Consider the following 144179-nt stretch of genomic DNA (forward strand, 5'->3'; position numbering starts at 1 on the left):
GGTCCCCCAATGTTACTGGGGTGTGTGGAAGCAATGTGGAAGCTGCAAAGCCCATCCAGCAATCGGCTTGTCTAATATACACACACTCCTGGCAGCTGCAGCCTCTAGGCGTGTGTGTAAAACCCCCTGCTGCTACCAAAGTAGTTTTAAATACGGTGGCAGCAAAATATTTAACAGAAGCTGAAAAACAACAGATTTACTGGCCGAATTACTAGGTAATACATTAAAGCAGTAGTAAACCGATTGAAAAAAAAAAAAAAGAGGCACCGGCAGTTTGCATACTAGCACATTATAACGGACTTATATGAAAACTAAGCCCTCTAGTGGCGCGCTGTCACTGCTGAAGGCGCTTCCATCTTTACCTGGTCTTCTTCCTGGGTTCGCAGTCTTCGGCGATATGAATGGCCAAGCTGGCGATTATGTAGCCCCTGCGCATGTGCGCATGAGTCTCTATTTAGGGCACAGGTATGCCGTTTCTTCAGTGACGTCACAGGCTCTATCTAAAGTAAATATCTCCTAAACGGTGCATGACAAAGAGATGTATACTGAACCTCTAGGTATGCCTTAGTATAGGCTTACCCATAGGTAAACATCATACATGGGCATTTACTCCCACTTTAAGTTACATAGACTGCTGTGTTAATGCTACCGACAGACTGTACTATTTATACGTTTCGTTTCTGATTTTAGCCATAGTGTCACTTTAAATTCAACAGCAGCTCACATAAAACTATAAAACTTCAAAAGAAAACAACCTGATCTTTCTTTTTTGGCAATTTTATGCTGACTGATGAGGATTTAAAACTCTTAACTCCTGCCTTCCATACCCTCGGTGCTAGGAGGGTCATATTCGTGCTTAGCAATGTCCAGTACGGATTACTAGCTTAGTTAACTTGAATGTAAATTGAGTTCAGTTGATGTTCTTCTACAGACTATAGCAGTCTTAAGCCCCGTACACACGCACAGATCGTCGTCATACAAACGTCGGCTGACGAAAGATCTGCCGATTGTACGCGTGTTAGTATGGTGCCTCCGACAGCTGTCTGCACACAATCCGCGGACAAGAGTCTTTCTTGCAAACATGAAAATTTTTGTCTGCAGACACCAGAACGGACGATTGTTCGCCTGTCAGTACAGAAATCAGCCGACAGACCGCAGATTTGCAAGACTGGGCATGCTCAGAAAATAAAAAACACAGGGAAAGTTAACCATTACATGACATAACTTCTGCAGTCAGCTGAAGTCTGCGGACAAAATTCTTGTGCTGTCCTTGTGCTGTCTTTGCACTTTTCAACAGACACCGACATCCCGGGGAGAAAAGACGAACATTTGTATGACGACGATCTGTGTGTGTGTACGGGGCTTTAGGCTCCATGCACACAGGGCGTAAAAAAAAAAAAAAAAAAAACGAGCTGCAGAGCCTATCCTAATGCCAGGAAAAAGCAGCTGTAAAAATGTGCTTTTAGTAGCTTTTTCCTTTGGCGTTATTGCACGTTTGGCCACGTCGGGTTTTAGCAGCGTTTTTTCTGCCTCCATTCAAAACCCGGCTTTCAGCCCATTGATTTGAATGGAAGTCACATAGCAAGTCAGATCAGGATGAGAATCTTGAGGGGGAACTCCACGCCAAAATGGAAAAAATAAAACGGTGTGGGGGTCCCCCCCAGGTTCCAAACCAGGCCCTTTGGGTCTGGTATGGATTTTGATTGGAGCCCCATGCCAAAAAAACAGCATGGGGTCCCCCCCAAAGTCCATACCAGACCCTTATCTGAGCATGCAGCTCTGCAGGCCAGGAAAGGGGAGGGGGCGAGCGAGCGGCCCCACCCCCCCACCATTCCAGGTCACATGCCCTCAACATGGGGGAGTTGGGTGCTTTGGGGCAGGGGGGGCTCTGCATCCCCCCACCCCAAAGCACTTTGCCCCCATGTTGATGAGGACAAGGGCCTCTTCCCGACAACCCTGGCCGGTGGTTGTGGGGGTCTGCGGGCAGGGGGCTTATCAGAATCTGGAAGCCCCCTTTAACAAGGGGGCCCCCCAGATCCCGGGCCCCCTCCCTATGTAAATGGGTATGGGGTACATTGTACCCCTACGCATTCAACACATAAAAGGCTGTGTATGTAAATAATGACAGGAGACGTTTTGAAAAGTTTATTAAAAATCTTCATCCAGTCTTCTCCCCTCCGCTTTGGTCTTCTTCCCTCCGCTTTGGTCTTCTCCCCTCCGCTCTTCTGCTCTTTTGCCCTCCGCCCTTCTCCCCTCCGCTATGCTTCTTCTTCTTCCTCTGGTCTTCTTCTTCCTTCGGTCCTCCTCCGACGCTGTCTCCGGTGATTATGCCGGGTCCGTTGTATGCAACTTATTATATAGCCATTAGGGGGCGTGGCCTCCCGATTACATCATTGGGAGACCACGCCCCCTTATGTCACAGATGACATCTGTGGGTACCATTGATTTTCACATAAAAAAAAATGTATAAGGTGGCTTAACGCTGTATAAGCAACGCTATGCAATGTTATTCAGCCTTTAGCAGCGTCAGATGTTTTTACAGCTTGATGCTACAGCTCCAGAATGCACTGGTCCTGGGTTTTTTTTTGCAGCTATTAAACGCCTATGCCACTTGGAGCTCCTAAAGGCTCTATGTGTGCATGAGGTGTAAATAGTAACTATCTGATGTCATAAGAAATATCTTGCTCCTCAGCCCTTTGCAACTTTGAATGTGAGTATTTTAACATGTCCTTTTTTTCATAATGTTAAAGCGTTACTCCACTTTTGTTGAGAAAAAAAAACATTCCCCTCTGGGTGATCTCTGTACATTACAAGGATTGTAACAACCTTTGTTGCAGATTTCTACCTTTTTGTTATTCTGAAGAAATCAGTGTTTGTTCCTCTGTGTCTCTGTGCTAAGTGGGTCAAATGGGAGTGGTTTCATAATTATCAATCAGCTGTGCAGCTCTAATTAGGGAAGCTGCTGGGTCTGCATCCCTTTAGATGTGTTCCTATTGGGAGTATCTCACCCAATAGGCGGACCTTCAGAGTTCCTTGCTGGGAATTTGCCGGAAAGTTAATCCCCCGCGCACATGCGTGGGATGACATCATCGCGGCTCCGGCCACTCACGGGGCCGGAGCCGCCGAACCCAGAAGAGACACCGAGGGATCATGTCCGCTCCCCCACAGCGCTGTCTGGGGGTCCGTGTCGGGGCTTCGTTCTAAGGTAAGTTTTTCATTATGAGCTAGTATGCAATGCATACTAGCTCATTATGCCTTTGTCTTGCAGGGTTTTTTTTTTGTTCCTTTTTTTTTTGAGTATACTACTGCTTTAACCACTTGCCGACTGCCGCACGACTATTTACGTCTGCAGTCAGCCCCTCACAGGCAAAGTGACTTAGATCTACGTCGCTAGCCTGTGAGGGTCTAGGGAGTGAGCGCGCGCCCCCGGAGGCACGCTCCCGCTCCCGCGTGGTCACGGACCCCCCCGTGCGTGTGACCGGCGGACCCGATGTCCGCCGGTCACTCGGCGATTGTCGCTGCAGAGGGAGAAAGTCAGGCGGCTGATGTAAACAAGCCGCCTGTCATTCTCCACTGTGTAGAAACAGTGATCACACGGTTCTACTATGTAGGACCGTTGATCACTGTTCCTACAGCTCAAGCCACAGCCAATCACAGTTAGAATCACGCCCCTAGGGACACACACAGCCCCTCCCTCTCAAAAAAAGTTAACCCTTCACCCATATGTATAGCACTGATTAGTGCAGTAATGTCACTGGTAACCCCAAAAGTGTCAAAAATGTCAGTCAAGGGTCCGATCTGTCCGCCGCAATTTCGCAGTACCGCAAAAAAAATCGCAGATCGCCGCCATTACGCGTTAAAAAAACCCAACAAAAATGACAAAAATCTTTCCCTTAGTTAGTAAACGCGATAACTTTTGCGCAAACCAATCAAAATACGCTTTTTGCAATTTTTTTTACCAAACATATGTAGCATAAAACAAATTGGCTGAAAATGTTAAAAAAATTTGATTTTTAAATTTTTTTGGGGAATTTCATATAAAAAAATGTGAAAAATATTGCTATTTTGGCAAAATTGACGATCTTTTTTTGTTTATAGCGCATGATCAGAAAATCACACAGGTGATCAAATACCACCAAAAGAAAGCTCTGTTTGTGGGAAAAAAAGGACGTCAAATTCGTGTAGGTACAGCGTCGCACGACCGCGCAATTGTCCGTTAAAGTCACGCAGTGCCGAATCGCAAAATAGGCCCTGGTCAGGAAGGGGGTAAAATCTTCCGGGGCTTAAGTGGTTAAGATTTGTGCATAACATTTCCAAACAGAAGCTTAAGGGTGCTTTAGTGACTTACAGCAGGGGTGTCAAACTCAATTTCATCATGGGCTGCATCAGCATTATGGTTCCCTTTTAAAGGGTTGGTTGTATCTGTAAAACTAGATGTTCAGAGCACCCCACAGCCCTTATACCAGATGCCAAAAGCCCCCTACCATCCCTTACATCACAGTGCTCCTCCTCTTACCTTGTGCTGCTGCCAGGAAGAAGCTTGGGGCAGAGCTCGGAGCCAGAATGTACAGGGTCTGGAGGAGGACCAGAGGAGGACTGAAGTCAGCTGCCAGTGTCTACTAAATGGTGATACCAGGGGAGGCAGAGATGAGGGGGTGCTGCGGCTGCACAGAGAAGAGCAGGATCTCATGGAGGAGTCAAGTCCTCCTCTCTGCTCTTGACTTTCAAGACAAGGTGGTGGTGGTGGAGATGAGGGAGGTGCTGCAGCTGCAGGAGAGGTGCAAAAGCCACATGAAATAGCTTGGCTGGCCTGATTTTGCCCACGACCCTATTATTTGGCTGCTCAAAGCTTGCCAAAACTTTTCTAAAAGCTTGCTGTTCACACTGCTCTTATGCAAGCTGAGGCCTGTGTGAAACAGACCTAAGGGATTTTGTGCTTAATTTCCTTTCCCTGTGACACCATACAAAAAACGGGGAAAACAGTTGTCAACAGGCCAGAAAGGCACAGCCAGTGATATTACCATTGTCAGAAGTTCTAACTATTCTTCATTCTACAAAACTTTAAAGGGATTTCATATACGGTAATTTCCTGTATTGCATGGCATGCTTAGTACATTAGTTAATTTACTGTAAATACCCTTTCTGGCTCACGATTTAACTTCTGTCAGAGGGTAATTAGCTGCTCAAACAAACTTTTCCCTGTAATATATAATTATCTAATTGATCATAATCCTGTACAACATTACTAAAAGAGCAATGCTGAAACACTGTCATTTCCTTTTAATTACAGCATTGTATATCAGTAGCTAATACCACTTACTGACTACTGAGATTCTTGAAAACAGAAACTTTCTTTACATTGAGCTGTTATGGCCAGGCCAAGGGTAGGGGAGATCTCACAGGGGTCATAGATAGCAGTAAATATCTAGCACGGCATTGTTATAGTCAGTGCTGTATTTTGGCCTAGGCCAACAAGGCCCAGGCCTAGGGCGGCACTTTGCAGGGGGGCAGCAAAAAAAGCCGCCCCCCTCCACCTGAGACTCTATTAGCCACTGGTTGCTAGAGCCACCTCCCTCATTCCCCCCTCTCTCTCATCCCCCCTCTCTCTCACCCCCCTCTCTCTCACTTACCCCTCCTCCCCCTCTCTCTCACCCCCTCCTCTCTCTCTCACCCCTCCTCTCTCATCCCCCCTCTCGCTCTCTCTCTCATCCCCCCCCTCTCTCCCCACCCCCTCTCTCACCCCCCCCTTTCTCTCTCCTTCCCTCCTCAGCCACCCCCTCTCTCTCTCCTTCACCCACCCCCCCCTCTCATGAGATCTCAGGGGTTAATGCTGGGACTTGTAGTCCTTCAATTTTGGAGGGAGCCACATCAGTTCAAAAAGAAGGAGTGGGGCAAATTTACATAGGAGGGGGAGGGGGGGGAGCACCCAATTTTAGTCTTGCCTAGGGCAGCACAAAACCAAAATACACCACTGGTTATAGTAGCAATAGGTAACTGACAGGGGTGGTCGTGGTAGTGGTAAGTACAGCATCTGTGGGAAGAGGGCTCTTGACTAGGAACTGTAATATTTCACCCCAGGATGGTGCAACCATAGAGGAAAACAATGCTGCATAAAATTGTTGGAAGGCCTATATAAACTTAGTGTGGGCATACATAACTGTACCCTGCACCCTAGTATTAGCATCAATATTGCCTTTTGTGTTCTTGCCACCATGGCCACCATGTGTCCGGAGTTTTCTCCTTCCTCAAAGTATGTTTGTTGGCTAAAGAAGCTTTTGTTTTCTGCGGTGGTGAAAGACAAGTTCTTCTACATAGATTGGGCCTCCAGCCATTTGGAGTTGGGGTAGGGTTAGTTAAATAATCTACCTCTGCCTTTTTCACCTCCTGCACAAAATTTTTTTCCCAGGATTTGGCGTTGGATATAGCTGATATCTCCTTATTGATTTGTACCTCAAGAAAGCTTTAAGAGTGTCCCACACCACTGCTGTCGGGGCAGAATATGAATTATTGGTGAGGAAAGCCTCAAGTAAATCAGGAACAGGATAATTTTCTAGAAATAGCGAAAGCCAGTACAGGTTAACCCTCCATAGGGAGCATTTGTATGGCCCCCAAGTAGTCAGCTTCAACCAAAATGGTGACTGATTAGAAATGTGATTGGAAATGTTTCTTTGTTAATAGTGGGAGGAGGCTAACAATGGAAACAGGGGCATTGCCAAAATCAAGGTCAATCCTAGAAAGACCCCTATCGTTAAAATCTCCTACCACCAATAAGGAGATATTTGTGTAGCATTACCCCTGCAGGGGTTGCAGTGGACTGGGTTCCGCACTTCTGCACAGCCAGGCAACAAGCATTTACCACACTTTCTCCAGACACGAGGAACAGTCTTTGAGCTTATTTTTATTGTTGTTTTTTAGGGGTAATAACTTGGATAGGGAATGGAATTATGGGATGACCAGTTTGACTTGCAACAAAACAGGGACAACTTCCTCCCTATGTACACAATCCAGAACTGTCCTCTTCCTGAACACTGACAGTCTCTGATAATAAAAGATGTGAAAGCCCCTTAATGACTAGGAACTCTCAGTCCCTTAGAAAGTAGTACAAAGTGTTATTATCTCCAACTCCCCTGTAGACACTGACCCCAACTCTACTAACTGCAGGAAAGACAAGCCCACCTGGCAGTTTCTTCACCAGCCCACATGGCTGCTTCTTTACCAGCCCACACGACTGCGCCAAAGATCTCCCAGGGCAAGAGAAAGGAAAGATTAAGATCAAACCTGTCTTCCAGAAATTCTTGCTACATGTGGCAGTTCCTCCATTTGTCCCTGAGTGTGCTGATGTACTCACACTGTCCTCCTTGCTCCCACTCCTTCTTAGGTAAGATTCTTTTCAAACTGCACTGCTGTCAGGATACCCTCAAGCCAGCCCAAGCTCCAGCTTGTCTCAAGGCAGAGCCCTTCCCCCAGACTAGGGGCTCTCCTCCATTGCCACCGACAGCCTCTTCCATCTTCACCTGACTCCCCCGCGGGCCTGACTCATCCATTTTTAAGGGCTGGCTCAGCCACCCTGCCAGGCCCACTGCCTAGGGATTGGCCAAACTCACCTAAGTTTGCAGATCAAAACTCCTGGCCTGCGCCCTCCAGCTTCTAGAAATTTCTCCAAACGTCAAGAACCAGGGGTAGGCACCAGAGACCTGCCTGTTGAGTCATACAGCCTAACCTACAGTAAACCCAGTACCCAATTAAGACTCACAAGTTATCTATGAGCCAAAACATAAATTTGCCTACACTCACACTAATAACACACTAGGGGGTGCTATATTTGAATAGGTGGCCATAAAGCAAGCCAAATGCTTAGAGTTTCTGCAGAGAAGGGTAGAAGTATTTAAATGTTGGCTAGACCATCAAGTTTACATAGAAGAAAAATATATTTGCCACTCAAGTCAGTTAAAGATTTCATACAAGTGAATTGCACCTTTTGAGAAATTAGTATACTAACTCCCGTGAGAAGGATGAGTATGTAGCGTGGTATTACTGGCTGTATTGTTGAGTAGAGACTGAAAGATAGGATAAAGAGTCAAGTTTTAGATGCATTTATTGAAGACAGACCACAGGAGGCCCATTTCGTTTCAATGTTTTAGGAAAGACAGACACTTACCCTCACCCTCCTAATTTTCCATGACAAAATAGTATGACAGTTAGCCATAACAATTAAAATACCAATATGTGAACAGGTGAGTGTACCGAGACAAGACACAATATGAAATTCTCTAAGCATGGTTGAGATCAATTCCTGCCAGGAGGAACCGGAGGTACGGGACAGGTCCGTATACCAGGTGGGTGCCAGAAATTCACATGTTGTAAGATAACAGAGGCCAGTAACAGAGGCCAGATAACAGAGACTAGTAGAAAAAAACTGAGGAATAAATTGTAGACCAATATGGTCAAGTCAGTTAAGAGAGAACTACAACAGAAGCTGAAAAGCGTCAAATAGGACCTCTTATGGGGGGTCAAATGTACCTTGCCTGCCCGGGAGGAATTACCACACCATCATAGCACTAGAATAAAAACTCTTGTAGGTAGAAACTCTGACATAAAGGCTTTCCCAACATGGGGACAGAAGACAGGAGGCTGATTTACTGTAGTGTTGTATAAACTGAGAAAAAACAGGTTTTAACCTGACATTCTGCTGCACCTTCCTTGAGCAAGCATTCCTCTCTATAAAGCCAGTGTATCACTGAAATGGGATTGTCAAAGAAGTGTGTTTCCCCGTTTGCAATCGGCTGAAGCTGGCCTGGGTACAGCATAGCATATTTAATGTTCAGAGAACTAAGGCGCTGACATTGGAGGTCAGCAGAGAAGTTGGGGAATAGAGATATTTTGGAGTTATCAACAATGAGTTCACCCCCCATGGTTCTGACCTTAGGATTTAGGATCATGTCTCTGTCTTTATAGTTCAGGAGCTTGAAAAGGAACAGTAATGGAGAATTACCTGGCAGTGGAGGTCGTGCCGGGACTCTGTGGGCACATTCCACATTAAAACATTGGTGAAAAAGAAAGAGTCCTTGCCAAATACATTACCAGCCAGTTTTCTATAAAAGCAATAGGGTTCTTTTCTTGAGCCCTTTCTGAGATACCAATGGCTCGGATATTATTGCAGCTCAGCCTGTGTTCTTTCAAGCAGGCAGTCTGACCAGTAGTTACAGAGTGAATGTAGCTCACATCTCTTTGCAGTGGCTCACACTTATGCCTCGTACACACGCAGCGATTATCGGCCGACCGATCGGCCGACTTTTGTCCAGAGTTGTGTTTTGTTGGTTGGAATGTGCCTAGACTGCACACAAATTTTTTCGGCCAACAAAAATCAATTTCAGAAATGATGTCATGTGCTGGTTTACTTTCCATGTGTTTTTTTCTTCTCTGAGCATGCCCAGTCTTGCTCACCAGATTTTTTTCGGACCGAAAAGTCGGAGTCGGTTGAAAATCGGCCGATCGGACGTTGGCCGAAAATTCACGGCCAATTCACGGCCAACTATCGACGCGTGTGTACGAGGCATTATTCTCCAGTACTAAGATGCCCTTCCAAGGCAGCCGCACAATCTCTTGATTTCTGCATATCTTGAGGAACTAGATAAATTGCCACTTTAACTTACTTTGTTACACTAGTTAAAGTGGTAGTAAACTCTTGTTTGTTTTTACCTACAGGTAAGCTTATAATAAAGCTTACCTGTACATAAAATAAATATCTCCTTAACGTGCACCGTTAGGATACAGTCTAGCAAGCAGCAGCTGGTGATGTAGTGCATGTGTAGAGCAGAGAGCCTGGTCACATTAGTGCACTATTACATCTTTCTGAGTAATATGGATGACCAACAACCTATTGGAGCTATGGCCATGTGATACAGCAGTGCATAGTTGTTAAAGAAATGTAAGGAAAAAACGATGGAGAGAGAAAACCACAAGAATACCTATAATATGGTCAATCAGGACCCATCACTATCAGCGTCTCCTTTAAAAAAGGCAAGTAAAAGAACATACGTACCTAAAACTGACTAAATAATGAAAGTTATATATATATATATATATATATATATATATACAGGGCTTTTTTTCAGCGTGAACGCGGGGGAACGCAGTTCCGGCACCTCCAGCGCTGAATGTATGTAATAGTAAGGGGTGCTGGGGTGTGCTGCAGGGTCTATTGATACTTGCTGTGAGGGGATCTACTCTAACTGGAGGGGATATATTTTAGCAAGGGAGTGTATTGTTGCTGATGGGGGATCTATTGTTGCTGGGGATGGGTTCTATGTTGCTTGGGGGTCAGTTTTTGCTGGGAGAGATCTACTGTTGAGGGAGGGGTCGATTGATGCTAGCTGTAGGGAGATCTGTTGTTGCTGCCGGAGTCTATTGTTCCTGGGGGGGGGGGAGATTTTGTGGTCCATTGTTAGGAGGATCTATTGTTGCTGGCTGCAAGGGATCTATTTTACTACGTTTCTTGTTATCACTCCCAAATTATATACAAAATTACTTAGCACCACAAAATGATATTTGGTTCTGTATTGTCTAAAAGGGCAGTATTGGGAGGTGGGTAGGGGGTGGAACCAAGGAATGGTGCTCGGAGGTGGGACCAAGGAATGGTGCTCGGAGGTGGGACCAAGGAATGGTGCTCGGAGGTTTGTAGGGCCGGAGAAAAGGAGTACCTCGTAAAGAGGGGAGTTCCTGCACCTATTGTCTGAGAAAAAAAGCCCTGTATATATATATATATATATATATATACATATATATATATATATATGTGAAAGTCATGGTGCAAGCAATGTGATAAGCATATGACTTTGGTGAGCTCAGTTCTTGAATCAAGCTAGGCTGAAGTTCTTGTCACTACGTATAGTTTTGTAATGATATACAGAATTTAAGTTAAATTTTACTTTGTGTCAATGACATATGACTTGAAAAGCCAAACTCATTTCACTATTGGTGCAGTTTCTCAGAAGCTTAAAAAAAAAAATTTCTATAGGCAAATGTCTTCTGACGACCGATCTATATATACTATTTATGGATCCACATTGCACATACTCAGGGAAATGGTATTGATTTGCCATAAGGTATATAAATAACTCTTAGAATGTACTGTAGATGTTATAAATGGAGTATAATATGTATGCTTACTAAACACCTTGTAAGAAAAAAACTCTCAAACGACAATCATTTATTTGCATCAGAGTAAATGGTTTTGTTTTTTTCTTTGCAGAAGAAACCCAGACATGGGAGTGTGTACCTCCAGCACTGCGCAGTGCCAGCCTCGTCAGTCCCCGATTAATATTCAGACTAGAAGAGCCAAGTATGATTCTTCTTTAACGCCCCTCTTCATCCAGTACGATCCAAATACTTCCAAAAGAATCATTAATGTCGGGCATTGCTTCAATGTGGAGTTTGATGACTCAAGTGATAGGTCAGGTAGGTTTAAAATGCCATAATAAACAATGAATATGTAAGTATTTCTTTTTTAGCTGTTATATGTTTAATTACAAAAGTTGGCGATGTCAATCCATTATCATTATGTTAAACCTGTATTTCTCAAATGTCTGCATGACTGACTCACCGGTTTATATATAGTTTGTTGCACATGTCCTTCTGCCTGATTTCTCAGGAACACAGACATCCAGGAAGTCATTTACGAAAGAACTGATTTTTTTGTGCTAAGCCTAATAAACCTGCACCAGCTTTCATCAGCCAGTAATAGAAACCTATATATTAAAATTTGTGTTGCATGTGCTTAGCTGTTTGAAGGACAGGCTATGGCTCCTCAAGGGTCTATTCATACCAGCTGGTGCATGGTATGGTGTACATAGCATCTGTGCACCGGTGTTTGTTGTGCACGGGCGCTGTGATGTATTGTTACAGTTATCATAGCACTTTTATGTGCAGCAGAAATCATAGTTGCCAACATTTGAAAAAAATTTCCAGGGACACTTTGCAGCACAGCTATCAATTACTTACCACACCCATGTCCCTGAAGCTCCGCCCACTCTGCATAATTACTCTCCGCCTACTTATCAGATTATAGGGTCTACTTCATAAAGAGAGAATTACAGGAATTTGAAAAGGGAATTGAAAACTTAAGGCCAAAGTAGCAGAGTTGGAATAATTCTCCCATTCAGCTGCACTACTTCTGCCTAAAGTTTAAAATTCTCATCACAATTCCCTGCAATTCTAAAGTGTCAGCTTGTCGGAAGGTGCTCTGTCTCCCCCTGCTGGCGGATTTCGGAAAATGCACCATGCTGTCACCCTGCTTCCGGTGACATGTTAAATTTGCAACAGGCGGGAAGAGTGAGCGGGCACCCAGAGAGAGACAACCTGCTGCCAGAACTACAACACCTAGCTGGGGTGAGAGCGACACTGTGTGGAACAAAATTGAAAATGATTAACAGGGACAATGTAAATTACCCGGGACAGGCTCCTATTTGCCGGGATTGTCCCGGGGAAAACGGGACAGTTGGCAGGTATGCAGAAATGTGCAATGTGTTGTCACAAGATGTAAACCATTGCTTAGCATTTATATGTCTGCCTGCATCATTGCAGCCTTATGGACTCTTATCAGAAGAAGTGTTTTTGGGTACCCTTTCAATAAATTCAGTATAGAATAAGTAGTCCCTGAGATTGGAGATACACTATATTACCAAAAGTATTGGGACACCTGCCTTTACACTCTCATAAACTTTAAAGAGGAAGAAAATGCACGTAAAAAAAAGAGAAAAAAAACCTGTAAAGACAAAGGCATAATGAGCTAGTATGCATCACATACTAGCTCATTATGAAATACTTACCTAAAAACGAAGCCCCCCGAAGTGTCACCCGCTCAGCAACAGGGCGGCCGACATGTCCGGCCGCCCTGCTTCCTTGTTCGCGTCCTCCGGCCATCTGATTGGCCGGAGGCGCGATTACATCACTCCCGCACATGCGCGCGGGAGCCGCCGTTCACGGCATAGGGTTCTGAAGGAATGGCACGGATGGCCGTTCCTTCAGAGCGCATGCGCCGATGATGTCATCTGCTGCATGCATTGTAAATATCTCCTAAACGGTACATGTTTAGGAGATATTTATAGCACCTATAGGTAAGCCTTAATATAGTCTTACTTATAGGTAGATGTAAAAAAAGTGGGTTTACAACCTCTTTAATGGCATCCCAGTCTTAGTCCGTAAAGTTCAATATTAGATTGTAAGCTCTAAGGAAAAGGGCCCTCTGATTCCTACTGTATTAAAGTGTATTGTATTTGTACTGTCTACCCTCAAGTTGTAAAGCACTGCGTAAAATGTCAGCGCTATATAAATCCTATATAATAATATTGAGTTGGCCCAATCTTTGCAGCTATACAAGTCTCAACTCTTCTGGGAGGGCTGTCCACAAGGTTTGGGAGTGTGTCTATGGTAATATTTGACCATTCTTCCAGAAGTGCATTTGTGAGGTCAGGCAATTATTTTGGACGAGAAGGCCTGGCTTGCAGTCTCTGCTGTAATTGATCCCAAAGGTGTTCTATTGGGTTGAGTTCAGGACTCTGTGCAGGCCAGTCAAGTTCCTCCAACCCAAACCCGCTCATCCATGTCTTTATGGACCTTGCTTTGTGCACTGATGCACAGTCATGTTGGAACAGGAAGGGGCCATCCTCAAACTGTTCCCACAAAATTGGGAGCATGAAATTGTCCAAAATGTCTAGGTATGATGACACCTTAAGGGTTCTCTTCACTGGAGCTAAGGAGTCTAGCCCAACCCCTGAAAAACAACCCCACGCCATAATCCCCCCTCCACCAAATGATTTGGACCAGTGCACGAAGCAAGGTCCATAAAGACATGAATGAGCGAGTTTGGGGTGGAGAAACTTGATGACTGGCCTTCACAGAGTCCTGACCTCAACCCGATAGAACACCTTTGGGATGAATAAGAGCGGAGACTGCGACCCAGGCCTTCTCGTCCAACATCAGTGCTTGACCTCACAAATGGAAGAATGGTCAAACATTCCCATAGATACACTCCTAAGCCTTGTGGACAGTCTTCCCAGAAGAGTTGAAGCTGTTATAGCGGCAAAGAGTGGGCCAACTCAATATTGAACCCTATGGACTAAGACGGGGATGCCATTAAAATTCATGTGTGTGTAAAGCCAGAAGTTCCAATGCTTTAGGTAATATAGTATATATGGATCATTTTACTAAAGGAGTAGAGCATGTTAACATTGCAAAGTATATTTTTACTTTGCTTAGTGAGTGAGGTATAACTAAATGAAAACTAAAGAGTAATTACAGACATGGCTATATTATACATTGTTACATTGGTTCAGGTTTAGGGTTGCCACCTTCTCTTCAAGCCAAACCTGAACACTTTAGCGGCGCACTGTAATTTTTTTGCAGTGGACTCTGGTGTAACGGGGATCACTGATGTAAGGGGGTTTCTGCTTACCAAAGCCCCCACTTACATCGGACGTCCCAGCATTTCCCCTTTAGCCCCCGTTCACACTAGTGCGACTTGTCATGCGATTTGACAGGTCCAAATCACACAAGTCGCACCCTATTGTCGGCAATGGAACTGTTCAAATTGGTGCGACCCCGACTTTGCAGGCCCTTACCGATTTGAAAATAAAATCCTGGACTTTTTTTTGCGATTTTAGGTGCGACTTGCAAAGACATCTATGCATGGCGTTTCACAGATGTTAGCCAAGTCACATCTGAAGTCGCACTGACCTGCAGCTTTGAAATCGTGCGACTTCATGTGAATGTATGTGTATAATATAGCCATGCCAGAAATTATCGTTTAACTTTGCAAAGAATACTCAATATTGTGCACAGAAAATAAATAAAATAAAAAAAAGTAAAATTTAAAAAAAAAAAGGATTTTTTCTTGCACATAACTGGATTAAAAACTCAGCAGAGCTCAGGGTAGAAAAAAAAAATCAATGATTTTTTTTAAAATTGAAAAAATCTATTTTTTTTTTTTATTCAAATCGTATCTTTTTTTATTTAAATCTGATTTTTTTTATCAAGTTTATTTTAATAAAATGCAAATGTAAGGATAGTTTTCTATATAAGATACATTATTAATTTAGTTTATTCAGCTTAGTTATATAGCATGAGGCTGTATATTCTGCAATATTTACATTTTTGGTAAACTCATTCACTGAATCCAAACTCTGCAATATAACATGCACTGCAATAGAATACACAAATAACATGCACTGCATTGATGCATTCACACAATTTCACAGTAACCATAAGATAAAACAAAGTTCAGGAATATTCCTTTATCCCATTGTTTTGCAAATCTATGTACACTACAAACTGTATGATTACATTGGTTCTGATATCGCTATTTTACAAACTAAATATAAAGATTCTAACTACCAGCAAGAATAAGTCCTTACATTTAAAGAGCACCTGTCATTTCAGATCCATCATGGCAGCGCTTGTTAGTGGGCATCCACTCACCTGCTGCTGCCACGTTCCTCACCTTGTTGTGTCACTGCTGCATCACCAATAAAGTGAATTGGACTGTCGGTGAGTCAACAGTGGGTCAGAGGAGGATGACAGTTGCCCTTATGATTTAAATCAAGTTGATTTAAATCAATCCTTTTTACTAGTGATTTAAATCCTGATTTAAATTGACTTGATTTAAATCAAATCCACCCTGGCAGAGCTTCAACAAAAATCTTATTTTTTTTTAATGTTCTTTATAGATGATTGGGTATTCTTTGAAAGGTTAATTTTCACTAAGCTTTCCTCATTCATTAGGTCACGTGAAAATGTAATTTGCATAGTAAACATGCTCTTCTTGCATACACTACTTTTGGTGTGATCTATTGTGATCTCAGCATAGGAATCACACAGGAATAATGACTGCATTCCCGTGTGAATCAATGTGAATCAGCCCTTAACGTTTGAATCTGATTTAATGGGAAAATATCTACAAACCTTAGGGCCCATTCACACCAAAACGCAGCATGCTACATGGAGTTTTGTGCATTGTGGTGGTTTTAGGTAGCCCATATAAATTAAATGAGCTGTCAATGCATAAAAAAAATAGATCCATACAAACTTTTGATCCAGCCATCAGCCAATTTACGTGACCATTCCTGCCTAAATGTGAAAGGGAGCTCGAGCCTTGCTAAACAGGAGAATATCTTTTATTTCATACAATACTCCTCTATAGGGAATAAATGTTAGGAGCTGTGTAAAAAGGTCCTGACCAGATGGTATAAAGTCCCGTTGGTTCTATGTAAAATATTTCCCCATCTAACATCAGTCGGCACTGCGGTAAAGAAGTTGGCATACTTCTTCATATTTTATGGACATGTGATAAATGCTAGGGTTTTTGGTCCGGGTGAGGACCATCATTAAACAGTTGATTGACTGTGACCTTGGGAGTGATCCAGCAAAATCCCTGCTAGACATAGATACAAGAAAACGATGCTAAGTCATCTTATGAATGCAGCAAAGGCATGCATTCCTGCCCTCTGGAAACAGGAGATCCCCGACACGTGCACTGTGACTTTCTAAGATTACTGAAAGACACCATATGGAAAGCATTCCTGCTACGCTTAAAGGGAAGAATGAAAGGTTTAGGCGCACATGGTTCTATTGCACAATGTTTACATGCTCTTGGAGCTCTTGGGTATACATGATGTTGCTGGCCCTACACCTTATGTTTGCAGATACAGCGTGAAAGGCAACATACCGGGATGCCCCCTTCCTTCCCCCCTTCCTTTGTTTGTCTCCCCTTTTACTTTTCCCTATCTTTATGTCTGTGTTCTACTTCTTTTCAGTTTCTCCTTTCAAGTTTCAAGGACTGAGTGGGAGTCTGAACGCCAACTTTGCCTATTCATGTTTAAACATTGAAGAAAAGCGGGAATGATATCTTGTTTTCTCAGGTTGTTTACTTGAACAGGAATGCTTGTGTATTAGGCCTTCTATATGCTTGTACAGTAAACCCCCCTCCATTGCGGGGGTTACGTTCCGGACCCAGCCGCGAAAAGTGAAATTCCGCGAAATAGAAAAACCCTATTAAAATGCATTGTAGGCATGATTTTTTTACTGTCACTGTACGTGTAGAAGCATTTTAAGGTCTTTAAACACACTTTTAAAACAATAGAAACTCATTTAAACACATAAAAGATACTTAGAGACAGAGCAAGAGCTATGAAAAACACAAAAATCTTTCATTTTTAATGATTTATATAGTAAAATAACATTACAAAAAAAACCGCGAATTACCGGGACCGCAAAAACTGAACCGCGATGTAGCGGGGGATTACTGTACTACGTTGGTGAAACTGGACTTTCTATCCTGTCATGTTGAAATTCTTGTAAATAAAGAGTAATAAAAAATAGACCGTGCGTGATTTTTATGCAGCATAGAGCAACGCAACACACAGAGCATACAGTAACCACCTGTGTGTTTTATAGTGCAATTAATTATGCATTGCAATGCATCACAATACATGTTGTAATTCTGGTCATGACATGCATCATAATGCTGTAAATGAGCCCTTAGTAAGAACATTTTGAAACATGAGGTCCTAAATAAATATCATTTTTAGACAGGGTTTTATTTATAGATTAAAAAAATATAAAAGTGTAAAACTATCAGCGCAATAGTGATAAAAAATGATATAAATTAAAATGACTCGTGTTGTATTAATTGATACCGTGCTCACAGTGTATAAATCTTAGAGTGTCTGGCTGCGAACACAAAACAGTGTTATTCACTCCACAATCAAAATCTAAACCTAAAGACAGTGCTGCGCCAGAAAAAAACACAACAATAAATTAAACAATATAATCAATATAGGTGCTTCCAGTGTCCAAAAATGTGATAAATTGGATGAGTGACTCGTGAGAGCAAATCTTCACATCTGTGATCCCCACTGCAAATCCGTGATGTGCTCCACTTCACCGCTACCAGAAAACAAAGCCTCTCACCTTAAACACTGACCCAAGAATCAACCCGGGCCAGACACAGCTTTACCCCACAAGGGTCAAAAGGTAGTGTAGAGGATCTTCATTAGGACATCTACGAGTATTCCCAAGGCAGGTTCAACTCTCCCCAGAAATAGATACCGGCCATAGAAAGGAAAGGCACAAAGAATCTAATGCTCTAAGATCAGATAGTTTTCCAACAGAATGCACAAGTATCCGTGCTTTTAGCTGACCAATTTTAGATAAAACGGTATTTTACGCCGATCCTCAATATTAGAGGTTTTTTGCTGTATTCTTTTCCACTGATGTTGAATATAATATGTTTTCTATGATGAAGCAGCTTCTGTGTATATAGAATACCTCATTAAGGGTCTGAATCTGACAGTGGAATCCGAGATGACGAGGTGGGCCTCTTTAACAATTCCCATCCAAGCACCCCTCTTAGTGGAAAAAGGGACTTTCAGGGACAGTGGAAAATCGCAGATGCCAGGGAGCTGGAGTAGGGAACTTGGGCTTGGAAAAGCAGAGATCCACCCACTGGCAGTATGGAAGCAGGTCACCAACCTACTCCAGCATCTGCGATTTTCCATTGGTGACATTTGGTTCTGATTGGCAATACATCAAGCAGAAAAATAAGAAGTTACACCCATCATATTTAAGAAGTAGACACACTCAGCCTACGTGTGAGAACCTCTCTGGTGTCCTGTTGCAGTGGAATTCAAAGAACTGGTTTTAGCTTAGAATAAAGTTTCCTGGAAATAACTGACATTTCACATATTGATTTGTCATGATTCTAAGAATTGCACTTTATTTTAGCCTTAAATATGATGCTTCATATCTGTTACATGTTCTCTAAAATGTGTGCTGCTGTAACAGAAGCGATTGATCTTTGTCTCTTGTAGTACTGAGTGAAGGGCCACTGACTAGCCATTATCGCTTACGGCAATTCCATTTTCACTGGGGAACATCAGATAGAGATGGATCTGAGCATGTAATAGATGGCCAAACGTATCCTGCTGAGGTAAGATGGTTCAGGTATGGGGAAGAAGTAGGGGAAAAATAACTAGAGATATTCTCAAGGTGGACTTTACTGGCACAACCACATGACACAATGTCGTAAAAAACTATAAATTTTTACTCAAAATATATGAAAAGAATTTGACATTTTAAAGACACATATACAAAAAAGCATTGTTGTATAAAAAATGTTATGCAAGGAGAGTGACTCAAGTAGTTGTATGTGACCTTCACCATACCACACCATACACGATGCTACACATAACCAGAAACCATTTGTTCCAGAATTAGAACCACATGGTAACAGAGGTTTTTTGATGATATATTTCCAACGGTGGTGGTGGATTCACTGGTACACGATAATGTTTTCTTTTTTTTTCCCCAAAAATAATGTTTTCTACATGTTTGGCGCTATTGCGCTTCTTCTGGAGAATATCGCAAACGTAATTCTCAATAGAAAAGAAAGAAAGGGGAATATGCATAAGGATTCATGCAAAATAGCCCAAATGAAACAATGCTCTAGTAATGCACACAGGTGTGCGGAAAACGCCGCACCGGAGTGCGCATACATATAACCTTATCTAATCTCTTACCGATAATCGATCACATGTTGCAAATTACATTCGATAATCCAAAAACAAAATCAGGTAGAAAGCTACAGCGGAGGATCACCGTGCGTCAGAGCCCAGACTAGATGGCGGTGGGGGGATATTTAAGGTGGATCTTCACACCTATACAAGTATATAGACATATATATATATATATATGTAAATAAATAGTCCACTAGCATCCATAAGGATTTGTAATTAATTAGTCACACAATACTCAATATAAAATGTATATATATATATATATATATCTCCTTACCAGGATCCAGTATGGGAACAGGAATATTATAAAAGTTACATGGAGGTAGCAGAAAAGGGGTTTCAGGCAGAACCAGACTGGGCAAATCTCTGTCCCTCCAATTATCAAGTGGTCATTTTTCATCTTCAAACATTGTCCTGTTTCAAAACAGCTCCACTCTAGATCTAGAAAAGTTGGAATCATATCAGTAGTTTTTACGACATTGTGTCATGTGGTTGTGCAAGTAAAGTCCACCTTGAGAATATCTATGCAATTAGGACGAGGCACAGATGTACCCTAGTGTCCATAGTGCCATCATATGGTGACACTTTAAATCTTATTCTTGATGGGGAAGAAGTAAACTGGCCCTATTGCTATTATTAATGTTACAATAGAGGGGTCCACAGGTATGATGATAACAGTAATACTAACAATAATAATAACGTATTGTATTGTAGTACCCTAATATACAATATTGCATTTCAAACTAAGTATAATTTATTGTTTGTAACCAAACTGTACATGGATAGAATTCTTTCATATAAATAATTTGTACATATATTGTTTCTTTTTTTTTTTTTTTTTTATTCACCAAGCTGCATATCGTTCACTGGAATTCAAAAAGATATTCATCCTTTGAGGAAGCCACTAAACATCCGGACGGTTTGGCTGTAATAGGAGTGCTATTAAAGGTATATATAACTTAATCTGTTTGATTACTGACACTAAACTAGACATATGGATGTACTCTTGCACAGCTAAAGTGTTATCTCTCAAAGACTACAACGCTAAGACCTATCTTATAGTCTTTGCATATATGAGCTATAGTAATTATAGATTAGGCATTACTCCCTATGGTTGGCCTGGCATACGTGCAAGGACTGGAACACAGACTCTGGGCCCTGAAAGATATAAATAGTGCCTGTTCTGCTTCGTCAATCGAAGCACTGAAAGTGTGATCTCTATAACTGATCCAGATGTTGTGGGGTAGCTTAACTTATAGTCTCAGTATCTTGGCAGACAGTTACTTGATCTAAATGACATCTTGCAGGTCGTAAAGGCTTTAATCCAAGACTTGTGCAGTTTATAACAGATAAACATCAGATAGGTAAACAAATCTTAAGGGTTGATCTACTATAGGCAAAAAGACTGTGCTCTTTGCAAAGTACAGTTGCACTCTACAAGAGCAGTTGCTCCAGAGCTTAGTAAATGAGCAAATGAGCAGAAGCTCTGCTGATTTCCATCATCCAATCATGTGCAAGTAAAATTATTTTCCTTGCACGTGATTGGGTATACTTTGCAAATGCAGCTTTACCTCATTTACTAAGTCCTGGAGCAACTGCACTTAGCAAAGTGCATAGTCTATTTGCCTTTAGGAAATCAATCCCATAGTGTGTGTAGTTCCTGCAGAATACAGTACATGTGGCAAATGAAAGCTAAAGCATGAAAAAGAAGGGGGAGAGTAATTACATAGAGCACCTCCTAGCAACAGAGTGGAAAGGGGAAAAACGATTACAGGCAAACACAGAGGGGACATCGGTCAGAGGGACATCGGTCCCGAAGAGGAGAGGAGCATCTGTGCCCACCAGTGCCACCTATCAGTGCCAACTAGTGCCCACCAGTGCCACCTACCAGTGCCCATCAAGTGCCACCTATCAGTGCCCCATCATCAGCGCTGCCTATCAGTGTCACCTACCAGTGCCTATCATTGCCCATCAGTACCAGCCATCAGTGCCATCTATCAGTGCCCCTCAGTGCCACCTATTAATGCCCATCAGTGCCCTAAATGCCATCTATCAGTGCCACCCATCAGTGCCCATCAGTGCCACCTATTAGTGCCCATCAGTGCCCTAAATGCCACCTATCAGTGCCACCTATTAGTGCCCTTCAGTGCCACCTACCAGTGTCCTTCAGTGCCGCCCATCCGTGTCACCCATCAGTGCCACCTATCAGTTCCCACCAGTGCCGCCTTATCAGTGCCGCCTTAGTGCTCATCAGTGTCGTCTATCAGTGCCCATCAGTGTCGCCTATCAGTGCCCATCAGTGCAGTCTATCAGTGCAGCCTATCAGTGGCCATCAGTGCAGCCTCATCAGCGCACATCAATGAAGGAGAAAAATTACCTGTTTTCAAAATTTTATAACAAACTATATAAACATCGTTTGATAATAATGCAATCAGATAGCAGCCATCTGAGCATCTAAGTTACTGTTAAAGGTGCCAATCCTCAAATTTTGCATAGAATTTATTGGAAGGTTGGGAAGGAAGGATTTTCCGGCACATAGATTCTTTAAAAAATCAATTTTATTCAAATAACATAACACAAAAAGCAATCATGAGAAACACACAAAACATATAAACAAACAAAACAGAAAATATTGATTAAAAATTGACTGGAGCCAAAATGGGTTAACCAGTCAAAAATGAATAACATACAGCAGTTCTATTTGATGTAATCATACACATATTCATATTATTAGTCACAAAATGCGACTACATGTACATATTTATATACTTAGAAACGTGATGACAGAAATTAGTAGTACGCTTGATCAGGTTGCTCTACATGTTTCGCCTCATAAAGAAGCTTCATCTGGAGCCTGCTTGTGATCAAAGAAAATGGTTCTGTATAATTGTTATGCAGGACAACTGTCACCGCAGACAAATGGTAATGAATAACGAAGGGACAATCATGGATAGGTACAGAGCTCGGTATATATAGAGAGAAGATTAACCCAGGGGTAGTGGAGCCTGGGAGCCACCAAACAAATTGTACTATGGAAGCATCTCTCCATATATTACATGGAGGAAGGCCATGTGGATATGCCAACAGGTGTTAGTATGTCAAAATCCTTTCATTGGCTCTGTCCTAAAGTTCCATGATGTCTCCTCCGGATGGGGAACCGCCGCCATGAATGGCGGCGGTTCCCCATCCGGAGGAGACATCATGGAACTTTAGGACAGAGCCAATGAAAGGATTTTGACATACTAACACCTGTTGGCATATCCACATGGCCTTCCTCCATGTAATATATGGAGAGATGCTTCCATAGTACAATTTGTTTGGTGGCTCCCAGGCTCCACTACCCCTGGGTTAATCTTCTCTCTATATATACCGAGCTCTGTACCTATCCATGATTGTCCCTTCGTTATTCATTACCATTTGTCTGCGGTGACAGTTGTCCTGCATAACAATTATACAGAACCATTTTCTTTGATCACAAGCAGGCTCCAGATGAAGCTTCTTTATGAGGCGAAACATGTAGAGCAACCTGATCAAGCGTACTACTAATTTCTGTCATCACGTTTCTAAGTATATAAATATGTACATGTAGTCGCATTTTGTGACTAATAATATGAATATGTGTATGATTACATCAAATAGAACTGCTGTATGTTATTCATTTTTGACTGGTTAACCCATTTTGGCTCCAGTCAATTTTTAATCAATATTTTCTGTTTTGTTTGTTTATATGTTTTGTGTGTTTCTCATGATTGCTTTTTGTGTTATGTTATTTGAATAAAATTGATTTTTTAAAGAATCTATGTGCCGGAAAATCCTTCCTTCCCAACCTTCCAATAAATTCTAAACTATATAAACAGTTTTTTTATTTATTTTTTTCAAAATTTTCGTTTTTTTTGTTTGTTCAGCGAAAAATAAAAACCCCAGTAGTGATCAAATACCACCAAAAGAAAGCTCTATTTGTTCGAAAAAATTATAAAAATGTCATTTGGGTACAGTGTTGCATGACTGCGCAATTGTCATTCAAAATGCAACAGCGCTGAAAGCTGAGAATTGGCCTCGGCAGAAAGAGGGTTTAAGTGCCCAGTAGACAAGTGGTTAAAAAACAAAAAAAAAACAAAACATTATCATGATAGCTCGGGTCTCACACAGTAGTCATCCTGCATTGAGAAGATCTTATATTTGTTACTGCATTTTTCCCAGATTGTTTGTGGAGGTTTAGGCCTTATATAGAGAAAATGGTCCTCTGCTTAGGTTGGGGATTGTCCTCTACTGGTCTGGTAGAGGAAAGAAGAGGCAGAAAGTTGGAGCATAGGGTTGGAGGGAGGGAAAAGGGTAAGAAGGTATGTGCTTGGCGAATTTATCTGTAAAATGTTTTATGTTGTAGTCTCAGATCTGCAGTAACAGTTATACCTTGAAGAAGCTGTTTATCAACAGACATATTCTAAAACAGTACACAGTTAAGCCGGTCATGACTTGGAAAGAAAATTGGTTGGTATATCAGGGGACTGAACAAATTTCAATTGATATATGGACAGGCTGGTTGATCTAGTCCAGTGATGGCGAACCTTGGCACCCCAGATGTTTTGGAACTACATTTCCCATGATGCTCTGCGGTTGACTGCAGTGCAGTTGAGCATCATGGGAAATGTAGTTCCAAAACATCTGGGGTGCCAAGCTTTGCCATCACTGATCTAGTCGATCCATCTTTTGTACAACGCCTGTTGGAAAATTTTCTCTCGATCATAGCTGCGTATTCTGAGGGTGGGGAAGTTTACACTCTGTCAGGCCCCTTTCACACAAACATTCTGATTGGGTTCGCCTGTCCGTTTTTCAGGTGGACCCTATTAGAACCTCCATTTTCTTCTATTGAATGGCGGATGTAAATGGGCATGTGTCTCCATTTATACCTGCCTACATCCAATCCAATCCGCTAAAATCAGATGGATGGGGACCGGTCCCCCTTCCATCCAGAAGAACAGGTGGCAATTGGGGGTTTATAGCTGACCGTCCATAGAGGAGAGCAGGCTGTCATACGCCTGCTCAGCGGGGATCAGAGGTCAGATCCCCTGCTGAACAAGTGGATCGCAGGCGTTTGAAAGGACCCGGAGAATACAAAGGCTCAGTGGTAGTGATTCCCCCATCCACATCAAGTGTGTGGATGGGGAGTCAAGTCATTTTCTTTTGTTCAACCCAATGGTAGAACGAAAAAAAAAAAAAAAGACTAATGTATGGCCAGCTTGACTGATTTGACCTTATTTGATAATGGAGGAAAAAAGCATTAATCTGGTAACCGCATTGATTCAAAGAGGGATCAAAGTGCACAACATAAAAAAATCATTTTATCATGCAGAAAAAGTAAACATGTTGGTAAAACATTAGTTAATTAAATTGATGACTTTTATCTGCAGATCATAGTTCAGATTGGGTCATTTTTTTATGTTCTTTCATGTGCTTCAGTAATGATGGCTATCACACTGCTTTAATTACAACCAGTGTCTGTATCTGTGTTTTATTGCAGATTGGAGAACCAAATCCTGTACTACAAAATATAATTGTTAACTTGGACAAAGTAAAAACAAAGGTATACAGTATAACAGAAACACCAGATGGAACAATCATACTTTAGTCTGGCTGCTAAGAACCACATTCCCCATAAGGCACATATGCATATGCACAGTATCTGGAGCCTTCCAAAATCATAGGCCTAATGAAAATGAAAAATTCTTACATTTTTTTAACAGTCCATTTTATTTATCTTTATAAAAGGAGGAAAGGTTCATTTTTTAAAGTGCTTTTTCTTGCACTAAAGTCGAATTCACAGTTGCACAACCTTTGCCCCAGGAGGCTTTGCTACTGCCATGTCATGCCTGGTGACCTGTGCAAGCTTACTGATTTTGGAACCCTATGCTTAGCTCTTAACTGTCCTTGATTTGAAGCAAAGTCCCTCTGTCCCTCTTTCCTCCTCATGTGTCCCTCATTTTGGTCTAATCTATATAGTTATATTCTAAATTTCTGCAACTGTAAATTTTAAAAGCCAGTATATAGAAACAGTAGCAATTTAAAAAAAAAAAACACGTGGGGGTTTAACTAATATTTTATTTTGTTTAATTCTCCTTTAAGAGGGCGTGGCAAGGGTTTGTCTTATACCTACATACTTTTGCCTATAGGTGTCCCTCGTTCCCATCTCAAAAGGTTGGGAGGTATGCCTTATATACATTGAGCTTAGAGTCAAATATTGAATAAAAAGTAGTAGTTGCTTTTGTTTTATGAGCTAAGTTCACCTTTCCAAAGGTTATATAGTTAAGTGAGGCTAAAAAAAGACACCAGTCCATCCAGTTCAACCTATGATGAGTGTGTGTATAAGTGTTTATGTCAATAGTACATTGTATACCCCTGTATATTGTGGTCGTTAAGGTGCCCATCTAATAGTTTTTTGAAACTATCAATGCTCCTTGCTGATACCACTGCTTGTGGAAGAGAGTTCCACATCCTTACCGCTCTGACGATATAGAACCCTTTATACAGTCAGTGGCGTAGCGTGGGTTGTCAGCGCCCGGGGCAAGGTAAGTAATTTGCGCCCCCTACACAAGTCTACTAGACCACTACACTGACACCTACACTGACCTAGCTGACCACTACACAGACCTACCTTATTCCTACACTGACCTACCTGATTACCATACTGAGACCTACACAAACCTACCTGACCACTACACAGACACTTACACTGACCTATCTTATTCCTACACTGACCTACCTTATTCCTGCACTAACCAACCTGATCACTACACTGACCTACCTAATTTCTATACTGACATCTACACTGACCACCTACCTGATCACTACACTAACCTACCTAATTACTATACTGACACCTACACTGACCTACCTCACCACTACACAGACCTACCTGACTATTTAACTGACCACTACACTGACCTACCTAATTACTATACTGACAATTACACAAACCAGGAATAGCCGAACGTGTACAGCCTTTCCCAAGCGGAAGCGGCACATGCGCAGTGACATGTTGGCGCCGGGCGGCGCCATTTTGAAATCTAAGGCGCCTCAGGAGCACGTCGGGCCGGCCGGGAACATTTTTTTTTATGACTGTTTAAGTGACACTGGCGCGGGATGCGCCCCCCCAGATTTTGCGCCCGGTGCGGCTGGCCCCCCCAGCACCCCCCACGCTACGCCACTGTATACAGTATAAGGTTAAACAGCTTTTCTTCTAATTTTTGCGAATGGCCGCGAGTCCTTTTGTATTCCTTTTCACTGAATAGTTTGTTCCCTATGCTAGGGTCACCAGTATGGTATTTGTACATTAATATCATATCCCCTCTCAAGCATCTCTTCTCCAAAGAGAATAAGTTTAATGCTTGCAGCCTTTCCTCATAGCTGAGATCCTCCAGTCCCTTTATTAGCTTTGTTGCCCTTCTCTGGCACATCCTTCCTGAGGACCGGTGCCCAGAACTGGATGGCATACTCCAGATGCGGCTGGACGAGAGTCATGCCTAAGGCCTATGTAGGAGGCTGAAACACGTACATTTTTAGGAATTGATTCCTTTTTATGATTTGATGGATTCAATGAAGATATCAATTTTATTGAAAAAAAAAAAAGAATGATACCAGTTCTAAATGAACTAAAACACCAAGCTATGCAGTAAAAGTGAATACATGTACAAGTTTTAAACCATGTGAAAATAATTGCACAGTTCTGTGAAGAAGATGAATGATGAAATAATATCATATATTAAGAGTCCCATGACTAAAAGTAGTTGGGTCACCGTGAATCCACCACTAAATTGCCGTTGATGTTGATCTAAAGAGGACTGCTGTAATATATTCCCCACTGCGCATGAGCCCATACCATGAGAATGGGGGGGACAATCATTTTTTGGTGAGTTGCCAGCTGATGAGAGTGGTTGTCACATTAGTGGTGGATTCACAGTGACCCAACTACTTTTAATCACAGGACTTTTAATATATGATATTATTTCATCATTCATCTTCTTCACAGAACTGTGCACAGAGATCTGTTGGACTGTTTTCTTTGAAGATTGTTGATTCTATATAATATTGACAGAATGTCATTTCACAACAATTGTTATTTTCACGTGGTTTAAAACTTGTACATGTATTCACTTTTACTGCGCAGCTTGGTGTTTTAGTTCATTTCGAGCTGGTATCACTCATTTTTTTTTTCAGTTATTTGATTTAAACTGCTGCATCACACACACACACATATATATATATATATATATATATATATATATATATATATATATATATATATATATACACATCTATTTATATATTTTGTGTATTCACTGATACATGAGGAATAGTGGTCATGGTAAAATATTTGAGCACTATATCCTTTTTTTATTATTTTAGCGCGAGAGATTATATATTTATACTTATCAATTTTACTGCCAAGAAGTCCTGGTGCCAGATTTTTACTCTGTTCATTGGATTTTGGATGTTCAGTACTACGTGAGCCTGGGCACAGATGTCTTGATCTCATCTTGTCTATCCTTATGGGATTTTGGGGTTGTAGCACTTTCTTTGTTGCTCTAGCATTAATTTCAATGCCACTTGTTCACATCTGAGCGTTTTGTAGCAAATCTCCTGTCACTCAAAAAAGTACATGAGCTTCTTTTAGGCAGATTGGAGAAAGATTGGCGTCATAGACTTCAATGAGAATGTCAGAAAAACGCTCAACATTAGCATTTTTCAAGCATTTTACAAGCATGTTGTCACATGTTTTCTGGCAAAACAGCAGCTCTCCACTCCTAATCTCCTCTCCCTAGTGCTTTCTATTGGCTAAAATAAAAACATCTGAAGTTTGAATACACATGTAAAATACTTGTAATATGCATCTAAAACATTTGTAATATGCTTGCAAAGCTGTCAAATAGTTATAGGCCAAACAACCCCCTGTTCGGTTCGCACCAGAACATCTCAAACAGGGGAAAAGTTCTAGCGAACATTCAAACTCTATTAAAGTCTATGGGACAAGAACATGAAAAATCAAAAGTCCTCATTTTAAAGGCTTATAAGCAAGTTATTGCCATACAAAGTGTACGGGGACCCGCGTACTGCCCTGAGGGACATGCACCAATGCAAAAAATATCATTTTTACAGGAGCAGTGATTTTAATGATGCTTAAAGTGAAACAATAAAAATGAGAAATTCCTTTAAATATTGTGCCTGGGGGGGGGGGGGGGTCCCCTTAAAGTGCCTGTAAAGTGGCGCATTTGTATGATGTATGTAGCCTGCTGCAGCAATACTGACATTTCTAAAGGAAAAAATGTCATTAATACTTGCTCGCGGCTGTAATGTATTGTCTGCTCCTGGCAATACAGATAGAAAAAAATGGCATAGGGTCCCCCCCAAATCTATACCAGGCCCATTGGGTCTGGTATGAATTTTAAGGGGAACCCCACGCCAAAATTAAAAAAAAAAGGCATGGGGTCCCCCCCAAAATCCATACAAGACCCCTATCCGAGCATTCAGCCTGGCATGTCAGGAAAGGGAAGGGGACGAGCGAGCGCCCCCCCCCCATGAACCATACCAGGCTACATGCCCTCAACATGGGGTGAATGGGTGCTTTGGAGCAGAGGGGGCTCTGTACTCCCCCACCCCAAAGCACCTTGTCCCCATGTTGATGGGGACAGGGGCCTCTTCCCAACAACCCTGGGCTGTGGGGGTCTGTGTGTGGGGGCCTTATCGGAATTTGGAAGTCCCCTTTAACAACGGGGCCCCCAGATCCCAGCCCCCCCCTATGTGAATAGGTATCAGGTATGTCGTACCCCTACCCATTCACCCAAAAAGTGTACAAAAAAATAAACACTTAAGACAAGTCCTTTATTCAAAAATAAAATTTAAAAAATAGTGTCCCCCAATGTAAATCCGTCATCAATCATGCCGCCCGTCACACCCGTCGATCCGAAAAAAAAAGCTCCTCTCTCGGTGAACGCTTCCCACTGACTGCCTATTCATGGTTTGACAGTTCTTAAAAAGGGAATGGGCAGGGCAACGCCAGTGGAGTCACCGGGTGGTCCCGCCCTTGTGATGTCACGGACTGTTGCATGCTGGATCGGTGACGTTGCAAGGGGCGGGGTTGTCAGGTGATGTCACCGGTGTGGCCCTGCCCATGCCCTATATAAGAATTGTCAAACTGCGAATAGGCAGTCCGTGAGAAGTGTTCACTGAGAGCGGAGCTTTTTTGCTTTTTTTCCTTTTTTCTGGTCGATGGGTGCGGCGGGCGCCGTGATTGACAATGGATTTACACAACTTTTTTATTTTAAAATAAAGGATATGTCAAAAACTGTTTTGTGTGTTTATTTTTTTTACACTTTTCTGGTGAATGGGTAGGGGTACGATGTACTTGATACCCATTCTTATAGGGGGGGCAGGAATCTGGGGGCCCTTTTGTTAAAGAGGGCTTCTAGGTTCCAATAAGCTCCCCACCCGCAAATCCCCACAACCACAGCCCAGGGATGTCGGAAAGAGGCCCTTGTCTCCATCAACATGGGGACAAGGTGCTTTGGGCGGCACCCCAAAGCATCCCCCCTATGTTGAGGGCAAGCGGCCTGTTTAGTATGGGGGGGGGCGCTTGCACATCCCCCCCTTTCCTGGCTTGCCAGGCTGCATGCTCGGATAAGGGTCTGGCATGGATTTTGGGGGGGAACCCACGCAGTTTTTTTTTAATTTTGGGCTGGAGTTCCCCTTTACAATTATTTTTTTTTTAATTCAGCTCTCAGCAGGGAAGCCTTAACAACCTATTGACTGTGCGCTTGCAGGCTAACATCCCACTAAGTGCCGAGAAAGTTCAGGTGTTAAGCGATTACCTAAATGGGCGATGGTTAGGCCAAACTTATGCTCGACCCAAACCGTTCACCCACCCCTAGTGGTGCCTGAACTCAAACTCCTCACAGTTACTCTTGCTGGGTGCAGGAACAGGCCCTGCTGTTAAAAATTAGAAACAAAAATTAAAATTACATGTACTTGTCATACAGGTGCAGAAAAAGTGTGCCTTGGGTGTTGGTGGTGCCTGAACATTGTAACCCCTCACAGTTACTTTTGCTCGGTGCAGGAACAGGCCCTGCTGTTAAAAATTAGAAACAAAAATTGAAATTACATGCACATGTGATACAGGTGCAGAAAAATTGGGCTTTGGGTGGTGGTGGCTGTAAACCAAAAACATTGTTGGAGTCTAGCATAACAAAGATTCAAGAAAAGGATAGATAGCATAGGCAGTCTACAAGGTATCCCAGATCCCTAGCAAATTCAATCAGTTACATCAGCATCAGGGGCTTGATAGCTGCTGTTGATCCAGGACTGAATCATTTTGATAAATGTAAGCCAGTCAGCAGAGTCTTTGGACAGATGCACTCTTTTATCCATCACAAAACCTCCAGCAACACTGAATGTCCATTCGGAAAGCACGCTGGAAGCAGGATAGGCCAGTAGCTCCATTGGATATTGAGCATGTTCTGGCCAGTGGTCCAGCCTCAAGACAACAGTAACCCAGTAGATGCTCAATTGGAAAGGTCTCCAAGTCTGCTCTTGCCCCTAAACCCAAGAGCCCTGGGCGCGGAGGACTAAATTGTTTAAAGCCATTGGTCAGCCTTCTCCAACGCTCCTCCTTTGACCAAATGAAGCCTCAGAAACATGTTTTCCAGGAAATGGTAACCTCCCAGTGTCTGGAAAGGTGTTACACAAATTTTCCTTCAAGACATCCTCAAGATGTTTCATCCTCTGCTCCCTCTGCGAAGGCAGGATGAGCTCTCCAACTTTACCCTTGTAAGGTGGATCAAGAAGGGTTGCCAACCAGTAATGATCTCTCTCCTTGATACCACGAATCCTCTGATCCTTTCGCAGGCTTTGCAGCATCAGGGAGCCCATGCAGTGTAAGTTTGAGGAGGCATGAGATTCTGAGTCCTCTGGGTCGCTAAGGATCACATTGTCAGGAGCAACCTCACCCCAGCCACGTACAACTCCTGGGCTTTCTGGGGAATGAAAACCATCCCTTGAAACTGCTGTATGTTATCTTCTACATCCATGCTGCTACAATCCTCCTCCTCCTCCCCCTGTGTGTTTTGTGGCCCCATAGGAATGGTATCTGCATAAAGGGGGCGTTGTGAGGAAAGGAAGTCCTCCTCCTACTCCTGCTGTTCTGCCTCAAATGCCCTGTCCATGATTCCACTAAGCCTGTGCTCCAGCAGGAAGACTAGAGGGATAATGTCACTGATGCATGCATCATCGCGGCTCATCATCTTTGTGGCCTCCTCAAATGGTGACAGGGCAGTGCATGCATCCTTTATCAGCAGTAACTGGCCTGGCAAAAACAAGCCAAGCTTCCCTGAGCTTGTCCTTGTGCCATACTCACACAGGTACTCATTGCGTGTGCAGCCGCTGCAGCATTGCCAATGTTGAGTTCCACTTGGTGGGCATGTCAAAAATGAGGCGGTTGGTGGGCAGGTTGTATTCCCGTTCAATGTCAGCCAGCCGAGTACTGGCATTGTATGACCACCAGAAATGGCTACAGACTTTTCTTGAGGACATCCTGCCTCGTTGGAGGCGTTCCATCTCCTCCTCACTCTCGTCCTTTATTCTCTCTGGCGCCCAAGTACAGTCAGTGACCTCATCATCCCCTTCCTCTTCGTCACTGGAGCAAACTTGGCAGTATGCTGCAGCTTTGGAACATGACTGCTAGTTTCTTGTCCATCATTGTCACCCCCTTCTCTCTTGGCTCATGTTGTTCCCTTCCTCAACCTGGGAACCAATATCGGAGCATTCAAGTTGCTGCGCATCCTCCAGCATCATGTAACTGACACTATGATCAAATAATTCAGGTGACTCCTCTGTGCATGATGGTGGGGCTATGCAAAGAGTAGCTGTGGACAAGGAGCCTGTGGAATAGGCTGCTTTGGCAGCTGTGGTGGAAGGCAAACAAGTATGAGCCTGGGTGACAGAGGATGAGGAGGATGAGTTATCCACTCCACCAACTCTTCTGCATGTTGTGGCTCAATAACACGGCCAGCACCGAAAAAAAGGACAAGCGTGCCCGCCTGCAGAGGATACACCATGTCTGCGACCATCATTTTTCACTGTGGACACAGAGGCTGCTTGCCCTCTTTTAGTGGCCTGTGAGCATCTGCCTCTCCTTGTTGGTCTTTCGGACATGATGGGGGAGGGGTATATAACTTTTTATTGTAGAATGTGGAATGGAAATTTGGTGCTTGGGTGCAATACTTTTGTGCTTGGTGCACTATAAACCATTTTAATATTGTATTTTATTTTTTGGGGGGATTTTTATATATTTTTTATCATAGAGTGTGGGAAGTGAATATGGTGCTTGGGTGCAATACGTTTGTACTTAGTGCACTATAAAACATTTTATTATAGCTTTTTTTTTAATAAAGAAAAGCTTAATAAAAAAAAAAAAAATGGAAACCCCTGCTGATGCAGAAGGAATAGCACCTACAACGCAAAAGGGGGAACTAAATTATGCCCTAAATAAAATTAGTGCTGCTGCGCCCCCCCAAAAAAAACTCTGCTGATGCAGAAGGAATAGCACCTGCATTGCAGAAGGTGGAACAGCAATTATACCCTAAATATTATTAGTGCTGCTGTTGTGCCAAAAAAATAATAAAAAACACTGCTGATGCAGAAGAAATAGCACCTGTAATGTAGAAGGGAGGACAGCAATTATTCCCTAAATATTATTAGTGCTGCTGTGCCACGTAAAAAAACAAAACAAAAAAAAAAACGTCACTGATGCAGAAGGAAAAGCACCTGCGATGCAGAAGGGGGTGGGGGACAGCAATTATACCCTAAATATTATAAATAAATATTATTAGTGCTGCTGTGCCCACGAAAAAAATTCAAAATAAAAAAAAACACTGCTGACGCAGAAGGAATAGCACCTGTGATGCAGAAGGGGGATGGCAATTATGCCCTAAATATTATTAGTGCTGCTGTGCCATAAAAAAAAAGAAAAAAAAACCCACTGCTGATGCAGAAGGAATAGCACCTGCAATGCAGAAGGGGGGACAGCAAATATGCCCTAAATATTATTAATGCTGCTGTGCCACAAAAAAAATTCAAAATAAAAAAAAAACACTGCTAATGCAGAAAGAATAGCACCTGTGATGCAGAAGAGGAACAGCAATTATGCCCTAAATATTATTAGTGCTGCTGTGCCACGAAAAAAAGAAAACAAAACAAAACACTGCTGATGCAGAAGGGGGGACAGCAATTATGCCCTAAATATTATTAGTGCTGCTGTGCCATGGAAAAAAAAAACACTGCTGACCCAGAAGGAATAGCACCTACGACACAAATGGGGGGACAGCAATTATGCCCTAAATAAAATAAATGCTGCTGTGTCATGAAAAAAATAAAATTAAAAAATCATTGCTGATGCAGAAGTAATAGCACCTGCGACACAGAAGGGGGAGTACCAATATTGCTGCAACAGAACCTGATGCTGCAAAAAAAAATAAATAAAAATAATTGAAAAAAATATATATATATCAATGGAAAAAAAAAAGTGATCAGTGTGGTGCAACAGACGTGTTTTATACACCAACACTTCAGTGGCCCCACTACACTGTGTTACACAAGAATCACAGCACAGCATTACACTGACTGCACCACACTGTGTTACACAAGATGAATCAGTCCTACACTACACTGCACTGACTGCATTAAACATCAAGCACAATCCACTAACTACCAGCCTAATCTTCACTCCTAACACACTATACACGGCTGCCGTGTAAGCAGCAGCCTTATATAGTGTGCGGCTTGGACTTAGCCCCTGAGCCATGATTGGCTAAAGGCACCCGGCCTTTGGCCAATCATGGCTCTCACAGGACATTGTGCTGTGAATGGCCGAGGCATACAGGTCAGGTGCATGCTATGGTCAATCACAAGCACTTAAGGCACTGCAATCGCGCAGTGCATTATAGCCACTTTAGCCCTGGAGGCTTGGCTGCTCAAAGACCAGGCCCTATTTTGTGATTCGGCACTGCGTGACTTTAACGGACAGTTGTGCGTGCAGCGCTGTACCCAAATGAAATTGACGTCCTTTTTTTCCCACAAACAGAGCTTTCTTTTGGTGGTATTTGATCACCTGTGCGATTTTTTATTTTTTGCGCTATAAACGCGATATAAACAAAAAAAGAGCGACAATTTAAAAAAAAAAAAAAATAACGATATTTTTCACATTTTTTATATGAGAAAAAAAATGTAAAAATCTAAATTTTTTAACATTTTAGGCCAATTTGTTTTCTGCTAAATATTTTTTGTAAAAAAAAAATTTCAATAAGCGTATTTTGATTGGTTTGCACAAAAGTTATTGCGTTTACTAACTATGGGAAAGATTTGTCATTTTTATTGGTTTTTTTTTAACTAGTAATGGCGGCGATATGCGATTTTTTTTTCTTGTGGGACTGTGACTTTGCGGTGGACAGATCGGACCCCTGACTGACATTTTTGACACTTTTGGGGGTACCAGTGACATTACTACAGTAATCAGTGCTATAAATATGCACTGTTACTGTAAAAATGACACTGGCAGGGAAGGGGTTAACTTTATTGGTGATCAAGGGGTTAAGTGTGTCCCTAGGGGCGTGATTCTAACTGTCAGGGGGCATGGCTAGTGAAGTAACCACAGAGAAATGCGATCCTATATAGCAGGATCGCATAGCCTCTGTGCTTACTTCAGGGAGAATGACAGACGGCTGTGTTTATATCAGCCGTCTGTCTTTCTCCCTCTCCTGCGGGAGATTGCGAGTGGCCGGTGGCCATCGGAGCCGCCGGTCACACGCGCTGGCTCCCCAGGGAACGAGCGGGGGCGGGAGCGAGCGACATAGGTCTACGTCGCTTTGCCTGTAAGCGGCAGAGTGCCGTAGTAAATCCTGCCGGTCGTAAAGTGGATAGGGCACTCATCGGCGGACAAACTTCCTGCCAAGCGCAACGGGTGTTCATGTGTTCAGCGAACACATGAACACCCGCTGTTCAAGTTGAACTTACGTTTAACTGGAACATCAAGCCCATCCCTACTTTCAAATAAAAACGCCTGAAAATTGCTCTGCTCAGGTGTGAACCGGGCCTAAGATGCCTCTAAGATCATTCAGAGTTAATTTACATGTGCATTTGACCTGCAGATGATCTTCTAAGATATAATTAGTTTGTGAGGGTGGTGGATGGTTGACTCATGAGCCTCATCAATATAGCTACTTTTAATTTGGGCTGTACTAGTCACTAATAAATTTGCATACCAGTAAAATGTATTATCATCAGATGTTGTAATTTCTATTAACAAGTGTTGTGACTGTTCTTCCTAGAATAAAGAATGCCCTTTTGCGAAATTTGATCTGTCAGATTTGCTACCTAAGGAGAGAACCTACTGGACATACCTTGGATCTCTAACAACAAGTCCATACTCCGAATGTGTGACCTGGTTTGTCCTCCAGGAGGCGATCACCATCAGTTCAGAGCAGGTAGGAAGATCATGATCTGTAGCACACTTCTGGGGAGGGGATTATGAAAAATGGCTCTCCCCAAATAGCATATTTTGCTAAACCTGTAGGTAAAACAGGCAAACTTTGCTAAATGGAAAAGTGGGATTGATAATAATGTTGGCAATACCTCCACCCAGGAAAGGGCCTCTGTGAATAGAGAGGAGTACCCTTCCTGGGAAAATGAACAGAAATCTAAACAAAGTAATTAGGAGCATAGTAATTACTGCAGTCAGATATAACATTAGCCATAAACATATAGATGTACACCAGTATAGAAATAATACAATCTTTATATAGGAAGAAATTAATAAAAGCCAATAGACAACAAGAAGAGATCAACAACACCCAATATTCATACAGTTATTATCAGCAAAGGGCCCAATATGAGTCCTGGTGGAATTTCTGGTGGAATTGTGCACATATACCCTGGTATATATAGTTAATAATAGATATACCTTTAGATAGCTGTTGCAGCAAAGTCCTGTATTATCAGCAAAGGACCCAATAGGAGTCCTGGTGGAATTGTGCACATATACCCTGGTATATCTAATTATTAACAGAGATACCTTCAAATAACTGTTGCAGAAAAGTCCAGTTGTAGGGGCCCCTGAGGATTATGCAGCATCTGTCTTTGTGCCGGAGACTTGAAGACAAGATATGCGGTAATGAGGAGACCCTCCAGCTGTTATCCAACCAGCATGGAACGCAGTCCTATTTATCTGACACTGTGCATGTTAAATAATAATAGGACAGAGATACTCTGTTTATCATGAGGATTCACCAATACACTCTAGAAGCTATGGGCAAATGCAGTTAAACTATTAGAATGTAGAAACACTTGCATAATCGTCTCTTCTGTTCTGGTAATAGTAGCATGGACAGGGCATGTGGCTGAGACCTTCTCTCACTCCCACCACTTCCTTCTTCCAGGATCTTTTCCCAACAACCTCTGAGTCAGGAAGTGACATACATAACTATACATTACAGTGTGATACTAAGAACTAAAAGTAGTGGGCAACGTTTCCCTACGTATACATAGTCAGTACTTTGAGGAAACCACTGCCAACCATCTTCTGAAAATGCTAGTTACCAGATGGTCATGATGATTTATTAATGATTTTGTTTTTTTCTGAGCCACTGAATGTAGCGTGTGGCAAATTAGGTCAGAAATCTAGATATCTATATAGTACTACCCCCGCAGGAGCCGCTTGAATAATTGTGCCCAAGTCTCTCACTGATTAATCCACAGCCAGTCACAGGGTATTTTCACACAGCCAGGTGCACACACTTATAGTTACATAGTTTGTGAGGTTGAAAAAAGACATCAGTCCATCCAGTTCAACCTATGATGTGTGTGTGTTAGTACATTGTATGCCCCTGTATGTTGTGGTCTTTAAGGTGCCCATCTAATAGTTTTTTGAAACTATCAATGCTCCCTGCTGATATGACTGCTTGTGGAAGAGAATTCCACATTCTTACTGCTCTGACAGTGAAAGAACCCCTTACGTATTTTAAGGTTAAACCGCCTTTCCTCTAGTTTTAGTGAGTGGCCACGTGTCTTATTGTATTCCCTTTCTCTAAAAAGTTTGTTCCTTATGCTAGGGTCGCCAGTACAGTATTTGTACATTGATATCATATCCCCCCCTCAATCAGCTCTTCTCCAGAGAGAATAGGTTCAATGTTTGTAGTCTTTCCTCATAGCCGATGCCCTCCATTCTCCTAATTATTTTTGTTGCCCTTCTCCGGACTCTCTCTAGTTCCAGCACATCCTTCCTGAGGACCGGTGCCCAGAACTGGACAGCATACTCCAGATGTGGCCGGACCAGAGTCTTGTAGAGCGGGAAAATAATCTCTTTATTTCTGGAGTGAATCCCCTTTTTTATACATGCCAGTATTCTGTTGGCTTTGCTTGCAGCGGCTTGGCATTGCATGCCACTGCCAAGCCTGTTGTCTACTAGGACCCCCAGGTCCTTATCCTTCTTAGATTCATTCAGAGGTTTCCCCCCTAGTGAGTAGCTTGCTTTCGTGTTTCTGATGCCCAAGTGCATTACTTTACATTTTTCAACATTAATCCTCATCTGCCATGTAGTTGCCCACCCCGTTATTTTGTTCAGGTCCGCTTGTAAGGTTTTCACATCCTGCATAGAAGATATTGGCATGCTTAGTTTAGTATCATCCGCAAATACCGAGATTGTGCTAGATATCCCCTCCTCTAGATAATTTATGAATAAATTAAACAAGATTGGTCCCAGGACAGAACCTTGGGGGACCCCACTTTCCACACCCACCCAATCTGAGTACTCCCCGTTTATCACCACCCTCTGGACTCTCCCCTGGAGCCAGTTCTCTATCCAGGTACTCACCCTATTGTCCATACCTACCTTCCTTAGTTTGTACAGTAAGCGTTTGTGGGGAACTGTGTGAAAGGCCTTTGCAAAGTCCAGATACACCACATCCACAGGCTTACCTTTATCTAGGTGGCAGCTCACTTCATTGTAGAAGGTTAATAGATAGACTCTTCCACTCGTCTCCAATAACCAGTCTAGGGGATGTGTTTTTGTATTTTTTTTTTGGAGAACTTGGATAGGAGAAGGGATTTAGTAGGATACTCCAAATTAACTATTAACATGTGAGGACAACTTCTCAACAGAACTGTGTAGCAGACTGTCAGTAGAACTATGCAGCATGCTGTACAGAGTAAAGCAAGTCCATTTTGAAGCAGAAGGAATCTAGTGGACTTTGCTTCTTCAAGACACTAGCCAGTGTCCGCTTTAGCTTACACCCAGTTTGCTGACTTCTAGCTCAAAGAGGGGGACTTTAGCAACAGCAGTCTCTGGGATCCCTTTAGGGGGTATGTACTCACAAGGCCCTGGCCACAGGCCACCTTCCTCTGTGATACCAGACAGGATCCGTGGACATCCCTCCCAGCCCTCTCCCCACCTGGACTACCTGTAGAGGTGGGCTGGACTGGAATTAGAGCTCATGTGCTTCTCAGATTTAAATGCAGTCACCCAGCATACCTTGGGGCTCATCCCCTTCTAATTGGTCAGGGCTGTATAGACATCCAATGCTCTCATCTGCCAGGTATCCACCCACTGTCCAGTATACCCCATAGCTATTGGATCAGTGTGAAACATCAAGACAGCATGAGCAGCACCAGAGCACACTGATCAGCCTCTGCTAAACAATCACAGCTCTCTGTTAAGCAGACACCACATAAATTTGCCTGACTGTTTTCCTGTTAGGCAGAGAAATCAAAAACTATATACACTCACTCTATCACCTAATCTAGGAGGCTGCTAGATCTATATATGTGTTTGATCAGTAATTAAGGAAACCAGTGAAGAAACTTTATTAGCATAACTAACAGGCAGCTACTATTTTTAGAAGGTGACAACAATTGCAATCTAAATATGACTTTAAAGTTTTGTGATTTCCATGTCAAACCAATGGTCTTGATACTTTTGATTTGATTTACTAAAGGCAAATAGGCTGTGCACTTAGAAACGGGATTTGCACTTTGCAAGGAAATTTTCCCCAGAGATTGGTTCCACATTGATGGGTATTTTTTGCAAAGTGAAATTTCACCACATTCACTAATCTCTGGGGAAAGGTCTCTTGCCCTTATCAACTTTCCTTACAAAGTGAATGGCCTACTTAACTTTAGTACAGCCGTGGCCAAAAGTTTTGAGAATGACGCAAATATTAATTTTCAGAAAGTCTACTGCCTCAGTTTTTATGATGGCAATTTGTGTATACTCTAGAATGTTATGAAGAGTGATCAGATGAATTGAAGTCCCTCTTTGCCATGAAAATTACCTTAATCCCATAAAAAACAATTCTACTGCATTTGTAAAGAAGGCTTCAGGGTGCACAAGAAAGTCCAGCAAGTGCCAGGACCATCTCCTACAGTTGATTCAGCTGCAGGATCGGGGCACCACCAGTGCAGAGCTTGCTTAGGAATGACAGCAGGCAGGCGTGAGTGCATCTGCATGCACAGTGAGGCAAAGACTTTCAAAGGATGGCCTGGTGTCAAGAAGGGAAGCAAAGAAGCCACTTCTCTTCAGGAAAAACAGGGACAGACTGATATTCTGCAAAAGGTACAAGGATTGGACTGCTAAGTATTGGGGTAAAGTCATCCCCTTTCTGATTGTTTGGGGCATCCGGAAAAAACATTGTCCGTAGAAGAAAAGGTGAGCGCTACCATCAGTCCTGTGTCATGCCAACAGTAAAGCATCCTGAGACCATTATTGTGTGGGGTTGCTTCTTAGCCAAGGGAGTGGGCTCACTTACAATTTTGCCTAAGAACACAGAAATTAATAAAGAATGGTACAAAAACATCCTCCGAGCCATCCAAGAACAGTTTGGTGATGAACAATGCCTTTTCCAGCATCATGGAGCGCCTTGTCATGAGGCAAAAGTGATAACTAAATGACTTGGGGAACTTGGGAACTTGGGAAACAGAACATTGAAATGTTGATACCATGGCTAGGAAACTCCCCAGAACCTAATCCCACTCAGAACTTGTGGTAAATTCTCAAGAGGCAGGTGAACAAAAAAGTTCTCACAAATTCTGACAAACTCCAAGTGTTGATTATGCAAGAATGGGCTGCCATCAGTCAGGATAAGGCCCAGAAGTTGATTGACAGCATGCCATGGCGAATTACAGAGGTCTTGAAAAAGAAGGGTCAACACTGCAAGTATTGACTCTATGCATAAACTTTATGTAATTGTCAATAAAAGCCTTTGACACTTACGAAATGCTTGTAATTATACTTCAGTATACCATAGTAACATCTGACAAAAAGATCTAAAACACTGAAGCAGTAGACTTTGTGAAAATTATTATTTGTGTCATTCTCAAAACTTTTGGCCATGGCTGTAAATCAACCCCTTTGAGTTACTGACGCTGGATAAGCATCCAGACCCAGAGTTCTAACTTAGTCACTATGCATACTGGTTCCAAGTTAATGATTCGAAATGTACTAAAGCCAAAGAGAGCTAGGCAACTAGAATTTTCAGACAGCAATGGCAGCCTGCATTTTTCTTTCCACACGTTTCAGTGATGTAAGAATGGGGGAGAAAAAACCCTCAGACATCTTAGGTCCCCTTAGAAATGACCAATGTCTAGTTTTATTTAATTATTTTGTAGCAGATTGTTTTAACAAATATGGAAATATTGATTCCTTGACATAGTCATCGTAAAGCTTTGAAACCACCATCCTTCCTTGGCATTGGCCAGCTTCCCAGTCCTTGGGAATCTTAGCATGAACCCCATTAAATTAACATTTTGGAAACATTTTAAATGAGAGTTATTATTTCTCTAATCTCCATCCACAGCTTCAGCACTTCCGAGGTTTGCAATGCTCATCAGAGAATGAGGATGAAAAATTTATACGAGAGAACCATAGACCTCTCCAGCCTATTGAAAACAGATTGGTAAAATCATCGTGCAAACATATGAATCATAAACCTTAAATAGACCTCTACGGGAGCTGCTGCAACATGAAGATAATCTAACCAAGTCAGCTTCACTAGAAGACTAACGGCATGCAATACTAAAAGCAATGGCTTCTCTGTTCATCTACTCCCAGATGTTTTCTTATACATTTACAATATCATTGTAAAATAACAATTCTGTGCCACCATCAGTTTATCCAGTGTTCGCAGTAAATCGCCTAGACTTGATACCTGAGAAGCAATAAACATTCAGTATCTCACAAAAGTAAGTATACCCCTCACATTTTTGTAAATATTTTATTATAGCTTTTCATGTGACAACACTGAAGGAATGACACTTTGCTACAATGTAAAGTAGTGTATAACAGTGTATATTTGCTGTCCCCTCAAAATAACTCAACATACAGCCATTAATGTCTAAACCGCTGGCAACAAAAGTGAATACACCCCCTAAGTGAAAATTTCCAAATTGGGCCCAATTAGCTGTTTTCTCTCCCCGAAGTCATGTGACTCATTAGTGTTATAAGGTCTCAGGTGTGAATGGGGGAGCAGCTGTGTAAAATTTGGTGTTATCACTCTCACTCTCTCATAATGGTCACTGGAAGTTCAACATGGCACCTCATGGCAAAGAACTCTCTGAGGGTCTGAAAAAAAGAATTGTTGCTCCACATAGAGATGGCCTAGGCCAGGGGTGTCCAAACTATGGCCTCCAGCTGTTCAGGAACTACAATTCCCATTATGACTAGTTATGTCTGTGAATGTCAGAGATTTACAATGCCTCATGGGAATTGTAGTTCCTGAACAGCTGGAGAGCCATAGTTTGGACACCCCTGGCCTAGGCTATAAGAAGATTGCCAAGACCCTGAAACTGAGCTGCAGCACGGTGGCCAAGACCATACAGCGGTTTTACAGGAGCCGGTGTGTGAAGTTGTCACCCCGCCGTGTCCCCTGTCTGGAGCCTCACACCAAATCCAAACATCCATGGAGTGATCCAGCCATCAGCCTGGTGGAGATCTTTAGTGGTGTCAGAGAATTCATTTTCCTGGGCACATATCCTGTGTGTCATATCCCTCTTAATGAACCTTCTGCCCAGTGGAGACCTGGAGTGGTATTGGAGAGTTATCCCCCTGAGTATATAACTTATGGCTTGATATCCCCCTCAGTGAGGTACGTGAGCACTGCTTGGGGGGCATGCCGGTGTGATGAAGGTGCACGATCATGTAATTAAGAGCACGGAAATATTGTATACAGGATATCTTCACAAAAGATTTTACTAGCAAGCTGGACTGTTCCTCTTCATTTACATTTATATATATATATATATATATATATATATATATATATATATATTTTATGACACAATATGGACTATGTGTTATAGTTGCAGAGCGCTGTTAGTGTTTATATGTGATTTTATTATATATACACACCATTGGTTTAACAGGACAGGTTCCACTCAGGACAGGCCTCACCATAGTCGACCAAAGAATTTGAGTGCACGTGCCTAGTGTCATATTCAGAGGTTGTCTTTTGGAAATATACATATGAGTGTTGCCAGCATTACTGCAGAGGTTGAAGGGGTGGTGGGGGTCAGCCTGTCAGTGCTCAGACCATATGCCGCACACTGCATCAAGTTGGTCTGCATGGCTGTCATCCCAGAAGGAAGCCTCTTCTAAAGATAATGCACAAGAAAGCCTGCAAACAGTTTGCTGAAGACAAGCAGAGTAAGGACATGGATTACTGGAACCACGTCCTGTGGTTTGATGAGACTAAGATAAACTTATTTGGTTCAGATGGTGTCAAGCGTGTGTGGTGGCAACCAGGTGAGGAATACAAAGACAAGTGTGTCTTGCCTACAGTCAAGCATGGTGGTGGGAGTGTCATGGTCTGGGGCTGCATGAGTGCAGCCAGCACTGGGGAGCTACAGTTCATTGAGGGAACCATGAATTCCAACATTTACTGTGACATACTGAAGCAGAGCATGATCCCTTCCCTTCAGGGACTGGGCCGGAGGGCAGTATTTCAACATGATGACGACCCCAAACACACCTCCAAGACGACCACTGCCTTGCTAAAGAAGCTGAGGGTAAAGGACATGAACTGGCCAAGCATGTCTCCAGACCTAAACCCTATTGAGCATCTGTGGGGCTTCCTCAAATGGAAGGTGGAGGAGCGCAAGGTCTCTAACATCCACCAGCTCCATGATGTCATCATGGAGGAGTGGAAGAGGACTCCAGTGGCAACCTGTGAAGCTCTGGTGAACTCCATGCCCAAGAGGGTTAAGGCAGTCATGGAAAATAATGGTGGCCACACAAAATATTGACACTTTTGGCTCAATTTGGACATTTTCACTTAGGGGTATACTCACTTTTGTTTAGACATTAATGGCTGTGTGAGTTATTTTGAGGGAACAGCAAATTTACACTGTTATACAAGCTGTACACTCACTACTTTACATTGTAGCAAAGTGTCATTTCTTCAGTGTTGTCACATGAAAAGGTATAATAAAATATTTACAAAAATGTAAGGGGTGTACTCTCTTTTGTGAGATACTGTACTTTGGACTTCTTGCTGCCAAGTAGCTCTATTTATTTTTGGCAAAAATGGTTCTGTATATACTGTATAACAAACTTAACTTATTGTTGTATTGTGGCCTAATTTCTTGCTACATTAATTACAATATATATTTTTTACATTTTACATAAGAGCTAATTTAAGATTAATTTATTACATTTTACAAGGGTATAAAAAGTAGTGAAGTAGACTGAAAACATTTCCACTGGGTAGTTTTTCTTTTACAATGGGCAACTTAAGTCTATATAAAAAATTTTTTTTACCGGCCAAACCACAGCTGGTAAAAGACCTGCCGGTCCTCAAATCTCCACCTTGCTTAGATCTGCCACAGTGTTTGGTTGACTTTTAAATAATCTTTTCAGGCAGTTAAAGTACTATTCCCTTTTCTTTAAAAAATAAAAATGCCTGGAAATCTGTGTTATATTTGCCATGTTGGTGCTGGGAACGACTTACTGACACTCACTAGTTAATCCCAGTCTAAATGTCACAAACATTTGCTTGCTCCAATCAGGTCATGTATGGTCAAGTTTGGTAATGAAGTGCATGATCTCATTCTCTGTATTTGGTCTTATCTGACGCTTCTGATTACAATCTAGGGACATAAGATGCACATGTTCAAGGGAACAGTCTCTTTTTTTCTATATGGGCAATTCCAAAACATTTTTAATTTTTAAAAATAATAATAATGATACTCCTTTACCCTGTTGCAGTTATAAAGACTAACCAAAGTGCAGTCTAGTTCATCATGCCTTGTGGCAAGATGATCACGCTGGGCACTTGAGTGGCTAATTTCTAGGCAAGTGCTGTGAAATAGGAGGGAGGTAAAGTCCCTACATATTTGTAAGCTCTTACAGGATTTGCCTTGAACAGTGCTTTTTCATTTACTCCACTTCAAGAACAAAAAGGTGAATATAATTTAATTTAGGTGTGGGGGCTGCTGAGGGGGCAATTGACTGAACCTATTACTTTGCTCTGGGCAAATGTTAATTGATGAAATCCACCACCAAGCACCAACACTTAGCATACGCTTCTTACAAGATAGCATGGACCATAAATTATAATAGTCATAAAAGCACAAAATAAACTGGCATCTGAGATAGGCGGTGGCTGCTCAGCAGCAGCTCCAAATGGATCGGGAATAAAAAAAATGAACAAGCATAAAGAAGCCTGCTAACATTTAAGTCCTTTTATTTAAAATATATAAGAAGTACCTTCGATAAGTTGTAAACAGGCACAAATGTGTCAAAAACCAGCCGTGAGTAACAGCCAGGCAAGTGTGATGTCTTCAGTGACAGCTAATGCTGATGTGTTTTGTCATTGGTGACGTCTTTCCAGGGGCGGGCTGAACGTCAGATACCAATGTATTTCTTTTTATAGTTCATTGGTAGTGACACTTAATACATCTCCCTAGTCCAGAATCCCATGCTTGGATGATTGGAGGTGTGTCACTTTTCTATATATTATAAGTAATATTGGGGGATGGTGTCTGACTTTTCAAAGTTTGAGCTCCTGTACCAACATGCTAAATTGGATCATTTCCACTTTCTGTAAGAACAGAATCTTGGTCACCTCCCAGGTGTCTAAGGTAAACACACGGCAGATGTTTATACACTTTTAGAAACCAGCTAAAACAGAGTATTTATTTTGATCTTTGAGAATGAATTGCTTCAAAATACAAGCAGCTACAAAGGCCAGTGATGGTTTGTTTTAAAGCTTTTTTTTATTTGCTTTGTTAAGCTATGTTTACACTTATTTATTCTCTGAAAAGCAATCCCCTGAAGGATGGCTTTTCAAAGTGTAGTTAAAGAGGAAGAAAACTGGAAAAAAAATTGTTATGACCTGCAAATTAAAGTCATATTGTGCTAGTATGCAACGAATACTAGCACATTATGAAAAACTTACCTGCAAATGAAGCCCTCAATTGATGCCTTGTCCCTGCTGCAGTCCGCATCCATCTTCTCCTGTCTTCCTTCCGGGTCCACGGACTCCGGCTGTGTGATTGGCCGGAGCTGTGTGATGTCACTCCTGTGCATGCATGGGGGAGCCGCTGTTCATGGCACAGGAATCTGAAGGAACGACTGTTTTACAGTACCTCTAGGTAAGCCTTATTATAAGTTTACCTATAGGTACAAGTAATAGATCAGAGCTTACTTCAAGCACTTTACTTTAAGCAGCAGCTGTCAAAAGCTCAGGAGGCAAGTTTTTTTTCTTTTGTCGAATGAAAAATTTCAATTGGACAAATGCTCCGCAAATGCGAACTAAGCATTTGGCGTTTGAACGCCCCCCCCCAGCTGTATTGTAGGCTTTCTTTGGGGTGGTTGAGGAGCCATAAAACTGCAGCTGAACTGCCTGCTTTTACTGCCCCTCCACAGCCTGTATGAAAGTGGTCCTGAAAATATGTAAATATTGTTAAGCCCAACTCCAAGAAATACTAAATAATACCCTTGCACTGCCCTCCACACACACTGCAAAGGTAAAAGCTCTAAGTCTAAGGGGTAGAGGAATCCCTCCAGACATGTAGAGCCCTTAGCAGGTATCTAAAGTTAAGGATTACATTAAGGACAGTGCTGGGAATACCTAAAACTTTATTTCAGGCTCTATGCTTACCTGAACACAGCTACAGCAGTGGGACATCAAAGGACTAGTTCTGTGGGCAGGTTTCTTCACTATTTGCACATCATCACTGATATCTATACTGCCATTATTAACATACACAGGGCATATCTGTACTGCCATATTTATTCATGCTTTAAGGGTAAAGGTATGCTGTAATCCTTGAATGGTATGAAAAAATATGACTTCATTTCTACCAACATAAGCTGCTGAATTTAAACTATTCACTTGCGCAGAGCAAGTCACATGTTCTTCTCTGAAAGCTTTAATTGTGTGACTCCTTTTCATTAAATCCCCAACTTTCCTCGATTTAGGGATTTTCAGGCATCCTACATTCACGTGATTTTTTTTCTCTCAAAGAATTTCGGTCAGGAGACTACTACTATGTATGTGTCATGATTTATTATTTTAAAATACGTCTGAAATGGCTGCCCATTTGAAGGATCATTCCATTTTAAATTTAAATCACATTCCACCTGAGTCTAATATGTTATTTCATTTCAGTTTTGGATAGATTCCATCAGGTTCAAGTTACCACTTATATGATACTTGTAATGGAAAAGGCAATGTACTTACCTTTCTGGTGGCCCGTGTTTTAAAACATCGCCACTCACTAGTACTTGACACTTCTAGTTGGTCAAGTTTTTATTTCCACCTCTGCATGCTGTTGTCTCTCCCACCAGTCTGTTGGCCATTACAGGATGTATGAGCCGGCAGGAAGAACCATGAGTGGCAGAGGCGTAACTAGAACCTTCAGGGCCCCGATGCAAGAAACCATGAAGGGCCCCCCAGACCCCTGGCCGGGGCCCTTCCCTTCAAGCCCGGGGCTCTTCCCACTAATCCTGGGGCTCTTTACTCTCATTGCATGGCCTTTTATTACGGTCCCGCATCAGGATCCTTTCACAAGTTCTGCAGTGGGCCCCCTTCCTGCAATCTTGGGGCCTCCCCACAGTGGTGAAATGCCAGGGCCCGGTCGCAAGTGTGACCTTTGAGATCCTAGAAGTTCACCCACTGGTTTGCTACCGGGCCCCCTGGAGCATGGGGCCCGGTAGCGATTGCAACCCCTGCAACCCCTGTAGTTACGCCCCTGATGAGTGGTCATTTACTAAAACTGGAGAGTGCAAAATCTGGTGCATAGAAACCTGTCAGCTCTCAGATTTTACTGTCAAAGCCTTATTGAACAAGCTGAAGTTATAAGCTGATTGGCTACCATGCACCCGATTCTGAGTGCACCAGTTTTAGTAAATCCCCCCCATAGTGTGCACCAGGAAAGCAGTTATTCCACACAACTATAATGAGTGGAATGGGGATAAGCGAAGTGGTGGCATTTCAACATACAGGAATGGTATTGCATACCAGTGACCCTGCACTGACAGGGTCGCTTCAAGCAATGTTTAGATTCTTATGTTACTTGTGCAGTCCAGTGACAACCTACCATAGCCATTACACAAATTAAGATGGAGATGTATTGAGATTAAGAAGCAGTAATCTTTAACATAGGAAGATATTTGCTTACAACACATTTTCTCTTAAAATGGATTTATAGTGATATTAAAGGTTCAGGTTTAAAAAAAAAACAAACAAACATATCATGCTTACCTGCTCTGTGTAATGGTTTTGCACACAGCAGCCCCGATCTTCTTCTTCATAGGTCCCCTGCTGGCGATCCTGGCTCCTCCCTCTTGACCAGTGCCCCCAATAGCAAGCCATTTGCTAAGGGGACACTGATGCGTGCTTGCTCCCGAGCCCCTCTCTACAGTAAATGCTCCATAAAACACATAGAGCCACGGCTGGGCCCCCTGCCCCCACTCTCTCCTCGTTGGTTTACTGGCTGTGATTGACAGTAGTGGGAGTCAATGAATCCCGCTGCTCTGTCTCAGCCAAGGAGAGAGAGGGTCAAGACAGTGAAGGCTCCTGTGCACATCGCTGGATCAAGAGGGGGCTCAGGTGACTATTAGGAGGGGCTGTGGGGGGAGCAGCACACAGAAGGTTTTTTACCCGCATGCAAAGAATGCATGGAAGTAAAACATCTTCAGCCTTTAGAACCACTGTAACATCTATCATGAACCTTGGCTATTTGTTCCCCCTGTGGTTTGATAGCTTAAACTGCTTCAGACTCCCTCCCTTGTCCTTTGGCAACAAGTAGGACCAAGCTTGTACCCTAGATAGAACAGTACTTCCACTAACATCTCTGATGAAGGGGCATTGGCCATGTTAGTCAAGTACTCATACTTATCCAGGTACAAGTTTTGTTCACTGTTGACATACTTTGGAGACATTTTTGTACATTTCCACCCCTTGATTTCTGTAGTGTTTACTCCAGAGGTCCCTTACATCTTTTTTGTTGCTTGCTACCTACCAAGAGCATTGCCAGTAACTGTTGGCGTAACCTGGTGTTCCATTGGGAGTTTACCTGGTTATATGCACCCGTTAAGCTATTTTATTGTAAGTGCAATTTTTATCATTTTAATTCATTAAAAGGTGTTTTTTTTATCTGCTCGATCCACTGCACTCTGTCCTGCTATTTTACACACTTACATGGCCTCGATATATATAGAGAGGTGGCAAAGGTTATCAGATTTTCTGCAGTACCGGTAAAGCATTGTACATTTTAAGATTAAAAAAAAAAAGAACAATCTGTAACCACATCTGCTGCTCTGACATTGATGTCAACGATCTATTTTACAGCTAAAAGACAAAGTACTCATAATAACCATGTTGACGTAAAGATAGCTTAACATAATTGTAAATTGTAATTGCATGGCGCTTTCTACAGTTACTCAATGTATAAAAAGTGTTTGGCCACATTACAAAAAAGGTATATACTTAAAGGAAATATTCTTACTTAAAGTGATAGGAAGACACTTCTAAACTATACGCCTTATTATTATTATTTTATTATTATGGCCTTCTTATCTGTAGTCCCTGTATTGACATACAGTGTGGGCAGGCACAGATAGAAACATTGCACATTACTCAACAGCTTAAGACAGTCACTTCCAGCTAACCAGCATGCTGTGAAGATCTGCTGACTGCAAAAAGGAGCAAGTACTACATCTCTGACCTCTTCTGTTAGGAATTCAGCTGAACAAATAGGATCAAGTGACTGAGACTCATTTCTAGATTCTGATCCCTGGTAAAAACTTCAGAGGCTCTGTCCTAGGGGTGATTGCAGATAAATCTGCAGAAGTATGAACAACTGGGGGTACGCAGCCCATAATGGTAAGGTTTGCATAGATTGCTGCTTTCATTTACTGATTGCCAATGGAAACACACAATGTATTCGGGTACTCAAATGTGCATTTTTGGTTTATATTTTGGCATATGCCTCATATTGATGAGCACATATGGGGTTGTTTTACTAAAACTGCAGAGTGCAAAATCTCGTGCGGCTGTGCATGGTAGCCAATGAGCTTCTGCCTTCAGCTTGTTCAATTAGGGTTTGATTAAAAAAAAAACTGGAAGCTGATTGGTTTCTCTGCAGAGCTGCACCAGATTTTGCACTCTCCGACCACATCGTTTGTAGCATATTGATTGAAATCTGACTGTGTATACGATGGAAAACAATTATAGCTGGCCATTTCGAGTTTCAAAGCATTGATGATTAGCGTTGGGAAAGGTTTTACCGTATGCCCATTGTTCTTTACTGCTTTGAGCAAAGACATGTCCAGTGACCTGTACAGTGGAGGCGCATGGCAAATTAAAAGAGCAACTAACGGTCATTGCGGATACAAATGTAAAGTAGATATAAAGTCCTTAAAATCCCATATTATCTTTAACATGTTTAGGCAATTTTAAAAGTAATTTTTTAAATATTTTTAAATCTTCAGTTTTCATTAAAAAGAATGACCTGTAAATTCTGCCTTAAAGGTCCTTGTTCAGACACTTCCTGTTATGGGGTGACAATGGCTTGTCAGTCTTCTAGTTGCTTTGCAGCCTTTTATAATGTGATTGATATCAGGAGTGACTATGTTGTGACAATGCTCATTGCATGCATAAATTCCTGAGTTGCCACCTTTAGCAATGACATGCAGCCACCGTTGGAGCACTTGCATGTAGGAAAGGGGCTGCAAAGAGGCTAAAGAGGATCGTCAGCACTATGATGCAAAAATGATAAAACTAGTGTTTATTGAAAGAAAAAAAAGTGGAATTTGTATATGATGCACAGTGGTTTAGCTAAGTAAATGTCATATGTTTACTATTTATATTTGCTTCAAATCGTATTTGTTTTCTTCACTATACCAGCATAAAAGTAGTCAAATAGTTTTTTACTGTGTAGTGCTGAGTTTGTGGTAACTGCCTCTTTAAAATACTATGCAACAAGGCTAATAACACTTAACCTCCCTGACGGTATGATTCTTTTGGATTTTAGGTGCTGAAAGCAGTACCATTATTTTGCATGTAATTCTTGTGAATGAGCAGCCCAAACCAACTGTATACATTTATTATATATATATATATATATGTATACATATATTATATATATATATGTGTGTATATATATATATATATATATATAATGTATACAGTTGGTTTGGGCTGCTCATTCACAAGAATTACGTATATATATATATATATATATATACATATACATATACATATACATATATTTACATAAAAAGTACAGTAAAACTGCAGGAAAGGGCACTGGGGGGCAATGTAATGTGATTTTATTTTATTTTGAATGGTATCAGTGTGTTTGGTGTGTTTTACATTTGAATTTGCGGCCGGTTCCAACCCCCGGCGGACGTCACATCGCCGGAGACGGAAGCCGGGACTCGCAGACGATCGGGAGAGAGCTCCGCCGCCGCACACCGCCGGGATACATCGCTGGATCCCGGAGAAAAGGTAAGTAAAACCTCTTCCAGGATCCAGCGATCTTCCTAGCGCTACCCCGATTGTGGCTCGGGGTTACCGCTTTTGGCTCTGAAATGTAACCCCGAGTCACGCTCGGGAATACCGCTAGGAAGGTTAAAAGTAATTTTAAGGGACCCTCTGCCAAAAAATAGGGGTACAGTATCTAAAACTGTCACAGGTAACATTTGTCTAAAAACATGATATATGTTGTATGGCATCTATACATAAAATTTTATGCATTTTGATGGGAGTCCATGCACACTGGCTTAAAAGAAAATGCTGCTCCTAGAGGAGTTTAGTATTTTGTTTGTAGAAGCAACCAATGTTATTCTATGTATCCATGCACATTAGGTTATTTAGAGGCTGGAAAAAATCCCCTTCTGTTTTGCGTTTTTGAGAGTGTTTTTCTGGCAGAAATAAATGCTAGCACAAAAAATATTTAAAATTAGTGGGGGGTTTTTTTCTGCCAAGAGCACTGGCCCTTTTTTGAGCCCGTGTGCATGAACCCTAAAAGTTTAATGGGTTTAATAAACAATCCCAACAAAAACAGCAAATTATAATAACACAGTAAAGCAGACAAAATATACAGAGGGACACTTTAGGAAGAAAAGTACAAAATACAACTGCAAGATATCTGGATGCATAAAATACTAATATAAACATCATATATAATAAATACAGTAAATTTAAATTTGCATTAAAAATGCTGTTACTCATACTGTTAGCATGTTCAAATAAATATTTCCATTTCATTCTTGATGCTGAAGACCAACACCACCAAATGGATTCAGGATGGATGCAATCTGTGTGCTTGACTTCCCAAGTCATTAGAACAGGGTCCAATTCTGACTGTAAGATTTACCGTACATGGAATATACTGTATGTACATTTATTTGAGGTGTGAGTCTTCAGGGTGGTGGAACTCAGAGGCAGATCATCCCCATAGTGGAGCAGAACTGGTAGCTAAAGACAGTTTGGGGGGATTTACTAAAACTGGAGCACACAGAATCTGGAGCAGCTGTGCATAGTAAGTAACCAAAGAATGGGTGAACCAAAAACTGCACAAATGAATATAATAAATAATCTAAACGTGATTCAGGTGGAATATCTCCCACAATGCAAGTTGCCACATAAACGTGAAAAACGTAATAAGTGAAAAATTAAAAAGTTGTAGCGCTCAACACATATAAATCACAATAAACCACAATAAATCAAATCAATCGTGCAAAAATTAAATTAAATAAGTCTCTAGCGTCCAAATCAATTGGGTCAACCAAAAAGCCAATAATGGAAACATAGACTTGATGGGAGTGGTTCTTTAGAAAAGCCTTCACATTTCACGATCACCCAGTGAAATGTATAGGTACCGCTTACCAGAGCCACTGGACCCCTTAGTTATAGGGGGTCAAACACGCTGTGTGATCCACATTAGAATCTTGTAACATCCCATTTTCTCATAGGCATGAGTACAACAGCCAGAACGATGGAACATTCAGTAACCGAGCCATAAATGGGGAAATGATAAGACAGGCTCTCATGGTGCAGTATTACTCAATAGAGAAACATTTTATTAAGATAAATTGCACTTACTACAAGCACGGTAGATAAAAGCCTTAAAATTAGAATCGGTGGCTGGGAATAGGAGATGCCGCTCCACGCCTGCACTCCTCAGACCAGGAAGTGTACAGTCTCACGTTCCTGACGTACGTTTCGTCAGTCACGGCTGACGTCATCAGGGGATCAATGATCAATGAAAAAAACACAAAACTCCTGTACACGCTGAGTTTTTTTAAGGTCCAATGTGCATGGATCCCAAGACTTACTGGAACAGTAAAACCACAGCTCAGCCTTGCCACCCATGTAAAAGAGGCCTTTATATAAGTCAATAGGAATGGAAAACCAGCTTGAAGCAGGTGAAATGCAGGTGAGGAGGAGGGCAATTGCAGGTGAAATGAAACAATGAATTCTAAATTACCCCAGAAGAATCTCAAACTGATTTCAAACTAATAGCTCATCAATACAGACCCCTAGTTTTCCCACTACTGTCACCTCCTATTGATTGCCCTGATTTACTCAGCACAACATCATCTTTCATATATATATATATATATATATTTTTTTGTTTGTGTGCGCTAAAATTCATTAACATGTATTTTTTCCTAAAAACTTTCATTTTAAAAATGGCTGCACAAATACTGTGTGATGTAAAAAAGGCAAAAATCAAAATTTTATTCTCCAGGGCCTCTACTAAAAAAACATATAGGGTGTTTTGGGGACACTTTTCTAGTAATTTTCTGAGAAATGTCAGAATTGGCTTGGGCATGGTACATACATAAAATTACAAAAGTCCTTTGTGCTGCTTGCTGTTGTCATAGTTGAAAATCTTCAGTCCTCTCCCCTCCTCCCCCCCTTATGCCAGCAGTAGTCATTCTCATGTTGCGGGAGTTATTACATCCTCTGGAACTGTCACAGGCACTTGTGAAAAGTGCCAATTTTGTCTGCCCTTTCCTCTCCCTTTTTTCATTCATAGAAGCTGTACTAAAGGTTCCATCAATGAAAAGTGTTCTATGAATGGAGAACTGGTGGATGAATGGAAGGTCCACCTCGTCCATTCATAGAGGGCTTTCATTGATGGGGTATGGTGGGAAATTAAGCAAATGTTTCCAACAAAATGCACTTTTATGTTGAAGTGGTTGAAAAACCTTTTCTTTTTGCTGTCAGTGTCACTGATTCCTGTTAGGTAACAGAACAGGAAATAAGGGAACATGCATAAAGGAGACAGAGGCAATAAAAGGCTGACAACGATTCTGACATTTCTGTACTCTAGCCAAAGCTGAAGAAAAAAAGTTTTTAACATTTTAGCTTGAGTTCCACTTTAACTTGTGGGCAGGTGTAAGTGGCACTGTACAGAGGGAATAAAGGATTAGTAGAACATTGTTTCTCTGCAGCCTCTGTAGGTGTCAATAAGGGAATAGTGGTCCGATTGGATGCTGCCACACTAGATGACCTCAGCGGCAAACTTTAGTAGGGGCAATGCTAATAGCAGTGCCCTGCTGTAGATGGCGTGCAGTTGCGAAGAGGGTAGAGTAGGGACAGGATCCATGCTGGATAGGGACAGAAACTCTAGAGAGAGTTTCCTGATGAGGAAAGACAGACTTTTCTCTATCGTTCATTGACGGATGCAGTCTCTGATGCATATCAGTAGGTTATACAGCCCTCTACAAGAGTAGGACATTAGGCAAAAAAAAGTTCTGGCTATGCCTATGGGCAGTCCCAGGGGGTATACCCTCTCTCTTCCTGCATAGGATGTCAGTTTTGTATCAAAGCAGTATCAGAGAAATAATACCAACCCAACTCAAAATATAGGTGCGGGTATTGCGTCCGTCAATGAACTTAAGAGAAAAGGATTTTACGGTAAGTCAAAAATCCAGTTTTCTCTATCGTTCATTGACGGACGCAGTCTTTGATGCAAATCAGTAGGGACATCCCAAAGCAGTGCCATAAAATGAGAGGTGGGAAAAAACAAGTCCCCAAGACTAAACATAGCCACCCAGGCAACACAGGACTCATCAGAACAACAAGATGAGGCCCACCTGAAACAAACAGTAAACACCCTCAAGGAAGGCCAAAAAGCCCCCTAAAGCACAGCCTGCACAACTTTGCGACCAAAAGAGGCAGATGCCAGCACATCCACCTTATAAAATTTGGTAAAGGTGTGAACAGATGACCAGGTACCTGCCTTGCAAACCTAAAGCACAGGTGCCTGATGGCGAAAAGCCCAGGAAGCACTAAGCGCCCGAGTAGAATGCGCCTTAACAGGGAAAGGTGGAACCTGACCCTTTATTGAATAAGCCTGCACAGCGGTCTGTCTAACCCATCTGGAAATAGTCGCAGCAGACACAGACAGCCCTTTCTTCGGACCATCCGTGAGTACAAAGAGTGAATCTGACTTTCGAAAAGACTCAGTAGTGGCCAAGCACACCCTGAGTGCCCAAACCACATCCAGAGTATGTAGCGTCTTATTCCTTAGGATGTTTTGGCTTAGAACACAAAGAAGGTAACATGATGTCCTCATTTAAGTGAAAACTGGAAATTACCTTCGGAACGAAGGACGCATCCGGATGAAGTACCACTTTATCCCTGTGAACCACCAGGTAGGCAGAACAACAGGACAACGCCGCCAGTTCCGACAACCTGCATGCAGAAGTGATAGCCACCAAGAAGGCCACCTTCTGGGATAAGGTAAGCAGGGGAATCTCCTCTGTCATTCAGTACCTGGCTTTCAACAGCCAAGCCATCAAAGCCAGCGACTGTAAAGCAGGATGGAAGATTGGCCCTTGAGACAGTAAATCCTCCCTTAGAGGAAGTCTCCAAGGAGTGTCTGCAACTAGCCTGACCAAGTTGGAGTACCAAGCTCTGCGAGGCCAGTCCGGAGCCACAAGAATGACCGGAATCCCTTCCGCCTCGAACCTGCGACGAAGTCTTGGCGGCAACTTGAGTGGAGGAAAGGCCTACATCAGCTGATACTGACCCCATGGGGCCACCAGCACATCTGCAGCGTCTGCCAGAGTGTCTGGGCCACAAACCTCTGTACTTTTCTGTTGACACGAGATGCCAATAGATCTACATCTGGAGTGCCCCAACGAAGGCACAACTGCTGGAACACCTCCGGTTGGAGGGAACCATTACCCTGCATCCAAGGCCTGTCGACTAAGGTGATCTGCCTGCCAATTTTCCTCATTCCATCAATGAACTTAAGAGAAAAGGATTTTACAGTAAGTCAAAAATCCATTTTTTTACAGTCATGGCACCCTTTATAAATTATGGACAATCTTGAGGCACCCTTTAAAATTATGGACTGTCTCAAGGCACCCTTTAACCACTTGCCGACCCGTCACTGGGACTGTACTGCGGCAAAGTGGCTCAATTCCGTCCAGCGACGTAGACCTACGTCGCTGGACTCCTCCCCCTGTAGGCGCGCTCCCGCTGTTTTCAGTCACAGCGGGAGTCGGGCCAGGGGAGGAGTGGCGGCGATCGCCGCTGCTCTTCCCCGATCGTCGGGAAATCGAGTTTGGAGATCCGCCCGCTTGTGTAAACAGAGCGGGCGGATCTCCTAAGTGACAAGGGGTGACAGATTGCAGGGCTCAGCATAGCTGAACATGCGATCTGTCCCTGTGTCACTCAGTCACCTCCCCCCACACACGATAGTAAGCACCAGGAATACATTAACTCCTCCCTCTCCAATAAAATTAACCCCTTCCCTGCCAGTGTCATTTTTTACAGTAACAGTGCATATTTATAGCACTGATTACTGTAGAAATTTCACTGGTACCCCCAAAAGTGTCAAAAATGTCAGTCAATGGTCCGATCTGTCCACCGCAATGTCGCAGTCCCGCAAAAAAAATCGCAGATCACCGCCATTACTCGTTAAAAAAAAAAACACCAAAAATGACAGAAATCTTTCCCTTAGTTAGTAAACGCAATAACTTTTGCGCAAACCATTATTGTGATTTTTTTTACCAAACATATGTAGCAGAAAACAAATTGGCCAAAAATGTAAAAAAATTTTGATTTTTACATTTTTTTGGGGGAATTTCATATAAAAAATGTTAAAAATATTGTTATTTTTTCAAAATAAACACTCTTTTTTTGTTTATAGCACAAAAAGTAAAAATCGCACAGGTGATCAAATACCACCAAAAGAAAGCTCTGTTTGTGGGAAAAAAAGGACGTAAATTTCGTTTGGGTACGGCGTCGCATGACCGTGCAATTGTCAGCACAGCGCCGAATCGCAAAAAGTTGCCTGGACGTAAGACAGCAAAATCCTCCGGTGGTAAAGTGGTTAAAAATTATGGACAGTCTCAAGGCACCCTTTAAAAATGATGGACAGTTTCGAGGCACCGCATTCTAAAATGTAAAAGCTATTCTAATAGTTTTACATAATGCAGCAACATCCAGCAACATCCACAAGTCCAAGTAGGACACCCAACGACAAGAGGTGATTTACTCTTCCAAAGCAAATACACTTTTGCAAATTGGTTCTGACTAGTATTCCATTGTTTCTCTTCTCCCTCTGTTTTTGTCCATCACTCAGCTAATGTGACCCCAACGCTGATGGAGAGGGGCAGGGAAGGGTCAAACAAGGATGCCATGCAGGCGACTGACATCCTTCTTATCAACTGATGATGCCATTAGTCGTTAGGATGCCGGCCGCTAGAAGGTTATAATGGTGCACATTGAAAACCTGTGACTTAGTGTAACAAAAAAGGCAGCCTTCATCCACTCGTTAGCTTGTATACAATTTTTGGAATTTTTAGGCATTTTGAAAGGCACCCTTGAAGAAACCTCAAGGCATTCCAGTACCTGGGCATTGTTCTTTATGTGTTTTTTATTATCTTCACTAAACCAAATAATCATTGCGCCATTTTACTGGGGCTCTGTGTGCCATTCTCTCACATTGGGTACCAACTAACTGGCCCCACCCACAAACTGACATCACTTTTTGCTCAAGGTAAGTAACTGACCTCCTGCTTAGCATGGCATGATACAATTCTGTATCTAATGTGACGTTTCTGCTGCAAACATTTTTTTACTTTTACAGTTTTTTTTGTAAATTTACTGTTACATTTTACAGAACATACTACTTCCAAAAGGAAGAACATGCTTTTGCTTCTGTTGGAAGATCTGAAAGGTTAAATGCGTGCATATCTTAGGCAGTGACAACATAACAGTTAATTTATAATTCTCTTATTCTTTAGGGTTTGAACTCTACACGTTGTATTATCAGCTGATGTAGTGCTGCTCTGTTGTGAATTGATAAGCCTATTTGACGTGGCATTAAGTACACAGTATGTGTTAAAAGATATCTTTAAGACAGTACAGCCCATTACACATGTTACCTTTCCCTGTTCTGCTGGAAAAAAAAAAAAATAGAAATCAATATTGTGACAGTATTCACCGTCACTGGAATTTAAAGACAGATAAGTAGTGGTTTGGATTGCTTCATATTTGTCAGCAATATCTCCATATAGAAATATTAAGATTTATTCCCATTTGCCATGAAATCTGTAATTCCTAAATGCTGTGTATATTACATATCTTTCAATGTCAGAAAGGTTTTCCTTTGGTTTGTGTATTGGGAGGGAATGTGGATTACCCTCTCTCATTGTTAAGTGCTAATGACCTCCCATTGTTCTGTGTCTGACTATTGTGTACATTGATTGCCCCCTGGGGGCTTCTGTCTCATTACACATAACAGTCTTTCTAATCAAGCTATCGGACCAATCCCTGCTGACTCATTTTACAGTCCTCATTTGCATGGCTAAGGAGGACCTGAAGGAGGACTACATGTACTTTACAATTGACCAATAGGAAAGCGGTTGTTGGGGGCGGGATGTTCCAAATTCTGTATAAAAGTGTGTTGTGTACTTCCAATAAATGTCTTCCTGTTTGAACTTACATACAGCCTGCCTGGTGTTTGTTCTAATGGATTCCGAACGGCACATAGCTGTAGTTCGGATCCCGGAGCCTTGGTTGAGCGAACCATCAGACGTTGCGGTCTGAGAGGTGACTCACTAGTAGCAGAGGAGTGTCCGGAGAGCGGAAGCGAGCGAGCAAGGGTCTTGTTACATTAATGACCATTGCTCGACTGCTTCTGCTCTCTCGACACTCCTTTGCTACTAGTGAGTCAGCTTGCAGATCGCAACGTCTGATGGTTCGCTCAACCAATGCTCCGGGATCCGAACTACAGCTATGTGCCAATAGAATAAACACCAGGCAGGCTGTATGTAAGTTTAAACAGGAACACATTTATTGGAAGTACACAACACACTTTTATACAGAATTTGGAAGATCCCGCCCCCAAAAACAAAAAAAAATTATGTAGTTAGTTCCTGCAGCCGGCCCAGGGTGGGGAAGGGTTAAAACATTTTTGGTTCTGTTTTCCCGGGCTTTTGGTTTTGGCGGGCCCCTAAATCTCCTCTGTAGCACCCTCCTAGGTAGTTTAGTTTTGGATCCTTTCTGCTTACCAGAAGGATTGCCAGGTAAATCTATAATGTTCAATGCCTACCAGAGAGCAGGATTGGCTAGTGATGTCTGCTACCTGTGCTCAGGTGCAGCTCAGTTTGTCTGAAGTGTTTCTCTCTGGTCCAATATTGGACAGTGAGAGGAAACCTGACAAATGAGTGCACAGGCATTTAGTACAGCCCTGGTGATAAGCAGAAGAAAGTGCCTCAGTGCATGCTAGTGTAGCACTGCCCCCCTAGGGCTTCCTGTATGATAACTTGTTGGGCCTCCTCTGATTACCAGCACATAGTCACTTAGGGTACAGTTCACACATTCGTCTTTACTCCCAGTGGCTCGTTGCTCAAACAGTCCAGGGGCTTTGGTTTTTAGTGTTTATTTTTGAACTTGGATGGAAGAAGGGAAATAGTGGGATACTAGAAAATTGGAATTATGAACATTGAATAAGGACAACTCTCACTTGTCCTGCACTGCTTGAACCATACTGCCACATGTATGGAAAGGGTTAAGCCTCCTTGCTCTCTCTCTCTCCAGCAAAAGACTTGGTGATCTACATTCTCTTCAGGACACTCACTAGCATCCCCTTTACTGACACCCATCCACTGACTCTTCTAGCTGAAGGGGTGGCCCCCCTCAGGTCAGGCCCCTTGACACAGATCTGTACTCACTATACTGCAGAATCAGATTCTTCAGTGTCTCCCCTTCCAGTCAGCTTCACAGGAACTCTGGTTTCAGTTCCTCTCTAGCACTCTAGGACCTCAGGTCGACCACCTGAGGCCAAATTGCACCTCTACAGAGGAGGAGGAGAGCGGAGTCCCGGAGGGAGGGGGTGGCTGCATCTTCCTCTGTAGAACTTGCCATGCTGCCTCAGGTGGTCGACCTGAGGGTCTAAAGAGCTAGAGAGGAACTGAACCCTGAGGATCTGATTCTGCATACAGTTAGTACAGGTCTGTGTCAAGGGGCCTGACCTGAGGGGGGCCACCCCTGCAGACAAAAAGGTTGCCGTGTAATTTAGGCCCTTACCCCTATTGGGATACCAGCAAAAATGTAGATAGAGAAAGATGTTATTTGGTTTTATAAATTGGTTTTGTGTCTGATCCTTCTACTCCCACTGGCCCGTAAAGCCCCATCTTTCTCTATCTACATTTTTGCTGCAGCTAGAAGAGTCAGTGGACATGTGTCAGTAAAGGGGATGGTAGAGAGTGTCCTGAAGATAATGTAGTTCATCAAGTCTGAGAGAGAGACTTAACCCCTTCCCAACACGTGGCAGTATGTTAAAAGCAGTGAGACTGAAGCAAAGTGAGAGTTGTCCTTATCAACTGTATATAGTTCCAGTTGGAGTATCCCACTATTCCCTTCTCCCATCCAAGTTCCACAATAAATACCAAAAAGCCAATACCCCTGGACTGTTTATTGAGTGATGAGTCATTGGGAGTAAGTATGAATGTGTAAACTGTACTCTAAGTGACTGTCTGCTGGTAATCAGAGGAGGCCCAACAAGTCATCACACAGCAAGCCCTACGGGGACAGTGCTACACCTCTTTGGAGCTTTCTTTTTCAGTTGTCCCTTGGCTGTGATGTTATATTCTCATTCTCTGTGTCCCACTGTGCCACCAGGACCTATGGAGTCCTGCGTAAGTCTCTTGAACATGTGTGCTCCAGCCCGTTTGTGCAGACAACGAGAGAGTCGAACACACAGCCAGCTTTGGAGAGGCACAGAGCAGTCCTCATGGGAGAAGGAGAGGCGTGGCTTTTGCTTTGTATCATGTGCGGCTCTCTCAATATCTGCATGTAGAGCTGTAGTACAGAGCGGAAGCACACATGTTGCGGAGACTCTCATAAGACTACATAGGTCCTGGGGGGACAAACATCGCAGAGAGAACAGGAAAATCGAGCTGCGGCCAGGGGGTAATTGAAAAAGGAAATAAAAAAAAAAAACCCACAAATGCATGTAAGTTATGTTATTTTTATCTGATTTGGAAAAATGTTTGACTTTAATAACACTTTAATCCTGCTATACATGGCTCCAATTTCTCGAGCTAGAGCTGTAGATGGCTCTGTCGGTCTCACCTAGCTCAACAAAAGTCGATATTTCAATTTACTTTTTTGCTGAAGAAGCCGGGTGGAAAATTGTCTGATCAGATGCATTCACTGCAGTTGCCAGCTGTCAGAACACCATAGCTTGCAGGGGAAATTCCTTCATTCATGCTGTTTATCTTAGAAGGTGGAATCTATTCTCTCGTTCAACCTGCAAGTTGTGTATCTTTACTTTACTCTACTGTTATTGGCTTAGACTCTATTCACACCTGAGCGTAGAGCAGCAACAACTGCTGCAACACATTTTTTTTTAGCATTTTTGTGTTTTTTTAGTGGAGCATTTTTTGGAGTGCCCCAATTCATTTGAATGGGCCTCCCTCCTCGCTAAAAAAACTCCAAAGAAGCTCATGTACCGAATCTTGGCACAGAGCCTGGAATGTTTGGCATTGCAAAATTGCACAGCATTTGGGGTGCCATTAAGAAAAAATAGCAGCGCAAACGCATCCCAGAATCCAGAATCGAGGGCACAATAGAGTTGATTCTGTCTGCAATTCGTTTAGGTGTGAATGGAGGCTTAGACTATATCTGTCGCTCAGGTGCAAATATCTTGCTTCACTTGAGAGTTCTCAGTATCACCAATGTGTGTCAGAAAACTTCTGCTAATGACTAATCACAGCAGTATTATGGAGAAATAACCATGAATCAACCCAAAAGGGATTATTTAGCTATAGGGTTACTGGGACAGAGTTTAATCCCCAAGCTGACTATGACTGGCCTCATCCATGTCAAGCAGTGATGTCACTTAGTTGAGCTGGATTTTCTATATGCTGACGGCAGCAATGCTATAGTGCAGTTCTGCCCAACCTAAAGTGTCAATTTGACAGACTATTGTCATTAAATACAGCATATAAGATGCTATGCATTTCAGGAACACCTATCTCTGGCCCCCAGCCATGGAGGCCTTAGAATAGTAAGAGGAGCCTCAATTATCCTGCAGCAGGGAGACTGGGACCCTCTTTTGGGGCCCTTTCACATCTTTGCTCTGTGGCAAAGCATGCAATAACACTCATCATTCATTTCCACCCCCCCCCCCCCCCCAAACACATCTCCACAGCACACCTGCATTTTAGTGCACCTCAGTGCATGGTACTGTACTACTATGTGTTGTGTTGCTAAAAACAGTCCTGATACATTTTATTTTTTGTGCATCCTCGTGCATTGGTAGCCCATTCAGATAAATTAACTGCCTTAACCTCCCTGGCCTCCTGTCTGATTATGTCAGAATTTTTGTGCTAAAAGCGGTACATTATTTTGCATGGAAATATGTTGTTTTATATTTTAGGCCCATAGTTCTTAGGAATAACCCACTTAAATCTGTCCAAACAAGAGTGTAGTAGACATCCCGGGTATGATAAAGTTTGAAACATGAAATCATAAATTATAATAACCTCCCTATCGGTATTCCCGAGTGTGGCTCGGGGTTAATATACAGTACCAAAAGCGGTAACCCTGAGCCACACTCAGAATTACCCCACAATATAACTCACCTTCCCCTGCGATCCCCCGCCATCCTCCCCCTCCGTTCTCTAGCCATCCTCCCACTGTCCTCCCGCTGTGTGCTCAGCCAATGCTGGCACCTGTCTTCCGGTTCTCTTTCCTGCGAGCGCCGCGATGCAGGGGGGTGGAACCGGCGGCAATTTCAAAAATGTAAATAAATCAAATGACATGATACAAAGTTATTATCCTAACAGATTAAACTGTATAATGCCATTTCACCACAGGATTTCACCTGGTGGCTTTTCCAGTGCCCTGTCTGTGCTTTTCCAGTTCTTTGTGCCTGGAAAATTGAGAACGACCATGGCGTCCAAAAAGCGCTTTTAGACGAACTAGAAAACAGCGACAGTGAAAAGGAGTTACTTGAAGAACTGAGCGATAGCGATTCGTGGGAAAATTCGTCATCAGGTACGGAAAGTGACGACAGTGACGATTCTGATGTCTCTTTCTGACACATAGCTGCATTTGAATTTCTGAAGAATCATTTGATTTACTTCCCAAATTTTTTTAATTTTGGTGCAGAATGAGTAGTTTCATCAAATTCGTCATTATTTTCAAACTACTCATTCTGTACCAAAACTAAAAAAAAATTGGGAAGTATATCAAATTATTCTTCAGAATTTCCAACAAAGCTATGTGTCAAAAAGAGACATCAGAATCGTCGCTGTCGTCACTTTCCGTACCTGATGACAAAATTTCCCACGAATCGCTATCGCTCAGTCCTTCAAGTAACTCAGTTTCACTGTCGCTGTTTTCCAGTTCGTCTAAAAGCGCTTTTGCGCAAAAAGAATGCTTTTTGAACGCCATTGGTTGTTCTCAATTTTCCAAGCACAGGCAGGGCACTGGAAAAGTCACCAGGTGCAATCCTGTGGTGAAATGACATGATACAGTGTAATCCGTTAGGATCACAACTTTGTATCATGTCATTTAGTGTATTTACATTTTTGAATTTGCCACCAGTTCCACCCCCCCACGTCACAACGCTTGCAGGGAAGGGTACCGGAAGACAGGTGTCGGCATTGGCAGAGCACACAGCAGGAGAACAGCGGGAGGATGGCTGGAGGGCGGCGGGGAGGACAGTGGGAGGTCGCAGGGAAAGGTGAGTTTTATTGGGGTGTAATCCTGAGTGTGGCTCGGGGTTACCACTTTTGGTACTGTATATTAACCCCGAGCCACACTCGGGAATACCGCTAGGGAGGTAAACGAAACACGTTTATGCGTAACACAAAATATGGTAATGCATCACACCAGACTTTAACATTTGACCTCTGGAAGGTTTACCCCCCCCCCCCTTCATGACCAGGCCATTTTTGCGATAAGTCCTTTTTTCCTTACAAGTAGAGCTTTCTTTTGGTGGCATTTGATCACCTCTGCAGATTTTATTTTTTACTCTATAAAGTAAAAAAAAAAAAAACACATGTAGCACCCTACAAGGTAGGTGCTAGGTAAAGTGTAGTAGGCCTTGTCTGCTTATCAGCAGGGCCATGATTTTCAGCTAGGTTGTCATGGTTCCCAGGTGTGGCTGTTGAGGATGGGGAGTCTCCCCACTGTGTTCTCTGCCCCAGAAAGGCAGATTCTGCCGCACAGCATTCTGGGAGGGTGTATAAGTTTGGGGGAGCACATGACACAAGGTCTTTGGTGCGAATCAGAGTCCCAGGAGGGAGAGTAAGGCTGTCTCTCCTCCTGTCAAGAGGAATCGGGTGTCCCAGACGGCTTGCCTGAAGGGACAGAGGGCTGAGCTGAGCTGCAGAGAGGATCCGGTGTGTCGAGGACCAGCAAAGCTGAGAGGGGTCAAGTTCCAGGAAAGCATTCCCAGCCGTGAGTACTGCAAACTGCCCCTGGGGGTCTGCCTAGTGAGAGGGGATCATTCCGGAGAAGGTCAGAGGGATCCGGGAGCTAGCTAGCTGGTGCAGGAAGAGTAAATGTGGGTGTAACGGAACAGGGCACCCCTGAGCGGGTACCTCCGTTGACAGATGCTCCTAGTGCTTCCCGAGGGCTCCAAGCACTCCACCAGACACCGTAAGCACTTCAGACTCCACGAACCGCCGCAGCTTGGTTAGGGTTTTGGCATCTCCTACCCACCCTGGACCTACGACAAGGCTCCAGGTTCCCGTGGGTGAACCTCTCTTTCCCCAGAGAGTCCAGCATGAACAAGCTCTTACACAAGCTCTTACAAGAGCTTAGTGATTCTCTAAGGGAGTATGGAAGACCATAGCAATCCCTGCAGCAGATTCCCCCAATAAGAGACAGGACTCTAGATTGAGGTGAAGGAACTCTAAAACTTTATTGAACAAGACTTATATATACAGAATTTGGAACATCCCGCCCCCAACAACCGCTTTCCTATTGGTCAATTGTAAAGTACCTGCAGTTCCCCTTCTGGTCCTCCTTAGCCATGCAAATGAGGAATTGAAAATGAGTCAGCAGTGATTGGTCAGATAGCTTGACCAGAAGGACTGCCAGGTGCAAGGAGACAGAAGCCCCCAGGGGGCAATCAATGTACACAATAGCCAGACACAGAACAATGGGAGGTCATTAGCACTTACAATGAGACAGGGCAATCCACATTCCCAATACACAAACAAAAGGAAAACCTTGCTGACATTGAAAGATATGTAATATACACAGCATTTAGGAATTACAGATTTCCTGGCAAATGGGAATAAATCTTAATATTTCTATATGGGGATATTGCTGGCAAATGTGAAGCAATCCAAACCATTACTTATCTGTCTTTAAATTCCAGTGATGGGGAATACCGTCACATATATTCCCCCCAAAGGTAGACTTATCCAGGTACCAGACCTCCAATCGGTCTGTGCCTGAGTTAGTCGGGTAACAAGTCCCAAAGAGTCCATCCATCATGGCAGCTTCCTTGACAAAGTTCCATATAGTTTGTAAGTTTGTCTTGGCAAGGCGCATGGAGCTCTCATAGCCAATTAGTCTGTGAAAGTCTGGTTTGGGCAGGCCAGACTGGGCTTCTTGAGCACCCTGTGTCCCTAAGAGACACAGGGTGATTTAGACATAAGAGGAGCCTAGTAGACTGAGAGAAGAACTTTCCAACCTCTCTAAGGTAGGCTGTGTTCCACAGGCCCTCTCAATGTCTGCACCCACCCAGTACCCCAAACAAATTGTCGGGAAAACAGTGTTACTTACCCAGCCAACCTCTGCCTCTCTTGGAGAACATACCTGCCGCTGGGGATAAGCGTGGACTGGCCCTTCTCCTGGGAGTCCTTTCAGCCGCTGGAGAGAAGACAGGGTGGTGGGGCTCACTTCATCAGGCTGTTGGGGATCTGGGCCAACTGTCCAGCATCCCTGGGGTGTACAAATGAGGACTGTAGCTTTTGCTGGACAGAGCTTGGTAACACTCTGCCCTGTTGCCAGCTCTTCTGCTGGGCTGGGGTTGGCGAATACTACCCCCAGGACCTGGTTGGGGGTCTGCTGTAGAGAGGAGGGATCGCTTACCTCCTCCTCCTGGTATTCCTGTGGGGCAGGTTGGGGATCTGGACCGCCCATCCAGCATCCCTGTAGGTCTGGTGCAGAGACCGCGGTCCCATCTGTACCATTGGGGTCAGGGCTGTTGTCTCCCTGCGGTTGGGGAGAACAATTAGTTGTCTCCACTCCCTGGAAGATACGCTGCTGCTTGGAAGGAAGGACGACACCTTCAGCTCCCTGTAACTCCTGCTGTAGCTGGGGACCTGGGCCGGCTGCCCAGCCTCCCTGTAGGGCCGGTAGAGAGACCTCGGTCCCATCTCCACCTGCCATCGGTAGGTCTTTACAGTACCTCCAGTCTGTACTGTCTCTCCAACTCAAGGGTTGTGGGTCTTGATCTGTCACCCAGGACTCCGGCTCTGCTTGCAGGGTAGATTGGGGTGGAATGGAGCAGAGCAGGCGTTGGTAGTCCTGCTCCAGTTCCCAATCCATGTGACCAGATGAATCAGGTCTGAGCCCAGGTCATCCGCTTTGGGGAGACCCAGTAGGGCTTCACTGGTGTCCTGGATTTCCCAGCGCCGAAACTCTGCTGGACATCCAAAGTCCCTCTCCTCAAATGCCTCCCACAGCAAGCCCGGGCCCCTATAGTCCTCACCTTCCGGCATATTGTTGTCAGCCATCCAGTGGTCGTGCCCGGTGGCGTACCCCTTTAGTGCCCGGTAAGCTTCATCCGGCCACAACTCCTTCCAAATCAGGTTCCACAGCTCCGTCACCCACTCATGCAGGGGTTGCTTTCCTAGGAAAGGTAACCACAGGGCAACGTATACCTGGAACCGCTGTTCTTCGCTGGGAAGGTTCTCTCTCCGCCTCCACTGCACATCCTCTAAGGCCTCATACCACATCTCCTTTCGAGTGGCATCTCTCCAGTCCAGTATGGCTTCCTCTGATACAGGCCCATCCTGTTGGACCAAGTGTTGCTGCAACCTCCAGAGAAACTCCTCCTCATATGGGGACGCTGCACGGGTGTTATCTCGCTCCATAACGTTACCGGTGTCTCGGAGCTGCTTCTCCTCACACTAGGACGCCATCCCACCGCTTGCCACCAATGTAACGGAACAGGGCACCCCTGAGCGGGTACCTCCGTTGACAGATGCTCCTAGTGCTTCCCGAGGGCTCCAAGCACTCCACCAGACACCGTAAGCACTTCAGACTCCACGAACCGCCGCAGCTTGGTTAGGGTCTTGGCATCTCCTACCCACCCTGGACCTACGACAAGGCTCCAGGTTCCTGTGGGTGAACCTCTCTTTCCCCAGAGAGTGCAGCACGAACAAGCTCTTACACAAGCTCTTACAAGAGCTTAGTGATTCTCTAAGGGAGTATGGAAGACCATAGCAATCCCTGCAGCAGATTCCCCCAATAAGAGACAGGACTCTAGATTGAGGTGAAGGAACTCTAAAACAACTTTATTGAACAAGACTTATATATACAGAATTTGAAACATCCCGCCCCCCAACAACCGCTTTCCTATTGGTCAATTGTAAAGTACCTGCAGTTCCCCTTCTGGTCCTCCTTAGCCATGCAAATGAGGAATTGAAAATGAGTCAGCAGTGATTGGTCAGATAGCTTGACCAGAAGGACTGCCAGGTGCAAGGAGACAGAAGCCCCCAGGGGGCAATCAATGTACACAATAGCCAGACACAGAACAATGGGAGGTCATTAGCACTTACAATGAGACAGGGCAATCCACATTCCCAATACACAAACAAAAGGAAAACCTTGCTGACATTGAAAGATATGTAATATACACAGCATTTAGGAATTACAGATTTCCTGGCAAATGGGAATAAATCTTAATATTTCTACATGGGGATATTGCTGGCAAATGTGAAGCAATCCAAACCATTACTTATCTGTCTTTAAATTCCAGTGATGGGGAATACCGTCACAGGGGGTGCGTAGTGGAAGTGTACAGCATGCAGTGTACAGTGTTGAGAGTTGCAGCAGCAGTGTTGCAAAAGGCAACCTCAGTCAAGAAGGACTGGAGGAAGCAGTGTCAAGGACTTTTGAGCTAACCAGAGTGTCAGAAGTCAGTCTTCAGTACAGTACAAGCAAGTCAGTGATTTCAAGAGCCAGCAAGTGTTAGCCGGCATCCAGCCGGTGTTGAGTCAGTGCTGAAAGGCATTTTTCTCTCAAGTGTGCCAATTTGTACCTAGTTGAGCCAGAGGAGTATCCCACTCATTCCCTTCTCCCATCCGGACTGTTCTTTGACTCAGATCTCACATTTGGGAAATCAGCTTAAATGTGCTGTTGCTGTTACCGGTGACCATGGCAGACCCACCTGGAAATATTGCTACACACAATTTTGGGGAAAAAAAAACAATATTTTTTACTTTTTGCTATAAAGCGTACCCAATAAAAAAATTGAAAAAATAAAAGTTCCTTATCAGTTTAGACCAATATGTATTCAGCTACATATTTTTGATAAAAAACAATCTTAATAAGTGTATATTGACTGGTTTGTGCAAAAGTTATAGCGTCTACAAACTATGGGATATTTTTATTTTTTACTAGTAATGGCAGCAGTCAGTGACTTAGCGGGAGTGCAATATTGCAGTGGCCAAATCAGACACTAACTGACACTTTGACACTTTTTGGGGACCAGAGACACTAATACAGTGATCGGCACTTAAAAATATGCACTGTCATTGTACTAATGACGCTGACTGGGAAGGGTTTATCATCAGGAGCAATCAAAGGGTTAAATGTGTTCCTAGCCAGTGCTTGTGTACTGTAGGGATGTGCTTTTACTAAAGGAAGGCATAGATCCATGTCCCTGCTTAGCAGGAACACAGAATCAATGCCTTCCCTCTTGACAGAATGGCGATCTGCCTCGTTTACACAGGAAGATTGCTGCTCTGTCTGTGTAACAAACAATAGGTGGGTGCCAGTGAACATCGAGTCTGTGATATTTGCCGCTGAGCTGTTGCTGTGTGTGATCACAGCGGGAGCAGGCCATCGGCGGTGTGCACGCATGTCCCAGACCCGGAAGTGTCAGAATGCTGATCCTGCTGCTGCCGCTATCAATTCCAATCACAAAAAAGCTCTTTATGCAAAAGAGTTATGGCAGACTGTGTTCCTCATTAGGAAACTCTGCATACCCCAAAAAATCCGTAGAAGGGGTTCCCAGACTTTTTAGCGCTAAGAGCGGCCTGAGTACAGGGACTGCACTTGGGAGAGGCTTAACCCAGAGGAAGCTGCCAGATGGTCAGCAGGTAGGGACATACTGCTACTCTTCACCAGTCCAGAGGTATGAGGAAAAAAAGGAGAATGTTGGGAGTAGGGGGCGTCTTTTTTTTTAGCTATTCACTAGTCATGAAGGTGGAGTAGAGGCGGAGCTCTATCACAGGTATGCTGTCATGGAGGCACCAGGAAAAAGTTTTGCCTATAGTTTTTACTTTAAACAAAATTTTGTTTTGTTGGTGCAGTCCTCACTACCGCAGAAGCTCCTCCAGCCAAAAATGAAAGAAAATGGCAGAAAAAAATGACTAGCCCAATAAAATATAAACTAACAAAACCTACTATTGTTGCAGTCCAGAGATTTCCCCTACTGTACTTTTTTTTTGCCATTACGTTTCCTCAGTTTGATGGCCATTATCATTCAACCCACTTCCTCTGAGCCCAGGTTGTTCTTGAATCGCCCCAGCTTGCGAATGGACAGTGAAAGAAGAAGCAGCACATTGATGAGCTCATCTTTCTGTCACTCTGCTTTCTCCTCCTATCAGCATTTTTCTTGTTAGCACATAAACTGATTGTTTCCTTTTACTGTTTCTTCTTCACTCCAACTCAGCTCTGATACCAGGTGAAATTCACATACTACAATGCTTGCATTAAAAAAAGTCTATTGATTTATGTAATACTTATTACATAGCTGCATTCATTTGTTTCTTTTATAAAGATTATCAAGAGTTCAGCTTTAAACAGTCTGTAAAGGTTTTAGATCATTCGGTTCATGCGATAGCTGTATCAGTTCAGATGAGAAGGCTGGACAGATAAGTGCTGAAATATTTCTAATAATACCCAGCATGTCCAGGGTTACTTTACTGCCTTTAGATAATAACACCACTCTGATTTGCTGTGGTCTTCAGAATATGCAATGTACTAAATAACAGATTAGATTGCAGTGCATGTGACAGGCAGCGCATCACTTCTTAATAATCGATACACTGCATTTATCTCGTTCTTTGTGATAAAGAGATTTAAACAGTATAAATTCCTACTATGCAAACACGCTATGTTATATTTCATGTGCTGGATCTAATTGTACTGTACAGGTGCATCTCATAAAATTGGAATATCATCAAAAAGTTATTTTATTTCAGTAATTCAATTTAAAAAGGGAAACTCATATATTTTACATAGATGTGTTACACACCGAGTGATGTATTTCAAAAATGTTTTCTTTTAATTTTGATGATTATGGCTTACAGCTAGTGAAAACCCCAAATTCAGTATCTCAGAAAATTAGAATATTACATAAGACCAATAAAAAAAAAAGGATTTTTAATACAGAAATGTTGGGTTACTGAAAAGTATGTCCATGTACATACAGTATAGTATGCACTCAATACTTGGTCGGGCTCCTTTTGCTTGAATTACTGCATTGAAGCGGCGTGGCATGGAAGTGATCAACCTGTGGCACTGCTGATGTGTTATGGAAGCCCAGGTAGCCTTAAAAGTGGCTTTAGGCTCATCTGCATTGTTGGGTCTGGTGTCTCTCCTCTTCCTTTTGACAATACCCCACAGATTCTCTATGGAGGGCCATAGTTTGGACACCCCTGCGGGTTTAGGTCAGGTGAGTTTGCTGGCCAATGAAGCACAGTGATACCATGATTATAAAACCAGGTGTTGGTACTTTTGGCAGTGTGGGCAGGGGCCAAGTCCTGCTGGAAAATGAAATCAACATCCCCATAAAACTGGTCAGCAGAGGGAAGCACGAAGTGCTCTAGAATTTCCTGGTAGAGGGCTGCACTGACTTTGGACTTGATAAAACACAGTGGACCAACACCAGCAGGTGACATGGCTCCTCAAATCATCACTGACTGTGGAAACTTCACACTGGACATCATGCAACTTGGATTCTGGTCCACTCTTACTCCAGACTCTGGAATCCTTGATTTCCAAATGAAATGCAACATTTTCCACTGTCCACGATGACTAATGCTATAGGGTGGTCTCTAAGTGGTTAAATAGTTAAAAAAAAAAAGTGTCAAGAGATCATTTTTAAGCCCAACTGATCCTCCTGTTTGAATTAGCTAAATACATTCCAGGTGCATCAAAACAAAAAAGGGTTCAATGTCTTACAGTTTGTCTTCTTTCAAAAGCAGCCACAGTCAAAGTAGAAAAGCCTGTCCCCTGTAGAGTGGGACCCTTGCACACTGTGCAGAAGCATTAGTCTCATTGCAGAAGTCCAACCAGTCAGCAGGCAGCAAAGCTCATTCTCACCCACTGAATGGAGAGCTTCAACTTTGACTTTGACTCAGCAGGAAACATGTTGTACCTCCGCAGAGAGACCAGTGTTTCCACATAACAGGGGTCTCACTGTGCAGCTGCTGGAGATGAAAATAAGCAGCGCCACTCTAAGTGGAGTATTAAGTAAAGGTACATGTTTTAATAGAGATTCACTCACATGGTGGAAGAGAAAATAAGCTTGTGAAATGAGTCAATTTAGTCTGCTTTGGTGCAGGTGGGGGGCTGTCGTCTGCGGTGTTCCACGTTGCCAGCCGCACTGGTGGATTCCGGGGCTCTGGGGTGGGAGAGCAGTCAGCCTGGTGTTACCAGGGAAATGGAGAGGCATTGGTGGGCGTGGTCAAAATGGCATGCGTTCGGAGCATGCATGCTTTTTCCTCAGGCCTCTCCGGTGGCCATCCTAGCTGGGGTTAAGTAGGGGTGGCGAAGGATCGCAAGGCTCAGCTTGCCAACTCCGCCTACCTCCTGACTGATACCATACAGTTGACGGCAGTCACAAGAAAGATTATGGATTCTATGGCCATTCATAGGTTGTATTGTACAATATTATGGAGAAATATTAGGGACAAATTAAGATAAATATATGGTAATTCATTAAGGATTAAGGGGAGGGTATTTTTTATGAATTGATGTACAGATATAGTGGGTAAGTGTATGCACAGTATACCAAGCACACACTAGTATATATTGTTGTTGGTATACATGGTGTATAGGTTGGGAACTGAGGTTATAGGATAATTGGAATTTCTAGGTCCTCATTGAGGCCTCCTAGTGACATACTATCAAGGGTATAAATCCAGTAGGTCTCCCTCTCGCAGAGACATTTGAAACATTCTTCTCGAGGGAGATCTTTGGAAATTGATTCTATGACCCAGACTCAAAGTACTGCAGCAAATTTTGGATGGAATTCCTTGAAGTGTCACCCTACTTTTTACAGAATAAGCCTAAAGACCCTCCTCTATGTGCTTCCTCTGGTTTAGTTTCATGCTGTATAGCTGCCTTAGAAGAAAAGTAAACTGTAAGGCATTGAACACCATTTGTTTTATTGCACCTGGAATGTATTTAGCTGATTTAGATTGACTGTTCAATTGGGCTTTAAAGCAGAGCCTTCTTCATTGATCCAAAAGTCTTGACAATATTTTTTTTTGTTGCCATCTTCATTGACCATAATAAATATTTTTTTTTAATTTCAGGCCCAGTGGTGTGGCATGATTTGTTTCCAATTGCCAATGGAGACCGCCAGTCACCTATTGACATTATAACACAAGATGCTGACTATGATCCCAGTCTGATGCCCCTCCTTTTCAGCTATGATCCACCTTCTGCAAAAGTTATCATTAACTGCGGGCACACTTTCACTGTGGAATTTGATGACGGAGAGGATAAATCAGGTTTGATTTTTATTTTAAGGTTGACTCTTATACTATGACATAAAAAACACTATTACCTTAGCTTACACAAACACAAGTGTAGTAGTTATGCATCATAAAACGTGACTTACGTTATAAGGTCAGATTTAATAATATAGTAGCACATAATGTAGTGGGTAAATTAACAGTGCAGCAACTAATTGACTGCAGGCCTGGCTGGCCTAAATCAGGTTTGTTCTCCACCCAGAGACTGGGCACATCAATCAACTTGCAGGTGGGCAGACAGGGAGAATTTATCACAGCCAAAACCAAGATGCTGGAATGAGACTAGCAGCTATCAAGGATCAGAAGCGCTACATGCTTCTGACACCTAAATATACTGGCCATCCCCTGTGATCTCCAGGAAGGGCTGCTTAGAGAAGATTAGTGGGAAGCTGCCCTCCTGTTATTTCTGCTATCATTTAGAGTATCCTGACCTCAAACCCCTCCCCTCTTCAAATTAATAAGCACAAAATTCTAAAAAGACATTTGTCAGCCATGCATCTCGAGAAATATGTGAGGACTATTCCTGTTTGATTTTAAACATGTTAATTGAAAGAGCTAATCACATTGGCTTCTGTTCCATGTCCTTCAATGGCAGAGACAGGATTTCCCTATTGTTTGTGTATTTAGATAATGTGTATTGTATTGCAGAAGCTCGAGGATGGAAATTCTGCTAGTCAATTGGCTCAGGTTGATTGAATCATTGTCCTCTGTTAGTTGCTGAGTGGAAATAGTATACTTACTGTTTGTGTTGGTTGTTCTTTAGATATGTTAATTATATTTCTGTATAAAATGTAATCTGCATATGATAATGTAATCAGGCAACCCCTGACCTGTGTGTGGTAATCTGATCAGGAGGGGGAGGTCCATGCTGTATATAAATTCTGTGTGACTCAATAAAAAGAAGATTCTGTAACGTGTACAAGCTAAGTTGTCGGCTAGCTTTGTATGGGGGCGGCTAGGATTTGATACAGTGCATTGCGAAAGTATTCGGCCCCCTTGAACTTTTCGACCTTTTGCCACATTTCAGGCTTCAAACATAAAGATATAAAACTGTACTTTTTTGTGAAGAATCAACAAGTGGGACACAATCATGAAGTGGAAAGAAATTTATTGGATATTTCAAACTTTTTTAACAAATAAAAAACTGAAAAATTGGGCGTGCAAAATTATTCAGCCCCCTTAAGTTAATACTTTGCAGCGCCACCTTTTGCTGCGATTACAGCTGTAAGTCGCTTGGGGTATGTCTCTATCAGTTTTGCACATCGAGAGACTGAAATTTTTTCCCATTCCTCCATGCAAAACAGCTCGAGCTCAGTGAGGTTGGATGGAGAGCGTTTGTGAACAGCAGTTTTCAGTTCTTTCCACAGATTCTCGATTGGATTCAGGTCTGGACTTTGACTTGGCCATTCTAACACCTGGATATGTTTATTTGTGAACCATTCCATTGTAGATTTTGCTTTATGTTTTGGATCATTGTCTTGTTGGAAGACAAATCTCCGTCCCAGTCTCAGGTCTTTTGCAGACTCCATCAGGTTTTCTTCCAGAATGGTCCTGTATTTGGCTCCATCCATCTTCCCATCAATTTTACCCATCTTCCCTGTCCCTGCTGAAGAAAATCAGGCCCAAACCATGATGCTGCCACCACCATGTTTGACAGTGGGGATGGTGTGTTCAGGGTGATGAGCTGTGTTGCTTTTAGGCCAAACATAACGTTTTGCATTGTTTCCAAAAAGTTCGATTTTGGTTTCATCTGACCAGAGCACCTTCTTCCACATGTTTGGTGTGTCTCCCAGGTGGCTTGTGGCAAACTTTAAATTACACTTTTTATGGATATCTTTAAGAAATGGCTTTCTTCTTGCCACTCTTCGATAAAGGCCAGATTTGTGCAGTATACGACTGATTGTTGTCCTATGGACAGAGTCTCCCACCTCAGCTGTAGATCTCAGCAGTTCATCCAGAGTGATCATGGGCCTCTTGGCTGCATCTCTGATCAGTCTTCTCCTTGTATGAGCTGAAAGTTTAGAGGGACAGCCAGGTCTTCGTAGATTTGCAGTGGTCTGATACTCCTTCCATTTCAATATTATCGCTTGCACAGTGCTCCTTGGGATGTTTAAAGCTTGGGAAATCTTTTTTTATCCAAATCCGGCTTTAAACTTCTCCACAACAGTGTCTCGGACTTGCCTGGTGTGTTCCTTGTTCTTCATGATGCTCTCTGCGCTTTAAACGGACCTCTGAGACTATCACAGTGCAGGTGCATTTATACAGAGACTTGATTACACACAGGTGGATTCTATTTATCATCATTAGTCATTTAGGTCAACATTGGATCATTCAGAGATCCTCACTGAACTTTTGGAGAGAGTTTGCTGCACTGAAAGTAAAGGGGCTGAATAATTTTGCACGCCCAATTTTTCAGTTTTTTATTTGTTAAACCAGTTTGAAATATCCAATAAATTTTGTTCCACTTCATGATTGTGTCCCACTTGTTGTTGATTCTTCACAAAAAATTACAGTTTTATATCTTTATGTTTGAAGCCTGAAATGTGGCAAAAGGTCGAAAAGTTCAAGGGGGCCGAATACTTTCGCAATGCACTGTATCTATGTTCATGACTGCAAGAAAGCCGTATACTGAGGGAAGACCACAAATACATACAGTGTGGGTCTGCGGTTCCATTACAGACATCCCTTAGACTGAGAATGTATTGTATTGCGTCTGTGGCAAGTAGAATCTGTAGTAACAAGGGAGATCTAGGCATATTATCAGTGGCCTCTACAAGGGTGAGCACTACATATTATTAACATGCATGCTTAGATCTTTGTGTGTATGATTCTATCTACAGAGAATGAAGTATGGGGAGGAACCCCCAGCTGTAACAAACAAACCGATAATACTGTCGTTTTCTTTTGCCTTTGTTCCGGGCCCTGATAGTGATCTTAGTTTTACTAGTTTAGGAGTACTCTATTTTGTGTATAACATCACCATCATGTCGGATATGTTTGCTGAATAGTCTTTTGCTCTGATGCCCTTTATTTATGTGTTCTGAAGTTAGGGTGCTGCTGTACTGCTGCATTTTTCACATTTTCGCCTTGATAAAGGAATATAAAACAGCTGTAAAACGTTTTTGTTTTCATCATGCAAATTCCTTGCTTAAACTGTGACATAAATGGAAAGGACCAGAAGAAATATCATGTAGACTAAGCAAGGTATTATAGTTAAAGGACAAGTCAGGAATCACAAGCAGAAATCAGTCTGCGCAGGGCAATTCCTCCTAACAGGCAAATGAGAAAAAGTAATGTCAGGCAACAAAGGAACTTCCGATGGACAGCTACTTACAAGCATGGCGATCCTTAAATATCTGTACAGGTCAAGTATAATGTGCATTGTATAGGTATCTTTGTATTTGTATCATTGTATGTGTCTGTGTACACCAATGTAATAGCACATCAAGATCACCGAAACAGTCATGTCTGACAGGACTTTTAAATTCTTTACAGGTTATCTCAGCCTGACCTTGATAATATTCTACTACCTGATAATATTAAACACTTGTATAGATAATCCATTCAGAAAGGTGAATGCATTTCATAGTGATCTAGAAGCGTAATAAAAGTTGCATCATTAATAAGGACACAATTATACAGTATTGTTTAGCAGATTAAACCAGCACATTTCGTCCTTGACTGTTGGGCACTCTGTATTTTCTTGAATTCTAATCATACCATAAAAACAGCATCAATCAATAACTTAGTTACTAATCCAACTATTTATGTACCATTGAAGGTTAATTGTACTGGCCGATAAGAGAACAAAGATAGACATAACACACTCTCTTATCAGCCTTTCCTGAATTGATTCAGGCTGTGAACCCCAGGTCTTTGTTTCTCTAGTTCTTTAAAGTACAGTATGTATTCACTTGCATGGGCCAGTAAAGCTGGCAATACACTGTTCAAATTTTGGCTGGCTTATTAGGAACCATCTAAAATTTGCTCAGTGAGTGGTCCTGTGGGCCGCCTCCCTCCTGACATTTTTCAGTAGATGCCGGGCAAAAACTGTTGGCCTATTGGATTAGGCTGTCAATATGTAATAGTCACAGTGGGAGATTCATCCACCCACATTGAGTGGATGGAGGAATTGGTTAGACTTGTTTAGCCTGAAAAGTGAATGAAAAACTATATTATGGTATGGCCAGCTTTAGGACCATAAATTATAAAGCAAAAGTGACTGTCGCCAATCATTCACTGGTTGTGAATTAATCGCTGTCATTTAAAACTCATGCACCTGGGGGATTCTCCTAGAATGAATGCCATATTCGCTGTTTAATAAATATGCCCCTTTAAGCAGACCTTAACCCTGTCTTTGACTTTACATGATTTTCCTTCTTCCATTACAAATGTAGCACCCCCTAGCTAGTGTGTTTGGCTTGGCTGGATGACTCCCAGGCAGCATCTCTGAGCCCGTCCCCTACTTCTGGAACTTGCTGGAAATTTCCAGCAGAAAGGGAGTGGAGGTGATGTAGAGCTGTCTGGAGTATTCTGAGGGCCCTGACCAATCCCCAACCTGGGTTGGCAGGGGGCAGGCCCCCTCAAATACATAGGGTCATCCCAGCTGGGGCAGTGGAGTTTGGGTGTAAGCTAGAGATGGAGTGTTAGACTATTGGTGGCCCTTGAGAGTAAGTGGGGGGGGGGGGGATGGCTTTGGTCCTGGGCTCTGGTGCAGAAGGGATCCTATTCACGACACACAGTGGTGTCCTGACGGGAGGCACGGGAGCAAGTAGAGTACAGCTGGAGAATACTGCCAGGCAAATCTCCACAGAGGAAAACAGCCAGGTGGGCTGGTGAGTGTTACAGTTGGAAGAGGACTAAGAGGCATGCCTGAGAGGACTAGGGAGTGCAGTCTGAAATGAATGCAGAGTCAGTCTGGGAGGACTGTGGAGTCTTAGCCAGGGGGGCTAGAGAAAGGGGCAGCTACAGCAACTGGAAGTGCCAGAAAAGGTGACTCTGGGATCAGTAGCCACAGGAGGACAGCTGTGCTTGAGGACTTTGCTACACAAACAAGGGGCCCATGGTCCCTGCCTGTAAAGAGCTTTTGCTATTGATTTGACTGAGTTTTTTTTATCACCGAACAGTGTGCCAGCTGGTCCTGGGAGTTGCAGTTCTGCAATCAAGCTGTGTGCAGGAGGCAGAGGAGAAGTATATATATATATACGGACTGTATATAGTTGTGTCCCTGAACAGTTCTACTGCTTTGATCAAATTGGCAGCCCATAATATCCCTATCCCTATCCCTATCTAAGTTTATCCCCCTCAATAAAACATAAGACATAAAACAAAACACTGGACTGTTCTTCTGACTCAAGTGTGCTGTGAAGGTGCGATGTTCCTGGCTGTGCAGGGTGGAAAGGTCCATAAAAACATTGATGAGAGAGTTTGGGGTGGAGGAACTTGACTGGCCTGCACAGAGTCCCGACCTCGACCCGATAAAACACCGATAGAACACATTTAGAGTGGAGACCGCTAGCCAGGCCTTCTTGTCCAATATCAGTGCCTGACCTCACGAATGCGCTTCTGAAAGAATGGTCAAAATGGGATGCCATTAAAATTCATGTGCGTGTAAAGACAGGTGTTTCAATACTTTTGACAATATAGTGTATATGCGTAAGCTGCAGGGCCACTTCACAGCACCCCAGTGTACTGCAGTCCTAACTCTATAAATTTGAGTCTTCTGAGTTGGAGCACATATACAGTATAATAATGAATAGATTAGGGGCAGGTATGCCTGGAGGGAGCCCTCCCCTCCCTAAAGGTATAGGGAGGCACTGGACACCCAGCAATAGCACAATGGCTGCAAAGGTATCCAGTGCATCCCCTCACCAATTCACCAACAGTACAAACAAATGACAACCACCCTAACCTATAACTACCCTTTGAAGCAAGGAGCACATGGAAGGGCAACACATGTAAAAAAAACAACAAACAAAAATTTCCAGCTCACTTACCATCCAGCTTGCGACAAACCAAATTGGCCCTGTCTAACAGTTCACATTTACAACTTTAGCTCTAGAAGGTTTACCCCCCTTCATGACCAGCCCATTTTTTGCATTACAACAATGCGTTATTTTAACTGGCAATTGCGTGCTCATGCGACGCTGTACCCAAATAACATTTACGTCCTTATTTTCCCACAAATAGAGCTTTCTTTTGGTGGTATTTGATCATCTCCATGCTTATTGCATTGAGCTGGGGTGGTGCCAATCAGGAACACTGATTCTAGCTACATTGGTCTGGTGACACTCTGGCTGGTTTCGTGATGATCGGAGTTCTGTGAGTAGCTGCACTATGAGGGCTCATTCACATGTGAGGTTGAGGGGTGGTAAAACCTTGCTACCCTCTTTAGCTGCAGAGGCAATGGCCTGGAGTGTACACATGCCATGGCTGTCATGCTTTTCAACTGTGGCAGGGATTATACCCCTGTGCACCTACCAATCACAACCCATTCAAGTGAATATGGGTGCTTGTGTAGGGTCCAAGGGGGTTAAAGCAGGTGATGAGGTGGCGATACAACGTCTTCTCACTGTCAAATGCTGTCTGAAAAGCGATCAGAACATAGATTGCTCTTCTGAGAGGACATACCTGTACTTGCTCCCAGAATGATGCCTGCCATTAGGCACTTACGTAAGAGTATGGTTGCGTACAGCCATTCACTTGCATGGAAGTTTGTACAGATGTACAGCCCTGGGAAATTTTCCTAGGCATATAAAATGCCTGTAATATCTGCGTGAGTATGAACCTTAGCACTATGCGAGGGAGATCTTGTCACTAGAATGCCCAGGGGAAGTGAGAAACCAGCAAACTGACTCCACCAGTATCCAGTGGTTAATGAAATTAATAATTTGGTTAACCACCTCCGGTCCGCCCACCGTGTATTTACATCGTTGCTTTGACGTTAAATATCAGAGTTATGGCAGCGGGTAGCTTCCATAACCCTCATATTTCTCTGCACCGCGGGTGGTCCTCTTTCACATAAAAGTGGTTTTATGGGTGGCGGGAGAGGTGCCCTCCTACTGCTTCCCGGTCGTTTTCCCAGGCGTCGGTAGCGGGGAAAACGATCCGATCCCCTGTGCGGATGGGCAGGAAGTCGAGTGAAGGCAAGACAGCCCTACCTCGACTCCATGCTCTTGGAGGACTGGTGCGACTTCAAGGGTCTCTTCCACCCCCTGGCCTTAAAGGGCCCATTTTTTTTGGGGGGGGGGGGGTGACATTTTTTTTTATTTTTATTTCTTTTAAGTGTAAATGTGAGATCTGAGGTCTTTTTGACCCCAGATCTCACATTAAAGAGGCCTTGTCCTGCTTATTTCTGTTACAAGGGATATTTACATTCCTTGTAATAGGAATAAAAGTGATCACATTTTTTTTTATAAATAAAAAGTAAAAGAAAGTAAAAAAAATTAAAGCACCCCATCCCTCCGAGCTTGTACGCAGAAGCGAATACATACGCAAGTGGCGACCACATATGTAAACTGTCTTCGAATCACACATGTGAGGTATCACTGTGATCGTTAGAGTGAGAGCAATATACCTCCTCTGTAACTCTAAACTGGTAACCTGTAGAAATTTTTAAAGCGTCGCCTATGGAAATTTTTAAGTACCGTAGTTTGTCGCCATTCTACGAGCATGCATAATTTTAAATCATGACATGTTAGATATCAATTTACTCGGCGTAACATTATCTTTCACAAACAAACAAAAAAAAGCGCTAACTTTACTGTTTTCTTATTTTTTAATTCAAAATTAGAAAAAATATTTTTTTTCCCAAAAAAAATTGTTTGTAAAACCGCTGCGCAAATACGGTGTTACATAAAGTATTGCAACAATCTCCATTTTATTCTCTAGGGTCTCTGCTAAAAAAAAATATATCATGTTTGGGGGTTCTAAGTAATTTTTTTTAGCAAAAAATACTGATTTTAACTTGTAAACAACAAGTGTCAGAAATAGACCTGGTCCTTAAGTGGTTTATGACCATTTATTAATATCAGTACCCCTTCTTTATTTTTCTAAGAAAAAGTCATATGGAGAGCTGGGAACATGGAAGAAAAGTAAAAACGTGAATTATTGAATTGTATGTCATTTTTATATTTAGCTACTATATTTCAAAAGAACAAAAATCTAGCTGATACTATTGCCATCTAGTGTTCAAATTGCATTACTGCAAGAGCTTTATAACACCTACTGTATATTTTATTGTACTAGCTGTATATAGGTGTCCTTTTATGAAATGGAGATGAGCAGTGATCCTGCTGATCACAGCTCATTTCCGATCTTAATGGTTTATGAAACAGAAATGATCGCAGGAGAACATGTTCTCCGCTGATCATCTCTTCACACGGGAATCTGTCATTGCCTGACACAGAAACAGCCAGGTTATGAAGCTGCGATCTCCGCACTTCACTGGCGATCTGGGCCAGAATTCACACTCCCGGGTTCACCAGCCTGGAGCTTGTGAAGCGGGGAGTGAAGACAGAATCGGGGGAGAACTGAGGGGGAAGGAGGAAGATTATGGACTTCCTTCTTCCTTGTTCAGACCCCCCAACACAGTAATCATGTCCCCCTGCCATATTTATGTATATATATACATGTATATATATACACACATACATGTAGATATATATTTAATGTGTGTATATATATATAATGTATGCATGTGTGTATTCAGTGTATATATATATTTATGTAAGGGGACTATTATTTATTAACATTAGTGGGGATCGTGTACTCAGCAGTGATAATTTATCACTGCTTGTTAAAGCGCGCCAGAGATTTTCATACTACTGTAATCTCGCTTTGTCTCACGAGATTACAGGCGCCCCATTCACTTGTATAGAGATCTCAGCCATTCGCCGAGGAAACCGTTCTCCTCTGATCACCCTGGGAGAACTGAAGTTCTCCGCTTCATAAAAAGGGTGCCAGATGTGATCATTTTCCCCGGAGAACTGCAGAGAAGCTAATAGAGAAGAAAATTCACCCGTTCATAAAAGTACACCATAATATTTATAAATATCACCATATTCAACAGCATAAGTGGGGGAAATGCAATAAATGGAGTTAAGAAGTAATAAGCATGAATAAAAAAAAAAAAAATGACTACACTCTATAGATAACACAATTAAAAGTGATTATTCACGCATAAAGAAAAATGAAAATGTTGTAGCGCAGATTATGAAACACAGAAGCTATTCAAACTTGTAACAAGCAGAAGCTGCAAGAGACTGCAGGACATACTATTACTCAAAGCATAGCTCCTAACTGTCCCTGATTTCGAGGGACTGTCCCTGATTTGAAACAAAGTCCCTCTTTCCTCCTCATTTGTCCCTCATTTTGGTCTGATCTATATAGCTGTATATAAAATGTACTTTTTTATCCTTCAAAAAGTGTTTTCCAGTGCTAAATCTTAAATCCAATTTCAAAATTGCTGCATTTGTAAATTTCAGAAGCCAGTATAAAGGGATAGTAGTGGTAAAAAAAATTTTGTCGGTTTAACTAATATTTTTTTTTATAATTCTTTAAGGGGGTGGGGCAGAGGGTGTGTCCTATGCCTACATACATTTGCTAGTAGGTGTCCCTCGTTCCCATCTAAAAGAGTTGAGGGGTATGCTCAACAGGGCTGCACCCAAGAGAATTTTGTATCAAAGAGACCATGTCACTGCGTACTTAGACAGCTTACAGGAGAAAGGGAGCCCAGGTGGGTTCTCATCATATAATGATGGTCTTTCATAATCCAATAAGCAGGAAACAAAGGAATCTACAGAATTTTAATAGGAAATATAGACATTCTTTTTGGCATTGAAGCATGGCAGAGTTGTCTATTCCAAGAATACCTGAAATATATCACTGATATTTTGACATATATAACAGTTGACATTTGAGTTTTTCAACTGTAGGATTCATTGTTTAGCTGGAGTTTTACCTTAGACAAGGCCTTCACCCAGGATTTTCAAAATAAATCCATTGAGATCCATTAAGATCTCCGTCTGGAAGATGCAGCAGATGGTGCTGTTAAGTTTTGTGCAAATTAGGAAGTGCTGAGACAGCGTGGTGTGGAGTTTGTTGGGAGCTGTGGACCAGAACCCCACTGAGACCCCCCACTGAGACTGTGAAAGGTGGCGACCGGGGACCCAGGGGACCAAGAGCGGAGGCGGGTGACCCAGAGACTGAGCGTGGGGGCAGGCTGGGACCACCGAGAGGGGAAAAATGGGAGTGACAGAGGAACAGGTTGACAGGTGTCTGTTGACAGGAGAGGCAGCGGGTAGGAGAAAACTACTGACCGGAGGGGGAGTGATAGGGAAGCGGCGGGAGCTTTATGTAAGTGCTTTACACCGCTCCCCATAATCCAGTTCAAACTTTGCATTCCAGATCATTCAAACATGACTGGCATACCCATGTCCAAAACACCAACACCTATGTACATTGATGTATTGTGTACAGGCAAGTGGTGAAATCACTCATTGGCCTCTTATAAAATTTCCTGTCCTGATATCCCCAACTTCACATCTCATCTCTGCAGGATCTTTAGCAGGCAGCTCAGGCAGTATCTGGCAGATTTTTCTATTATCATCAATTCGAGAGATCCAATAGAAATGATCACAGTACAGCAATATCTTGTTATGTGTATTAGATACCAGCACACCCCATATACTAACATTGTTTTACGTTTATATCTGCATAGTGAAAGTCAGCAGTGTATGCGCTGGTGCCAGAGGGTCCAGCACTAAATATTAGACAAAAGAAGACAATGATGTACCATTTGAAGAGGGCAACATACACAAGGCAAGCAAATGGTGTAAACCTGTGCAAATGTCTTTCCGGTCTTCTATCACATTTCTGTTTTATGCATGGATTTATTACAAGAAAGAAAATTCAATATTCTTATTGTGCAGAAGTAAGCTGCAGATTTTCTCATGTTTATTAACAAGAATCCAGCTGCACATCAAAGAATCCATCTTTATTCAGTCATAAAAGCAACAAATACAGTGGCAAAATACTGTTGGGCATAAGAAAAGTCTACGCTTTTCTAGCAACATCAGCACTCAATCATGACTTAAAATGATTGTTGTCTCGCTTTTTTTTTTTATTTTTATAATAACAAACATGTTATACTTGCCTTCTCTGTGCAGTGGTTTTGCACAAGGCAGCCCGGATCCTTCTCTTGTCAGGTCCCTCTTTGCTGCTCCTAGCCCTTCCCTCCTGTCGAGTGCTCCCACAGCAAGCAGCTTGCCATGGGGGCACCCGAGCCAAGCTGCAGACACAGAGCTGCAGTTCGGCCCTGCCCCCTCTCTCTTCTGCTTGGCTAACTGACTTTAAATGATAGCCGTGTGGGCCAATGGCTGCGCGGCTGTGTCTCAGCCAATCGGTAAGGAGAGTCCTGGACGGCTGAGGGACTAGTGAACTTCACTGGACAGAGAGGGGGCTCAGGTAAATATTAGGGGGCTGCAAACATAAGGCTTGCATTAAGATAAAAACCTTCTGCAGTGCCTTTACAACTCCTTTAAGCAAAACACATAGACTTTCGTCATGCCCACAGTGTTTTGCTGCTGGTTGTGTTGTTTTAATGTCCAAATAAAGATGGATTCTTCAGTGTGCAGCTGTCCGGATTCTTGGTAATATACATGCTTTAGTTTGATGAGCTGAGCTAGCATCTGTGTGGAGTGCGATGGGCAGGACAGTCACAGGATTGCAGATTTTCTCAGATATGGTTCAGTGATAACTGGTTACAACAACCTGATGTAATACTTTTCAATTCGGTATCATTTAAAGAATAAATTAGTAAAGTTATTTTCTGTCCTTTTTTTTTGTTGTAAGAAATTGATAAAGTTATATATTTTATATACGCAGCACACAGTCTTACATTGTCAATTTAATCACTATTTTGCAAATAAATTATTCTAAAAAGAAAATGTTTATATAATTGTGTATATATATATATATATATATATATATATATATATATACTGTATGGTTCCACTTTCCAAAACAAGTGACAATTTTTTTTCTTCTTGGTTGGCATCCCTGAACTTGGTGTAGATTCTATTAAAGGGCATGTTCTAGAAATATTTCTATATGATGAAAGGGTCTACATAGAAAGAATCCGAATATCCAGCCAGTGGATAGAATGAAAGGGTTAGAAATATTTATTGTTCTCTGTGCATAGTATCATTGGGAGAGGGAGCTAAGAAGATTATCAGTACAAAAACCCAGACAGCAAGTAAGAACTTGCTAATAAAATAGATAAAAGTAAAAACTTGCTGATAAAAGGTATATATAAAAAATAAGGTATTCATCAGAAAATCATGAAACAAATTTTGTGCCTCATGCAATCCTTTACACAGCAGCATATACAGTATACTGGCACCCAGTGGCAAGACTGGGTGACAGGCAAGTACTCGAAACCCATACTTGAGTAAAAGTACAAGTGCTCGATCAAAAGTGACTTGAGTAGAAGTGGAAGTGCTCAATCAAAAAGTGACTTGAGTAGAAGTACTAAAGTATTCAACATTTTTTCTACTTAAGTATTGCAAGTAGTTTTTTTTTTTTAATTTTGCTACTCAAGTACTGAAAGTAAAAGTACAAGTACTGTGTTATGTAGTTATTAAAGAAAGAAGTCAAAAGTTTGAACATCATATTGTTTTTTATTATTTCAAATACAGCTTTTATTTATACATACAGTAGCATTTATTTTCGTATGCGCTGATAATACACATGTTTTGAGCTTCATGAAACCTGCCATCTACTGTTCTGGCAGTGGTAATTTTTATAATTGTAAGGAGTAACTATGCAGCACAAAAAAAAAATATCGGAGTAGAAGTATTGAAATTATCAAAAAAATTTAGTGAAGTAAAAGTGGAAGTGGAGAAAAAAATTCTACTCCAGGAAAGTACAGATACCGCCTTTCAGTACTTAAGTACAGTAGTGAAGTAGTTCTACTTAGTTACTATACATCTCTGCAGGCAAGCTATATGCAAGGTAGTGACCACATATTTTTTAATATTAGCTGAAAAAAATATAAAACTACTTTTGAGATCACATTAACATGTTCAAGCATATACAGTAAAACCTTGGATTGCGAGCATAATTCGTTCCGGAAACATGCTTGTAATCCAAAGCACTCTTATATCAAAGCGAATTTCCCCATAAGAAATAATGGAAACTCAGATGATTTGTTCCACAACCATTTATTCATAAGTCCTTCAGTTTATAGTCCATATAAAAAGATTATAGCATTGCGATAGGTTATATAACCATAAAATGTCCATCCACTAATAGCCGCTTCCACAAGGGGATTTGAAGCGAAATCCAGCAGGAGCTACAGAGTATCAAAGAGAAGAGAGGCGCCTCTAAGTGTAGCAATATGGTTACATTTAATGAAGGTACAACATTTAGCAACTCACATGGTTGATGAATAAAACAGGCATATCTTAGTATGCAGGCATCCGGGGTAAAGCTATCCACATAGACTATCTTCTGCACTGCCGGCTGCCAGTCTGTAATCCTGACCGGAAAGACCACACTGCAGTAAAGCGATCTGAAAGCGAGGGGCAGCATGGAAGGGATGACATAGATGGTGGTGCGGAGGATGGTCCATGTGGACAGCTTTAGCCTGGATGCCTGCATCCTTAGATGTGCCTGTTTCTATCATCAACCATGTGAGTTGCTAAATGTTGTACCTTCATTAAATTTAACCATATTGCTACACTTAGAGGCGCCTCTCTTCTCTTTTCTACTCAGCTGTGACTTGAGGCTACTTGTATATCAAGACATCGCTTGTAAACCAAGTCAAAATTTATTTGAAAATTTTGCTTGTCTTGCAAAGCGCTCTTAAACCAAGTTACTCTCAAACCAAGGTTTTACTGTACAATATTTTAGTGGTTAGAGTCACAAATAAATAACGTTTAACTGTACAGATTCTGGTTACAAATATATAAGTGTATAGTGAAAAAAATGTTGTTATCATCTCCTTTTAGTGTTGGGGGGTGGACCACTTCATGGAACCTACAGACTACGCCAGCTGCATTTTCACTGGGGGCCATGTGATGATTATGGAGCTGAACATAAAGTGAATGGTACAGATCATGCAGCTGAGGTAAGAAAATAAAGGGTCCATGGTTCTGCAAGCTGAAAACCCAATTTTTACATTGTTAAGCCAACTTTTAAGTTTTCAAGGTATTGTTCCCCTCTCTATGCTCTTTGTTTTCTGTGCTGCTGGCTACCAGTCCTCTACTGTGTTAAATGACACCCAGCTTCTTTCAGCCTACTGCCTATGAGCCCAGACTGTCATGGACAGCCGCTTTGAGGGCACGTCATAATGAAACTTGTGCTCACAGGTGAATTCTGTGGAGGATGATGCTCACATCACTTCCTAAGCACTATTCTATAGAGCATAGAGTAATGACGAGATGTAGGGAGAAGAAGAAGAGGGACCGCAGGATGTCATGTGAGAACCATTCTCTGGAACAATGAGGACTATCATACACAGATGCTAGAGAATAAGGACCCAACTCATCATGAGACTGACTAAAGACCAATGGCTTACATAGCATATCTGGCACACAGGGGCAATAATTCTATAGTACCCCACAAGAAAAATAATCAAAAAACAGCAGAGTTATAGGTGTGTCCATATTACTAGGTATGGGTAAATAAAACTGGTGTCTACTCCCCCATGTAAACAGCACACATATGCCACAATCCTTTTAATCATAAATAATGCTGTAATGACTCTGCCACAAGTGAAAGGCTTAAAAACACATACAAACCTCAGCACAATCATAATAAAAAATGAAACTTAAAACCCTTAGTATAGACCAACCTTTCCCCAACCCCCCAGTACAGACCACTCAGTACAGTCTCCCCCCCCCCCCCACTACAGACCTCTCAGTACACCCCCATCATTCCCAGTACAGGATTCTCAGTACAGCCACCATCACACTCCCCAATACAGACCCCTCAATAGACACCCTTTCCCCCAGTACAGACCCCTCAATATAGACCCCTCAATAGATACACCCCTTTCCCCAGTACAGACCCCTTTATACAGACCCCCCCCCGCAGTACAGACCCTTCACTACAGACTCCTACCCCCCAAATGCAGACCCTGAAACCCCTCCCTTCCCAGTAAAGGATGCCACCCCCCTCTTCCCAGTACAGACTTCTCAGTACAGACACACTACCTCCCCCCTTCCCTATAGAGACCCCCAGGAAAGAATTCCCCTGTCCCCTAAACCCATTCATCAGCCCAGATGCAGCTGCAGTTCAGAGTGAGGGAAGTCCTTCCATCAGCGCTGTCATATGACCGACCCCTGAGGAGGAACCTTGATTTGGCTCTGAACTGCCACCCAGTGCTGACTTTTGTTTTTGTTTTGTGTTGAATGTCAAAAATAACTATAGTTAGGTCCAGGTTTTTACCAAAACATATTCAAGCTATAGTATATAGTATATAATGGATATGGGCTGAAAGTGCACACTCAGGTTTAATTAAAGGGAGTGTACATCAAAATCGGAGGAAGGGTTTAGGAATTACAGCTCTTAAGAATAGCCATCCCTCTTTTTCAGGGGACCAAAAGTAATTGGTTAGTTGAATCAAAAGCTGTTTCATGGCCAGGTGTGGGTTACTCCTTCGTTATTTCCTCATCAATTAAACAGGTAAAAGGTCTGGAGTTGATTCTAAGTGTGGTATTTGCATTTGGAGTCTAGTGCTATGAACCAACATCATGCGTTCAAAGGAGCTGTCCATGCAAGTGAAACAGGCCATTGTAAGGCTTTAAAAACAAAAGAAATCCATCTGAGAGTTAGCAGCAACATTAGGAGTGGCCAAATCAACAGTTTGGTACATTCTGAGGAAAGAAGAATGCGCTGGTGAGCTCAGTAAAATAAAAAGGCCTGGACATCCACAGAAGACAACAGTGGTGGATGATCACAGGATCCTCTCTATGGTAAAGAAAAACGCATTCACAACATCCAGACAAGTGAAGGACACTCTTCAGGAGGTGGGCGTATCATTGTCAAAGTCTACAATCAAGCGAAGTCTTCACGAGAGCAAATACAGAGGGTTCACCACAAGGTGCAAACCATTCATAAGCCTGAAGAATTGAAAAGCCAGATTAGACTTTGCCAAAAAACATCTAAAAAAGCAAGAACAGGTCTGAAAAAGCATTCTTTGAATGGATGAAACGAAGATTAATCTGTACCAAAATGATGGGGAAAAAAAAAGTGTGGGGAAAGCTTGGAACAGCTCATGATCCAAAACACAATGTCATCTGTAAAACATGGTGGAGGCAGTGTGATGGCATGGACATGCATAACTTCCAGTGGCACTGGGTCATTGGTGATTATTGATGATGTGACAGAAGATGGATGAATTGTGCAGTGTTTAGTGATATACTATCAGCCCAGATTCAGCCAAATGCAGCAAAGTTGATTGGACAGCGCTTCACAGTACAGATGGACAATGATCCAAAACACTCTGCAAAAGCAGCCCAGGAACTTTTGAAGGAAAGGAAGTGGAATATTCTGCAATGGCCGAGTAAATGACCTGATTTTAGCCCAATTGAGCATGCATTTCACTTGCTGAAGGCAAAGCTAAAGGGAGAAAGATCCACAAACCAAGAACAACTGAAGACAGCTGCAGTTAGAGCCTGGCAAAGCATCAGAAAGGAGGAAACCCAGTCTTTGGTAATGTCCATTGGTTCCAGACTCCAGGCAGTCATTGCCAGTAAACGATTCTCAACAAAATATTAAAAATGAAAATTTTTTTATGATTATATTAATTTGTCCAATTACATTTGAGCCACTGAAAATGGGGGGGCTGTGTATAAAAATGGTTGCAGTTCCTAAAATCTGTACTTGATATGGATCTGTATCTAACTGGGAAACAGAAACCATTCCTTCTCAGTGAGTTGGCCAATGGGAGAGGAGCCTTTTTGCTGTACATGACAGCTAAAGTAAGCCTGGAAAGACTTTAATTCCCTGAAATGGGAAGACGTCTCTTTGCCCCATGTACTGCCTTTGATAACCTGTTATGGACAGATAGCATAAAGACATGTTGGCTGTTTGGTACCCAGCAGTGTAGATGGAGAGGTGGGGGGAAATACACACCTCTTAAAACTTTAAAACCCACAAAGATCCTTGTCCAGTGTAACCTCTTTACAACATATACCAGTGCCCTTGGAATTATTGACCCGAAATAGAATAACACATTTTCAACTAGGTAAGTGCCAATCCAGATACTTCAAAAAGTATGGTTGTAATTCAGATGTGTTATCTGGCCATAATGTCATGTTAATGTAGTATGGTTAATATAGTTCATAGTTTGTCAATCGCTATTAGCTCCCGCTAATAATGTACCTTTACGCTGCCACCATGTAGGTGCACACTGTCACATATAATCAATGAGTAATCTGCCACATGTACGAACATGTACAGACATGGACAGATATTTCATCTTTTTTATTTACAGAATCTTTTCTAAAGACAAAAATGTTTGCCGGCTGTGTCAAGCAAATTACTCTTGGTCCAACGGTTACAATTAAACAACTGGCTGAACTAATTACAGAAATTAGGATCCATTATATACCATATTTGTTAACAATTTAATTATTTGTATTTTACAGCTTCACCTTGTTCACTGGAATTCAGAAAAGTACTCAAGTTTTGTTGATGCAGCTAACAAACCAGACGGGCTGGGTGTTGTGGCAGTGTTTTTAAAGGTATGATGCACCTTGGACCTCTAAGCAGTGATGGAGACACAGATTTTTTGTCCAAGACACTTCTAACAAAACCCCTCTTCCACAAGGGTGCTGCATCTCTATTGTAGCATGGCTCAGTAGAATGTGCAGACGAGAAGCATTAAGAATGCCACTGCTGTCCAACAAATTCTTGCCCACTTTTATTAAAGATACATTTCACAGAACTATGCAGGGGTATTTCAGCATTCCTCCTCCACAAAACCAAATACCCATACCAGCTTACAGGCTTTTATTTACAGCACTGCTGGTTTCCCCCCAGGCTTAGGCCTCTGGCTGTCTCATCCAGACTGTCTTCAAGCTCTGGATGGGCTGCAAGTCTGTACTTAATCCCAAAGTCTTGTGGCGCATCTGCACATGCTCGGAATGTGGCAGCACACATGAACCATCATAGGCACAAGACACAAGACTTCATCATTGCCATGGTATGCTCAATACATCCATTGGCAGTCAAAGGCTTAATATATTTAGTTATTATGAATTATTGGAGTCTCCATATGATTATCTATATGTAGTGGTACCCCCGTAGTGGCCGCTGGTGAATGTGGTCATCTCCCACCCTGCACAGCCAGGCACACAAATTTCCAGGCACTCAGGGACAAGAAGCAGTCCTTGCAGCTTTGTTTTTGTTCTATTTAGGGGGATTGAACTTGGATTGGGAAGGGTGCATATGGGATGCCCATTTGATCAATGAAACTCTGTAGGGACTTGAACTATATACACTCCAGTATATACATCCTCTGCTCTTCTATCTCCTGCACACACTTGCTTGCAGACTATTACTCCCAGGACCAGCTAGCACAGATTTCATACTCAGCGCAATCTCAGCTGAGTCTGGACGAATGCCCTTTCCAGACAGGGACCGTGGGCCCCTATGGTGTAACAAAAATTGAAGTCTTTAGTGGTAGCTGTCCTATCTGTGACTGTTGCTTCCAGCACCACCTCTTCAGGCACTGCCAGCCCTTCTGGCTGCAGCTGCCCCTTTTCACTGCCCATGCCATAACAGTCCTCCTTACTGGCTCTGCAACCATCCCAGACTGCTCCATCCCAGTCCTCTCAGGCGTGCCTCCCAATCCCCCTGACTTTGTGTCACTCACCAGCCCTCTTGGTTGTTCCTTGTCCTCCTGGAGACTTTCCTGGCAGTGTTCTCCCACTCTCCTCTCCTTGCTCCCGTGCCTCCTGGCTAGGACACCTCTGTGTGTCTAAGCCCAGGCCCAAGGTCACTCCCCCAGACTGGGGAGCTCCCTCAAAGGCCACCAACAGCCTAACACTCCATCTCCTGCTTCCACCCAAACAACTTTTACCCAGCTGGATTGACACAGAGTATTTGAGGGGGTCTGTCCCCTGCCAACCCAGGTTGGGAATGGGTCAGGGCCCCCAGTATACTCCAGGCAGCTCCACCTTACCTCCCCTCCCATTCTTCTTGAAGTTTCCAGTAAATTCGACAAGTGTGTGTGCATGGGGGGGGGGGGTCTCATTGATGCTGCCTGTGAGTCATTCAGCTCTCCCTGGATCTCTGCCTAACCCAGGAAAAAACACAGACAGGCTTGGATGCCAGCCAAGCCTGCACAAATTTACCTACTCTAAATGAAAAAAACTATCTACACTCCTAGCATGCTGGAGGGTGCTAGATATAAATGTCATTAGAAAGGTTGACATAAAACAAATTGTAAAGCTTCTGTAACGTCACCCTACATTTATTTAGCTCAGACTTTTTTTTTTAAATCTATATTTATTACTATTTTTTTCAGATTGGTGAACATAACACAAACTTGGAGAGAATTACAGATGCATTTGATGCCATTACCACCAAGGTATATTGCTGTCTGTACATTTAGAAGCTGTTTTGAGGCAGTATATTAGATCTCATCAGAGGAGCTAAACTTTTAAAGTGATTGTATTTGTATTGTTTTTTTTTTTTAATAACAAACATATTATACTCACCTGCTCTGTGCAGTTGGTTTTGCACAGAGCAGCCTGGATCCTCCTCTTCTGGGGTCCTTATTTGCTGCTTCTAGCCCCTCCCTTCAGGCGAGTGACCCCACAGCAAGCAGCTTGCTATGGGAGCACCCGAGCCAAGCTGAAGCTACATGTCTCTATTCAGACTCGGAGCTGCCGTTCGGCCCCGCCCCCTCTATAATCTGATTGGCGGGCTGACTATAATTGACAGCCGTGGGAGCCAATGGCACCGCTGCAGGCTCTCAACCTCAGGGGGAGAGTCCTGGATAGCGGAGAGACTCGTGAACATCGCAGGACAGAGATGGGCTCAGGTAAGTATTAGGGGGGGCTGAGGGCAGCTGCTGGACACAGAAGGCTTTCTATCTTAATGCATGGAATGCATTAGGATAAAAAAACCTTCTGACTTTACAACTCCATTAATTCATATTTTTTGTTGCATCATAAAAATTGTACCATACTTTACTGTAATCTAAATCTCAAATCTGGGCAACCAAAATTGATTAATTAATGACAATATGTATAGACAGAAGATATAGGGGTTGAGCTTGGCCCTACACTTCCCCAATGATCCTTTAATGTGATAAACAGTGTCTGTTTCTAAAGAGAATTTAGCTGGCAATTTTTAAACAATACGCAAAGTACGATGGCATTGGCAGAAAAGGAGATAAAGATATGCTATCACCTTGCCCTTGCAGGACAAAGTGGCAGCACTAACCAATGTTACGGGAGAGTGTGACAATTGCTAACAGCCAATCACAAGACACAAGCACTGTCATATGACTGAGGGAATGAGGTCATTTCTCCCCTTGATTGCCTCCACTTCTGATTTCAGTGCTTGCTGCAATAGAGTTAGGAGTGCTGAGGGAGAAAAAGCAAGGTGAGTATAAGAGGGTTTGTAGGGGTTCTTTGCAGAGACACTGGGAAATTCACAAAAGCATGTTGCATGCAGTACTTGAGTCACGTGACACATTGTTCCCAAAAATGGCATGTGATTTTGAAATTGTCAATTCACTATCCCTTTATGATGCAAAAACGCTCAGTAAATACTTGTAAGTTGTAAGTTGTGGTCGAGGCATGAGACATGTATGGAATGCATGAATCTTCAGCTGGATGTTAAGGAGATGCCACTTGCCACATCCTTAACAACCTATTGTAAACAATAGAAGAGCCAGAATTAAAATGAAAAAAAAAAAAAAAATCAGCATGCCCCCCAATTCATACACGGCTCTTCAGTTCTGGTAGGGATTTTGGGGGGAACCTCATGCTAAAACTAAAATGGTGTGAAGTCCCCCCTAAAATCCATACCAGACCCTTATCCGAGCATGCAGCCTGGCAGGCCAGGAAAGGGAGGGGACGAGCGAGCACCCCCTTCTGAACCATACCAGGTCAGGCACATGCCCTCAACATGGGGGGGGGACTCCCCCCCAAAACACCTTGTCCTCATGCTGATAAGAACAAGAGCCTTTTCCCCACAACCCTGGCCCAGTGTTTGTGGGAGTGCCGGGGCGGGTACTCCCACTCATTCATCAAAAAAATGGCCAAAGTAAGTAAAAACCCAGAGCTAGCTTTTGACAAGTCCTTAATTAAAAAAAGGAAAACAACTAAATAAATGTCCCCCGAAGTAAATCCAATGCCAACCTAATGAACACTGGTGGCCGACCTGCATAAAAAAAAAAACATACCACATCCAACGCATGGCTCCTGCGTACTGACAGCTCCGCTTTCTACCCACTGCTAAAAAAAACAAAGGGATGGGGTCACCTGCTGGCTTTACTAGGTGACCCTGCTCCCCTTGTGAAGTCATTGACTGAGGCATGCTGGGTTGATGATGAGTAGGTTGTTTTACCCACTTCTGGACTGTCCCACGTACATTTACTGCAGCGGGGTAGCCTCTCTGCATGAAATCACATACCTGTATGTGATTTCGCTCTTCCTTGCCTTGGGCCCGCACGGGACACAGCGGGAACCAATCAGCAGGTCAGGCAGACCCGATGTCTGCCGGGACCAGCCGGTCATTCCAGAGGCAGATAGAAATGGGGTCTGCCTAGTGCCTATGTAAACAAGGAAGATCGCTGTTCTGTTATAGGAGAAGACAGAGATCTTGTGTTTATGCAAAGCAGGAACATGGATCTCTGTCTTCTTACAGTACAAGCAACTCCCCCCCCCCCCCCAGTTAGAAAGCACTCCCAAGGGACACATTTACCCCAATGTCAACCCCTTCCCTGCCAGTGTCATTAGTACAGTTACAGTGCATATTATTTAGCACTGATCACTGTATTGGTGTCACAGGTGTCCGATTTGTCGGCCGTAATGTCCCAGTCCTGCTATAAGTCGCCAATCGCCACCATTAGTAGTAAAAAAGATAAAAAAATAAAAATTCCATAAAAGTATAATTTGTAGATGTTGGAACTTTTGCACAAACCAATCAATATACGCTTATTGGGGTTTTTTACCAAAAATATGTAGCAGCATACATATTGGCCTAAATTGAAGAAGAAATTAGATTTTTTAAATTTTTTTATTGGATGTGTTTTATAGCAGAAATTAATATATATATATATATATATATATATATATATATATATATATATATATATATATATTTTTTTTTTTTGTGTCTTTTGTTGTTTATAGCCCAAAAAAAGGTGAACAAACACCACTAAAATAAATCTCTGTTTGTGGGAAAAAAAGGACACCAGATTTATTTGTGTACAGCGTTACATGACTGTGAAATTGTCAGTTAAAGTAATGCAGTGCCATATCGCAAAAAAAGGTCATTAAAGGGGGTGAACCCTCTGGGGCTGAAGTGATTAAAGTTATTTAATCTCACAAAAATTTTCTCTTCAAACATTTAACTCACATACATACAAGATAAAGCCTCGTACACACGCAACGGATTTCCGCTGACCGGTCGTCCGTCTTTTGTCCAGAGTGGTGTCTGTTGGTTGGAATGTGCTCTAGACTGCACACGAATTTTCCTGCACGACAGAATTCTACTTCAGAAGTGATGTCATGCCTTAGATTGCTTTCTTTGTGTTCTTTCATCTCTGAGCATGCCTAGTCTTGCTCATAAGATTTTTCCCCATCGTAATCTGTACTAATGAGACGAAAATCGTAACCAGGGCAAATGGAAAATGAATGATAAAGTGAATCTCCTCAATGGGGACACAAGTAGCCAATCCAATTTGACTGAAGTTCTAGCCCTCCCCTATTTTTAAACACAAGCGGAAAAAATGTTTCTTTTTTAAGGGAGGCGAATCCCTGGGTTTTCTACCTACTTTACTAAGTAAAGAAGTAAATTGGGCATAATTTGTAATATAGGGAATAAGTAATGCTTACATCGGTCATATTGATGCTTTATTGCTCGGATACTTTAACAATTTTTTAGACGTTGTTCTTTGGGAAACAGTAAACAACTGTAGGTGATAAATATCACTCTTGCATTAATTATGATTTTCCTTAAAGTATAATGAATCTTATGTTATGTTCTTAGCAGCAGATGATATAATGGTGTCCGCTTATGAAACAGAGAAAAGCCATGTTCCTCAGGATCATGGCTGATCTCTCGTATGCACCGGTTTATGTAGCTCGGATGAGGAGCAGAGAACATGTTCTCTGCTTCTCATCATAGTACATGACCGTTCTGCCATTCTCTTTTACACAAACGGCCAGTTTATGAAAGTGAGGTCTGAAAATCTTACTGGCTGTTACCTTGAAATATCTCCCTCTCAGATTCTCCAGCTCAGAGGTGGAGAATCTGGGAGAGAAGCTGGTGCGAAAAGAGGAAGACTTCTTTCTTCCTATATATCAGCACCAGAGGGTTAAAAATTATTATATATATATATATATATATATATATATATATATATATATACCATATTTTCCGGCGTATAAGACAACTGGGCATATAAGACGACCCCCCAACTTTTCCAGTTAAAATATATAGTATGCATAAAACAGTGCAAGTGGATTAAATGTTTCCAAATTCACTCTAAAGCTGAAAGGAAGTATAAAACAATAAATCCATGGGAGCTGCCATGCTCCACAACCCCCCTCCTTGCATCCCAGTCCCCTCCACAGTACCCCTCCTTGTATCCCAATCCCCTCCACAGTCACCCTCCTTGTATCCCAGTCTCTTCTACAGTTGTCCCACCTTACTTGCACATTACTCCCTTTCACAGTCCTCTTTACAGCCCCCCCCCCCCCCCTTACCTTACACAGCAGGTAGAGGATGCAGCATGTCCGAGCATAAGGCAGGAAGTGTCCAACTTTCCATTTAACAGGCAGATTGGTTGCTAGGACCGCCCCTAGCAACAACAAATCACAGGCTTTTTAACTTGGACAGCGGTGGAGGTAGGGGCAGGGGAGCCTGGATGGGAGTTCTGTCAGCTTAGGCAGTCCATGTGGCAGCATAGCTGAAGTGCTCTCACTCCCCCACCGCATATTCTCCAGTTCGGCTCCAGCATCGTATAAGACCATACCCGGCGTATAAGACGACCCCCCGACTTTTGAGAAGATTTTCCTGGGTTAAAAAGTCGTCTTATACGCCGGAAAATACGGTATATATATATTCATAAACATACATTATGTATATTTGGTATATTATGTATATTTGGCGACAAATGATAACTTGAATGTTTATTCATAGGGCAAACAGTCTTCCTTTACAAACTATGACCCTTCAAGTTTACTTCCTGGCTGCAAGGATTTCTGGACCTACCCAGGGTCACTTACTGTTCCTCCACTGCTAGAGAGTGTCATATGGATAGTTTTAAAGGAACCCATAACTATCAGCTCCAGACAGGTAAGTGTGGTATATTTCTGGTACAACGCATTTAATATCCATATAGAAAGATTATGCTGGATTGGAGCTGGCCATGTGTTATGATCTTCTGAGATACAATCACATTGTCCACACACCATCTTTTATCCACCTGACAAAGCCTTTTGTCTTGCTGTATTACAGTCTGTTGGATGTTTAAAGATAGGGATTATAGTTTAGACAAACAAAAGGAGTCACATCAAGTCAAGGAGTTAAGTCAAGTCACATCAGGGAGTCATGGGGATATAAAGATATCCTTCCTCACAGCAGACAAAGATTACATTGCTTGCCTGTTAATGGAGGGCAACTAACAGGCCAACTCAGTACAGTAAAGTAATTATTACATACCATGTGACCTGAAGCTGCCATGGACCATTAACACCAAAGTGCTGTGCTGTGGTGCATTGACCCTATGCTTCAATAAAGTTACCAAGGAGTGCAGCAATATTTCTGATTTTTGCATGTCTCTGCATTGACCCTACGTTCACATCTATCTCTTTTTTTTTTGTGCGGTTTCTGCTTTTCAGAAAAGCACTACAGTCCATTTAACATAATTTTCTCTGGTACACGTTGACATCAATGCATTTTTTTCAGCCGCTGCTTTTATTGGAAAGGGTGGGGGACTTTTTTTCTGCAGCAGATTGAATTTTGCATGAATAGACTTTAATGAAGTCGCACCAGAAACGCAAGTGTTGCATTTCTGATGCATTTTTTAATGTGTTTGGTGTTTTTTTTTCCCCCTTTAAAATATATCGCTGATTGCTAAGGAGCAGGTTGGTAAGCCGGCCGCCCCTTCCTTAACAACCGATGAGTCATCTTATTGGTGGGGTGGATGGTGATGCTGAGAGAGAGATACACTGCTGCTGAATCGTGCTAGTGCCAGCTCTAGCACAAAGAAATGTGAGTGGATATCTATATGTTGCTTTGTAGACAATTTTGCCATAATAAAAAGCTATGATCCTGTTGGTCTTGGTTTGCTTCTGTCTATGAGGAAAGAAGGAGCAAGGTAGCTGGATTATTGGGCTCTACAATAATCACCTGAAGATCCCCAGAAAACCAAAAAGTACTGTATTACTATACCCACCTAACATTGGGTCTAGGGATCTGGTGAGTTTTGACAACAAGGGGGGACAGTGTGTGCACCAGAATATTTCACATCTGCATGGAGTGTGAAGAGCACGTTTGACACCAGATTGTTTACATACGGACTTTGGGCACTTATGATGAACTTTCCAATGTTTACGCACTTTATTTAACCACTTCAATACAGGGCACTTTCACCCCTTTCCTGCCCAGGCCAATTTTCAGCTTTGAGCGCTGTCACACTTTGAATGACAATTGCGCGGTCATGAAATTGCAATGCCGTACCCAAATTACATTTTTATAATTTTTTTCCACACAAATAGAGCTTTCGTTTGGTTGAAAAAAATACAGACAATTTTTAAAAAATTTATGTCAGTAAATTTTGTAAATAAGTAATTTTTCTCCTTCACTGATGTGCGCTGATGAGGCGGCACTGATAGGCATTGATAGGCTGCATTGATGGGCACTGATAGGCTGCACTGATAAGGTGGCACTTATGGGCACTGATGAGTTGGCAATGATGAGGAGGCACTAATATGCCGCACTGATGGGCACTGATAGGCTGCACTGATAAGGTGGCACTTATGGGCACTGATGAGTTGGCAATGATGAGGAGGCACTAATATGCCGCACTGATGGGCACTGATAGGTGGCACTGAAAAGGTGGCACTGATGGGCACTGATAGGCGGCACTGGTGGGCACTGGCAGAAGGCACTGATGGCACTGACAGGCACCACTGATGGGCACTGACAGACAACACTGATGGGCACTGATGGGCAGCACTGATGGGCAGTACAGATAAGCAGGCACTGATGGGCACTGACTGGCATCACTAAGGGGCACTCATTGAGGTCACTGTGGGCACTAATTGATGTCATTGATGGGCATTAATTGGGCACTGTTTTGTGTCACTGATGGGCATTGATTGGGCACTGTTTGGGCACTATGTTGTACTGTACTGTAATCAGGGCACTGAACGAGAGCTGCACCACTCCACCGTCATTTGACAGTGGGCAGGCGGCAAGTGGTTAAGGAATTTATGATATAGTTCATGCACTTTTATTGCTACTACTAGGCAAAAATGATTTATATGCATTTTTATGGGCATTTTTTAACATGTGGGGCCACGTATATTATTTGAAAAGTGGTAAAAGCTTATTATAGCTTAACGTTGCACAGATATACAGTACATATTTTCATTTTTTGTAAGGGGTTATTAACCTCCCTGGTGGTATGATTGTTTCCGATTTTAGGTGCTGAAAGTGGTACAATTGTTTTGCATGTAATTCTTATGGACGAGCAGCCCAAAACAACTATTTACATATGATTTTTTTTTACTGTGCGTTCTTCTTTATAACATCTCGGGTATGATAAAGTTTGAAACCCCAAACCATAAATTATAATATAATAAATAACTATAAATAAGTTAAAGTTATATATATATATATATATATATATATATATATATATATATATATATACACTTTAACTTATTTATAGTCATTTTTGTCATTTATTATATTATAATTTATGATTTTGAGTTTCAAATTTTATCATACCTGTTAGTGATTTGGTCAATCCCATCCCCACTATACTTAAGTCTAATCTGTTCTATGTAAGAGCGGAGGCTCCGGAAGAGTCCTTTGCCACTGGAATAAACACAAGTAGTCTGCGTGTGGTACAAAGGACTTCTCGTCTGTTTAATACATATCCAGAGATCTTTATACAAAGAATACAGGATGCACAGTTAAAAGGGGGGGGGGGGGTGTCTAGGGTATATTCCTTATAAGGGGGTATAAACTAATCAATTTCTAGCTATAGGAAACACGCTCCATTTACAGGCATTAACGTATTAAGTAGATTCTATTGGTTAATAAAGAAAGCTTAGACATTTCTGATCTCATCCTCATAAGGAGGAACTAAACTATAAGGCGACAATATTCTACAGGAAACATGATATTATAATTAGAACATGCTTATAATGTCAATTGCGAGATACGTGCAGAATGGAGTTTAAACACATAGATATACAAAATGGATACTAAATGGATACTAAAGATGGAGGACCATGTCCCACGCTCCTACAATCCCCTCTAAAAAAATCATAATTTCATATGCATGATTTTTCTTCCTATCATTTATACGGTGTCATCAGAGGACACAAGGCCTCTCTGGAAAGGGATAGCAGGTTAGGCGACAATGTCCTTGGCTTCCTTAGTATAATCAAATAAGGACCTAAACCTGCCCACCTAAATGGTAGACTTAGCCTTCTTGGCTTTATAAAACTTTACATATTCCTGGTAATCAAAAGGGGTTTGGGTTTGTTGCCTCAGCACACCTTGTCCAGCTGTTAGAAATGTGTCAACATTTTCAGCATCTCTGTTAAAATACAAACTTACATAAGATCCCCCTCTGCTAGCTGAGTCTGGGTTCTTTGTGGTTTTAGCGATTAGGCACATAATAAGCTTAAAACATGCATATAAAAATAATAGAAAAAGTAAAATCATCACAATCATCATAGCAATGTCCTTTAACCAGGAAAACACTCCTCCAAACCCAAAACCCCCCATACTTGCAAAGGGGTCCCAGTGAAAACGGTCTTTGGGCAATATATTCTTGTAGGAATTTACTCTGTATTGTGACCACAAGCTGGTCAAATATTCTTTGTATATTCTGGGAGAAATTCTGGTAATTACTCATTATAGTCTTATTTAAACTAGGACTTGATATGTCAAACAGAGAACATGATTTTTTCAATGGGACTTGGCAGGAAGTAATATTAAAAATTTACTTTTTGCAAATGGAAGGGTTAACACGTGTGTTATTTCCTAGGCTGAAACACCAGTCTGGGAAATGGCTCCTACCATCTACTGGGAAGGTGATATTATTATTACTTGGTACATTGGTTTAAGTAGCAGAGGTCTCTTTAAGAAACTGGGTAATATTCAAAGGGACAGCAATAAGAGGGATGCGGGCTGTTTCTGGATGGAGTTTGCTACATATCCAACATTTCTCAAAACCTGACTTCTTTGCATAAGCATATTTAAATTTTGTTAATAACATTTCACTATGAAAAGTGGGTGGATTCTCATCTACATCATGCTCAATACTCAATTCTTTCTTTGTTCTGTTATGTGTCTCATGTGCAGCGTATGGTCCGCATATACTTCTCATGACACCCAAATCTTTCGGGTGATAGATGCAGTTAGTAACAGTCCATACAAGGGAAAACACTAAAAATGGAATCAGGATTATCAGCAGCCATAGTTTGCCTGAGTCCGGTGCAACTGGAAAAGTCATTTTCTACAGGGTCTGGGCAGTCTGCCCCTGTCAGTACCCCCTTTTCTTGACTCTCCTGTTCAAGGTCAGGGCAATCTGCCCCCGTTAGTACCTCTCTTGCTTTTGGATCCTCCTGTTCAAGGTCAGGGCAATCTGCCCCTGTTAGTACCTTCTTTCTTGCTTCTGGATCCTCTGGCTCAGGTCCTGTCCGCACCAACTTCACTCTAGTGGCATGGATCCAAGTAGGGCTGTGTTCGGTCAAGACATCGGTCCTGGTAACTGCTACCACAGTGGTCTCTGGGCCGTAGGCGAAATCCTTTTGTTTCTTTCCTTTGGGCAGCAGCTTCATCACCACTACGTCTCCTTCTCTGAAGGGATGGGTATTTTCCTGTAAAAAGAATAGAAAGGTGCGAGCAACTTTTCGTTCCGTTCCACTTGATTCTAAGTTTCAATTACTCTTTTCTCAATTTGTCTTTATTTGCGCTATTCATTCTTTCCATTATACCTGAACTCTGCGAGTAATAATATAGTTTCAAGATTTTAACTAGTTCCTGGCATATTTTTGATATGAAAGCTGGAGCATAATTAAACCTAATTCAAGGCAGGCACCCCCATCCAGGAATAATCTCCTGATTGAGAATGCGTGCCACCGTGTGGGCATCTCCCTTTTTGTTTTCCTAGACGCTTCCACTCATTTGCTAAACACATCCACTAGTTGACTAAAAAGAACTCTTATTTCTTCCCTGCTTTGGGCCTATATGTGAAATCTATTTGTAGATGTGTGAATGGGTTTGATGGGTATTGGAGATGCTCATGTTTGGATTGTTTGTTCCTAATACAGGTGATGCATCTAGCAACATATGCTTGCACTAAACTGTCAGTAATACTTCATGTGTTCTTTCCCACCCCCTGTGTCCTATTTCATAATACTAGGCAATAAACAGTGGGGCGCTAGCTGCGGGGATACACACAAGAGCTCCCCTCTTTTGGAAAAAGGCTACTCTCAACTTTTTCTAAAACATCACCCAAGTCCTTAAAACCCGTTCTGTAGCATGCATTTGTAGCTTCAATAATGTGTGATCTTTTGGCTTGGAGCAGGAATTTAACCACAAAAAACATCCTCTGCTCCTACTATGGCTGCCTATATATCATGTTGTGGTGTAACACAACCTTTAATCCCAGTAACCCATTTAAAACTGGGGCCTAACTAGGTCAAATGATGTAGCCATCCCTATTACCATCTCACAAGATGCTTTGTGCTATGAGTCACTTCAGGCATGCCTTTAGACCTGGACTGTGACCATCTTTGGACAAAAACTATTGGGCAAAGTTTACCACCATACTCCTGGGCAAGTACACCTGTCATGGTCTTACAATTGTCCCTTGCATAAACACAAAACATTTTTCCATGATTTGGGAGGCCCAGTGCAGGCACTACATCCATAGCATTTTTCAGATATATAAACGCATTCAACATTACTTGTGACATTTCTGGACCTGTGGTTTGTCTCAAAATGTTATTATAGATAGGAGCAGTCCGGATTCATAACAAGCAATGATCCTGTGGGCGGGCAAGACCCACTGTGGGCTGGCAAGACCCACTTCTTATGTGACTGACTCTACTATCACCCTCTGTGAGAACAAAACCAAGGTAAACAACACTTTCCTGACACCACTGTCATAATTCCTGTGACACTTTGTGTCCACATACATGTCCATTTCTTCAATAAACTCACTAGCTCTGACTGGCCTCCACAGAGTGACTACATATGTCATGTACATATTGTAGCGGGACTGACGCATGAGCAGGTGTTCATCCCCTCTTGCATGGTCTGGAGAACTATAGAGCGGACAATTGAATTGTCTACTTGTAGCCCTAAGGCATTTCTATACCAGGTAAGTTACCTGGACTGAAAAAATAAGAGACAAAGATGGCTGTGTCTCCTCGTCCAATAGGACGCTTAAAAAAACACACTACTGAAACCAATCACTGTACAGTGGGTAGCATTGGATGGTATGGCTGTCAGTAGAGATGGCACATCAGATACCACTGGTATGCTATGATCAAATACAAACCTAAAATCTTTTTGGCTTAGTGCCAATTTTCCCAAAAACTTTTTTTTTTTTTTTTTTTTAACCGTTCTTAACAAAAATCTGGCCAGAGGTTCCCCTCTTTCAATAGAGGATACCCCTAAAATATCATTTAAGAACTATAATCAGATAAAAAGTTAATCTAATTTGAAACTTTTGGCTCTGTGCCAACAGGGTCCAATGGTCACACTAATTGCGGTAACTCTTTCTGTCCAAAAATAAATTCCATAGCTATAACAGTAATAAAGATATGACATTTGAACGTTTTCTTGGCAAGTAGCCAATTTTCAAAATTTTGCAGGAAGGCTCCCCTTCACATAGGGGACCATTTGCCAAATATAATTTTTCATTATCTATAATTCTATAAAAAATAACTTTAAAATATCCTGCCGACAACGGCAATTTATATTTTTTCCTAGTAAAATAGTGTTTTTATTCATTATTACTACGCTCATACAAGATGGGCACAAATGTATAAATGGCAAAACTTTAAGACAATTCTATAAAAATAATTGCATATGTATGGGGATTCTACAACTGTTCTGAATTAGGGAACTAATGTAGAAGTGCATTTGCAGCAGTGACCCCCCCTCTTTTCCCCTCACGTAAGGAAATGTAGTAGTTTTAAATGTATCTGACACATAAACATTTTCTGCTCGTCTGACATTGCGAAGAAAACTACACCTGCCTTGGAGAATGAAACCGTGGGGTGCAGGTGTGGTCAGGGGTATTTGTAAGGTAATATTATTATTATAGGGGGGCCTATGTTGAAAATGTCCTACTCTTATTTGCCTCTTCTGATCACGCTCCCTTGAAAATGCGCCCTGACAGGCTGCTTTTCTTTAGACAGATCAAAAGAGCCAGCAGCATCGCTCTCTGTTATGGCTTTTTGAAAACCTTACAAAGTTTTAGTAGCCCAATCAGAAACTTGCTGTTTTACAATTAACATGTACTGTGACTTTAAATTAACGACAAATGTTCGAATTAGAAGTGCTGCTCAGCAGTGACACTTAACTGCCCAAAACTTCCAACAAGTCTCACCCATCTTCTGTCTATAGGCAATCGCTGTGGTCTATATCTGTGTTTAAAGACTTTCACTTTCACTTCTAATAGCTCTACGTAGCTTTTTTCCTATTCTATTGTACTAATACGGGGCATAAATAAACCAATTCTCCCCGCTTCTTCCATGTACTTTATATTACAACTAAACATTTACTAAAAGATTTACTTGTATCCTAATATCTCTAAGGCTGGCCACACATGTCCGGACAACTCTTTATTGCACAATTTTCTGTTAGATCCACCACAAACCACATAATAAGAGGTCAAAATGAAACATATTCATTTGTATCCAATTAGGCAGCCGTTTGTACTACATAGCTGAAGGTAAATTTCAAGAAAACCGCACTGAAAATTGTAAGAAAATTGTATCATGTATGGTCAGCATCAGAGATATTAGGATACAAGTAAATCTTTTAGTGAAGAATAAATAGGTACAGAACAGATTGACATCTATTTATTCTTCACTAAAGGAATGGGGTTTTCCTAAAACCCCCTGGGCTTCCCTGAAACCCAAAGAAAAAAACTGTCTTTGTTGAAGACAGTTTCAACGCCTCCCAGAGACGTTTTATTTGTCCCTCCCAGAGGAACGGATTCTTCCCAAGAAAAAATCCCCTGGGCTTTCCAGAAGCCCCGGATATTGTATTTCCTTATAAATGACAAATCCTGTGTCTTCCAGAGACACTGTCTCGATACTTTCCCAGAACGTATTCAGGTTCAACAACCTAACATATAATATCTTTCCCTGAAAAATATTATTCTGGCTTCCCTGAAGCCTCTATATATATATATATATATATATATATATATATATATAAATATATATAAATCCAGAGCGTCTTCCCAGAGCCGCTCTATTATCCAACACGCTCCCTGAGCGTTTGGTGTATGGCTCAGAGATCGGAACCAGGGCCAAACGGCCAAGTCCCACCGGACAGGCAAACAGATAAAATAAAATATCTCCTTACCCAGACCGGTGAATCCTTGGACCCGTGATGACCGCTCTCTCTCCGATCCCAGACGAGCCCCCAACTGTTAGTGATTTGGTCAATCCCATCCCCACTATACTTAAGTCTAATCTGTTCTATGTAAGAGCGGAGCCTCCGGAAGAGTCCTTTGCCACTGGAATAAACACAAGTAGTCTGCGTGTGGTACAAAGGACTTCTTGTCTGTTTAATACATATCCAGAGATCTTTATACAAAGAATACAGGATGCACAGTTAAAAGGGGGGGGGGGGGTTGTCTAGGGTATATTCCTTATAAGGGGGTATAAACTAATCAATTTCTAGCTATAGGAAACACGCTCTATTTACAGGCATTAACGTATTAAGTAGATTCTATTGGTTAATAAAGAAAGCTTAGACATTTCTGATCTCATCCTCATAAAGAGGAACTAAACTATAAGGCGACAATATTCTACAGGAAACATGATATTATAATTAGAACATGCTTATAATGTCAATTGCGAGATACGTGCAGAATGGAGTTTAAACACATAGATATACAAAATGGATACTAAATGGATACTAAAGATGGAGGACCATGTCCCACGCTCCTACAATACCCGAGATGTTATAAAAGAGAATGCACAGTAAAAAAAAATCATATGTAAATAGTTGGTTTGGGATGCTCGTCCTTAAGAATTACTAGCAAAATAATTGTACCGATTTCAGCACCTAAAATCGGAAACAATCATACCGCCAGGGAGGTTAATAACCCCTTACAAAATATATATATATAAAAAGTACAGTAAAACTGCAGGAAAGGGCACTGGGGGGCAAACTAATGTCAATTTATTTTATTTAATAATGTAATCCAATAGGATTAAAATATAACAGTGTGTTTGTGTGTTTTACTATTTGAATTTGCCACCGGTTCCACCCCCCCTGTGACGTGACGCTCGCAGGAGACGGAAGCCGGGGCTCACAGCATCGGGCTGAAGATCCGGCCACTGTATGCTGCAGGGACACATTGCGGGATCCTGGGGACAAGGTACTTAAACTCTACCAGGATCCAGCGATACTCCCTGGCGGTAACCCGAGTGTGGCTCGGGGTTACCGCTAATGGCACTGAAAGTCCACCCGAGCCACACTCGGGAATACTACCAGGGAGGTGAATTAGTTATTATTGTTTATAACACCTAGCGCTCACTCTAAAGTCTTATGTAAAAAAAAGAATTGCCGGCTAAAAAAAAATGGATTTGGAGGGGAAGCCATGTTGAGGGCATGCAGCCTAGTATGGTTTAGGAGGGGTCTTCCTGACCTGCTGGGCTGCATGCTCATATAAACATCTGGTATGGATTTGGGGGGACCCCATGCCATTTTTTTTTTTTTTTTTTTCATTTTGAGTGGGTTTCCCCACCAAACCCATACTAGATCTGAAGGGGCGACCCCGCACTGTTTTATTTTTTTTTTGCCTTCAGCGGGGAATACCACTAACAGCTAAACAGACCCTGCTGGACTCTTGCTTTAGAAAGCCCACAATCATACCTCCAAACTTTTTGAGATGAGAAAGAGGGACACCTATCAGCAAAAGTATGTAGGCAAAGGACACCCCCGCCCTGCCCCTTAAAGGAAAATTAAAAAAAAACCGATTAGTTAAACCCACAAGTGCTTTTTTTTACTACTACTTTTCCTTTATCCTGGCGTTTGAAATTTACAAATGCAGCAATTTAGAAAAAGGATGAAAGGTTTAGCACTGGGAAACTGGGATATAAATAAGACCAAAATGAGGGACAAATGAGGAGAAAAGAGAGACAGAGGAACTTTATTCCAATTTAGGACAGTCCTTCAAAATCAGGGAGAGTTGGGAGCTACGCCCACAATGCCCTGTTAATCATTATCAATAGTGGAGCCTTCATGACAAGTTTATTTGTAAAATAAAGATTTTCTATAAGTAGAATAAAATAAACAGATGTAAACCTTAAATTTCAAAATGTATACATTAAAACAATAAAGACATGAATGTGTTTATTTAAAAATGTGTAACAATTCAATATTGATGAAGAATACATTTTTCGCAGCTCTCCAAGTTCCGCAGCCTGTTGAGCACCAGGAATGAGGATGGAAGTGAACTATGCTACATGGAGACAAATCATCGTCCAGTGCAACCGCTCCGAGGGCGAAAAGTGAGAGCGTCTTTCTTATAGATGTTCTCCATTTCTTATATAAATACTAAGGCAGTGAGCAGCAAGCTGAGGACTCTTCCTGCAGGGCACTAGTAAACGTGCTGCTAGTTGCAGAATATGTGTTTTCCTAAAAAGCCGTTTTATTTAGATGTATACAGATTTTTATAGGCATGCTGAAATGTCTTGTTGTATTCATTTATTTTTTATTAAGAGATGACTGTGAATTATATTTTATTTTCATTTATAACAGACTGTTATTTTCTGTTATTGTTATTGCTTTGTGTTGTAAAAGCTTCCTCATCAGTGCATTCTATAGTCCCTCCATTCAACAAAAGAGCAAAACTGTATCATGAAATCTGTTCCCAGAGTCACAAAGGGCTCTCCGAGGCCTGATGTCATTTTATATTATTGTCTGTCTATCTCACCATTTCCTTCTGGTGTGCTGCACTGAGGATGGACGTACAGTACATGCTCTTCATGAGGAATGAGAACAGTCATTTTTGATGAAATTGATTCACCATGAAATTACTATTTTCCTGGCATTTAGGGTAGTTTAGTTTACTCCATTTAGTGTTATAGTAAATATATAGTTTTTCCATTGTATTTCCTCCTTTGTCTGTATTCTTGTTTCTTTGAAACAAAATTGTAAAACAAACATGCCCAAGGAGGGGCTGTTTTTAGTACAAGAACAGGTAAAGATAATAAAAGTGAGCTTTTGTGACCCTTTAGGAGTCATTTAAAGCCTATTGAACTTTTAAAAATATCCAAATATTACCATCATTTTCCTTTTCCTGTTGACTCCAATGCATTTTGCCAAGATGGCAAAATTTTCACCATACTTTTGTGGTAATAACATGCTCATGTTTATGCTAATTCCTACTCATGATATGTAAGCATGAAAATAAGAGAAACTTTCCTATCAAATACTTACTAGAATTTTCCTTTCCTGATAAACTCCATGGTGTTATACGCTCGGGTAGACTCCACCCTTGCCCCTACCCTATAGGACACCACTCCCATAAATTTTGAGGCTGAGCCAGAGAAGGTGTTCTGTAACCAGCCTACTGATGACACTGGGAGGGTACCCATGCTGCCATGGAGTCCATCAGGAAAGGAAAATTATGGTAAGTATTTGGTAGGGAGATTTCCTGTGTTGTCACCACTTCTATAGCAACCAAGTCTTTGGCCCTATAAGCTGGTTGGATAGTTTCCACGACCCATCCAGTGATGATGCTAGATGATATTTTCTTTTCCCTCTGATATGCTAGAGAGAATGACAAAGAGATGGCCTAACACTCTAAACCAGGGGTCTTCAAACTATGGCCCTCCAGTTGTTCAGGAACTATAATTCCCATCATGCCTAGTCATGTCTATGAATGTCAGAGTTTTACAATGCCTCATGGGATGTTTAGTTCCGCAACAGCTGGAGGGCTCTAGTTTGAAGATCCCTGCTCTAAACAAAGCCGTAGCTTGTGAGCAAGCTTAAAGTATCTCAGTATCCTCTGCATTGAATCGGTCATCCTTAGTAGTCCTGCATGTGGGGATAACAAGTTTTTGGTTCTTGGAGGATGCCTAAGCCACATTGATTTGCATCATAGTATGGCAATAAATACCACCTGGACTAGGCATTATGCCAAAAAGTGTTCCACATTGTCTAAGGCCCTGATCTTGGCAAACTTTCTGGCTGATGTGATAGCTCTTCGAGATATTTCATGATACCAGCTTTACTAGAACCTTGACTGAAAGTGATCCCATCTAGAGTTGCATAAGGTGGAGAATAAAAGGAACAAGTCCTCTGGCTCAGGCTCAAAATTTATGGAAGTGACTACCTACAGGGTAGGCATGAGGGCGGAATCTATGCAAATGTACAACGTAAGCTGCTATGGAGACAATCGGGAAAAGGCAATTAGCATTAACTTCCAGAATGCTGTTACCCGGTGTCTGCCTTTTCCTATTGGAAAAGTTTGAGAGACATGAGTGGATTGTAAAAGAAAGGCTCTGTAACCCATATTTATAAACAATCATGACAATCAGTTGCAAACGTGTATTTAGTGGGAACTCCAGTGATTAGATTTTATTTAGGCTCCACCCATCCTCTGCAGCCATTAGTAGCTTGCTTAACTTTAGGCCAATCAAAGTATTCACTGTTTCTTATTGTTACCTTTAAACACATCAGTCATAACACTGACAGGGACTGAAGCTGGGAATTTGGGCTCCAATGGGGAGATCTTACTGCAGGGGTAACTGACAAATAAACAAAGTTGGCTGATATGTCAACACACCAGAGTACACCAAATTTGGAAAAATTCTATTGCATGTGGAATTTAAAGTCTGTCAAGCCACTTTGAAATAGAATGGGATAGAAAGCAGAAGGGGTAGAACCCTGTTTTTTTTTTTTTTTTTTTTTTTTATTGCTGGCTGCATTCCGGTTGGATAATTTAACCCTCACTACTGATCGTGGGGACCACTGTGTCTAGTACAGAAATTAGTTGAAAATTCAAAATTTTGGAGTATTCACAGCAAAACAGAAAGTGAAGGGGAAATCTTCTAATGGATGAACATATTGTGGTTATAAGATCTCTTCTTACTTCCTGTTGTGTCTGCAGGATAAGAAATGTAGCGCTACCACCACTGGAGCTGCTGCTTAATTTGAGTCCTTTGCTCATGTCCAGCCCTGTATGAGGCCCCAACCTTACTGACATCACCAGTATACCTTTCTGTAAGCTTTAAAGAACACACAAAAATCAGACTTACGGATCTATGAAATAATAACAGAATGTATTGGCAAGTTAAAGTCAATCAGCATAAAATAAAAAAAATGGGTAGACAATCAGCTTCCCAAGGTCCCATGCAGTGATTCTAAAATCTTGAAGACGTTGGCGTTCAGGGATGGGATATGTCTTTGGTTTGCTTGGTTACAGTAATGCACCTCAGGAGTTGAATAGAGTAATATGGAGGGATCTTTGGATACAATTGAGTGATTAGATAAAAGGTAGGTACAGTTGCAGCAGTAGCAGTGGCAGGGGGATAAAGAGATCAGGTAACTTGGCTGCGTTAGACCTAGTTCAGCAGCAGCAGCAACAGTTAGAACCAGTGGCGGCTGGTGCTTCATGGGCCGGGGGGGGGGGCGGCAGACGGACCACACTATACCCCCCCCCGACCACACCAGCTCCAGCCCGCACACCATCCCCCCCCTGTGTCTCCTCCCTCCTCCTCCTTGGCAAATAGCATGGATTCTCCTTTCGGCCAATCGGGAACTGGTCTCAGGACCCGCTTCCTGATTGGCTGGGAGGAGAATCAGTGTGATAATAGCGAATATTCATTCGCTATTGTCACACAACTGGATGGGCTCAGAGCCTCTGTCTCTAATCATGTGCTTCAAAAAAAAAAAACATTGGAATCCATGCATCCGGAGCCCTGCATGTAGATTAGGGGTTTAGATGCATAGATGGGGGGCGGCCGCCCCCAATGGACGGGCCGCCACTGGTTAGAACAATGATGTGTGGAAACTTAGACCCGCAGCTTCTTACAAGTGGGGATTAATAACACTGTCAAAGGTTCTCTTAACTGTGGGTCTGTGATCCTCTCACCACTCTCTCTCTCTCTCTCTCTCTGGAATCCCCCTGTAGCAGTTAGCCGAGGTGTTGGAGGCCCCCCCCCCCCGGTTTGTTCATTGTTAACTGCGTCAGAAAGAATGACAGTTTGGCAGTTCACCTCCATGGCTCCTCAAGCGGGTCTGAACAACAGCAACTTAAATCACAGACTGGTGATCCAGATTGTGTACCGGAGAAGCTTAGTCCAGACATTTGGGTCAGCATACAACAGCGTTCAGCATACAAGCCACTCACCTGCTCCTTCCTTTCCCAGCAAGACACAACACAGTACCTCTTCCTCTACAGCCACTCTAAAGCAACAAGCCATCTCTCTCCAACTGTCCCGCTCTTTCCCAGACTTTCCTATTTATGTAACGAAAAATATGTTTTGGCTTTATGCAGACTTTAACCATATAACTGCACAGCAAAAATAACAAAGGGGAAGGCACAAACATCTAGTGCATTATGCGAGTAAAAATGTATATTCAAAGGCAATAAAACCAATAAAATGCATACTCACCAATGTACAATGATAAACAGCATGTAGGTAGGAAGATGCCATGAGGTGGAAAGTAGAAAGCCTGCAGCAACCTCATGTAACAGGAATGCTGACACATTTGGGGGTACACCCCCTTCCTCAGAGCTGTGCTGACCAGCACTACCATTTGCCTAATGTTTAAATACAAGCATGCACACCAAAGTCCACTCCCTGACAAGAAGGACAGAGCCCCCAAAACATGTCAGCGTGCTTGTTACATGAGGTTGTTGCAGCCTTTGCACTTTTCACCTCATGGCATCTTCCCACCTACATGCTGTTTATCAATGTACCTTTGTGAGTATGCATTTTTTTGGTTTTATTGCCTTGAATAAAATATTTATTTTATCGGGTAATGCACTAGGTGTATGCACCTTCCCCCTTTTTTTGTTTTTGTAGTTCCAGATTGCATTCCCTATTTGAGGAGGGTTGCATCCACCATTCATGTATGTGAAGTGTCGCCTATGTAGCCATCTCTTTGAGGAGGACCTCTGAGCACTTGGAGTGTTTGTTTTTCTTTTTTTCATATAAGTGCACAGCGGTCAAAGGGACACTAAATAAATATTTTAAAAACATTTCAAATACATTGAAATATTAATGATTCAAAATGTATACAATTTTATTATCAATCAAATCACTTTTAGTGCTGTGCACCATTTATATGGTTGATTCTGTTTGTCTACTTGAGAAGAGGAGAATAAGGGGGGGGGGGGGGGTGTGATCAACATGTATAAATACATAAGGGGTCCATATATTGAACTTGGTGTTGAGTTATTCACTTTAAAGTCATCACAGAAAACAAGGGGCCACTCTTTATATCTGGAGGAAAAGAGATTTCATTTCCAAATACGGAGAAGATTTTTTCACAGTAAGAGCTGCGAAAATGTGGAATAGACTCCATCCAGAGGTGGTTCTGGCCAGCTCAGTAGATTGCTTTAAAAAAAAAAAAAACTAATATTTCAATGTAAAGTTGATCCAGACAACATCTGATTGTATCTCTGGGGTTTAGAAAGGAATTTTATTCCCATGCTGGAGCAAATTGGATCATGCTTTGCTGTTTTTTTTTTGCCTTCCTCTGGATCAATTGTGGGTATAGGATTGTGTATATAGGATTGTAAATTTTGTTGCTTTCCCCTTTTTATTGGTTGAACTGGATGGACTTGTGTCTTTTTTCAACCAGACTAACTATGTAACTATATGTAACTATGTATGTAGATAAAAGCACAAGTAGCTTTTTTGTAAGTGCTGGTTTCCTTAAAGTTGAACTGCACTGCCTCTGAGCACCACAAACCAAAAATGCTATTTAATTAATTTGTATTATTCAAAGCAATCTCCCCCATCCATGAATGTCTCCATGCTATACTTTGCAGAGAAATCATTTTGAAAAACACTACCCTGACATTTATGGGCATGCCATCTTGAGTAAGGGCAGATGATTCATGTATCATTTACTTCCTGGAATCCATCTGCCCTTAGCTCAGGCATAGGCTGAGCTGAGAACCCTCCCTTCTCTCCTAAAGACTTCTGGGATGTATGACATAATTTGCCTAGGCATGGAAACCAGGAGGTAACTGAAGAAATGTACGGTAACAAAAAAATTTAAAGCAAGTAAATATGATATACAATATCTCACAAAAGTGAGTACACCCGTCACATTTTTGTAAATATTTTATTATATCTTTTCGTGTGAAGAAATTACACTTTGCTATAATGTAAAGTAGTGAGTATACAGCTTGTATAACAGTGTAAATTTGCTGTCCCCTCAAAATAACTCAACACACAGCCATTAATGTCTAAACGGTCACGTTTTTGATGCATTTTCTGAAAGTTGGTTCAGGTATATACAATCTCATCTATGCCAAAAGACTCTAATTTGTAAATTAATTGTTTATAGGGTACTGTATCAAATCTCTTAGTGAAATCCAGGTACACAATGCCCACAGGCTTTTATCTCTCTAAGTTACAGCTCACCTCCTCATAGAATGTTAAAAGGTTGGTCTGCCGTGAATGATCCTTCATAAATCCATGGTAATGATACTATTCTCATCAGCAATTCTTTAAATATGATCCCTTATCGTTCCTTCCAATAGTTTACATACTATTGAAGTTAGGCTGACTGGTCTGTAGTTTCAATGTATCCATATATGTCAGCCCTTTTTTGAATACTGGTAACACTTTAGCTTTTTGCCAATCAGCTGGTATCATTCCAGTCAGCAAGCTGTGCTTAACAATTAGGAATAATGGTCTGGCTATACCATGGCTAAATTCTTTAGCAACGCTCAGGTGTAAGCTATACAGTCCTCGTGATTTGTTTACATTCGTCATTAGTCTTTTTTGAACACTGGTCTTTGTCAGCCACAAAGGTACATTCAATGTACTGTTATTAACTTTCTTGTTTTTTATACCCCTCCTTTTTCTTTTGTATAAACTGAAGAGAAGAATGCATTTATTATAGTTGCCTTCCCCATGTCATTTGTGACCATCATCCTGCTGCCAGTATATATGTACAGCACATTGTAGGGGTAGGCTCCCCTAAAATGAACCAAAGGCACATATACTTGTAAAAATTGAGGTTAGGATGATCAGAAGTATACATACTTTACCTGACAAACCTCATGGTAGTAAAACACTCACTTTCAGCTGTACTTTGACTGGAGTTGGCTTTGTTTGACTGGAGTTGCCATTTACAAAAAGCCATTTAACAAAAAGTCATATTCCCTGAAGCGTACACCATTTTAATTTTATTTAAAAAAAGTTAGTTAACTTTGGAAATTCAGCAAATGATGGAATTAAGTTGGATGTAAACAAAATCAAAGCCTTTCTGCACTTAATAAATATGCAACTCAAATACCAGTTAAAATTCAGTTTATTGTTTTTTTTTTTTTTTTTACATAAAAGAGATGAAAACCACTATGGCCATTTGTTAATATGTATTACTGCAATTTGGCTTTGGTTTGAATTGCTTCACATAGTTTATCAGAAGGATGCTCGAACTTCTCTACCCTTCAGAGGTTGAGGTGGACGATGGTTGCACAGAATTGGGGACTCCTTCTCACCTTCCCCAGAAGCAAGGAGACTGCGGAACTTATTTAGCTGAAAAACAAAATATATAAAAAATTTGGATGACAGTGTTGACTGAAACCTGATCAGTTAATGCAGACATACAAAATCTCTCAAACTTTGCTCAGTTGTCCACCAGCATCACAACCTTCTCAGTATCTAAATGTCACCCATGCTGTTAAAGTACCACCTGTCAAACTCGGTGCGGCTGCAGCATCTGTACAGTCCCACTTTACCCCTGCAGTGTGTTATCCAGAGGGAGCTGGGCAAGAGGATGACTGCCACAGGGGAACTTCTGCAAGAATCTTCTCTGCTGAAGAGTTTCGCAGAGGAGCTAGGCTAAACTGCCGTCAGGACATTGCAACAAGGATTTATTTTCCACAGATCAAGTTTGAAAAAACAAAATGTAAACAGTGCAGTGCACCAGGACTGTTTCCTCCTAGTGCACACTAGCGGTTGTGTGATCAGTACTGATTTCTGGTGTGAACGTGCCCTAAAGTTCCTCTGGAAGTGATATTTGATGTGTTTCCATCACTCTCTAGACTTCTCAAAATAGCCCCTCTGCCTGAATAACTCATAACTTCATTTGAATGAATCCGCCATTTGTCGCACTACCGAAATATCTTTGACTGCTTTCAGGTCAATGGACATATTAACTGGAGGGAATGATGTGCTCTAATTTAAAGGAAAGTCTATAACTGCTCTCACAAGGCCAGCAAGTCTGTAATTACCAAATGGGCTACTTTTAAAGAGTCTTCTGCAGTTACTACTGGGAATTATACACCCCAAACCCCCTCTCCTGTTTTTGGGTTTAGATATAAAAAGACTTAAGGGATTGGAACTGAATTATTGTTACTATTGTGGCGGTATATTGTTGGATCAGGTTAAAGGGTGCATTACCTATAAACATGACAGGAGAAACCCAAATGTCTCATTAGTTCCAAGAAGTCATTGCTACATGTGCAAGAAGGGTGGGGCAGTCAACAGTTGGCAGGGGAGCAGGAAGCAAAATTCAGGCCTGTTGACGGTAAAGAGCTCAAATCCTCTAGGCCACATACCCAACATGTTTTGCCTCACCCCTGGGGCTTAATCATGGAGGTCTGGACAGACCTCCCCTCAGCCTACACCCTCACTAGTCAGCGACATCCAGGTTATCAGACCTTGGTAGAGCGTTTATTGTAGGTCACAAACAATAATAAATAGTGGTGTCAAGCTACATTTCAGACAAACTTTTCTCTAAAATTAATCTGAGACTAAATCATTACAACAAAACCAGCAGCAACGTTAGAAACTGAAAGCAAACACCTGAAGCTGCAGAAAATCTCACTTCACAGCAACTCAAGATTAATGCAAATACCAATTTGCTCTAAGACACTATTTGCATATAAATATCCCCCTACTCCTTCTTCCTCCGCTCTCCCAACAGTTTTGGGTCTGTTGATAGACAGCTTAGATACCAGACATTTTTGTGTAGGATTGGGGCAGGAGGCATAGCATGGAGTCAGGGTGTGCACCAAATCTCCACTACCAGAAAGTGAAAAACAATAAGAGGCTCAGGGTGGATCTGAAACATAATGGCTTCTGATATTTCCCAGGGAGCTTTAGAACTGGAATTCTGCCCTTCAGTCCCAAGTTTTGCACACCCCCATTGTTCAAATGCAAGGGGTCCTATGGATCTTGTTGGATTTTTAATTTGTGGTATGGAAAATTTAAAAGTGGAGATGCATGGGATCTCCCCTCTCATAGCACGAGAAGTAAAAGGTAAATGGAGACCCCTCTATGGTATTACCCAAATGGGGCACAAAAAAGAAGAATTTCACTTTCTTTACAAATTACACTTTTTGTTCCATTTGTTCAATTATGAAAAACTGATAAATAATAACTTGTAACATATCTATACTTTTTTTCTTATTCAATATTTCCATTACCTGGTCAGGGCTGGCACTTATGGGTTCTTTGAATATAATCCAGGTGACGCACTCAAGCAGTGGTGGGTGGGTCAAGGAGCCAATGTATGTCCAGTAGTCCTTTGATGCAGGAAGCAGGGCTGATGGGTCAAAATTGGTAAAGGCTGCTTGCTTACCCTACAACAAAATTTAGAATTAAAAAAAACATTTTTCTTTTTCATTTATCAACTAATCCAAAATATTAATATTGTTATTATACTAATTGACCCTCAGGATCCTTCCAATTATAACAGTACACTACAAGCTTTGTTCAACCTTACCAAGCGTTCATGAAGGGGAACAAGTTGAACACCTAAAACGCATTGGATTTTTTGATATACGAGTTTTAATTCTAACTTAGTATGTTCTGCTTTTGACACACCCTGTCCCTACGCAAGAATACAAGTTGACCTTAAAATAATAATTTTCTCCACATTGCTTATAACCCCACTAAGAACATCTGCTGCTTTAACAGATTCAGAACCCCATGCCTTTCTTATATTTCCTAAATTAAATTTTGTGAAAATACATAAACTGTGAAAGTCCTACTCCAGCGGAAAAATTTGTTTTTTGGGAAGGGTCAGAACCTCTGTCAGGTGTCTATATAGGGGAAATTCCCTCTCACTTTCTGTCAGAAAAGAACATGATAGAAAATCTCTCCAGTGGGGATACACACAACAAAAACAACACTTTTTAGATGGAGTGAAGAAGGGTTAGGTCCTCTGATAATGTTTTATTGTTGTTCCTTCCTTCCTCTTCTGGTGGCAGCTTCCCCCATTTCATTTACAGGAATCACAGGAAAGTAAGAACAAAATTCCCAAGTGCGGCCACAGACAAAAAAAAAAAAATTCTGACAATGATGTAAACACTTGCCCACTATATGCTAAATTTAAAAAATGAACAAGCTAGAAATAACATGGAATAAGCCCTTTCTATTAGCACTTAAAGTCTAAGAGCTATGCTGATCATCTGACTTAATTCAAACAATGCTTTCAGTAATCTGCTATGGATTGGTCCATGCATTGCATCCTTATGAGGCAGTGAGAAGCATTATACCCCAATTAGAGTCATTCATTGTTGGCAGTGTGCATACAAGGAAAAAGTTGATCATTTCCTTTCCTATGTAAGATATTGTTTTCACATGTGTGCTACATGAGCTGGAAAGAATTGTCTCCATGACTGTTCCCAGTAGGACATCTATCTACTGTATCTTTTGCCAAAAAACATATAAAGAAATACCTGCCGTACATGACCATCTTATACACTATTCAGCTCAATTTTACATGGTACAGGAATGCATTTTTAACTCCCAGCAGAAGCTGCATTATACCTAGAAATTAGAGACATAAAACATAATAGAATAGAGACATAAAACATACATGGGGGGTTTTCAGTTCCACTAGTCCAAAATATCATAGAACATAATATATACAGTGTATCATACAAATTCATTTTTTATTTTAGTAAACCTAAAAATTATTAGACATTGTCAACACTGTAGTACCTAATTAGCATGGGTATTTCAAAAGGATAGAAATAATTACTCTAAATATAGCCACATGCAACAATGCATATAGTTCTAGTAATACGCAACTTATTAAATTCACAAAATGACTATGAGTTACATAAAAACACATATAACATCATTACTACAGTAACCTGTAATATTGCTCTTGGCACCGTAGAGGTTAAAGTGTATCACTGTGTCCCAGAGCATGGAATGGAGGCTTATCATGATACCAATCCAGAAGGTAAGTACTGTAAATGTGAAGAGGAAAAGATCACCGCTATTTCCTACCAGCCCGGGTGAACAAACAATAAAAAGCGACCTCAGGCTACATGTCTTCAACACACCACACACTCACATTTCGCCCCTCCTAAAGGGGCTTAGTCATAGGGTGCGGGGAGAAATGCATCAGGGTGAAGGTAGTCATGCCGGCCTAATCATCCTGCTGAATTCAAGGACTTCTCATTGGAGAGGCATGATTTGCCATTTGTGATATTTTCCAGCTTGCTACTAACACTGCTCTGCCATGCTGGATAAAATGGCTTGTTATATATGGCTGTACTGTATGCCTGCATATCATAGGGAGCCATTATAGATGGGACTGTCATAATATATTAAATCTTCACTGCTTGGCTGCGTACAATATCATCGAGTACTGACATTCCCCTATAGCTGCTTTTTCCTGGGCTATATATAACCATTATTGATTTTATTACTGGTATCCACTAACACCTACTGCAGCTTTTCTATATACATTTACAACCTGCTTGTTGCAACCTGCAGCTCACATCGATTTGCTAAAACCTGCCTGCCTGCTGCTTTTTCAGTATTTTCCTGTTTACAGTGACAATTGAGTACTGTCCGTGATACTTTTTTTATTTGCACTAACATACAATATTTCAGGACAAGCTTTCGGGGTATGTCCCCTTCATCAAGATCCAAGCAGTACTGATTCACAAAATGTTAGCAGCATGGTAAAGAAACACAAAATCTCTGAGCCAAAGGAAAAAAAAAAAGTAAAACCAAACAAACATAAGTTTAACTGGCATGGTAATAAAACTAGCTTGATTAGTGAGATAAGATAGAGGGAGAGTTGAAGACAGGGGAAGGTGGGGGGGGGAATAGTCAAGGAGGGGGTCGTAAAACTGTAGGATAATGAGAAAGGAAACCCATATCTAAGTTTAAGCCGTTATTTTTTGTGTCAAAAAGAAGTATCATTCAAAAGGAAACTTAGTTTGAAACTTTGAAGTTTGAACTAGTTTTGAAAGTTTGAACTAAGAATGATACTTCTTTTTGACACAAAAAATAACGGCTTAAACTTAGATATGGGTTTCCTTTCTCATTATCCTACAGTTTTACGACCCCCTCCTTGACTATTCCCCCCCCCCCACCTTCCCCTGTCTTCAACTCTCCCTCTATCTTATCTCACTAATCAAGCTAGTTTTATTAACATGCCAGTTAAACTTATGTTTGTTTGGTTTTACTTTTTTTTTTTCCTTTGGCTCAGAGATTTTGTGTTTCTTTACCATGCTGCTAACATTTTGTGAATCAGTACTGCTTGGATCTTGATGAAGGGGACATACCCCGAAAGCTTGTCCTGAAATATTGTATGTTAGTGCAAATAAAAAAAGTATCACGGACAGTACTCAATTGTCTCTGTCCCAAGTGCACTAATACGGCTACAATTACCTCAAGCCTGTTTACAGTGGATTTTATGCTATTTACTAGTAATATCAGAAATGCCATTACCATATGCAACCAAATGCACCACCAGCTGCCCACTTACCAAGCCATTTGCAAATTTTACTGTGGTTATGTCTCCTAATATGGTTTTGGAGCAGATGAACAGGCTATGTGGCCAGAGACTGCAGAATCATGTTACATACAGTATGTGTTTTTTAGTAACTCATAATCATTTTGTAAATTTAATATTATGTGTATTACTAGAGCTTTAAACATGGATGCATGTGGCTTTATATACAGTAGCTATGTATGTGCTTTTAAAATACCCCTATTAATTATGCACTCTGTGTGCTGACCATGCCTATAAGCATTCACTGGTATGTTTTATATATTTTTATGCATTTTTAGGTTTACTTAAATAAAAACTGTATTTTTCTTTATATATGTATTGATTTCTCGGACCAGCGTAACTAAGAAACCCCCCTCTGTCCTATGTCTCTATTCTATTTGCTATTCATAGTGGAATGTTTCATAGGATAATAATAATAATTTCTGATATCTCTTAATAATAAAATTATCTGTGCACTCGAAGAGCGGTAATTACTACCTTTCCAAATAAATAAAAATGCACATTACAGGAGCCAAATCGCCAGTAAACCAGATGAGAACAAATAATAAATCATTAAGCGGATGAATTAACACATAACCATTGCTTTCAGGTACAGTAAGCAGAATCATATATCACTGTCACATTTTCCTTCTTATAACCTTCTACTGTGTTTCAGAAACTTTAACAGTCACTCATTTTTATGTACTCTGAAAATGAATAATGGATTTAATACCAGAATACAACCAATGCATTACTCACCTTTGTTCTAATTTGACCTAATGCATCCACCACTTTCTGCAGTCCTGGATGGGCATTGCCAACCTACAATAAATACATAATGCTATCTGAATACAGTAATAAAAGGCAGCCTGGATAATAAGACATGTTTGAAGCTGGATGTAGCATCGGCCCGCAGTTATAAATTACAAAAAAATTATATTCTGGGTTCCAGTGTACAAATGGCCTATAGGATACAGTACATGCACTTCCAAATGCTTTCTATAATGTACTATATGTGCAGGGACATCTATGGTAATGGTGCTTTAATGATAATGTAAGCCATTTTACTAAATAGTTGTTGATACATAATTATACCAATATTTTACAAGCTCAAAAACACTCTGGGAAAATTAAATTGCTACATAATGTGATTTTCCTTGTCTCCTAGGTGTCCCTAATTAATGCACTTTAATCCTATGTTAAAAATATGTCAACATTCAGCATACAGAATATTATTGTGGTACTTTTGAGGCCTTTGTGAACAAGTGGACAACTTTCTAGAGGGAGTAGGCCTCAAGTGCAGCCCCTGACATCATCAAATGAGCCCACGTTATTCAGTAAGGGCCCATTTAGACTTGTGTATTGTGGTTACCATAATACACTAATACAGAAACAGGCAAAAACCCACACAACACACATATAGTACAGTACCATGTGACAGTTCTAGCAGTGCAGGTACTGTAGTACCATGTGACAGTTCTAGCAGTATGGTTTCTGTAGTACCACGTGACAGTTCTTGCAGTACGGGTACAGTAGTACCATGTGACAGTTTTTTTAGTGTGGGTACTGTAGTACCACATGACAGTTCTGTCAGTACGGGTACTGTAATACCATGTGACAATTCTGGCAGTACCATGTGACAGTTCTGGCAGTACAGTTACTGTAGTACCATGTGATAGCTCTGGCAATATGGATACTGTAGTACCATGTGATAGTTCTAGCAATATGGGTACTGTAGTACCTTGTGACAATTCTGGCAGTAACATGTGACAGTTCTGGCAGTATGATTACAGTAGTACCATGTAACAGTTTTGTCAGTACTGGTACTGTGGTACCATGTGACTGTTCTAGCAGTGCACATACTGTAGTACCATGTGATAGTTCTGGTAATATGAGTGTAGCGGAATGGACACTAAGAGTGGGGTTTGTGTTGGAAGAGTGAGGGAGCAGTGTCCCTCAGGAGATGGGTGGGGGTTTGTTATTGTTAAATACCTGCACTCTATTGTTCTATTGTTCCTGTCTGGCTAGAGTAGGTTATTATGGGATGTTCAGCTTTGTGTGTGGGATGGCTCGAAGAGGGAGGGGTTTTCCTAGATTGTAGTTCCCTTGTGTTTGTGTTTTCAATAAATAAACTTAGTCTAGTTTGACTCCCAGAACTGTGTGTCGTCCAGTTACTGGGGGGGTTTTGCCTTGGATGTTTTAGTACTTCCCCAGCTTCAAGGATGATACAGCGGAGATACCTAGGCTGGGTATTGGAGCTCCGTTACATTGGTGGCAAGCGGTGGGATGCAAGCCTTGCAGCAAGAGGAAGCAGCTTGTACAAATTCGGTTACACGAATGGAAGTGTGAATGGAGACAAACTATGCTGGATTAAAACGAGCCACGTTAAAGGATTTGCTGGAAGCGTGAGGGAAGATTGCCAGCAATAAAACCAAAGCCACGCTGATTGCAGAGCTGACCGAGGAGGATCGGGCACGCAGTATGGCTACAGAAGCCATGGATACAGAATTTGACAAAGAAGTGAAACGCAGGCTAGCGTTTTATGGAGAAAACCCCTCAATAGAGCTGGTACAGGCAACGTTAGCCCAAGTGGATGCCTTTATCACAGCAAGAGAGGACCGGGAGAACCAACTCCGGCTGGCAGAGCAGCGTGCCTTGGAGAGACGGCCAACTACTACACAGGCACCAGAGACAAGATTAAAGGTACCACATGATGCCTTTAAAAAGTTTGTGGAAGCAGAGGAAGAGATCGATGGCTTCCTGCAAGATTTTGAACGGCAATGCAGGCTGTACAAAGTACCCCTGACAGACTGGGAACGGATCCTAGCTGGTAAACTGTCAGGCCGTGCAGCAGAAGCCAACAGAGCCGTGCCAGAGGAGGAAATCTCAAGCTATAGCCGGGTAAAGGAAGTGATTTTGGCAAGATATGCCATCACCCCAGAAGCGTACAGGAGACGCTTCAGGGAAACAAAGAAACAGGAGAAGGACTCCCACACTGAATGGGCTTGCCATATGCAGAGGGCAGCCCAAGCCTGGCTACAAGCCTATCAGGCAACCACAGCAGAAGCGATCACCCAGCTGATTTTACTGGAAGAATTCTATAATGGACTAAACCCAGGGGTACAGGAGTGGGTAAGGGACCGCAAACCTACCACTCTCCCTGAAGCGGCCAGGCAGGCCGATGAATATCAGGATGCCCGCAGACAATCACAGATTAGCTTCAGACCAAACCCCAGACCGTTGAACAATAACCCAGGGTCACCAGCACCACAAAGATCAGGACTAATCCCTAAGCGCCCAGAAAATCGATACCACGGGCACAACGGAGTGCAGTGCCATTTGTGCAAGAAATTTGGGCACTATCAGAGAGACTGCACTCAGAATAAGAACCACGCTTCATGGATTCAAACAGGACCCCCACTACCACAGAGGGGGCGAATCTCCTCGAAACACCAGACACCCAGATACCCGTGCCGCAGTGGGGTACAGTGCCACAGGTGCAAGCAGTTTGGGCACTATCGACGAAACTGTACCCAGAGCAGGAACCAAGCTGCAGGGATCCGACCAGGGTCACCCCCTTCAGCACGGACAACGGTCCCCTACTATGCCGCAGAGGTTCCCCTAGTCGTACCCAGGTTCAAACCCACCGAGGAGCAATTGGGTACCCTTCACGAAGCTAACCTGGTGCAAGCCCCTACGGAGAACAGACAGCACCATCTACAATCCGTCCAGTTAAATGGAAAGCCCGCGCAAGGTCTCCTAGACACGGGAGCCACTCTCACCTTGGTCAAGCGACACCTGGTCCCAGATGCCACCCGAACCGGAGGCTCAGTAGTGGTACGGATGGCAGGGGGAGCAGTACACCGGCTACCCACTGCGAGGGTCCACTTGAATTGGGGTGACGAGTCAGGTCTGATTGATGTGGGGTCGATATGGGAGCTCCCCACCGACATCTTACTGGGGAACGACCTAGGCCAGTTGCCCTCAGCGTTCCTGCCAGTCCAGATCCCAGGCCCACATCACGGAGACATACTGGCCTTCTGAGGTCCAGACACTTTAATGTTTGGATTGGGAGCAGTATTGAGCTAGGTTGGAGAAGATGGCAGAGAACAACCCATAACCTACTTGAGCAGAAAGCTTCTGCCCAGGGAAAAGAAGCTTCAGCCCTACTTGTATGGACAACAGAATGGCAATGCTGACGGGTTATCGCGTCAAACTGAACTGGAAAAATTATCTGTGAGTACTCCCCGGACATCCCCAAGCCGATCCGTTATGGATCAGACTGTGTATGCCGGCTTGTGGTTAAGGGGGAGCAGTGTAGCGGAATGGACACTAAGAGTGGGGTTTGTGTTGGAAGAGTGAGGGAGCAGTGTCCCTCAGGAGATGGGTGGGGGTTTGTTATTGTTAAATACCTGCACTCTATTGTTCTATTGTTCCTGTCTGGCTAGAGTAGGTTATTATGGGATGTTCAACTTTGTGTGTGGGATGGTTCGAAGAGGGAGGGGTTTTCCTACATTGTAGTTCCCTTGTGTTTGTGTTTTCAATAAATAAACTTAGTCTAGTTTGACTCCCAGAACTGTGTGTCGTCCAGTTACTGGGGGGGTTTTGCCTTGCATGTTTTAGTACTTCCTCAGCTTCAAGGATGATACAGTGGAGATACCTAGGCTGGGTATTGGAGCTCCGTTACAATGAGTACTATAGTACCATGTGACAATTCTGGCACAACCATGTGAAAGTTCTGGTAGTATGGATACAGTAGTACCATGTAACAGTTTGTCAGTACAAGGTTGTGGTACAATGTGACAGTTCTAGCAGTGCAGGTACTGTAGTACCATGTGATAGTTCTGACAGTATGGTTACTGTAGTATTATGTGACAGTTCTAGCAGCATGGCTACCATAGTACCATGCACTATATAATGTGTACTCAGACTGGTCTGGAGTGGTAAGTGGGGTACCCCAAGGTACTGTCCTTGGTTTATTTATTCATAAATGATATAGCGGATGGGATAACTAGCTCAATCACAGTTTTTGTGGACAACACAAAAATTGGCAGGACAATAACTTCACATCAGGAAATAAGAAATCTTACAGAGTGTCCAGAACAAAATAATGGAATGGGCAACTAAATGGCAAATGAGGTTTAATATGGAGAAATGTAAGGTAATGCACTTGGGTGCTATAAACATAAACGCAAACTACTCACTAGGGGGGGGAACCACTGGGGGGAATCAAAGATGGAGAAAGATCTGGGGGTTCAAGTGGAAGACAGACAGCAATAGCATGCAATGTCAAGCGGCAGCTGCCAAAGCGGGCAGAATATTGGCATGCATAAAAAAGGGGATATACTCCAGAGATAAAACTATAATCCTGCCACTTTACAAAACTCTGGTCTGGCCACATCCGGAGTATTCTGTCCAGTTCTGGTCACCAGTGCTCAGAAGGGAATCGGGATGTGCTGGAGCTGAAGAGAGTCCAAAGAAGGGCAACAAAACTAATTAGAGGATTGGCGGACCATAATTACGAGGAGTGACTACAAACACTAAATTTATTCTCGCTGGAAAAGAGACGCCTGAGAGTGAACATTTTAGAAATTTACAAATACCTCAATGGTGATCCCAGCATAGGAAAAAAACTGCGTAGGGGATTTTTCACTGTCAGGGCGGTAAGAATGTGGAACTCTGTTCCGCAATTGGTGGTATAAGCAGAGAGTATGTATACTTTTAAAAGACTCTTGGACGTGCATCTCAAAGAACACAATATATAGGGATATGGGGAATGATTATCCCCACTGACACACACATCTACACAGGTTGAACTAGATGGACGATTGTCTTTATTCAGCCTTAACTACTATGTTACTATGTTACAGTGTAACAGCTCTGGCAGTTTGGGTACAGTAGTACCATGTAACATTTTTATCAGTGTGGTTACTGTAGTACCATGTGACAGTTCTGACAGTTCTGGTACTGTAGTGCTATGTGACAGTTCTGGCAGTACCATGTGACAGTTCTGGCAGGACAGGTACTGAAGTACCCTTCCCCACTATATGTTAGTACAGCTGTTGCGAATGATGCCTGTAACGTGTCTGTTATCTTTTTTCCTTTGATTGCCAGCTTCATCTAGTGGCCATAACGCAGTATTTGAGTTTTTTCAGGAAAATTGCCTATTATGACCACTAGATGGAGCTGACAATCATAGGAAATAATCATATTAGGCCCCTTATGGGTTTTTTTTTTTTTTTTTTTTGCTACAGCTGTGCGAATGCTGAGACAAGATTTTGTTTTATAAATAGACCCCAGTGCTATCATTTGTTGCTTGTGTCTCTGAGCTCTTCAAATAGGCTAAATCAGTATATTCAGTAAGACTGGGATGGATGGATTCCTAAATACAACACCTACTTGCACAATCCCTATGTTTAAAATAGGGATTGAAGGAAATTGACAATTACATGATAAATAAATGAAAATCGTGAACCCAAGACCCATAGGCATTATAAATATTTCAGACCTTCAGGAACACGGTCAACAATGCACATCCATCAAGATTCTTAGAGGCTTCAGCAAAGCTTGAGTATTTCTCAGAGTTCCAGTGAACAAGGTGCAACTATGAGAGAAGAAAGTCATCCAGTCGGTCAGGAAATAAGGAAGCAATCTATTGACTTAGCAGACACAATGCTTCTACAGTATTTCTATTCAATAGTAATTTTCGTATTAAACATTAAAATATTTTAAGAACAGTATAACTATTATAAGAGTTATTAGGCTTAGCGGTATTCAGATTACCAAGGCATGAATAAAAGAGAACAGGTAAATTAAAGGCTAACTAATGTTTAGTAACATTACATGTTACTCTCGTATTTAGGGCCCGCACAGCTTTGTAATTCATTCACACAGATCTGTGACTGAATGAACTACAAGTCCCATTTTCCACTGCGGCAGACGGCTTGTAGTTCTCAATGAACTGTGAGGGTGCTGATGAGTGCCCTCGTAGTTATTTGATCTTCCTGCACTTTATTAGCTGTCTGCCCAAATGGGAGTTAACGGTAGATAGCTGTACTGCAGAAGTCTAACATCTGCTGATCATGGGCGCGATGCTCTGCAGGCTCCTAAGAAAAATAAATTCATTTTCATTCTTTTCCTGCAATTGTATCCTTTAAAATTGTATTGTTTTACTGCTTTATGCTGTCACATTGCTGACATACAGTGCCTTGGAAAAATATTCATACCAATTAAAATTTTCCACATTTTGTCATGTTACAACCAAAAACGCAAATGTATTTTATCAGGATTTTATGTGATAAACCAACACAAAGTGGCACAAAATTGTGAAAAGGAAGGGAAATGATAAATGGTTTGCAACATTTTTTACAAATGAATATGTGAAAAGTGTGGGGTGCACATTGTATTCAGCCCCCCGAGTCAATACTTTGTAGAATCATCTTTTGCTGAATATACAGCTACACGTCTTTTTGGGGATGTCTCTACCTGCTTTGCACATCTAGAGAGTGAAATTGTTGCCCATTCTTCTTTGTAAAATAGCTCAAGCTCTGTCAGATTGGATGGCAAGTGCCTGTGAAAAGCAATTTTCAAGTCTTGCTACAGATTCCCAATTGGATTTAGGTCTGGACTTTGACTGGGCCATACACAGCTCTGGCTGTATGTTTAGGGTCATTTTCCTACTGGAAGGTAAACCTCTGGCCCAGTCTCAAGTCTTTTGCAGACTCTAAGAGGTTTTCTTCTAAGATTGGCCTGTATTTGGCTCTATTCATCTTCCCATTGACTGACCAGCTTCCCTGTCTCTGCTGAAGATAAGCATCCCCACAACATGATGCTGCCACCACCACATTTTCCGGTTGACATAGTGTTTTCAGGGTGATGTACAATTTTAGTGTTCCACCACACACAGCGTTTTGCTTCATGGCCAAAAAGTTAAATTTTTGTCTCAGCTGACTAGAGCACCTTCTTCCACATGTTTGCTGTATCCCTCACATGGCTTATTGCAAACTGCGAACGAAAATTCTTATGGGTTACTTTAAACAATGGCTTTCTTCTTACCACTCTTTCATAAAGGCCATATTTTTGGAGTACACAGTAGTCCCATGGACATATTCTCCCACCTGAGCTGTGGATCTCTGCAGCTCCTCCAGAGTTACCATGGGCTTCTTGGCTGCTTCTCTGATTAATGATTTCCTTGCCTGGCCTGTCAGTTTAGGTGGACGGACATGTCTTTGTAGGTTTGCAGTTGTGCTATACTCGTTCCCAGGGCTTTCTTTCAGCTGGAACTTGGTGGAACTCAGTTCCACCACCTTTGGCTCAGGCCCTCTGCTCCCCGGTCACCACTATCACTCATAAACAAAGAGGTCTGGCTTCTGTGTTTTTCAAGTGCAGTTTGGGGACAAAGGAGATGCCGGTGCCTGGGGTGCAGTGCGAATGCTGACACCCCCACTGGATGATCTCCCTGCAAGTGAGAGAGGTGACGCCATCTACAGTGTGAGGGGAGGTACTAGAGAAGAAGAGGGATAAAAGTGAGATGTGAATGTGGGATGCAGAACTAAGCAGCTGTGGAAGAAGGATGAACTCTGCACACTGTGTGTATCCCACCCCTGAACTCTGTACGCAGCACATCCCTGAACTCTGCACTATGTACGTAGCACACTCCCGAACTCTGCACGTACTTAATGCACCCTTGGTATTTGATGACCCTTTAAGACCCTCCCACCGTTAGTGAAATTTTGACCAGTTTTGGGAGGGGGTTTTGGGGGGGGGGGTTGTGATTGAGTTCCTGCACCTTTTTCCTGGGAAAAAAAGCTCTGCTCTTTCCATTTTCGGATGGTGTATTGAACAGTGTTCTGTGAGATGTTCAAAGCTTGGTATATTTTCTTTTTAAAACCTAACCCTGCTTTAAACTTCTCCACAACGTTATCCCTGACCTGTCTGGTGTGTTCCTTGGCCTTCATGTTGCTGTTTGTTCACTAAGGTTCTCTAATCCTCTGAGGGCTTCACAGAACAGCTGTATTTATACTGAGAATAAATTACACAATTACTCTATTTACTAATTAGGTGACTTCTGAAGGCAATTGGTTCCACTAGATAGTTAGGTGTATCAGAGTAAAGGGGGCTGAATACAAAGGCAAGCCACACTTTTCAGATATTTATTTGTAAACAATTTTGAAAACCATTTATCATTTTCCTCCCACTTCACAATTATGAGCCACTGTGAGTTGGTCTATCCCAATAAAAAACATACAATCCCAATAAAAAAACATTTTCATTTTTGGCTGTAACATGGCAAAATGTGGAATATTTCAAGAGGTATGAATACTTTTTTAAGGCACTGTATCTGCTCTTTGGTGTTGACTGATAATAAATATGCCAAATAGTGTCTTCTAGTAAAGAGAATATCAAAATACAATTAAAGAAAAAACTGCCAACACACAAACACAGTCCAAAAAATGATTAAACATTTATGCATCTGCCATCCAGTAGTGAAGCCATAGTTAAATTATCATTTAAACCCCAGCTTTAACCAGTTCTCTTATCTTTATGTATCACCCTCCTAGGTAGGTGCTAGAAGAGAAAGTATAGTTTTTGGATCTTTCTGCTTACCAGAGAGATCACCAGGTAAATTTATACCTCTCTCTGCAAATTAAAGCCATAATGTGCTAATGTAAAACGCATACTAGCACATTATGAGAAACGTACCTGCAAACAAAGCCCTCAATCGATGCCTTGTTCCCTCTGCAGGCCGAATCCATCTTCCTCCCGGGTCTTTGGTGTGATTCGCGCATGTGAGCCACTGTTCACGGCACAGGAATCTGAAGGAACGGCACAAGCGGCTGTTCCTTCAGAGCGCATGACATCTTCGGCTGCATGTATACTAAACATCTGCTAAACAGGAGATATTTGAAGTACTTATAGGTAAGCCTTATTATAGGCATACCTATAGGTACAAGTAATGGATCAGAGTTTACTTCCTCTGTAAATGAGCGGCTGACACATCACAATGGCTGAAGAAATGCACATGCAAAATGTGTTGGGGTGCTACTCCCAATAACTTGCAGCACAATGCATGAAACAAAGAGCAGGTTAAATATTGTGTGTTGCAGGAATGCCATATTTTACTATGCGTTTCTGCAATGCTCAAGTAGTGAATGGGCTCTAGAGGACACCAAACTCTGCAATTTAATATCTCTTTTTGAAGTCATGGATCCAGTGGGAATATTTTAATTTTTATTGGGAACATATAATGAACTTACGGATTATACATGTAGTAGAGAGGGGACCCTGGATCACTGTGTGTGTTAGTAATCTAGACCTGATTTTTTCAGAGGCAGGCATGCTGATTGCATACCTGTGGGCTGGGTTCATAAGCTTTCCAGGGTTGGAGCTCAGGGCTCCCAGCTGGAGACAGCTCCACCCGGCTGACAGGAGGTCTGGCCCAGGAGTCAGGAGGACTCCACCCTACAGACACTAGGTCTGTGTATAGGAATCAGGAGGGCACCCACCTTCTCTAAGAGAGAGAGGCTGCAGGTCGCAGTTTGAGCGCACATGTCTGCAGGAGGCAGAAGTAGTCCACGACAGCACATCGCAAAGCTGATTCCAAGAAAAGCTACAAGGGAGCTTGACCAAAGGGTACTTGTGTTGGTCTAAGGAGCAGACCTAAGGCCTAGGCGTGAGGCCTGAAGCAGCTGTGTAGTTACGGTAATGGTTAAACCCCCTGTGATGGAAATTGCTGTTGATGTTTGAACTTTCTGTTCCGTTAAACAAAAGTGGGCCGCCATGCCCTTAAAAATGCAGTCTGGACTGGTACAGTTTCTTGGAAACGCATGCACCATTTGAGTTTAATCACCCTGGATCTTTACAATATATACAGTCAGGATAAGGAAACCATGTATCTTATCAGTCTTACCACAGAATGTACAACAATCCCTTTGGGATTAATAAAGTATTCTGAATCTGAATGACTAAACTCCATGAAGCTTAATGCCAAGGCAGTGTGGTGTTGTGTAGTAGGGTGTACAATATATATATATATATATATATATATATATATATATATATATATATATATATATATATATATATATATATAGTATACAACGCATGAGGAAAGAGTAAATTGCTGCTATGATAATACAGGATGTACAAGGTAAAGTGATACCTCTGCAGAAAAGGTCTTTCCATCCACAGTATGCTCTGATCCCAATTCATTGGAAGGTCCCCAGTGGAAGTGGAATTGGTTCAGGCGGTAACTTGCTGTGAGCGGACCTCCTTTCACAACTGAAAAAGTGATGTTAATATTAAATAGCTTGATTTGATTGTAAAATTAAATATTTGAGTTATATTGTCAACATTGTAATATGTTAGTATGTAACTAAAATACGTAACTAAACTATGCTCATTTAAGTGCTCAAATAGGGTAGATGACTTTTCCATAATTTCTACTCAACTCACAATAGAAATCAAATTATCTGAAACTTCAGGCATTCTTTACTGGATTTAGGATTACCTGATACATCTTCCTTGTCTTCAGAAATGACATGGAACGAATGTCCAATGTTGACAATAGACTTGATAGAAGATGGGTTGTAGTCAATACTAAGAGACTGCAGTGACTTATCAGATTTGGCTTCCTGGGTTTTTATATCAACTGGAGATTGGAAATTTCCTTGAGCAATGGGATAAAGTTTGTGCCACTGCTCAGGCCCTAAAAAGTACAAGTAATAAAAAGTTTGAGATGCACTATTCGCCTTGCTTTCATGTTGGTCATAGTTAGGCAAAAACATTAGGCTTACAAACGAGTACAAATGTCTAAATGAAAACTGTATTTGTTATGAAGATACTTAAGTGGACTGAAATTTTGGATTTGTTACACAATCAAATCTCAATTAATTGTGGGAGGGAGCTGACCCCTAACCCTGGTATTCTATGAGAACAGCTATGCAAATACAAAGCTAAAATGACAGATTTGGCTAAACAGCATGCCCAGTAGATTTTTTTTATTAGTTAGTAACTCATGAAACCTACACTTGCTATGTGTTAACCAGTTGTGGACCAGAAGGATTTGCCCCCTTAAGGACCAGGCCATTTTTTTTTGCGATTTGGCACTGTGTTAATTTAACGGAAAATTGCGCAGTCGTGCGACGCTGTACCCATATAAAATTGATTTCCTTTTTTCCCCCACAAATAGAGCTTTCTTTTAGTGGTATTTGATCACCTGTGCGATTTTAATTTTTTGTGCTATAAACAAAAAAAGAGCGACAATTCTGAAAAAAATATATATATTTTTCACATTCTGCTACATAACATTCCCAAAAAAAATAAAAAAATCTAAATTTTTCATCCTTCTAGGCCAATTTGTATTCTGCTTCATATTTTTGGTAAAAAAAAAAAAATCGCAGTAAGCGTATTTTGATTGGTTTGTGCAAAAGTTATTGCATCTACAAGCTAGGGGAAAGATTCATGTCATTTTTATTAATTTATTTTTTTTACTAGCAATTTTTAGCGGGGCTGCGACATTGCGGCGGACCTTTCAGACCCCTAACTGACGTTTTTGACACTTTTGGGAGGACCAGTGACATTACTACAGTAATCCGTGCTAAAAATATGCACTGTTACTGTAATAATGACATTGGCAGGGAAGGGGTTAACCTAGCAGTGATCAAAGGGTTAAGTGTGAGCCTAGGGGAGTGTTTACTAACTGTATGGGGGATGTGCTTGTGAAATTACCACAGAGACCTGTAATCCTATATAGAAGGATCAAAGGGGCTCTGTGATAATTTCAGAGAGAAGAACAGTCAGCTATGTTTACAACAGCTGACAAAGCGGGGAGCGATCGCGGATGGCCGCCGACCCCATGCATCAGCATCCCCGCTGTCTAGTGGGGGCAGAAGCTCGCCGCCCGAAGCGTGCTCGCCCCTCACCCCCCAGCACCACCCATGTGCGACTGACGTACGGCTACGTCAGGCCGTGCAGGAGAGGCAGCCTGCCGCAGTAAATGTGCAGCAGGCGGTCTTAATGTGGTTAATAATGTTGTACAAATATATTGTACAGAACATAAACCATTTATAAATGAAGGATGGTTTAGAGCAGGGATTCCCAAACTACGGCCCTCCAGTTGTATAACACAATATTGAAATAACACAATATTGCTACATGTAGTTATATATCCTAATATCAATATACAAAAATTCGAAAACACTTTGAATCCATCTCCCACGGGTCCTATATATTGTGCAAAATAACTAACTATTGATGCAATGAAACAATTCAGACCAAAATCGATATTTACGCCGTAAGAATCAAGGTGTCCATTGTTTAAATCCATCTTGTTTCTGCTTTGTGATAACATTGACATTACCTCTGGTCCATCCTATTTGCATTTTTCTATTCCCCAAAATTGAAACCCTCTTGGATTTTTATATCTTTTTTCAAACTGTACATATTTATTAGGATTCTCATACCCTTTTAGAATATTTTATAATGTATATGCGCACTAATACACTTGGCTAAAGGTAATGCTGTGCCACAAAAGCATTGCAATATGTATGCCACACATTTTGTATTACAGCGTACAAGAAATGTATTGTTTATTCTGATTTTATTCATATTTGGAATGAATGACATTATTCTTTTTTATTATAAACTTTACTATAGCGATATCCTGAACATTTACCAAATGTGTAGAAGCCTATTTTATCTAGAAAAGTGTTGCTTATCCCTATTTAGTGATTTAATTACATTGAGAGTCAGGTAGGTGTTTTCTATATATAATCCTGTTTTTTTTTTTTTTGTCCCCCAATATGACTTGCCAGTATTTTTTTATTATATTTTCTAAATGCCTTTATGGGACACTAATATCCTATTATTTCTTTCTTATATCATATGTACTCATATCTTTCTTTCAATTTATTATTCTGTTGTACATCATTGTGTATCATAGTTTTTTCTTATACATACTGTATGTGTAATAATCACTTTGGGTGGTAACCACTGTCACCAGGATGTAACCAATCCTGTCTGTAGTTTTCAAGTGGGGTTTAGTATACATTGGGGTTGATTTACTAAAGGCAAATCCACTGTAGAGGTGCAGTCGCTGTAGATCTGGAGGGAAGATCTGAAATGAGGGGAAGCTCTGCTGATTTCTATCATCTAATCATGTGCAAGCAAAACTGCTGTTTTTTTTTTTATTCCTTGCATTCCCCCCTCAGTAAATAAACACCATTTTGTTTTCCTGTTTAAATATTTTGAGAAATAAAACACTGCCTCTTTTTTTTTATCTTGAAATGATAACCTAAATCCCAACTCACTGCTCTGTGTTTCTTTCAAATATGATATATTTCTCAACTCTTCGCCATTTTGTATGTCTTCGCCATATACTGTATGTCTAAGAAGTGTTGCCATTTATATGGTTGGGGCCAAACTTTTCCCCCTCCCATCTGCCTATATAAATATTTCCAAGGCTGGAGGGAATTTTAGCTTACCTTTTGTACACAGCTGTTTAGGATCACTTTTCAAGATTGAATAAGTATTTCTATGATCCATTATTCTCCTTATCTCTATTTCATATTCTTGATTATTCAGTACTATCCTACCCCCTTTGTCGGTGAGACACCTAACTCCATCTTTTCTATGCTCCAGATCTTTTATCCTCGATTTAAACTCCTCTGAATTTCTATGTTTCCTAATTTTCAGATATTTAAATGCCTACATTTATTTGGTATTATTTGTGGATGTGAATACTAACGTATTAGCCAAATCACTACTTATGCCTTTATTACCACCAATATAACTTACTGTATTTTAAAATGTAATTTCTGTCAAATCAATATTCTAATATACTTCTATGTACAATGAACAGTATATTGCAACCCTTTATTTAAAACCCTTATTCGTTTTATTTAAATTTGTATTTTTAAATTTAAATTTTTTATTTAAATTTATTTCAGTTTGCATTGTTGAAAATATAAATTCCTTCTCTAAATACTCCCTTTTCCATTTTGCACTCTAATATGTCAGTGCCCTACTTCTTCTCTTTCTGGAGCGTATACTATATTTCCTTAATCTTTGTTCCTGGTATACTTCCTATATTGATACTTGTTGTTAAAGGAAATTACAGACTCTATTGTTTCTATATTTGTCTCTATTACATTTTTAAAACTTTATTATCCTTGAAATCCATAACATTTCTTTGAAGTTTTTATGTGCAATATCCTGATCCAAATTGGTTAGAGTTTTTTTTTTTTTTTTTCAAGTTACATAATAATAATACGTTTCTTCAAAAATGTAAACAGTTCCAACTTTAATTCCTAAATTCCTCCCCATTTGTTTTTTAAATATCATAAAAATCTGAGTGGGTTTAAATTTTGGGTAAAAGGGAGGTAATTTTAAGTGCCAATTATCACAAGCAGAAACAAGATTGATTTATCAGATGATAAAGATTGTAATGGTTTGATTAGCAAGTTAGCCCACTTGCACAATATATAGGACCTGTGGGAGATGTGTTTTTGGAACTTTTTGTATAATTGTATTTTGATGTATAAGTTTTACTGTCTGTGACAATATTGTGTACTATTTCAATGTTTTAAATGATAAAGCTAGAAATTCATCTAGATTAGTAAATTAGGTATTTACCAAAGTCTATTGGTAGATAAGGAGTTAAAGAAGTATTTAAAAAAATATGTTGGGTTACAAATATGCCACCTCCTGGATCACTGTCTGTTAATAACAATTTACTCAGTATAGCATTTGAATGCTTTCAGCCCTTCTACCAAGCACCTATTATGTGATTTTCTTACTCCTCCCCTCCTATTATTCAGTCACAGAATGCTTTCTATTCTGGTAACCCATTCACAAAATATACAGCTTTCTATGAATGGACAAGGGAGTGGGGAGTGGTGGGGGTGGACAGGACAACTTTTGTGTAGAAGAGCTGAAAGTCTCATGTTGGAGCATCAGAAGTATAGTGAAAGCTTTACCATCAGCACTCAAGGAATGTGTAAATTATAAATAACAGACAGTAGTCTAGGAGGTGGCATACACTTCCTAAAATTTAACTACAGTAAAACCTTGGTTTGAGAGTAACTTGGTTTAAGAGCGCTTTGCAAGACAAGCAAAATTTTCAAATAAATTTTGACTTGGTTTACAAGCAATGTCTTGATATACAAGTAGCTTCAAGTCACAGCTGAGTATAAAAGAGAAGAGAGGTGCCTCTAAGTGTAGCAATATGGTTACATTTAATGAAGGTACAACATTTAGCAACTCCCATGGTTGATGATTGGAACAGGCACATCTAAGTATGCAGGCATCCAGGCTAAAGCTGTCCACATAGACCATCCTCTGCACCGCCATCTACGTCATCCCTTCCATGCTGCCCCTTGCTTTTAGATCCCTTTACTGCAGGGTGGTCTTCCCGGTCAGGATTACAGACTGGCAGCCGGCGGTGCAGAAGATAGTCCATGTGGACAGCTTTACCCCGGATGCCTGCATACTTAGATGTGCCTGTTTTATTCATCAACCATGTGAGTTGCTAAATGTTATACCTTCATTAAATGGAACCATATTGCTACACTTAGAGGCGCCTTTCTTCTCTTTGATACTCTGTAGCTCCTACTGGATTTTGCTTCTTATCCCCTTGTGGAAGGGGCTATTTGTGGATGGACATTTTATGGTTATATAACCTATCGCAATGCTATAATCTTTTTATATGGACTATAAACTGAAGGACTTATGAATAAATGGTTGTGGAACGAATCATCTGAGTTTCCATTATTTCTTATGGGGAAATTTGCTTTGATATAAGAGTGCTTTGGATTACAAGCATGCTTCCGGAACGAATTATGCTCGCAATCCAAGGTTTTACTGTATTTGCAATGAGAGGATTTTCTAAAAAGGTTTTCCTAGGTTTTCTTTAATATTTAGAGCATAGAGCTTTATGTGGAGTGCCTTGCTCCATCCCATGAGAAAGTTCTGCTGTGACGAAATGCGTTGCAAGGCATGTACTCAGAATTCATAGCTATAGCTGTGCAATACACACTGAGCTCAGAGCTGCAGAGTAAAAATGATTAGGCAATTTAGACGAGTGCATTTTAATAGCATTGTCACAAGTGAGGTAATATATTGCTTTGTTTTTTAAAAAAATGTTAAAACCCTTATTATGCTATTGGAGTTTTTTATAGCATTGTTTAGAGTGGAACTTGATAAAGTTGTATTGTGTGAAAATACAACTTTATGTAATTAATAACGTCTACCATGCATACAAAAGCCTTAAACAATATATCAAACTGGTCACTATGTAAATCACTTTTAGATAATATTTAAAATAAAAAAAAGAAAAGCCAAGCAGGTCAGGCTGTAGGGAAAAATACAGTTTTTGGTGGAGAAGCAGATTTTTAGGTTATGTTGTTATGTATCGATTATTCATTTTTCTTACATCGGTCTTCAGAAAGAAAAAACATTATTAAAATAATTTTTATCCATCTCAGACAGATATGACGCTTGTAACCCAGTACATGAGCCCAACAACTATTGCTAATGATTTTTCCCTGTTGGTATCCCTTCACTACAGTACACTTACCATTGTGTGCCTCATAACCCCAGTTCAAACTGCTCATGGTATTGGATTTCAAGCAAGGTCTTCCCCTCTTAGCTGCAGTAGTGCACTTTTCTGTTCTTCAAAACCACTTTATATAGGCTTACTCCATTAGGATTTTACAGCTTGGTTTATATGTTTGAGTCTCGTGTTGCAATAAAATGCAGTCATGGCAAAATTCCACCCAGACAAAATGATGCAATTTTCTCATAAATGGTTGCAATGGTGCCACACTATCTCACAGCAAGGTTTATTACTGTATGCTTAACCTGTAGTCTATTTAGGATTAACGGCATATTACCAAAATAGGCCTTGAATGACGATCTAGTTGGTTGGAAAAAATTGCTTTCATGATCAAAATGTCTACAGGTGCCCTGTAAGTCTAAGATCTTCATGATTGCACATCTCTGCTGACTTTGGTATCCCTATGATGGATTGAGGTTCTTGTAGGTCAAAGTAATGGCAGATTAGATCCACACATCAGCAGATGTGTACACCAAGGGCCTGAAACATAAATTATTTTGAGTCTACTTGCCTGGAGCTGAGTCCTAGAAATAACTCTCATCCCAGAAAAAAAAACAGATAATTAGATGACAGTCATAATGAACACTCTTATATTAAATGTGTTTGCCTAGGCTTTCAACAGACACCCCTATCACCAGATTTTTGCAGCCTCATCAATATTTTCCCACCAATATCAGTTGGGTAAGGGTTTCTTCAGAGGTAAGGGATACAGTATATTAATTTTTTTGTTTTTGTTTAACACTGTTTTAAAATGTCTAGAGATTCCCTATCTCTCAAATAAATTGGAGGAGAAGCCGTTTTACCCTAAGCTGCGTAGGGAACTCTTCACTATCAGAGTGGTAAGGATGTGTAACTCCCTTCCACAATCAGTGGTGTCAGCGGGAAGTGCCAATAGTTTAAAAAAATCTCGTAGATGGGGATCTTAATGAATGTGATATACAGTATAGGGATATGGGAATTGGTACTGGCATAAACACAGGCACACATGTTGAACTGGATTGACTGGTGTCCTTGTTCAACCTCACCAACTATTTAACTATATTTTTTTTTACCTAAGCTCGTAACTATGAAAAAACTGTGTCAATGAAAATTAATACAATATGATGCAAAGTACAGTACACATGGGTAAAACATATACGTGAGTGTGAAATGACATTAACCCATCCATGTGCAGAAAAAAGGGGTATCATAAAAAATGTGTAAACAACTTATGAAGATAAAGGGCATAAAGTGACAGTCCACGGAAAATGTGATTGAGGAGCTGTCTCTAATACAACAGCCCAAACAGTTTAAAGATAGAATCCTCTTTAACCAAAGGTGTCCTAATCCAGAGAGGGGGTCACCAGGACATGTACATCCACCACCCGGGGAAGGAAGTTGGTACTCCTACCGGATATAATGGACTCAATCAATTAAGCATGAAACTGGGACGTGGATGATGGTAATAATCACTGGCAGACTGACATCCTCCTTATCCTTTAAATGAGGACCATTCTAGTGGATCATGGACTTTGATACCTTGTCTGGGTGACTATTGGTATTCCTGAGTGCCTCTTATGGTCAGATTCTGTGCCTCTCAGCCTGGTGCTGTCACTTTGCAGATTCTCTTCTCATGTCTGAGCGTCTGATATTTTTTCTTTGATGTACAAACAATACAGGCATGATTGCAGATGTGGAAAAAGGGGCAACTTAGAAAACAGAGATCACAGGTTAATTACATTTAGTATGAACCACAGGAAAAGGAAAAACAAGGGAAATACAAGTACACTAAATTTTCAAAAGAGCCAACTTCCCTAAACTAATGCTGACAATGACCCCTCAGCCCTATAGTTTTTGAAAGCCTTTTTTTCACTTTTATATGCATTTTTACATTATGGTTTTGCCACCCAGGTTTAATCTTAGCTCTTTTTTATTTAATACCCATTGGAAAACACTACTTAGAATACTAAAAAAAGGTATTGGCCAGTGTATTCCAATGGGTAGTAAATATAAAAGAGCTAAGATTAAACCTGGGTGGCAAAACCATAACGTAAAAATGCATATAAAAGTGAAAAAAGAGCTTTCAAAAACTATAGGGTTGAGGGGTCATTGTCAGCATTCCATGAATACAAGGAAAGCAATACGAAGTGTATGAGTGCAATCAGAGTGGCTAAAATAGACCACAAAAGGCACATAGTGGAGGAGAGTAAAAAAAAAAAACAAGACATTTTTAAAATATATTAACAGTAACAATGTGAGGCCAGAGCTTATTGGCCCCATAAAGGGTGATGAAGGGAAATTGGTTACAAAAGACAAGGCGGAGGCTACAGTTTTAAATTAACTGTTCTCCTTAGTTTTCACAGTTAGGAAAAAGGGGGATAGAGTAATCAAGACTTAATAACACGTCACAGAATGCACCCTCATGGCTAACAGAAGCCAGTATCAAAATAGACCAAGACTTACACCCGAGAGTTCTTAAGGAACTCAGTCGGATGATAGCTAGACCATTGTTTTTATGGACAGTTTATTGACTGGAATGGTATCAGCTGATTGGAGAAAAGCCAACGTGGTACCAATATTTAAAAGAGGGCTAAGATATATCTCTGGAAACTACAGGCCAGTCAGTCTAACATCAATAGTGTGCAAGCTTTTGGAGGGGATGATAAGGGACTATATCCAGGATTTTGCTAATGAAAATAGTATCATTAGTAGTAATCATCAGCATTGGTTCATGAAGAATCATTCTTGTCAGACAAATCTGTTAACATTCTACAAGGAAGTGAGCTGTCATCTAGATAAAGGAAGGCCTGTGGATGTGGTGTATCTGGATTTTGCAAAGGCATTTGATACAGTCCCCCACAAACGTCTACTTTGCAAACTGAGGTCTATTGGCATAGACCATAGGGTGAGTACCTGGATAAAGAAGTGGTTACAGGGGGGCTGGTCCAAAGGGTGGTGATAAATAGTGAGTACTCAGAATGCGCTGGGTGGCTAGGGATATGTCCTGGGACCAATTCTGTTAAATTTATTCATAAATGATATAGAGGATGGGATAGATAGCTCAATCTCAGTATTTGCAGATGATTCAAATCTAAGCAGGGCAATAACTTCTGCTCAGGATGTGGAAACCTTACAAGAAGACTTAAATAAAATAATGGGTTGGGCATCTACATGACAAATGACGTTTAATATTGAAAAATGCAAGGTTATGCATTTGGGTGCTAAAAATATGAAAGCAAATTACTTGCTAGGGGGAGAACCTCTGGGGGAATCCGGGATGGAAAAGAACCTGGGGAGTCCTAATGGTTAACAGGCTTAGAAATGGTATGCAATGCCAAGCTGCTGCAAGCAAGGCCAACAGAATATTGGTATGCATTAAAAAAGGGTATTCACTCCACAGATAAAACAATAATTTTCCCACTCTACTATACTCTGGTCCGGCCGCATCTTGAATATGTAGTCCAGTTCTGGGCACCATTCCTCAAGAAGGATGTGCAGGAACTGGAAAGAGTTCAGAGAAGGGAAACAAAGCTAAAAAAAGGGACTAGAGGATCTCAGTTATGGGGAAAGACTAAAAACATTGAACTTTTTCTTTCTGGAGAGAAGAATCTTGAGAGGGAAATAACAATGTACAACTCTAGTGATTCTAGCATAGGGAAAAAACTTTTTAGTAGAAGAGAGTTTAAAAAGACATGTGGCCAGTCACTGAAATTGGAAGAGAAGCACTGTAACCTTAAACTGCATAGAGGGTTCCTCACTGTCAGAGTGGTAAGGATGCGGAATTCTCTTTCATAAGCAGTGGTATCAGCAGGGAGCATCAATAGTTTCAAAACCTATTAGATGGGCACCTTAACGATCACAACAAACAGGGATATACGATTTACCATTGACATGAACACATGCACATACTATGTAACTATGTGAGAAAAAGGAAACCGTGAATGGTCTCAGAATATGTTAAACCCACAAAAAAAAAAAAAAAAAAACAACAGAACAATGAGAGAAAATCCTAAGAAAGTGCCCACCCTCTTTGCCCCCCCCCCCCCTGCCCTCTTTGTGTTCACAAAATATTGATGCTCAGTAATGGCTCCTGTAATAAGAAAAATGGATCTTCAGTAAGGAGTATTGATTAAAGAGCATACAAATACATATATGACAATACCACTGATGCTTTTCAACCTATATGGTCTTAACCATAGCTGAATGTTAGTAGCCACAAACCCCTCAAATAAGCCCAGCTCTTCAAGAGATGAGAGCGATAAATATTCACCTAAAGTGGATCTTCACTATCTTCAATAACTTTCTATAATTATACTTCTTGATCTGATAAGGTCACTTACTAAAGTTGATTTCCATCTGTGTAAAGGGTGACAATACTTTACAATGACCAATCAAAGACTTACTGTTGGTGGATGGCTATGATGTCTGACACCTGTAGGACCCTAGTTTGTACCTTTGTAACCTTTTCTAACAACTCTGGTATTTCTTAGCAGGCTTGCATTAGCCATCTGTTGATAAGATGAAGAGCAGAACAGACTTGTAAGGAACTCATCATGTTCTGCCACTTCTAATTCAGCAAGCTTTTTTCTATATGCTTAAGATCTTCAATATACAATCTATGCTAAGCATTGTGCAGTTGGGAGTGTGGAAGTTATTTTTTTTATTTTGCTTTTTTCTTTTTCCGTTTTGCTAGTTTGCACATACATTCTTTACAGTGTGCCAGCGTCTGCACCTTGCTTGATTGGCCCTTATGTACAATGAAGGCTTTGGTTCTCCTGTAGTGCTGATGATAGAGTTGTGAGTTGTATCTTCATCTGGGAAACCCTTGGTTGTTCCTTGGCTTTCAATCCGCTCCTGTCTGTCCATGACATCTACCTAGTCAGATGTTGATTTTGGTCTTAAGATCTGATGCTCATGTTTGGTTTTCCTGACACTCAGTTTGAACTATTGACTTCAAAAAGTAGCTTCCATTAACAGACCTAAACAAGAGTATCTGAAACTAAAGAATATGTAAATTCAGCATTTCATATTCTTGATATGTGACTGCTGTACTATGTACAGTACTTGTATGGAGAAGTATCCTGTTCTCTTTGTATCACTTCCTTTGTGTGAAATCCCTGGTAATCCTGCCTGTCCCAGATTTTCATAAAAAAAGAAAAACGACCACACTAGGCATGAGAGCACAACCTGGTCAGTTCTTTAGCTGTGTTGAGAACTCCACCTGCTTTTCTCCAATGATCAGACATGTCCTGACACGACCCCGCCCCCCCCCCCCCCACAGCCATCCACTGGGAAGACCAGCGTGCTGATATTTCTTCTCCACCGGCTCTCTGAGCTCCAT

The 144179-nt window shown here is 41.7% G+C and overlaps 2 protein-coding genes across 2 annotated transcripts; one reads left to right on the plus strand and one right to left on the minus strand.

Moving 5' to 3' along the window:
- Positions 1–11257: 11257 nt before the first annotated feature.
- Positions 11258–109029, plus strand: LOC309556554 (uncharacterized protein). The gene is made up of 14 exons (XM_082259002.1): positions 11258–11457; positions 18864–18982; positions 20421–20516; positions 25087–25149; positions 35936–36091; positions 41453–41573; positions 47264–47327; positions 49947–49981; positions 73381–73578; positions 87615–87733; positions 91260–91355; positions 93143–93205; positions 97999–98154; positions 108708–109029. The coding sequence occupies exons 1-14, from the start codon at positions 11265–11267 to the stop codon at positions 108831–108833; spliced, it is 1605 nt and encodes a 534-aa protein (XP_082115128.1). The 5' UTR covers positions 11258–11264; the 3' UTR covers positions 108834–109029.
- Positions 109030–115849: 6820 nt separating this feature from the next.
- CA1 (carbonic anhydrase 1) lies at positions 115850–138857 on the minus strand (the record flags this gene model as incomplete). Its single annotated transcript, XM_082258091.1, has 7 exons — positions 115850–116033; positions 117929–118084; positions 122005–122067; positions 127754–127849; positions 132407–132525; positions 132755–132952; positions 138821–138857. 7 exons carry the CDS (start codon positions 138855–138857, stop codon positions 115917–115919), a joined length of 786 nt encoding a protein of 261 aa, XP_082114217.1. The 3' UTR covers positions 115850–115916.
- Between the last annotated feature and the right edge of the window lie 5322 nt (positions 138858–144179).

This window comes from Pelophylax lessonae (assembly GCF_965119305.1).
Source record: "Pelophylax lessonae genome assembly, chromosome: 5".
NCBI classification, from domain to species: Eukaryota; Metazoa; Chordata; class Amphibia; order Anura; family Ranidae; genus Pelophylax; species Pelophylax lessonae.

Coding starts and splice junctions, on each gene's coding strand:
- LOC309556554 (XM_082259002.1), top strand. CDS start 11,265: ATGGGAGTGTGTACCTCCAGCACTGCGCAGTGCCAGCCTCGTCAGTCC. Junction 11,458..18,863: donor TGACTCAAGTGATAGGTCAG/GTAGGTTTAAAA, acceptor TGTCTCTTGTAG/TACTGAGTGAAGGGCCACTG. Junction 41,574..47,263: donor AAAATCATCGTGCAAACATA/TGAATCATAAAC, acceptor ATTTCATTTCAG/TTTTGGATAGATTCCATCAG.